General features: G+C 40.3%; 1 protein-coding gene and 1 long non-coding RNA gene across 8 annotated transcripts; one reads left to right on the top strand and one right to left on the bottom strand.

Moving 5' to 3' along the window:
* Positions 1-30,967: 30,967 nt before the first annotated feature.
* Positions 30,968-122,744, bottom strand: ZNF608 (zinc finger protein 608). Of its 7 annotated transcripts, none has more exons than XM_062604497.1 (10): positions 122,343-122,744; positions 118,381-119,428; positions 75,811-76,066; positions 41,739-41,826; positions 38,571-41,016; positions 36,454-36,517; positions 35,721-35,875; positions 34,668-34,821; positions 33,328-33,409; positions 30,968-32,347 (listed from the first exon to the last, which is right to left on the bottom strand). In XM_062604497.1, the coding sequence occupies exons 2-10, from the start codon at positions 119,266-119,268 to the stop codon at positions 32,341-32,343; spliced, it is 4,140 nt and encodes a 1,379-aa protein (XP_062460481.1). In that variant the 5' UTR covers positions 119,269-119,428; positions 122,343-122,744; the 3' UTR covers positions 30,968-32,340. The 7 variants fall into 7 exon arrangements, with proteins under 7 accessions (XP_062460481.1, XP_062460479.1, XP_062460478.1 ...); XM_062604495.1 differs by having other exon boundaries at positions 35,721-35,893; positions 122,343-122,743; XM_062604494.1 differs by having other exon boundaries at positions 36,454-36,871; positions 122,343-122,742.
* On the top strand, positions 120,748-122,292 carry LOC134156455 (uncharacterized). The gene is made up of 2 exons (XR_009961914.1): positions 120,748-120,854; positions 121,473-122,292. It is a non-coding gene; the product is annotated as an uncharacterized LOC134156455 (long non-coding RNA).
* Positions 122,745-144,179: the final 21,435 nt, after the last annotated feature.

Genomic DNA, 144,179 nt, shown 5'->3' with positions numbered 1-144,179 from the left:
GCCCATTCGAATTTTGGCAACTTAATTCCTTGCAGCTTTATTGACTACGAATAGCATACTTGTTGCCATAAAGTAAATCTCTAGGTAAAGGTTCTGTCAGCAAGCATTTTGTACCTTTCTTGGAGCCAGTGCGTGAATTGACATTTTTGTAGGGAAATAAGTCGAACTTTTATTTTCAGGCACTTTTTTTTCTCCTTTGCATTTACCCAGAGAGACATGCAGACAGATTTCTGCTCAGTCACAGTAGATTCTTCCAAGGTTAAATCCTGGATCTCCAGGGGAATGCATTATTCTTTCCGTGAGATGTCAATGTTTCTGAGAATGTCTAATCAGGAAAAAAAAACAGCATAACAGTAACAGCTGTTTTTTCTGGGGGATAGTGGTTGCATAATGGTCATCACTTACAACATGCTTACAGTTTATTAGAATGTTTGGGCTGTAAAACCCTGGCTAAGGCTGAGATTATTCTGTCTATGTTTTGGCATACTAATAGTTACTGAGAAATAAAATCAACTATGGTTTTCCAGCCTTTGTCTTTAGTGCCATCCAAAAATGGATACTATACTATAGATAAAAGCTGGCTTTGTAAAAGGGGACTGAATGAGGAGCTCCATGTTTTTTTCCTGTAAGTATCAATGGCGAGTATTTGTGCTCTCAACAGCAGAAGTACTGCTTACATTGGAAGCTTGTGGATTTTGTACAAACCGGAAGGGTAGTCACTATATAAACAATTAGAGGCCAAGACTTTTCACCATGACCTTGCACTGACCTCAGCTGTGAGGTGTAAACTTCTCTGCAAGAGGTAAAACATGAATGTCTTCCTGTCTGCTCAGAAGAGATGGCCTAAGACATGGTAGTAAATTCAATGCAATGACAGCCATTCTCCAGCAATGAAGCCAACCTACAAAGAACAGCATATATCCTTTCCTTTGAATTATTCTACTGTTCAAAAGAAGGTGTTGAAAGACAAACCTACAATCTGGGTACAATCACACCCAGCACCCAGCAGATGGTGTGGGATAAAACTGGGCTGAGGCAGCCCTTGAATTGTGTCAGTGTGGATGGTCAAGCCTAGTGCACCGCACTGCTCCCCAGCTTTCCTTAATTTAACAGTATATTTCTATTTTAACAGAAATAGCGGGGGGGGGTGTGCATCTTCTGGTGTTTCTCACTCTTTCTGGGGAGTAAATCTACCCATTCTGTGTTCATTTTCCTTAGAAAATTTAAAGAAAATATAAGAGGGAAGGAATCCCTAAATGCCAATCTACACGTCTTATAATACCTCCAGGAATGGTGGCCCTACCACTTCCCTGGAAAGCCTGTGCCAGTGCTTTACAACCCTTTTGGTGAAGAGGTCTTTCCTAATATCCAAACCCATCCTGTACAATTTGAGGCCATTACATTTTCTCCTATTACTTCTTACCTGGGAGAAGAGACCAACACCCACCTCACTACAACCTCCTTTTAGGTAGTTCTAGAGAACAACAAGGTCTCCCCTGAGCCTTCTCTTCTCCAGACTAAACACCCCCAGTTCCCTCAGCCGTTCCTCATCAGACTTGTGCTCCAGGCCCTTCACCAGCTTCATTGCCCACTTCCATATCTCTCTTGCAGTGAGGGGCCCAGAAATGAACACAGAATTCAAGGTGCAGCCTCACCAGTACTGAGTACAGGGGAATGATCCTGCCCTGGCCCTGCTGGCCACACTATTGCTGATACAGGGCAGGATGATGTTGGCCTTCTCGGCTGCCTAGGCACAATCTGGCTAATGTTCAGCTGACTGATGACCAGCACAGGACATTTGCCTTTTCCTTTCTCCTTTTTCCTTTCCTCTTCCTCTTAAAGAAAAGTCAGTAGTCACCACAGAAGCATGTGAGCAAGTCCAATCATTTTCATACAATTTTCCAGCTCAAGTAGCATATTCCTTTCACGGCCTTATTCTGTTCCTGCAAATTGTATTTGTTCTCAGGTTTAAAAAGGATAAGAATAAAACAAACAGCTCAGATAGCTGACCTGACTGTGTGGAGGGCTGTTTGTGTCCAGAGCCAAGATGACAAGAGGATTGTATCTATGGTAAAACAATGAGCACTAAATGCTACAGAAAGTTAGCAAAGCTTGATTAATTAGTGCTACAAGACACCACTGGGCAAGTCAACAGTAAAATATTTTTCCTAAGAGATTATCCAGCTTTGTAAGAGTTTAAAAACCCAGTTTGTGATTATGCACTGCAAACAAAACCCCATGGAACTCAGCATGAGAAAATCTTCATGACAGATAATTGTAAAACTAAAACAAAACAACTGAAAATAACTGGAAAAAACAAAAATGTTTTCCCAATAGAAGCTAAAGGGGAACTGCCCTATCCATCCCATGCAGTTCCAGAAACCAGCAGACATAACAAAAAAATATGGTGGAAGCAGCAAGTGCATCTATAACATTCTCATAAACACCTCTCCCAGTGACAGAGGATCATCATCATTTAGTGTACTAAAAAACAAAGATGCAAAGCTAAAAAGCCCTTTTAGGAATATTTGGATATCACCACAAAATTTAAAACTAAGAATAGAATAGAATAAAATGAAAAAATAAAATTAAATCGATATTGGATACTGGCTGAATCTCAGCATCAATTGTTAGCCTTCAGAGCTCATACCTTATCAACGTTTCAAAAATCAGCTATAAACAATGGCCTAGATGGCTATTTGGCTATTTTTTGGGGCTACAAGAACTTTTAGTAGGACATTATAGGAAAGCCCTTAACAGTCTTTTATGTTTTTCCGATGGGCTGTTTAAATCTCCCTTGCTGGAACCTCCTTCCTTCATTTCTCAGTCTATCCACAATAGCCAAGAAGTGAAGTCACTTTCCTTTTTCTGTTCTTAATTTTACACAGTTTTAAGACTTTCACCTCTGATCAGATTTTTCTCAAAACTGAAATCCCTCATTTCTTACCATTCTCATTCTCATTCATACTCACTCTGCTCAACCACATCTAGAGATGTAATGGCCAAAAGACAGATGAGGCAAGGAGCTGAATTCATCCTAGTAGAAAGGGATTGTTACTTCTTGTGTTTCATGCTGTTCCAAACCCCAGCATGATGTGCTGATGCTTTCACAATAAAATGACATTGGTGACATTGTTCACTTTGATCAATGATAAACCCCTACAGAGTCACTACCTAACCGCTACTTGAACAGTTTATTTTCTTTACCTATGCATCAGGTTTTGTGTATGGTTTGCACAGAATTTTTCAAGCTTATGAAGGTTATTTAGCATTCCAGTCCCATCTTTAATGTACTTTTAGCCCATTCCAGTTTGGTACAAATCATATATTTTAAAAGGGCATATAACTCTATTTGATTGTGTAAGGTACTAATATACTGAAGAGTGCCTCAGTGCAGCTGAATGGGAATCCCCTCTCAGTACAAATTCAAAGTTTGACCAAGAATTTTTGATAGCTATTCTCCAAACAGTCTACCAGTCACTTTTGTTCCTACTTCACAACAGCTTAATCAACGCCACACCTCCCTCACTTGTACTTGGGAACATCGTGTAATGCACAGTCAAAATTACATTAAAGTAAGTCAAGATAGATAACATCTGGTGTTACTCCCCTAATGTCCTATCAGAGAAGGAAATTCAGTTGATTTGTTGTGATTTGTTCGTGTTTTCTTGACAGTTACTCAACTCCTTGTTCCAAGTGAGTACAGAGTTTATCATTTGTTGTAGTATTATTCTGTGAAGTTGAAGATAAGTTGGCCTCATAACTTCAGATAACAAGCTGCACTAACCCTGAATTCCTATTTTCTCCCCCTTGCAAAGCTGGTGGAGTTATTTCTGCACTGTGATGCACAAAACAAATCTAACTGGTCCAACTGCTTAGGCACAGAATCACTTTTTGAACACAGACATACTCTAAAAACTCAGAGATCTTTAAGCACCTTGTGGCAGTCAGCAGTTTCAAGCCAACAACTTCAACCATAAGCAGTTTGCTCATCTCTCCTCTTACAGCACATTTTGCATATGATCTCTGAAACATTATAATTTTCAACTCAAACGCTTGGGAAGAAAATAAAAATCAGCAAGTGATAATATAAGAAATAGGTAAAAGCCTATCAGCAACTAAATACAAGTCTCCTGCCATAAACACCTTCTCCCATAAGGTCCTTGGCCTTCTCTAATGTCAAACAGACAATTCAAACAACTCCCCCCAGAAATGCTGAAACACCTGTTAAGTTTCAAGTAAAGCTTGACTATGGCTTCAGTTTCATAACTGCTTCAAATAATGCCATGATACTCAGCAAATGCTGATATAAGTTAAACTGTTAGCTTGAGCAGGTAATAGAGCATCTCATAAAAGTTCTAGGACAAAAAAACAGGTTTTAAAATTCAATTTTTTATGGGGCTGTGTGGAAACCTGAGCCCCAAAGCAGTTCAATTTTCATATTCATAATGTATTTATAAGGTACCTCATATCAGAATAGAACACTACTTGAACTCTAGATCTGTAAAAAGACTAATGATTGGCAATAATCCCTCTGTCACAGGTGCTTTATGTTATAGCTGTCCAACACCAGTGTGACAAGTCCAAATGACTGATCAATGGATTTTTAGACATTTCTCAAAAAAAAAAAAAAAGCCTTCTTCTCATTCTAACTATATATTTGCCATTAATAGTTGCAACAAACAGTTGTAATCTCACAGACATATATACATTAAATTCTTCAGAGTCCTTGTGAAGGTTGGGTTCAAAGGCAATTGTTATAAAAGTATTTATATATCCCCCTCATAAGGTGCCATGCACTGCTGTTTTTCTGAGATCTGGCATGGATTTCTGAACTACTTCTGGGGCCCTACGGCACATGCCAACTTTATGTACATGGCTAGGATGTATGTACTACACAGAATAAGCACACTAAGCAAAACATTTACCGCATGTGAGACTGTGCAGATACATGCTCTTACATGCACATAAACCTGAGCAGTGTAGTGACCTCTTCTTGAAGGTCAGTGGCCTTTATTTTTCAAATTCTTGCTATTGTTTTTAGGCTTAACATTAATTGAACAGAACAAAACTTTATTTACAGATAAGCAGGTTTTTAAAGATAAGAAAATGGCAGTGGCTTTACAAGTGCCTTTTCTATTATGGAAGTAATGTGAGGACAACTAATTTAAGATGATAATGTTAATGGAAATTGATAAAGTGAGTAGACATATGGATTTATCAAGTGAAGCATGCATCTTAAATGTTTTAGAAAATGATCATCTGACACCATTTAGGGATGTAACATTTCTGTCTGTTGAGATGTGCTTTACATTTAGGAGGCTGCAGTGCGTCTTGCAAATGGCTTGTAAGTTTCTCACTTCCACATGTCTAAGTGAATGGAGACACTAGAAAACTCAACTCTAAAAAAGTTCACTGGTTTTCTGTCCAAAACAGCCCTTTCATTACAAACCAACCTTTTTGCAATTTTTGAGATGTTTCTCCTGTATTCCCTTAGCAACCTATGACACAGACAGGCATGAAGAAATTTCAGCTCTGTGAACACTTGCCCAAGGGAGACATGTAATCCCTGGCAGTAGTGCTCAGTCACATTCCTCAGTCAGGTGTCAAACAGAGCAAAGGCACAAACACACAAACAAGTTTTATTTAGAGGAGCTCAAACAAACAGCTGAGTGGCAAACCTGGATATCTGTGCCAGACTGCAGCTGTCCTGTTTTTTCAGTCTAACCTGTCAAGATAACCATTTCCCCATTCTCTTAAATAAACACAGACTTCCTTGTTTAAACACTGCAACAGTTCTAACAGAGCACAGGTTTTAATCATTCTCTGCTAAGTACACTAGCAAGAGACTCAGAAAAGAAACAAAATAAACATAAGCTGCTGATTTTGCTATGATGCATGAGACCCTCAGATTTCAGATGGGCTGTAAACAAAGGGCTTATAAGAAAAAAGTGTGATTCAAAAAGAAGTGAGCTCTTTTCTGACCTCTTAATTAAAAGACATCAAATTAAACTTAATTCCACTCTGAAAGAATAATTAGAAAAAATAAGGGCGGGGGGGGGGGGGGGGGGGGGGGGTCACTTTTCCATGAGCAATATAATCATGAAATGCAATAAATATTGAACAATAGTCTATAGGTAGCTACTTGTTTTAATACTAAAATACAGGAAGATACAGGTCTTGAAGAAAGACTATTAAATATAGACTAACAAATAAATAGAATTAAAATCAGCCATCCTTTTTTTCTATATATTGACTCATCTTTTTATCCTCTTCAGGCTTTTCCCTCTCCTTTTCTATTAGTTCTGATTCATTCCATTCACTTCTGCATTATTTATCTTTTATTTTTTATTGTTTTGCTTGTTGTTCGCTTGCCTTTCTCTCCTGTAAATATTTGCTCTTTTTCTCTCTGAAAGAAAGCATTTCTTTTCCATTAATTCCTCTCTGCTTTTGTGCCCTGCACCCTTCACTGACCCATACACTTTCTGTCTCCTTCTCCTAAGATCTTTCTCTTCTTTTCTTTTGTCTGTTTTCCATTGCATCCTACTGTTTCTTTCTTGCTCATCTCTACCACATACTTTATCCTTTACCCCCCAAAGTCTCCTTTTCCTTGATATTGAATGCCTCCCTTCATCTCTTTCTAATTACAGGATTTCCCCAAATCCTAGTCTTCTATCTTTTCCTTTTCAACATATGGCAACTCCTACCCTCTCATCCCTGATAGGGCCCTTCTTCCTGTCCTGCTCCAGAGGGTACATTTCCCTTGACAGAAATGGTATCCTCCCATTTTGCTCTTTTACCTCTTTTTATTTACACTACAGCACCAGCTGAGCCTTACTTCATGCTTGGGTATCAGGCTATGCAGGGTTTGGGCCTTGTGATTTCCCACACAAACGATCCCAATTATTTTCTACCTGTGAGCCACCTGGGTGTATTGTGGGTCTGTACTCTTTGTTGACAGCCTTCTCCCTTGCAATGTGGGTCTTGGCCATACCAGTGAAAAGATCCCCAGACTTCCAAGAGGTACTTTTTCGTGGCACTCTGGTCAAAAGTGTTTCTCCTTGGAAGCTATAATTAAAGAAAAGAACACACAAGATCCGTAGAGGAATTTTTAAAACACTTCATTCTCGGACAGTGCAGGAGCCTCACAGATCCATGCAGAAACAAGAACATCTACATGTGTCTTTCAACCAATGTTCATCCTCCCTTCCTCAGTGATTCTGCAGGTTCAAGTTATGATTGAGGCAGCTATAGTCTTCTTTGCTACTCTCCTGTTCTCCAAGGCCAGTTCATCAGTCAAGCAGAGAGAGAGAGTAGGCAGGTCTGGAGAAGATATCCATCTTCCTGTAAAACTTTGCTCACCCCTGTCAGGTTACTCGCCTCTTTGATACCCTGGTTAAATGGCTCATAGCCAGCTCTCAAAGAAAGACTAAGACAACTGGTTTCCATTAGGTTAGTCTAACTGTTCTTGGCAAAGACGGTTAGCAAAATGTCTCCTTTGACATTCAGGCTAAAAAATTTAGGCACCTGATTTTATAGCACAAATGAGACAAAACAGTCCAGAAGAGTGTCATGGATGGTGAGTCTGAAATACACTGTGCTTTGACTAAATGACATGCAAACAAACTATCATGTTTTCTTGCACACTAAGGTATAGATGTTAATTCATCAGTAATGTATAGACACTGGAAATAACATGTCACATACCTGGAAAATAATTCTCTGTCCCAAAAGATGCAGTGATGTCCTCAGACCAGATTGAACAAAATAGTAACTCTCCAGTGCTCCAGTAATACAGCTATTCTTTTTATTCATTGCTAAATAGTGTCAACACCAAGCATTCAGAAAGAAGTAGTAGCTGAGGATCATAGGCAGCACAGATCCAGAAAGTGCCAGAAGGTGTTCATGAAAGTCCTAGCAAGCACAAAGTCTCAGATGCTTGGAAACTGGAAATAAAAGACTGCAAATTCACCTGGAAAGTGTCCCAGGATGAGCAAAATACAAGTCATAGCCACATGAGGAAGAAGTGATAAAAAAAAAAGCCCTAAAATTACTAATTGGGGGTAGGAGATGGAGGTTAGGAGGAGGTGGAGGTGGAGGAAAAAGCAAAACCTGCCTAGGGCCTGTGACCCAAGTTAATGGGTCCAAAGGTGAGTTCCCTTCATACTATGCTCATCAAATACAGTTTGGTATAAGGATTCCTTTAAGTGTCAAGTGCAGCTTGTTGTCCATAGTCTCCAACTGAAAACAATGATTTCAAAGTTTTGCAAAGATATCTAAAAGTAATTACACAGAAATACCTTCTTGTCCTGGGTTCCGCAGTAGCAGTCATGTTTTTCCTTTGTGTTAACTGGTGCAGTGCAGTGTTTTGACTTTCAGCTCGGGAACAGAGCTGATAACAAGGATATTTTGGTTTGGCCAAGGACTCTGTGAGGCTCATGCTCTGCCAGGGAGGAGGGGAGGCTGTGAGGAAGCAGAGACGGGGCGCCTGACCCGGGCTAGCCGGGGAGGTATTCCATACCACAGCACGTCATGCCCGGGGTGAGGGGTAACTGGGAGTTACCCGGAAGGACAGGGGCTTCCGGGTGGAACTCGTTTTCTTGGCCGGTGGTATCGTATTCTCTTCCCTTGTTATTTTTCCCTTATCATTGTTTTAGCTGATAGTAGCGGTGGTGATTTGTTGCTGGACTGTTTTTGTCTCAACCCGTAGGAGTTGCACTCTCTCGATCCTCCTCCCCGTTCCTCCGGGAGCGGGGAAGGGGAGAGCCCCGGTGTGGGGAGGCGGGGGGGGGAGACGGACACGGACCTCGATTGTTGTCAGCTCGGCACCACTCACTGGGAGTGAGTGAACAAGCTACCTGACTGGGTTTAAACCACGACACTTCTGTTGCTGAAGAGTGTGAGCATCATTAGAAAATCATTAAATCTAGAATTTATCTAAAGATAGATTTTAGGAATTTCTAAAATTGCACTCTGATCCTCTGTGCTTACAAAGATATGTCCATCTTGGAGTCTTCTGTACATGATATCGTCTCAGTATTGTGAAAAGAAGGCTGTATCCTTCAATATTATAAGGTCTGTTTTGGAAGAATTCTTCTGTCTACTTTCTGGGGTCATCCGTCAAAACAAAACGGCATTATTCCATGGAGTCTTACGCTTAGAAATTTCTGCTGAGAGCTTTTATGTTTATGCAACATTATGGTACCTTCCATCAGTTTTGATAAGGAGACTAACAAATTCATGGAAGGATCACAAATTAGACACAATGTTTGATTTCCCTCCATATGTTCCCTGCAATCCTGATGTACAAGAAGGTCAGCTACACAATTTCATAATCCATCAAATACTTGAACATTCTGCAGTTGTTAGTCACCTGGAGAAATTTACAGCTTGGGGAAAAGGGCATAGTTCCAACATGAATACAAATGTTAGTAAAGGCTGAGGTTATAGAGTTAAAGGATTTTCTCACAAAGGGAATATTGTCCTGAAGATTTAAATGTCAGAAGTTTATGTGAGAAAATGCCATTTCACTCAGTGAAAAAAAAAAAAGGTTTTCATACAACTAGATGCAAAGATCATGAAGTAAGGAATCCAGAGGAAGGCAGAATGGATGAGAGTCAGAATTGGAATAGAAACATCAGAGGCGCCAGAATGGAGAAAGTGACTAGAAAGGAGAAATCTGATAATGAAGAAATAGGGCTTATCAGACATGGTATATGAGTCTGGCTATCAAGATTTCAAGGCTAGTATAAAATTTGGCCCAGGACTGGCCTGCCTTGCCAAGGCATGCCACTAGTTCATGCTTACCTTGCTGCCCACCAGGAACCTCAGGGCCCTTCTAGTCAGACCCCAGCCTGTGCCTTTGCTTTTAGTTACTGTGTCCCAAGAGCAGGAATTCATGTTTGCGTTTGTTAAACCTCACGCAGTTCTTTACAACCCAATCTTTCTGTGTGTCAATGGGTCTCTATACAGTGGTCATCCCTTCCTGTATATGTATAGGTCTTCCCATTTTGGTGTTATACACAGACTTGGAGCAAGTGCATTCAGTCCTATCATCTTGGTCAGTTATAAGGATATTGGGATATTGGGTACCACTGGTCCCTGTATTCACTCAGAGGAACTCTTCTTGTGAGTCGTAAACAGTTTGACTTTGAGCCACTAACCACCGTACTCAGTTCAGACAATTTTCCATACATCTTGTGATCCAAGTGTCTAGTCCATATCTCAATAGCTTGTCAGCAAGGACATTGTGGGAGGTTGTGTCAAACACCCGTCTAAAATCAAGCTAAGTGATGTTCTCAGCTCTCCAGTCATCACTGAGCAAGTTGTTTCACCATAGAAGGTGACCAGATTAGTCATGCACCGTTTATCCTTGGTACATCTGTGTTGGCTTTTCCTATTCAAATTCTTATCCACCTCATGCCTGGGTGTAATAGCTTACAAGAGGAGCTGCACTACAATTTTGCCAAGGACAGTCTTAAAACTTGTAGCATCCTGAATTTGTACCTGTTTTGATCTAATTGTGACTTCCTGTAACTGATTTTAGTTTAACACCATATACATTGGGCACAAAGGAAGTGCCTCCAAAGTCTGCGTATAGCACTTAAGGGCAGGTCATGCAAAATGGTACAGTAGAGGTAGATGCTCCAATAACTCATTTTGTCCCTAAGCAGCTCTTTGGAGGTTCATCTGGGTCTTAGAACATCCTATAGTATAGCTCATGAAACAACTGGAAGGGAAAAAGATAAGAAAAAACTTATCTAGATTTTGAAGAATGTCATCATTACGTATGTCAGAGCAAGTACCAAACCTCTTCCATTTTCCCAGTGACCCCATATGTGTCCAATAATGTTGCCTACACACACATGCATACAGAATCTGAGCACAGTGACATCCTGCGTGACTGTATTGCCAATACCTTCACCAGCCTGCCCTTGAAGGTGAACATACATATATTCCTTGGAGGTTTTGTTTGTGAATATGTTCAGCTGTGTGTGAGTGTTTATTTATGTAGCCATGATGTTTTGATTTGCACCTTAAGATCTCTCTGCTGATGAGCTGTATCTCTTGCCTGAACAGCCTAAAACGCCAGGAGATAAGGGGAATATTTGTTTGATAAATTCAACCGAATACATACTTTAATACATTTCTTATAGGGCAAAACAAAAGAGGTCTTACAAAATACCAAAACCTTTGCTAAAAGAAGAAATAGGTTTTGTAGAATAATAAAACAGTGAAGGAATAAACTTGTCACTCATATATTTCTACTGTAGTAAATCCCTACCTTTAGATTGAGGCAAGGTAATTTAATCTTTTACACCATATATATAAAACACATAAAGTGACAGAAAGGCTGCATTCTTTTTCAGAGGAATGTATTAGCTATTCAACAGAGAGACAGATTCAAGACACATGTTGGCACAATCAATATTGTTTTATGAATACTTAGTTTATTAGTGTCATAATTAATTAATTCAATCCAGGTAGACTCCTTTAAAAAGCAGTTTACTAAGTTGTCCAACAATACAGCAATAGAATAGCTGGCATACACTTTGCTAAGAGGTATAACTTTAAAAAACTTTAGTTATTAGATTGAAAACAAGATACTTTTCTTCTGAACCTGCAGATCAGTTGTAGCATTGTCTTCATAAAAATTCACAACTATTTAATGCAGAAGAACAAACAAAAGATGTTATTTTAAATAATGAAGATTTTTAAAGTGTAACATACTAGAAGAGATATTTCCTATCTAAAGGAGGTGGCAAATGAATGTATTAATTACTTCAGAATGATGTAAATGTTGCTCAACAATTAATGTGCTGCTGCACTAACATAGGATTACACAGAAGAACTAATTCAAAGGCAATTAATAGTACTAGATGCAAGTTTTGCTTTGGGGACTTTATTTTTTAAAAGCTAATTTTTATCATTAATTTAAACTCAACAACTTAAGCTTAGGTGGCTGTGACTGCCTGCTACATACAGACTCTTGTGGACACGCATATTCTCAAGTCAGTCAGTCCTTGCAGATCACAGACAGCAAACCCAGAACAGCTCTGTACATTCAAGCTGTCCCATGAGTGTGCAAACATTTTTAATGCTGACACCTCTTCACTATTGTAGCTAAGATATAAGGGAAGAATGCAGAGTCCCAGCTTTGTCTTGCACTTCGGTCCCACAGAGAGTCAAAGGTTAGGAACAAAAAAAATTACACAGCTCTGTGTGGCCCAGAGAAAAACATGCTATTCTGTGGGGTTCAACACCCCTTACATAAATGGGAGAAAGCTCTATGAATGGGATCATTTTGACTTCCTTTTCTCACATGTTAGTGTGGGTTTTCTTTCCTTTAGTTAAAGCAGGTTAGCCATGAAGCAAGGTTCAGCAGCACATTGTGAACTGCTTCCAAACCCCTGGTGTCTGCACTGCAGTTCAGGTCCAAAGGATGTGATTTGTGCAGACTTTTCCTGTGCTGCAGCCAGTGTGCAAGGGTCCAGCACTCCACAGATGGCTCCCAGAGGGATCCCTTCAGCGAAGCCCTCTGCAGAAGAGCCAGGGACACTGGCTGGGGTTTAGACCACCTTTCAGGAGCTTATTAAAATCAGATTTGTGTATGCCCAGCTCTCATCAATAGCACATTAAATTTTCATATGGAAGCTCCCCAGCATTTACAATTGAGTGCTGATGATCACATGCTAGGGACAGTGATAAGCTAACAGACAGATGCTCTTTCTGCTGCTGTTTGTTCAGTGGCTCTTTCTTAATCCTTGGATTACTTTGCCCTCATTTTTTTTTTCTATAATTTGCTCACAGAATTGTGTACACTCCAGAGAACTGAATCCAGTTTCTTCTGTTCCCACAGTAATCATCAATTCAAGCTGAAGTGAAAGGGTCAAATTTAGAAGCAAGTAAATGGTGGTGTAAATTTCTCATTAGCAAATCAGTGCAAATCTGTGAAATTCAGTGTCACTGAACCACAGTCAGCCCTGCATTAAGTGAAAACAAATTCCATTAATTTCTGTGGAAATAGTACATTTTTTACTCTGTGTTTGATCCACTGGGCCAAATTACCTCTATGCCCTTGACATCACTGTGAATTTGAATTAATTAGGGAGGTCAGCATCTCTGACACAGAGAATGTAAATCTGTATAATTCACCTGCTGAGAAGGGAATGGAACTGAAGTAGCAAAAAAAAAGGACATACCAACAAAATAAACTTGGCTACCATAACATTTTTATCATTTCACTGAACCTTGCTGGTGGTGGGAGCTCCTACTTTCTAAAAATGTATGCTTCATTAACAGATTCATACACTCAATGGATGTGATGAGAGGCTGGGATGTGGGAGATAAAGTGCCCAAAGCTGCTGAGCATACAAAAGAAAATCCCACCCCTGCCACCCTGAAGCCTGCCCTTAGCTGGCGCTGCCTCAGGCCAAATAACACTGCTTGGGGAAGAAAAGTGGCAGAACCTCTCTGGAGTATTGGCTAAATATGTGCTGAAAGCCAGCAGGTTATCCTACACACATTAAAATATTTTAAAACAAATTAGAAATAGCTAGGAATGAGAAGAACCAAACACACTCCCCAAAATCTGTAAATGTCCTTCAACCAACTAAAGAGCCACCCCAGAGCTCTCCACCTGATGCTCTCCTTCTCCTTGTATGCCAGGGAAGATGGTTTGTCTCACTGCTCTGATGACAGTGGTGCAATTTATTGCTTCTGGTGCAAGAAGGAAAACCTGACACAGGCATCAGCTGGTCCTGGGGTGCACTCTTGAACAGCGGTCAACAGCAGCTTGCCACTTCTACATCCACAGTATATGCATATGTTGATGAGACTCCTGAATCCTCAATGGTTTAGTTAAAAAATAGCCTTTACTCAGTTTTCTGCACTTACAGAATGGTAAACTGATTATTTTACTTATGCCTTTGAGAAATAAAATGTGTATTTAATTGTCTGAAAATCTGTAATGTAGTTTTACACATATATGCGCACGTATACACATACTTACATATACATCACAGCATCATTAGTGTTGGAAGGGACCTCTGGATACCCCAATCACCCTGATAAAGCAGGGTCACCCAGAGCAGGTTACACAGAAACATGTCCAGGTGGGTTTTTGAATTTCTCCAGGGAGGGAGACTCCACAGCCCCCCTGTGCAGCCTGTTCTAGTGCTCTGCCATCCTCAACATAAAGTTCTTCCCCATGTTGAGGTGAAACTTCTTGTTTTAGTTTATGGCCATTCCTCCTTGTCCTGTTACTGGGTGCCACTGAAAGAGTCTGGCACCATCCTCTTGGCACCCACTTTTGAGATATTGATCTGCATTAATGAGATCCTTTCTCAGTCTCTCTTCTCTAGACTAATTGTAGATTGCAGGCCCAGCTCCTGCAATCTTTCCTCATACGAGAGATGATCCAGACTCGGGATCATCCTTGTGGCCTCCATTGTTCCCTCTCAAGTAAAATTAGGTCTAACTATAAGCTTTTTAATGAGCCTTTATTCCATTAAATTTTGCATCAGATCCAATTTTCTCCTTTTCAAAAGACACCTTACAGACATTCTATCACATTACAAACCCACTGTAAGAGACTTAGATTCTCATTAAATGGATGCATTACTCAGTTTAGGTCATGTTCAGCAGTAATGTTGTCAAAAAAACCCCTCAGCTGCTCTTTTTTTAATTATTTATTTTTCACATTGTCCAGATTTGCTTGATATTGTTTTGCATTTTTAGCACTGTTGTCTCTGAAAGCCAAGATGAAGTATTATACCAGAGTCCTAATACTGTCTCTGAAAACCATATGAACATAGGCATATGTGAAATGTAAGCATTTTGAAAAAAATACTATATTCAACATTGGAATTATACGGTGGATCAGATTGCAGTTGGTCCCTTTGTGCAGAACTATTTCTTACACACACACGTGCAAGCAATACTAATATACTTTTAAAGGAGATTTGTGGATACTTACCTGCACAAGAGCCTTACAGAACTCTATAGCAGCTAAAATGAATTTCTGAACAAGCCAAAACAGGAAGATAGCACCTACACCTACAGGTGTAAAGGCCACTGAACTGTCTGCCAAACAACATGAGTTGCCAACTGTCTGCCAAACAACTCACTCCCTTTTCCTGCAGATGACATCAGTATATGTTCAGGCAGTGTTGTCTGGAGTTAGCTGTGTGTTCTGAATTGCTGTCATTTAACTGTCTGAAAGAAAAGATAGAACTGCAGCACTCACTAAACTCACTTTTTGGAAATGGTAGAGAAGTGCAATAAATTTCAGTACTGTAGATGTGAGGACACACAATCTGGATTCAAATTCTTGGCTCTGAATGTTTTAGATTTCAGATCTGGATTGCAATCTAAACAGACAGAGTTCTACTTGCTGTGGCCAAAGTCTCATGTGAGCTGCCAATTTTATTTCCTATTAAAATACCAGTAATTTTATGAAAGCAGCTGTTCTCAAGAGGGCCTGGGTTTTTTGGAGTTGATTTGTTTGTTTGTATTGTTGGCTGTTTGTTTTTTTTTGGTGTTTTTTTTTTTTTTTTTTTTTTTTTTTTGCTGCTCTCCACTATTATTTCAGCTGATTTGCCTTTATCTACCTTGCACCATACTCAAACTCTGGGTAATGTACACTTCAGTGTGCTCTGTGATTAAGAGATGAATCTGTGTATCACCAGCAGACTGAAAAGACTCATCTCACCTTCCCACTTTACTCACTGGTAGGTCTATATATCTGAAAGAGCGAAATGGCAGAGAACTGTGTGGTATAGTGCCTACACTGGCAGACAGAGGAGCAAATACCCAGTGCCTTGGAGAAGGCTCTCTCTGCCTCCCTCATGAGAAACCACATCCCTTCTGCTGGGAACCACAGGAATATCAAGAGCAACACACATCTGCTGGAGTCTGTAAGACCTCAAGTGTGCAAACCAGCCATTAAAACCTAGCAAGTCTTTGCAGATCCACTCTGATGGATGTTGGTATTGAAATCACTTCAGTCTAAGTCAGAGCATCCTGAATTGCTTTAATTTCTACTAGCTTTTGATGCCCCCTCTGGGGTCATTATTCTATTAGGACTGAACTTTGTTGTGCACATGGTCTCTACCCTGATGTATCTTGTATATATTACATCATTCAGCAATGCTTCAGGAATTAATTAGTCACTGACTTCTAGTGAAGTTCTTTAAAGATAACCACCTATTTTTGAGTAACTTAATTAAAAACTTGTTAAGGATTTCTTCCAATACTATGGAAAACAGTCACATCTTGTCCCTGTCCCATTAATTACTAAAAACAAGAACTGAAACATGCTGCTGCTGCTGTGAAACCAATGCATCACTTCTTTTTTGGTTAAAAAGAACTGGGTTTGCTGAGGTGTGAGAAAGGAAGGCTGAAGGGAAATTTGACTGCTATGGCTACCTAATGAAAGGAGGTAGAGAAAGTGGAGCCAGACCCTTTCAAAGCTAGACAGGGGTAAGAGAAAAGACAAAAGTATACAAGCTGAAACATGGGAAATTTCAACTAGGTATAATAAAGACAATTTTCACCGTGAAGGTGGTGAAATACTGGAACAGAGGCCTAGGGAGGTGTGGGATTTCCATCCTTGAAGACAAATATCTTCAGCCCTAATCAGCCTCATTTAATCAAACCTTCTTAGAGCTGGATGTTGGAGTTCAGACCTCAGCAGGTCACTTCCAGCAGAAGACAATACACAAGACAATACACAGAACTAGATTAATATGTCAAAGTGCCCGTAATTCTAAATGACTTTACTTCCTCTTCATGCTGGATACAAACACAAAACGCATTTCCAGGCTTGGCTTCTGTGTGCCTTTCCTGGCAAGGGAAGTCCTGTTACAAACCTCTTGACAATCAGGAGATCAGTGAGAAAAGGGTGATTGAACCAGATTGCCCCTGTGGTATTGTCTGCTTGGCTTTCCAAAAGGCTTTTGACAGGGAACTTCACCATGCCTTTTAAAGAATCTCACCAGCATAAAAACAAATATAGAAAAATCACTGGCTAAAATCCAGGAAGTTTAAGGAAGGAATAAAAGAGCTGTTGTACAATGGAAAGCTAGCTATGAGTCTCAACAACACTCTAGAAATAGAAAAGGTTCAGAGAAAAATGACAAGGATAATTAATAGGTTCCATACAGGAAAAAGAAAAAAAAATAGGCTGGGAGTCTTTCTTTAGTATGGAAAAAAGATTACTTACAGTGGAATATGTTAAAGCCTATAAAATCATGAGAGTTATAGGGGAAAGATGACTAGGGAAGAAATTGGTTGTTGTTGCACCCAGTACAAGAAGCCAGAGTCATCAAATAAAGAGGGACTGAATCCAGGACACGCAGAGGGTCTTAATGGAATGAACAACGCATGTGGAAGATTCCCTAGTACGGGAGGACATTGTGGATGCAAAATGTTTATAATGAATTCAAGAGGAGATTGAACAAGCACTTTGCGAAAAAAAAAAAAGTGTGTAAATGATTGCATATTAAAAACATGACAGAAAATTCCTTAGATGAACACGGTCAGAAGATGGGGGAGGATTAGCATAAGTATGTTCCCGCTCTTGCTGTTCTCTAGGCAGTTGCTTGTGGCTACTGCTGATGGGTGAGCTAGCTGGAAAGTGGTTGGGTTTATGTTCTTTGACCTTTATGCAGGACACAGAGAAGAGTGTTGAATGAGTAGATCTCCACACTATGCCTGAGTGCAGCTTGCTCACCCATGGCCACTGGCTTTCCTGGCTCCTGATCAATTCCCTGGCACTTTGAGCTCCCAGGATTGACAATGTACATGTCCTCCTGGGCAACATAAGCACATCTGAAGGCTGCTGCATGAATCCTGGCCATGAAGCTAAATCTCAACAGACTTGAGATAGCATGGGTGGGAATGTGAAACTACTTGGGGCCTCTGCTATGTGGACTGAACCCTCCTATGGCAGGAGCAGCTGGATTTCCAAGAGTGCTCAGGAAAACTTTGCAGGAAGCTTAAAATGTGTTTCACAAGATAGCTTTCAGATGCTTAACTCCCCTTGGCTGCAGTGTGATAGCACTTCTGAAAATACATAAGACACATATCTACATCCCTGGGAAAGTGATGGAACACCTTATCCTTGGTGCCATCTTAAGGCATATCAAGGATAAGAGGGTTATGAGGGGCAGTCAACATGGCTTCACCGAGGGGAAATCATGTTTGACCAATCTCATAGCCTTTTATGAGGAAATAACACGGTGGGTGGATAATGGCAGAGCGGTGGATGTGGTCTACCTTGACTTCAGCAAAGCATTTGACAGAGTCTCCCACAGCATCCTCACGGCTAAATTGAGGAAGTGTGGTCTGGATGACCAGGTAGTGAGGTGGACTGTGAACTGGCTGAAGGAGAGAAGCCAGAGAGTTGTAGTCTATGGGGCTGAGTCTAGTTGGAGGCCTGTAACTAGTGGAGTGCCTCAAGGGTCAGTACTGGGACCGGTATTATTTAATATATTCATCAACGATTTAGATGAGGGAATTGAGTGTACTATCAGCAAGTTTGCTGATGACACTAAGCTGGGAGGAGTGGCTGACACGCCAGAAGGCTGTGCTGCCATCCTGCGAGACCTGGACAGGCTGGAGAGTTGGGCAGGGAATAACTTGATGAAATATAACAAGGGAAAGTGTAGAGTCCTGCATCTGGGCAGGAACAACCCCAGGTTCCAGTATAGGTTGGGAAACGACCTGTTAGAGAGCAGTGTAGGGGAGAGGGACCTGGGGGTCCTAGTGGACGACAGGATGACCATGAGCCAACACTGTGCCCTTGTGGCCAAGAAGGCCAATGGCATCCTGGGGTGTATTAGAAGGGGGGTGGTTAGTAGGTCGAGAGAGGTCCTCCTTCCCCTCTACTCTGCCCTGGTGAGACCCCATCTGGAATATTGTGTCCAGTTCTGGGCCCCTCAGTTCAAGAAGGACAGGGAGCTGCTGGAGAGAGTCCAGCGCAGGGCAACGAAGATGATTAAGGGAGTGGAGCATCTCCCTTATGAGGAAAGACTGAGGGAGCTGGGTCTCTATAGTTTGGAGAAGAGGAGACTGAGGGGTGACCTTATAAGTGTCTATAAATATATAAAGGGGGAGTGTCACGAGGATGGAGCCAGGCTCTACTCAGTGGCAAACAGTGACAGGACAAGGGGTAATGGGTACAAACTGGAACACAAGAGGTTCCACTTAAACTTGAGAAGAAACTTCTTCTCAGTGAGGGTGACAGAACACTGGAACAGGCTGCCCAGGGAGGTTGTGGAGTCTCCTTCCCTGGAGACATTCAAAACCCGCCTGGACACATTCCTGTGTAACCTTATCTAGGTGCTCCTGCTCCGGCAGGGGGATTGGACTAGGTGATCTTTCGAGGTCCCTTCCAATCTCTAGCATACTGTGATACTGTGATACATCTTTAGGTGCTTAAATCTCCCTAGTGTGCTGACCCCATGTCCTCCAGAGCTTAAAAATAATTTTGCCTAATTGGTCTCTTACTTGACCCTGTGTGGTTTGAGTCCTGCTCCATCTGCATAAGCTGACAGGGCAAATGAATATATATTAATCAGAAGTGTAAAGCACTTATTGCAGATGGAGCAGGGTCCTTTGAGGTACATTTCTGATCCCAAAGCTATGGAAAGACACAGCAATTTTCATACTAATACTATGTTTGAAATAACAGAGAAACTGTGAGATTACCAATTTATGGCCTAACAAAATATGAATCACACTGTTATATACCAGATTAAAGGACTCCAATCTATAATTTTTCATGTTTCTTTATTACAACTATACTCTAGTGCTAAATACTATTAAACAGGAAATTGCTGGGGGGGGGGGGGGGGAGGTGTGTTCCTCAGCGCAATAAAAGAGAAAGAAAGGAAGAAGGCAAAGTATAGGGAGACACATCTCTCTGTTTTTGTGCAGCATCAAGCTGAGCAGGCTAGAATTTTTGATGGGCAGAGTAAAATAATTTAAACTCCAAACAAAAGAGCTCAGAAAGACAAAAGACAGAGCAGGAGGCATGTTAGACAACAGTATTGCCCTCAGTGTGTGTGCATGTGCTGAAGGTATATCTGATCACCAGAAGATCTCACATGCATACATATATATTTAAGCGTTCCACTATTGTTTTCCTCTCAGATAGAAATATTGTTATCAGACACAGGCATTTCCACGTTTGGCACATTCAGGATTCATTCCCATGTCCTTGCTATATTTTTCCTCTGTTTTTATCATTGCAGTGTGAGGTACTGTAAGCCCAATTGTTTTGCCTTCCGATGAAGGAGAGATACTCTTGTCCAATTCAAGGATGCAATCGCTTGCATTTTCAAAGCAGGTGATCAGCTGTCCCAGGCTTTGCAAAGACAGTGGGAGTTGCATAGCTAACTCCTTGTGCAGGTCCTTGAAATTATTGTCTTGATAAAACTAATTGCAGCAGCTGACCTTCTTTCCCAGTGTCTCATCCATCCAGTTTCCAGGCATCAACACAATGCACCGCCTGCCATGTCAGTTATCCAGTGGCCATTATTTGCAAAACTGCCCATTTTTTTCCCCTCCCTGTACTTAGAACACAACTTTAAACTCAAAAGCAGATAAATGAGTTATGCTGTGACCTTAGGTCTGATCCTGCACATCTGCCTCAGCGGTAGCCTTTTTGCCCTTGTGAGAAGCAGCCAGCCAGGCAGTACGGCTGTGCCCTCATTTCCTTTGCTGGGGCTGGTGTCAATGCAGCCCAGGGCAACTCTGCGCCATGCCGCAGAGCCTGTCCTCAGCACAGTGAGTGTATTCAGCCATGGAGGAAGCTGGGCACACGCGGCAACAGCATCCTAAAGCCCTGGAATTAAGTTTGTCAAAGCTCTTCCCTCTGCCTCCTGAGGTTACAGCTCAGGAGGAGCAGAAGGTGTGGAGGAAACTCTCCTGTTGCTCTCCCAGCCAGATGCAGTCTGCAGCACTCTTTCAAGGCTACTTTGGGATACAGTAGTTATTAGCTGGGTGTTTACTTGATCACTTCAAATGGAAACAAAATTTTTTCAGAGACACTACAAAGGGCACTTGACTAGCAGTGCAGATCAGCCTGTACCAAATACTCAGATTAAGAATGTTTGTGTTCAGCCTTTGTGGCTTGACTTGACCCAGCTCAAGTCAGGTTGTACTCTTCCCCCAGCTATTTATATAGCTGAAACACATAAAGCTTGTTAGCGCAGAGCTGGCTGGATATTTCCTTTTCCTCTTTTCCAAGAGAAGCATTGTTCTAAAAGAAGAAACAGCTTGTGTCTGAAAGTAGGCTAGCAAAATAGCTGGTGTCAATGGGCAACAGTAGCACTCTCGCCATAGTTCATTCATTTGGGTGGATAAGTAAGAAAATAGGAGTCTGACTTTAGGGGCCCAAGTTTGAAAGTTCCTCAACTGAGTCCTCTCATGCCCTAATCCAATTCATATTGACCTTTCTACACAGCAGACTGCTGAATTCTTAAACTGGATGTTTGTTGTAACAAACAAAAAAAATCACCACCGCAACTTCAGTGGTGGTTTTCTGAGCTCAGTACTGTGGTGCTTGATATTTCCTAACACTAAATGTATATGTGCATGAAAAGGAAAAAAGATCCTCAGCAACCACACCAACCTCATTTGAACATTATTCACTTTCCCAACCAATCAATAATTGTTATAATTAAAATTGATAGCTGCAAATAACATGACAGAGGGCTGCTGCCAAAATACTGATTGTGTATTTGTCTTGGAAAGACAGGCAGTAGCATGGAACACTTATTTTCCAATTTGTTCTAGCTGTGTGCAAATTGCTTTAGCTGTATCCAGCTGATTTAGACCTTGCCTGGAGGAACAGTAGATTAATTGGGAGCCACATATTCATTGCTTACAGAATGGACTCTGTAACTGGTGAAATTTGTTAGTGCCAGTTATAAAATAACTATATAGTTCTGCTTTTCAGCTGTCCTTTCATTACTCTTTCAGGAAAGAGGAAAAACAATTAGAACCTTTCAGACAATCAAGATTGCTTTTAAGTCTTTATGTAAAACCGCCAGTGTGACTACAGTCAATATTTTATGTAAGCAAACGTTAGTGTGAATATGGTATTGATTTTTTATGAAACTGAAAAGCTCTTCAGCATACACAAGGGGGACTGTTTTTTTTTGTCCTTGTTGTGGCTGAACTTTAGATAATGAAGCCATTATGTTGTTACTACCCAAATCTTTCAAAAATGATTCTTTGTTCTTTTTTGTATCTTAACTAGCTTATTTACAAAAGGTAGAAAGAAATCATTGCTGTTTGTTGGCACCCAAAAGCATTTAAAAAAAAGCTATGGCCATAGCTTTTCTTATATCCAGGCTCCTTTTTCGCCTATGTGTATGTAATAGGGACACGTAAATCCTACAGCTAAATACATAAATATAATGGACTGCTTCAAAGTTTTACATTCTTGTGATTATTGATGGATTGAGGAGTGAAAAGCCATGAGCTAAGCTTATTTGAGTTTTCCTTGTTCATATGTTTACCCTAAACCCAAACAAATTATGACCAGTTACTTGCTATACTTTATAACAGCTACAATGCCAGAAATGTTCTGAGTCTTACTTATAGTGCAGGGCATGGTACAAGAGACTAGACTAATTTCAGAAAGAGGGCCCATGCCTCTCACCTCATCTTTGTGAGAGGAAAAGATACTGTTCGGCTCACTGCCATCTTTAAGGTTTTTGACTACTCTGGGTACACAAGCAATAGGGCCATGCAGAGGAGATTCTTGCAGATCACACACCATACATATAATCTTTGTCTTGCACATAACATCTGAGTCCATTGACTAGTTGCAATTAAACCAGATACTCCAAAGACACTGTAATTTCACAAGTATTGGTAAGCAGGCAAAGGAGAGACAGCCTGTTAGTGGCCTCATGTAGGAAAAAAATAAGAACTTCAAACTTTATGGAACATCTGAGAGTCTAAACAGGCAAGAAAGCCATTGAAAATTGGTCTTTATTGGCTATGCTGGTCACAGAAGTATTTGCTGTTCTTCAAGCCTCCCTTCCTTGGTGATTAGCTACCAATTTGGTTTTGACAGTGTCAGAAGATAGGGGTAATGCAGCTGTTGATTCAAGTAGAGCATCCAACCTTGATGCTATCACTGAGGACTAACGGATAGTAACATAACACAGTAAAGTAAGAAGCAAGCCAGGTGCAAAGCATAATCTGAAAAGGGGGGTGTGTGTGTGAAAGGACGGTGGTGAAGTGGTCTCTGTCCCTCACTGCCCTGACAAAACCTTCTCCTGAAACCAGTGTCATGTGTTTGCTTTACAGATTTCATATAGAGATTTTTTATTCTCTTCCTACTGATCACTGTAAACTAGTCAAATGAGCTTTAGTGTGAGTTAGAGGGGTAATCATACTGTTGATAAATATTGTCTCCATTAAATCAATGACTTGTTGTTAAATTTGTTTTCTTTTGGATCTGCTACCAGATGCTGCCAAGAATCTGAATGATCTCTGAATGAATTTCGTTGTTTTAAAGAAATAGGGAAAAAAAAAAACACAACAAACAAACAAACAAACCAAAAAACAAAAACAAAACAAAACAAAAAACAAACAACAACAACAAAAAAAAAAAAAACAAAGCTGTCAAAGTTGAATTCCTGGAAGCTTATTTTTCCCTTTCAAATGAGCAGTATTTGGGGAAAAAAAAAAAATTATTAAACACCAACCCCCACTCCCAGAACGTTACTAAATATATATAGCACTTAATACGTGTCGTGGTTTAAGCCCAGCCGTAAATCAGAACCACACAGCCACTTGCTCACTCCCTCCCTTCCTTCCCCCAGCTCCCAGGGTGATGGGGAGGAGAATCGAAAGAATGTAACTCCCATGGATTGAGATAAGAACAGTCCAGTAACTAAGGTATAACACAAAACCGCTACTGCTACCACCAATAATAATAATGATAAGGGAAATAACAACGGAAGAGAATACAATCACCACCTGCTGACCAATAACCAACCTGACCAGAGCAGTGATCTAGTCCTTCTGGGTAACTGCCCCCAGTTTATATACTGGGCATGATGTGCTGTGGTATGGAATACCTCTTTGGTTACTTTGGGTCAGGTGTCCTGCCTCTGCTTCCTCCTGGCTTCCCCTCCTCCCTGGCAGAGCATGAGACTCAGAAAAACCTTGGTCAGAGTAAACATTACTGAGCAGTAACTAAAATCATCAGTGTTATCAGCGCTGTTCCCAGGCTGAAAGTCAAAAACACAGCACTGCACCAGCTACCAAGAAGGAGAAAAATGACTGCTACTGCTGAAACCAGGACAGTATGAAAGTCTAGTAACAACTTTTAAACTTAGGAACATATGAAATACTGCCTCCTGAAGATTCAGATGAGAGCTCATCTAAGTTGCCTGCTGAAGTATAATGCCTGAAAATATGGCTGTTGAAGGAAAAGCATCTAGAAAGGACAGAACTAACATGTCCCATGATAGAAATATCCTCCTCACAGAGGAAAATATTCAAGATGGTTTCTTAAACATGTATTGAACAATTAATTAGGAGTTATGGCTGGTGGCTAGTAATCTGATACCACCATGAAATGGGCCTGGAAAGAATGTAGGAATTGATCCAATTAATGACAGCAAACAATGATAGAGAACAGGACCAAAGGTTTCAACTTGCTGACATGAGAGGAAGTGCAAATGGAGTCACACACTTCTGGTTTGCTGCATACAGTCTCCTGGCTGATAATTTTCTACACCGCAAATAAAGGTCTCTTTCTCTGTATATAGGGACTCCTCTTTACTCCTGTCTTCACATGCATACAGAAAAGACTGGCTCTTAGTTTACAGCAGTTGGAAGCTAGTGAAATCATTTCCCCTTGGGGCAGCAGAGCTGAATGTGAGTAGTGGGGCAGTTATAATGGCTTCTACAGAAAAAGTTGTCACGGCCATGCTTGGACTTTATTGCTTGGACTTACATGCTTTCTCCTGTCTCATCTTCTGTAAATTTCTCAGATGTAATACCTCTCACTACCCTTTGGATCATGAACACCCATCTCTTGATGATGCGGACCTGTGCCACTGAAGAAAGCAGAGCATGCCGAGATGGCAGCTCATAAGCTGGCAGCATGTGAGCCTGTAGCGAGCACTCAAGTGCTTTAGGACAGCCAGACTGGCTCCCAGGACATATATTCCATGTTAGATGTGTAAAGAAAATCTGCCTGCCCAGTGCTGGAGCTTTATTTACCAGGAGCCATTGCAGCCCCCAGTGTCAGTGCTTGGGGACTCACCTGCACTTGCACAGTGACTTATGAGATGCCACTGCTTCTTGTTCTGCTTGTGTGACCTTGCTGGACCTATGAATCTCCAAATGCTCAGTACTGAGCTCATCCCTGGGGTTTTTAGAGCAGACTCAGATGTTTTGAGCTAGGTCACTTTTATGTCAAAGCCTCCTGTCCTCCCTAGCCACCAGGGCCAGCTTTTATCATTCCCTCACCTTTCTGTATAAATCTTGAATGATTTGCCAGGCCCATATACATACTGCTCTTTTAGCATATCCACAACTTAGGAGAAATAACCCTTTTACAAGTGGGATGGGTTTTAAAAGTTTGTGACCAAAGTGTCAGGTGCAGAGATAAAACTGAAAATCTGAGCTGTCATTAAAACCCAAATAGCTATTTTATTGCCAGTGGGTTACAAAACAACCCCCTAACCAAATTAGTATGAAATCATTCATACATCATTTATGTGTGAACCTCTAACAAAGGAGAGAGTGGGTACATGAACATCAGAGAGAGACTTCTCTGTGCATGTACTCACAGAAGAAATAAGGAGCTATGCTGAACAGCAATTACTGCTCAGCCTCAAGCGGCTTCTTACCTGAGTTGCAGAAACACCCAAGCCTAATGAGAAGTGTTCCAGCACCAAAAAAAAAAAAAAATAAAAAAAGTGGATTCTGTTTTGCTACTTTTAGTGATTTCTTTCTATAGCAGTTTCTTCTGCACCTTAGTTCTTCAGGGAAGTAAGTCCTGAAATGAGGACAGAATTTTGGCAGATAAAAAGGAAAGTGGTCAGCTGGTGTTAGCAAAGCCACAGACCATTTACAAAGGCTGAGGATTTGGCAGATTCTCTGTTAAAGGAAGCCAGCTTCTTTCCAAGCAGAAAGATCATGAATTAGCACATAAGATACTTGTGGCAAAGCTTAGTATTAAATTGCTATGTTTAGTGCATAGCATGGGGAGACATACTGTGTCATTGACATTTTAATGACCTTTTCTGTCCGGAGCTCTGTTTAAAAACTCAGTGGCTTGATGAGACTCATACCAACAAACACTTAAACTGACTTAGTGACAGAGCTGGGAAAAGGTGTGGACAAAATGAGATTGTAAAAGTCTTGCTCTGGCATGTGTAAACAATGGGAAAGTAGAAACTTCAAATGTCCCTGCTGTTCACACACTCCTTGATCTGATTCTTCCCACTCTTCTGGGGCACACAGAGCCCGAAAGGAAGGAGGCTGAGTCATGTTTCTGAAGCAGGCATCTGAGAAGACCACTGTTGAATAGGGACCTTACCAAGGACAAACATGTTCTGTGTAAGGAAGGTGCTTACTTTGAGCATATGTATTAACGGCCAACTCCTTTTAAAGCTAATTGCAAATCTCCTCCCTTTCAGTCACCCATACAGGATGTAAAGAACTAAAAATTCCTCCCTCCCCTCAAGTTATTTCTAGTGTCACTGCCATTTGTAGTCTCAAACAGCAGTTTATACTACTGAGAATAAAGGGGGGGAAATATGGAAAAAAAGGACAGGGTTTTTTTTGGTTTTTGTTTTTGTTTTTATGGCAGCTTGTTAACTCTGCAAGAGGTTTTTCAATCAGTCAAGTCCAGGGCTTTTTATGCATCTCATTTCCACTCTTCTGGTAGCATTTGCTTTGAAACATAAAGACAAAATTCCTCTTTTGCCTTTCATTTGTCTAATTAAGAAGATATCAGTAAGGGTCTTACTAAAGCCCGTTCCCCACATACTATTCTATTAGAAACAAACTAAGAGTAGAAACTGCACATCCTTCTTCACAATCATAAGGGCACCACCAGGGCTGGGGACTGCTAGGGGCTGGCAAATCCCATCCTACCAACCGCAGCCAGGGAGCAAGGCAGCTGGAGTACAGGCCCAGCCCAAGGCATCAGGTGGCCCTGAGGGTAGATGGGCAGCCATGGGCTGAGCTGAAACAGGGTCCTAGACCCTTGAGCTGCGGTTGAGGAGGCTCCACGGGAGTCTGGGCAGGGCCGAAAAGGCTTAGTAGTGCCCTCAGGGCCCTGAGAACAATTAAGAGAACTGCAGTCATTTACTCTTCCTGTCAAGAAGCATAATTTAAAATTAGTCTCCTGGATTAAGGGTTTAAACAGGCTTTCAGAGAACCTTTGCTTCCTGATTTAGTGTTTTGTTTTTGTTTTGTTTTTTTTTTTTTTAAGCAGGTATTGCTATACCATTCAGGTTCATTAAGAAATCCTGGAGCATTATGCTCAAAGCAATAAGCACTATTCCACCATCAGCAAACTCAAATGATGGAAATCATGTAATTACCATGCACCACCATTATACCATCCAAAATGGCTGCAGAACGCTGCTGAAATGACTATGAAGGTACTGGAACTGAACTCTACAGGTACTAGCTTGGTCTGTAGGAGTTCATTTGTCTGCAACAAAATCTGCTTTCAAAGCCCCCAGAGCACCTCTCTACAATATTATAGTGGAGAATAACAAGCTCTCTGCATGGTAAATATTGTCAGGCTGCAAGTAAGAATTACCTTTGTTAAATCCTTAAGTTTGCTAATTTATCAGTCCAGTCAAGAAGTTTCAGAGTTACTCCTGAGGTTGAAAAGCACATTTTTGCACATTTTATTTAGCACATGCTGCACAAAAATTACTAGCAGCCAGTAATTCAGTGAGGATTTTAATGGTGTCTGCCTTCCCACCACCACAACATGCATAACATCAGCTGATGTCCCCTCTCATGAATGAAAACCTCTAGCATGTCTTGGTAATAATAACATTCCCTAAAAGAAAACTTACAGAAAAGACTGAAGCTATGAAGGGGAAAGAAAACCCCAAACAATCCCCCAAAAAACCCCACCCAAATAAAACCCCTACATCAAGGAGACCTGTAATTCACCTTGAGTTACGTTAGAGCGTTTAGTACACAAAACTAGGTGAAGGGCTAAAATGGAAACGAAGGAAACAGAGCTCTCTTTCTGAAGGAGAACAAAGCTGGTCTGTTAATTAAAGACTGCACGTCTCCAGGTTCTTCTGATACAAGGACATACAGCTTCAGACTTCCTGTGTGGGCTTGGTATCATTCCTATTTTTTGATGTATTAGGTGGTTTCAAAACACCTTTTAAAACTGTAACAGTTTTTTACCATTTACCTTAAGCTCCTGTTAATAATGGTTTGCTCTAGCTACTCATAGCATCTTGTGCTACCATCAATGTGACGCTATAGCTATTATTCAGAGGGAACTATAAATATGAACTAATCTATATGAATTTAAAGTGAGACGTTCTCTGTCCCAAACACTTCAGGCTGAAGAGAGGCAGGACACATACATCGTAAGATACAGAAAAAAAACACAGGTCAAAGGAGAAGCATGATAAAATGAAAGAGAAAGAAAAGTAAACCAGGGATGTTAATCTGAGATCACAAATATATGCAGGCATACATATGCTGCATAGAGTGAGTTTTGATGATATTGAATGTGAGAGGGCTTATTAAGTGGGCAAGTGGGGTACAGAGAGGAGAAAAGAAAGGAGGACTGAGAGAGTGTGGCAAGCAAACACTAAAGTGAAATTGTGAGGCAGAAAGATGAGGACAGTTACATTTGCCAGTTGTGATAGAGACAGTGACAAGACTATGACGACAGAAGGAAATACGAACCAGATTTCCTGCTTGACTAATTTGCTGGTTCCCTGAGAAGATCCAGGGTGGAGAGCTGCAGGAGGGCATTGTACTTTTCTTTGCTTATGTCAGTGTTTGTGCTATCAGCAGTCTCTGATGTGTTTCAGGATAGATTCAGGGGCTCTCTTAATTTCATGTCCTTCGGGGACACTTGCCCTGCCAGCACTTGTGAGAGTGAAAAGTGGGACTAGCTCAATCAGTGCACCTTTCAGAAGTGATGGGGCAATTACATGGCACAGAATTAGCTCTGTGAGTTCTCAGGTGTTCCGTAAAGCCACCAGGGAATCTAAAATTAGAAAACTGGAAAAAATATTACTCCTAGCCCCCGTTTTCCAAGCTCTAGTCCAGCTCTGGTAGCTAGCCAGCTCAGTCAGTTAGAACCCTGTCCTGCTTCAGGACAAAAACCTCCAACCCCTTCTCTGTTCACATCCAATTTTTCCCAGTGCAAGCACCACAGGCAGTAGCTCCCTGGCTGTTTCTTTGGGTTTGTGTGGTAGACTGCTGCTGAACGACCTTTCATTTCTGTAACTGCATTCCACAGACAAGCTAGAAACTCAAGCAAGTGCAATGTATAAGCCTTGTTTCACTTTTGCAAGATATCCAGTAACATCTGGATGAAATACAGGAGCAGGGTCAGATTACTGCTGCTAGAAGAGCAGCGTTAGAAGTGTCAGCTGGAGGTGTCAACAAGAAGCATAAGCCCTTCCTGTGGAAAAGAATGCAAATATATTTGTAGCATGCTGCTTCAGCTGCCCCTTTGCAGGGACCAGCCTCTGCAGCTCTTAGTTCCCAGGTTTGTAAATTGCCATCTTATTACTGCTTCAGTTTCATCACCCCTTGGATGATTAGGGCTGAAAATGACCATGGCAGCTGCCCGTCAGTGCTTGGAGATATGTGTGGATCTCTTTTGGCTTTGGACTGTTGAACCAGGGAGTCATGCTCACTGTTGCACAGCCTCTAAGGAGGTTGCATGGCAAGTGTTAAACCAAAAGGAAAGCTGTAACAATAAAAGGAAGACAGTAACCTTAGGAAGACAATAAATGGCAATGGATGTTAGTTGCTCTTACAGACTTCAAGGATGTAATAAAGCTATACTGTTAATTGCAATTTTAACTGTTGCTTACGCTGTATCAGAGTAATTCATTCCAGGTACTTACAACACTCAATCTTAAACAACACTAAAGCAAAGTCACCAACAGTGTGAATTTGTAAGATCTGTTTGCTGTAGAAGCATTAGCGGTTGAGGCTGGAACAAAGAAAGTAAATGGTACATTTCAATACAAAAGTCATCTGAGCCTTTACTATAGAAGTAATAAGGCATTTATTATTTCAAGAGCCCTGCATTCACAATATCCCCTTTCGAAAGAAAACACCCCTTCGTTCCCATTTTTTATGAGGCTAATTTGTAGTATGCCACCACTGTGAGACTTCCGAATGTGTTCAGAACAAGACAATAAGTGTAAGCCACAGATGAATGATGTGTAGTAAAAATCAATAAACCTTATAACTCGTCACTAAGGGAACTGATTTTATGCCTATAAAAATAAAACAATTATAGCAATATTAATGACAGATTCATCATAGTAATATAAAAAGTCCAACTGTGCTTGTCTGTTGGGAATCTTTAATTCATCCTTCTGTATTATGTATTCACAAGGTGGAAGAAATGGAATCAACTTCAAGAACAAGCTTTAACTTGAAGTAATTCACCCTGTCAAAAAAAACAAACACAAAACCAAACACAACAGTAAAACTTTAAAAAACCGTTTTGACAATCAGTATAACAGGGATAAGAAGGAAAGAATAGAAGTTAAAGCCTTGGAAACCTGACCAGCAAATCTGATTTTTTTCCATATCATGATTAGTGATTTCATGTTAACAGTGTTAACTGCACTATAACAAAACAGGTGGCGTAGCCACATAAAATACGTACTCTGTGCTAATGCAGGATAAGCACAGCAAAGGACTTTTTTTTTTTTTAATTGTCAGGTCCTCTGTTTTTAGATAATACAGATATAATAGGAAAAAAATTGTCTGTAATTTACAGCACACAGAGCTGCTCTAAACCAGTCATTAGATATTTAAGAAAGTTTCTAATGGCATCCAAGGTGTTACTATGGGCCTTACCCAAACCTGTCAGGGTCAACTGAAACAGGCTCATTCATTGTCATCTAGATTAGGCCCCACTGTGCCCACTGGTAGAGGCCAGCCCAGGTGGGGAGGCAGGGATGGCTGCAGGTCCACACCAGTAAGTGAGCCCCAGGGAGGGCCTCAGGGCATACACACACTAGTACCTGTGTGGCAGCTGCAGCCTCTGCTGTCTTTGCCTGTGACACATCTTTCAAAGTGGGCCATAGGCACCACGGAAGTATAAAACCAACCTTTTATTTATTATGATTGCCAAATTGTTTAAGGCAGGTATAAAAATGAAAGCATTCAATATATGTTTTACATAAAATAAACTAGATCACAGCATAAAACAAGTAACCAGACAATGGCATTAAAGTCTCTCTTCTAAAACTGGGTAATTGTAAACATTAAAAAAAAGACTGCAGGACTATTCAAGTAATAGAACAATCACAGGTGTCTTCTGGTACGCAGGCTATTAGGTTATCCACCATTCAAGATTATCAAAAATGACATTTCATTATTCACAGATGCTCATTATCTCCATTTAAAATCTATACATTATATACAACACAGTTTTTGTGGTACTAGAATCCCCATGCCTTCCAAAGTTATATTTTTCACAATACACAATTACAATGAAACAGTGAATACAGTAACATTTTACACTGATGCATCTTAATAGGAGCCACCAAATAGACGTCTACGTTGTACCAAAGTGTCATCACAGTTAGCCTCTCTGAGAGCTTATGGGAAATACCAGAAGGGTATCCAAGGTTCAGGCACACTGATACATAACATTATTTATTTACAATTGGAAAGAAAAGGGAAAAAAAAAAAAAAGAGAAAAAAAAAAGAAGGAAGAAGAAAAGAAACGAACAGCCTTTTGTGGTTTCTAAACACTTTCTAAACATGACAAATACATATCTCCTTTTACTGTGTGGTTCGCAACTTAGCAGCAGACCCTGTGTGCGAGCCTTGGTACTGATACAAAAAAAGTAAAGAATATATATATTTTTATATATATATGTATATATATATGCATATATATATATATATATAGAAAAACAGAAGTCTAATTACAGCAACATTTGTTACTCTGTGATAAAATCTGCAATTTACAAAAATGAAATGACTGGTTTTTGCCTGCCATTAAGGCATTTCAAATTAACACCATGGAACTGATGTCTGTAATAAAGCGCTTCCTCATGTGATCCAGTCACATGACAATGTACATTTCCAAACTCATCATTCTCTGAAAAGAGAAAAAAGAATGTTTTAGTATGCAGCATCCTTTCCTCCTAGTTTTTTTTTTGCACCTTGGATACACCACAAAATGAAATCTGCACAGTACTCTCAATCCCAAGAAGGACAGACAGCAAGCCATGTCTTCATCCCTCCCCTGCCAGGAATACCACACTAACAAGTAATTTGTCCCAGAATTTATCTTCTGGGTTCTGACACCATCAGCTCCCCCAGGGCTTCAAACTTTTCTCACACAAATAATTCTAGCTACAAGCCTCACACACTTGCTTATTTTCAGAGTCAGCTTTAGAAAGACAGCCATAACCATGGAATGTATTAAACTCAGACTTAACATGGCAGTGATGAAAGAAGCCCTCTGTTATCTTGGCTTTTTCATTCAATGTGGGAACACTGTAATACAGAAGAGGCTTTCCTCTTGAAGACAGCTGGTTGGAATAGTAAATTCTACTGAAAAGCTAATAAATAATTTAAGGGTAAATGTGTGGAATAGGCACGTAAATTAAATATGATGTCACCTCTAGTGGACTTGCAAGCAAACTGCTCTGAAAGCAAAATCAGCAAACCAGGCAGACTTGCAGGATAGATAAAATCCTAAGTTTTCCTGGTACTACATGGATCTAACTGAACATGAACTTTAAACCCCTCTAATAAAAAATATGTACGTTAAATTATATTTCATAATAATTTGTTTTCTCTTAATACCAATCATTAAAACATAGTCTATGGAAAATCTCAGAAGATGGACTACTTGTCCCTTGCTAATGATCTATGTTACAGTTAAAGGCTACAACTAGGGACAAAGTGCCACCTTAAGGAAAAAAAAACTACAATTAATCCAAAGTCCTGGGTTTTTCTTCACCCTTAAAAACTGTGTCATACTGCAGACCATCAGGCTATAAAATCTATGATTTGCTTCTTCATCTCTCTATCTGGCAAAGATATATAGTGTAAGATTTACCGGCTATTTACCTTCTTTGTGCAGGAAACATACCAGATGCAGATGCCTGCGCAGCCACCTGCTGAGTGGCAACGAGGGCAGCAGAGGTCAGTCCTGAGGGAAAGAAGAAATGAAGGAATGTTGACGTACTTCTGGTTTTAATGGATTTTTGTGCTTGGAAGTATTAAGAAGCATCTCTTAAGGCAAATGGACAAAAAATCCCACCATCAGAAAATGGTGGGGTTTTAACACTACATAAATGGGAAGTATTTCAGGCAACAGCGTTAAAAAACAGTTTGCCCAGTATGATCAATATGCATTCATACAGTAAACTGAATTTTCCTTGATATATATTTTATAAGAAAATACAGCATTGCTACTTATTGTATTTCTTTCCAAGTACTGCACTGCATGATGCTAAGTGGTTTGTGTGAGTTCCTGAATAGGAAGCTCAGCAGAAATAATATGTACCAGGAAACAAGAAGAATCAAGTCACAGTGAATTATAGAAATGACATGCCAGCTGCTCAGAATACAATACTTTCATAATAATTTACCATTTTTACAGTTTTCCTACTGAACAAGCATTATGCATGCCAAAAGGCATACGGAATCACTGAATCAAACTGAGAAATGTCAAGGCTTTTACACAGGAAAAATAACTGCTGGGGCACCAAGTGAACGTAATGAATTAATGTCATTTAGCCACCAATTGTGATAGCATGTACTTTGCTGCATGGGAGGAAATCTCTTTTTAATTCAACTAGAGTCCACAGTTAGAGAAAAACAGTCAAAGACTGGTATAAAACCTAGGGAGAATGAATCGTATCTTACTGTGCTACTTCTCTGACTGCAGCTTTGTGCACTGCATTTGCCAAAATACAAAGAGTCCTCTTTCAGGTGGTCAAATTTGTAACAAGCTGAAAGCCTTGTGACTGCGATGCCTTGTACATAAAATATGTTCAGTATAAAAAGCCTTTGTCTTTGCTACACTTCTTCCATTGCTTACACAACCCTAATTATACAAAAAGGGGGTTGTTTGGTTTGCTTTTTTTACTGCCTTTCAGCCAGTTAATGTCAGTTTGAAGTAGGAATCAAAACATTCACATGAATGACAGCCTAACTGGTGCATCTGTAATAATGCTCTAACATGCAGGTCTGGAAATAAAGCTTGGTATTTCTCAGGCATAAGGCTATTCATTCAGTCATGTTAGTCAATGCTGTGAACTTTCAAGCCTTATTCCTAAATGTAAAGCACTTCTGATTAACAAGGGGATCTCTATCCAAAATGCTTCACATTGTCGTGATTTCCAATGTCAAGGTAGTAAGTTGATGAGGCAAGCTAATCCCACCACTGGAAATCATCTGCTCACCTTGAAATGGGTCATACTGTCCAGGTATAAGGGGGTAACCCATTCCAACGTGTGTGTGATGGTGCGTATGGAGATGCCGCTGACTAAAAGGAGAATGACGGTCTCGTTCCCTTTCTGCTTCCCGTTCTCGCTCAGCTGCTGATTTTTCCACAGGCTTGTAAAAGAAAGTGTAAGAAAACTGATGTGAGGATTTAGAAGGGATGAAACAACAATCAAACCAAACTTGCTATTGCCTGGCATCAACCTTATGAATTCATATGATGAAGCAGATCTTTCCTGAATAAGTATTTTCTCTGCTATATTATTTGCATTTGATCCTAATCTAAAGCTGGTGTATCTGGCTAATGAAAGATATTCCAAGGCACAGTGATTTTGAGGCAAACAGACTGCAGCCTGAAGCCACCATGATGACTTCTAGTTTTGGGCTCCCTTAAGCTTGTCTGACTTGCCAATGTAGGAACAACCAAGCTGAGCTGCTGAAAACTGATGTAAATGAATCTTCAGCCCTCTAATGCACTCTGGGGATCAAGCCAGCCTGAATAGCAAGAAAGCCCTTTTAAAAACAGAATCAGAGTCAGTGACTTGCTCACAATTAAAACTAGCACCAGCTTATCTGAAAGTAAAATAACAGCATACACTCCAGTAAGAAAATCTTCTGAAATAGGGGCTGGTAGTCTGCTATGTGGAAGATACAGCTTCTTGGGAAATATATGGAGGGGATATTACCAAATCCCACCGCCCAACCTGTCATTTCATTATCTGTTTCCAAACAGGAGCTTCCTGTTTAACTGCAATAAACTGCACCAGGAGGTATCTCTGAATCTATGCGTCCATTCAAGATAGAAAGATTCTGAGCACAGAACTGTGTTCAATGTGTCACTTCCAGTTTATGCCACAGAAGCACCCTGACTATAAACTGCTTTTATTTTAAGCCATACTATAAAGAAGAATCATGCACTCAGAGCTTGATGCCAGATTGAGTGCTTCTTAAAATTATGTTCTCTATCCCTTCCCATATGTACCACTCTTCAGTAACAACAGATGAAGTCTTACAACAGGGGACTTGCTGCGATATTGGTTGGCATGCTGCTGGAGCAAATCCAGTGCTTTGGACTCAGTGGCTGATTTTGCATTGATGCTTGGACTGGTATTGACTTTCTCCGTCTCTTCTCTCCCTGACATCTTCCCATAAACTGGATAATGAAATCCTGGGGAGAGATAGGCCCCTGCAAGTAAACAATCAATACCACACTGAGTTATTGGTTTTATATACTGGTTATATCAAGGTGGCAGGAGGGGATGCCAGGATAGAGGATAACATCAAAAATGGATCACATGACTATCAAATGGCATCTTTGCTCTTCTATTTCTTCACCCTAATTTACCCTGATGAATGGAGGCTATAAAGAGGGTTGAGCTGATAGCCACTTCAGACATTTATGAGTCCTCTTTAAGTGAAAGGAATAGTAACTGTAATGGTTCTGACAGTAAATGCTTAGAATATTTTTATAGGCAATAAACTATCTGTCAGTCTAACAGCAATAGCAGACTGTCAAGGGCTGAGAAAACTGTAGCTGGGAACTGTGACAGTTCATAAAAGGAACATCTTGTATTAAACAGTTTCATCTACAGAACTTTCCCTAGTGGAAGCACAAGCAAAACAAGTGTCACCCATGAAGCTTCTGATTTACCCTAGCTACTAACAGAAACATTAAAATGCAGTCTTTAGTGCATTTTGAGGGTGTAAATCTTAACTAGCATGCATGGGAAATTTTAGAATACATACCAGGATAGCTGTGCATTAGGACAGGAGAGACTGCACGGTAGGCTGGATGGCTGGGATCGTACATCTGTGGATAAGGATAAGCATGCAAGTACTGGATATACGACTGATGCTGACTCATTGGTGAGGAAACTGCTACTCTAGCACCCCGAGAGTCCTTCCAATTTACAGGAGTCTTACGATCATCATTTTTTATCTTGCTCTCATCCACTGATTGAGAATCAGAACGCTTGACCTCTTTAGGCTCCTCTTTAATGCTTGCTAATGAGACAGGAAGGTTAGGTAGGGAACTTTCTTTGTTAGGTGTTTTTCTAGGGCTGTCTTCTTTTAACTTTTTCTCACGATCAAGTTCTTCAGATTTTTGCTGATCAAGGTATTTGGGCTGATAGACATAATGATGCCATGTTCGTGAATCTGGATCCTAATATGGAGGAGAAAAAGCAATTTTGTTCTGAATTTAGATGCTGTAATAAGATCATTATCGATATTTCCCCTACTTCAGCTAATATTTTTTAATAAGCTGTTTTAATAACATATCCCTGTTACGTACAGGAAAGTTTTCCTTGCTAGAGAGTGCCTTGAGCTCAAAGCCAAAAAACGTTCCAGTGAAGGAGCAAGAGAAGATTAACAAAATTTAATTCAATTGCTTCATTTTATATCCCTTTTCATGTCTTTAACTACATATAAATACATATACAATGTATCAAAGTTCCAAGATCACACTATTCATAGAACATTTTAATTAAATCCTACAGAGAGATTTTCCCACTAGAGAGAAAAAAATACCTGTGAACAACAAAAATAAAGCTGGCTAATGATATGCCGAAGCACTTAGATTACCTGAAACAATGAACCTAAAAAACTGATATAGCTGAAAAGATGCTAACGCGGCCTCTGATATTAAAAACATTCAGGAATCAGTGGAAGTCATATATTAAGGCAGACTTCTTCAGCTGACAGTCTTATTCCAAGTTTGTAAAATTACACATGGGTAAGTTTTTACAGGATCAGGACCAAATGGTTTAAAGAACATGTACAGGGTATCATATTTTTGCATAATATATTACATAGACTAGTTTATAAACACGTTCTAGAATTAAGTAGGTGAGTTCTGTTACAAGACTACATCAAATCAGTACTGAGCTATAACTGGAAGACTTTTTTTTTTCTAATACATAATATGCAAGAGCTAATTGTAAACACTGTCTCTGATTTATGGCACATGCAACAGAAACATAAGCACAAAACTGGACACTTGGGCAGTCTGGTTCAAATACCCATTTGAATCAGCAGAAATCTTCTCCTACTTGAGGCTGTACCATCCCATCTCCTTTACATGTCCCTAAGGTGAAGTCTGGGATGTACTGTACACTGGAACATGCAAGTATCAAGCACTGAGGCTCAGGTTCAGAGCATGAAGGTGGTTGCACTGCCTCAAATGAAGGCAATGTGACATCTAGGAAAGCCAGCATGAAGCCACTGGATGAAATTCTGGTGCCACTGAAGTCAATGGCAAAACTAGCACTGGCTTCAGCAGACAGAGGATTTCATCCATTATGTAGGTCTGTAGGGGCTTGAGGTTGGTTTAGGAGAGATGGGGAACTTAACTGCTTCAAAAAGGTCACCTTGGGTTAAGATAAAGAGCTGAGCTTCAAGCCAACTCTTCATAGAACGTGTTCACCCATCTTTGGTAAATGCCAACTGTTTTTTTTAACAAAAAAAAAACAAACACTTCAAAACATCTTTCAAATCTACTTTAACCCCCCTCACAATGAAAGCTGCTTATTTTGCTTGAAATTTCACATTTCTGAACTAAGCAAACTGCTTTACAATTTACATCTAAAAGAGATATCTAATTCCATTTTATTCATGCACGTAATTTAATATAGTCTATTCAGGTCTTCAGCCTGGGTTCTTTTACCACCTTGCTAGATTTTTTTTTTTCTTTTCAAACAGCTCAACTGAAAGGTCTGTTGGTCTATTCAGAGACTGCAGTACTATGAAAAAAGGATGGTGGAGCTTTTTTGGCTGCAAAGGTAGAAGAATATAGCAGATTCAGGGACAAAACCTCCACTTAAGGATGAATCAAGACACTCTTGTTGACTTTCCTGTAATCTCACCTGTTTAAATCTTGTAGTTGGATCTACTCCCGTTTGCTTCATGGAGTCCATAACAGATTTCATCTCCACAGCCTCCTTTATAAGCTGGTGGTTTTCCATTTGTTTGGCTTTGAAGCTGTCAGCCTGAAGCTGCTGCTGGTGATTGGAAAGGATCTGTGATTTGCTTGTCTCCTCACCTTTACTAGGAACTGATGACCCTATTTTAGTGTTATTTTTGCTGGACTCCAGATTTGAAGGGGGCTTTGAAATAGTGGCAGATGGAATATTCTTCTGCTTGTTGTCATCCTTCCCAATCTCCTTCAAGGGAGGGTCATTCTTTCTTTCACAGTCCCTCCCAGTTTGTGCCATTTTCTGTTCTGCGAGTCTCTGGTCCTCATAGTATTTTTCATACTGCTGCCTGTAAGCAGGGTTAGAGGCCATTAAGGACTTTTGGTCCATATAGAGCCCATAGGCATACTGTCCATAGTAAAGTGACTGAGCAAGTGCAGGGTGTCTTTGAGTTATCACTGACTGATGTTGTGGCTGCAAATTAGAGGAAGTGCTTTCACTTTTCTTGGCATCTGACAGTTCTGCCTTCTCTTTCTTTTCAGCCTCTTCCTCAGCCTCTTTTTTGATCTTCAGTCCCTGTGGGGTACTGCTGCTCCCAGCTGTTGGGGCATTGACCTGTCCAGAGTGCAGGTAACTTGGGGAATAATAAGGATCATAGCCATGGTAATAGGGAGAATGGGACTCTTTTGCTTGAGCCGATTGTGCTGTGGTTGAAGAATGTCCTTTTACAACACCATCCTTATTAGAAATAATATCCAATGGAGAGCTGGCCTTTGACCTCATGCCCTCTGACCTGCTGTCAGAGCCACCATCATCAGCTGCATCAGAAATATCTGAGTAAGCGGGGCTGTTCGTTTTAGTGGCTGTGCTTTCTGCACCATTTTGTGTCAACACATGCAGTGACGCCATGGCAGACTGTCCATTCACCAAAGTGCTGCATTCCATCCTGGAGGCACTCCCTATGGAAGGGCTGGGTGCATTGTCTGTGAAGGTGTAAACCTTATCAGCTTCAGCCTTGATACTAGCCATCCTGCTCTCCTGAGACTCTGACAGTCCATTAGCTAGCACTTCATTCTTGTTGAGATGGTCCTTTAAAAAATGTCCAGATAAGTCTTTCCCAGACCCTTTTGAATCTTCCAGCTTTCCCAGCTTAGAATCCATCTTGGGGCTTCCCATCTCTTTGCTTTCTTTGTCCTTCAGCTTTCGCTTCTCCTTTTTCTTTTTGTCTTTGAGTGATGTGAGAGCTGGGTTCACAGTGCTTGGCTCTCCCATAATTGTGGGCTTTGGTTGAATAGGCTTTAGTGGAGGGCTCTTTGGTGTAGCCTGAACAATAGTAGTTGTTAGAGAGGGCAGTCCCGGTATTGTCCCTGTGGTTGTGGTTGTAAAGGCTGTAGTAGGTATAGCTATTAATTGGGGAGGAGTCGGTGCTGGTGCTGGAGCAATGGGCCTAGCTGTTTTCAGTTTGGAAAGGTTTTTATCCACTTTGCAATTGTTTGCTTTCTTGCCTTTATCACCCAAACTCTTCTTGTCAATGAACCCTTCAGCCTCCAGTTTCGGCATTTCAGTTTGCAAGCTGCCATCAACTACCGAGCAATTATCCAGTGTGGTTGCCATATTAGAAATTACCGGAAGGCTGTTCAATTCACTGTTGAGACCTTTCTTTTTGCCAGAATTCTTGCCAGTTTTGGAACTGATAACTGAAGCAGGGCCGTTGCTGGTCAGTTCCCTTTTTCCCCTGGGGGTCCCTGGGGTAGTGATGGAGGAAGGAGATGTTGGTGCTTTCAGTGGATCAAAGCCTGGCAAATTTGTGCTTGGTTCACTGCATTCAAGGGCCACATTAGTCAGTGCTTCCTCGCAGTCTGAAATTTTGTCTTCACTGTCAGGCTCAAACTCCAGTTTGTTTTCTGGGTCTAAATGTGCATGAGCCTGATGGTATCGTAGTCCATTAATGTGCTTGTACTTTTTGTTGCAGTTGGGGTGAGGACAGTCAATCAGCATGGGAGAAGAGCAGCCTTGGTCCAATAAAGTAGTCTCAGGTTTCCCCTGTGGGGTGGTGGGAGTGCTTCTAGAGTTAGTACGAACACGTTTTCCAGATTTATTGTCCTCAGAACTGGAGTTCAAATCTAGCTCCATTGGAGGCTTAGTTTTCCTCTTACTGGTGGCTGAGGGGCTGGCTTTGACTTCATCCATGGCGCAGTTTGGGGGTGTCCTGCGCCCAGTTGAGTTAAGGCTGCCCCTCCTGCCCTTCCCATTGGCACCACCTCGGTTCTTATTCTGAAGTCCTCTGGACTCTGCAAAACTGGCCTCGTTGCCAGGTACAGCTGCAGCAGACCTTGCGCGCTTCCCCCTGCCTCGCCCTCCACGCATCTCTAGGTCACTTGTTGGCGACTCACAGAACCTGAATGAACAAGAGCAGATTTTATCAGCTGTGGAATGAATAAATACCAAAACAACACCACTTCCCACAACAGGATATTTGTACTTGTTAAAGGGAAGATATCCTTCTGCCAAACTAAAATGTTACAGTCTCAACGGGAAAGTAGTTTAAAAAGAACAAAAACGGTAAGAATAAGACCACCTAATCAGAACAATGGAAAGAAATTTTTTCCAAGCTTACTGAAATGCATTTTTAAATTAACTGCCCTCTGACTCATTCCCATGCATTTCCCCTTCCCTCGCAAAAACACAAACCAAAAAAAAACAAAAACCAAACCAAACTTCCACCCCGCATTTCAATGTAGGCAAGGGGCAACTGGTTCAAACTTAAACATGGAAAGTTCAGGATAGATATAAGGAAGGTCTTTACTGTGAGAGTGGTGAGGCACTGGAACAGGCTGCCCAGAGAAGCCATAAATGTTCTGTCCCTGGCAGTTCAAGGCCAGGTTGGACAGAGTCTTGGGTGACATGGTGTGAGGTGACCCTGCCCATTGTAGGAGGGTTGGAACTAGATGATCCTAAGGTCCTTTCCAACCCTATTCTATGATTCTAATTACTCCTTTCACTGGTGCATGTTGCTAATTACAAGCAGTTGTTTTTTATTAATCTCTGTGCAGTGTCTTGACACAAACTGAGGGTTAAAATACAGCCAAGAAAAAAGAGAGACCCAGAACAATCTCCCACCTAGGAGGGGCCCAGTCGTGCTTTGTACAGTCCAGCAGTGTTCCCACGTAAGTCTTGTTCCTCCATGTAACATTTACCACCAGGACACCTGCCAGCAGAAGTAAAACAAAGTATCACAGTCAGACCAGTAATTGGGGTAGGCTTTTTTGTTTGGTCTTTTTTCATTTTTTCTTCCCCACAAAGCGAGAGCTTTTTTCTCATTTGCTTTCAAACACTGTGGTCTATATTCTGCCTTTTTTTCTGGTTTCAGTTACCTCAAGTTAAAAACCACAGGAAAGACAGCAAATGTCAAGTAACAAGGAGAATGTGTGTGCAAGTGTGTGTGTAAGATAGTGTGCCTGTGTGACTGTGTGTGTAATCAAGATACAGCTGACAGAAGGAAATGGGTTTTGCCATGTCCTGCTGTAAAACAGCAACACTCACCTCTTAATTTTGCCATTATTGAACATAACTGCTCTCGTTTGGCAGCCAGCCAGCATAAACTAAGCACCAGCTACAGTGTTTAAATCAGTAGGTGACTGAGAAGAATCTGCTTTGAACAGTATGATAATGACGCTTCTATCTATTTGAAAGTGCATGTAGCCAAATACACAAATATACACATGTACGCACTGCAGGCTGTGTTCAGCAGATTTAGATGGAAATGTGTATTATTTGCTTTGTTTCTTCTTCTGTGGAAAGCAAGGGTACTACTCATGAAACAGCTACCACACAGTAAATCTAACTGGAACTGCAATACAGTTACATAGAAAGAGGGATCTTTTAAACAAATACACTGTAAGTTAATTGTTTTTCCACTTGTGACTGTTATTAAATCTAAATTCATCTGTCCACCTACAGAAGACCTTGAATTTTGGTTTATTAGAATTATACATATAAAATGTGTGCATGATAAGAATATCATATGTAACAATAAAATACACGTGGGGATGTCATTCAAATGTTTTCAGGTTGCCATCAAACACTTCTTGACATATTTTTCATAGGGTTTATGGATTAGATGGCATAATCACCCCTTTAATGCTTTCACTTCTACAGATAAACATAAGGTAGTATTACTGAACCTGGCATCTCATTAGAACATACACTGAAATCACAGAATCATAGAATGGTTAGGGTTGGAAAGGACCTCAAGATCATCTAGTTCTAACCCCCCCACCATGGGCTAAACACATGAAGAAAACATGTTTCACTTAGCAAAGACAAGCACTGTGCAAAACGTTTCCAGTTCATGGGAGGTGTGAAGACACTACCTCACGGCTGCTAGCCTCGTGACTTGATTTTCCTCCATGCTTTCCTTGTTGAAACTGTAGCATTTCTACAGCAGATATAATAACGGCGTGGTGCCAGAATGTTTCCATCCCGTCTTTTCGCTTTAACTTACCAGTGCCATTCCTAATTACCCACTAAAGCGATCCCCCCGTCTGCCACAGAAAGGTAAACATGCAACCAGCCACTGATTTCCTCAGGGGGGTTTTAACAGCGGAGGAGTATTTGTATTGTTAGTGGAGGTACCGGGGAAGAAAGGATTTCCCTGAAAACGCTCTGCAGCAAATTTGAAAATGACTCCCCATATGGTTATACTGCCGTTACGATAAGGCGACTGGAATTCCGTGTGCTGGGGCGAACTGGTTTGAAGGGTGAACGGCAATCAGCTCCCACAGCCAGGCGCCGAACACCTGGAAGGATCACGGTTAAATAGCTATGCCTTATTTTTATGACCTACTCAGCTTGGCAGCCTAGAAAACAAAACAAACACGTTTTACTCTCACCCCTTCGACACAGACCTCCACCGGAAAGACCGGGGGCAGGCGCTGGAGACGGCCCGCTAAAGGAGCCCAACTCCGCTCCCACCACCGCTGAGAAGCCCTCTCGCCCCTAACCCCGCCGGGCTCTTCGGCCCCCGCCGCCATAGGCCCGCGCAGCTCCGGCTGCTGATTGGCCCGCCCTGCGCTGCGGTGTCGTCGCCGCCAGCCCATTGGTGGCCGAGAGGCGAACTGGGGATGGGACAGGCCCTGCCGGGGAGCCGAGCCAAGCCAGACTGGCGCAGGGCACGGCAGCGCTGGAGGCGCTCTCTGCCGCCTCCCGGGCCCGGACGGTGCCTGCGGGGTGTTGGGCGGGCGGAGGAGTCCGGCCGCCGGCACTGCAGGTTCGGCAAAACCGTCACTGGTCTGGGAGGGGAGAGGTCAGGCCCGGTACAGCAGATGCCGTGCCGCATCCTCCGAGTGATGGCACGTCTGGAAACCGCTACACCCGCTCTGAAGTGCGGGACTGACCCCGTGGAAGAGCGCACGGCAGGGAGCTGGGTTTCTCGCAACAAGCAGCTCCAGGCTTTGTTCCCACCTGCCGCTCCACACCAGAGGAGAAAGGAAAAGGTTACCAATTTCTCTGGTAACCTTGATGCGTTTCTTCCACCTAACAGCTTGTCAGCTGACTCCATAACTCTCCGAGTGAAAACCACGGGTATTTCCCATCACTAAATTCTGTGACACAATGTACCCACCACCTCCCAGCACCAGCACCGTTGCTCCCTCCTGTCCATTTACACGCTGTTGGTCCAATCTCCTCCTCAATGCACAAACGAAGGAGGGCTCTCTAGCTTCCCTATGAATATTAACTCTGCCATTCATTTTTCCTCAGCCAGTTCAGCTTTTATCTTCCCTGTTAAAAGTGTAATTAGGGTTCTTTTAGGTTTGAAGTTCTTTCTTTTAGCTCAGGCTGGATTCCTAAATAAAATTCCATCTTCCTCAGTATTTGTAGGCTTGTCTATCTATCTACTTTAGTTATTTATTCATTTAGATAACAAGCCTAGGGATAGTCTGTTACCTATTAATAGAGGGCAGAAGGTAGAAGGTGTAGAGTACATAAAATAATAATAACCCCTGAAATCAATATGTATTTCAGCAATTCTTAGAAGACATTCAAATTACCTTCCAGCCCAAGAAAGTCAATACTTCAAAAGCAAACACAAGTAAGTTCCTCCCTTAAAGGCAGTAACATTTAGTATCTCATTAAGTTTGTTAGCCTTAGCAAAGGCCACACTATGCAATTAGGAGGGAAGATTAATCTCCATGCTGTGTTACAGTAACTGGCAAGGAATAAATTTCATTTCACAGAATCATAGAATAGTTAGGGTTGGAAAGGACCTTAAGATCATCAAGTTCCAACCCCCCTGCTATGGGCACGGACACCTCACACTAAACCGTATCATCCAAGGCTTCCTCCAACCTGGTCTTGAACACTGCCAGGGATGGAGCATTCACAACCTCCCTGGGCAACCTATTCCAGTGCCTCACCACCCTAACAGGAAAGAATTTCCTCCTTATATCCAATCTAAACTTCCTCTGTTTAAGTTTGAACCCATGACCCCTTGTCCTATCACTACAGTCCCTAATGAAGAGTCCCTCCCCAGCATCCCTATAGGTCCCCTTCAGATACTGGAAGGCTGCTATGAGGTCTCCACGCAGCCTTCTCTCCTCCAGGCTGAACAGCCCCAACTTTCTCAGCCTGTCTTCATACGGGAGGTGCTCCAGCCCCCTGATCATCCTCGTGGCCCTCCTCTGGACTTGTTCCAACAGTTCCATGTCCTTTTTATGTTGAGGACACCAGAACTGCACACAATACTCCAGGTGAGGTCTCACCTCATTTCCCTAATGAACAGCTTACACTCAGCCACTGGTAAGATGGCACGAACGGCCAGCAAAGGTAGCTCATTTAATCTTATACAATTATCACAGATATGGGTTAAAAAAATGTATGTAGCATGGGAGGTAAAACTGACCCCTAAGGAAACATGCAACTGGAGGCTTATTAGACCACAGCACTGGAAAATTAAAATGCAGATGAGAAATCCACACTATATACCAGGCCCCAGTTTTTTAAAATGCTGGCTTTAGAAAACAAACATATTCAAATTCCAAAATAAGTGGACATTACACAATTAATCAGACTGGAAAGCCTGACTCAATGTTTACAGCATAGGCTGCTTTTGTGTTCAGCTCACAGCAACTGCTACAAAATTCTGCCTTAGTTCAAGTCGATTAATTACCCAGAAAACTCAAAAGACTAGTTATCTGAATGGGTGAATGGATACGCCTTCATTTTTGTAAAAGTTGTCGCTGCTGCTGTTCTTAGCAGAGAATCTGCTCAAAAGCATCAGCAAAATTCTGGAAAAAGCAGATCTGCCCATAGTCTTTCTGAACACTTCTGTAACTGAGTTGTTGAAGAATATTTAAATGATTTTCCAAAACCGGGAATCATTTGCTTCCTTTTCAGTCACTAAACATAACTTATGTTTAAAAATCCACATAAGTCACTTGGAGTCCCACTTGCTCTAAATTCCTATTTGTTTAACAGCTCTGCATACTGCCTTTACTATTCTGAGTATAATTTTAAGACAAATCTTGCTGATGCCAGGGGAAGATCTACCAAAGTATACTGTGTTTTGTAGTAACTTTTATAAAATTACTTCTTAAAAAGTTTAATATGACAAGTTCTTACAGCAATATTCCTGTGGCATAGAAGCTCTTCAAGGATCAGACGCAATTCTCAGTATTGAAAAAGCATCACATCATCACTTGGTGTAATGTCACAGCAAAATCAATTCCTCATATCTTTATAATCATTAGATTCACAATTTGTTTGCAAACCTAATTCCATTTGCCTTTTGTCACAGCCTTGCCAAGTACAAATAATAGAGACATGCCCGCGATAGCAAAACCACAGTAAGTCTGTCATCAGTGAGTACACCACCACTACGGATTAAACACACTTCATTCTGCATCTGGCATACCAGAATTTTTAATCCCACATATATCTGTTTGACATCATTGTTCTTACAGCAACTAAAGTGTATGAAGTGCAAGATGAAAATATGTAATTTTAGGATTATCTCAAGCTTTTTCACTGCTATTGGTTTAGTAAGAGCAATGTAACTCATTTGGCTCACAATATCCACCACATCATCATCAATCCCAGATCCACATAAACACCTGCAGCTCATCCAGCCTGTAAAAAACACAGAACAATGTTTATATTAGACTTGAAATGCAAATAGCTTATTTCTCCCTGATTGCTTCCATCAAGAAAGTAATCTAAAATTAACAGTAAACATTCTACCTATAAAGTTTAGTCTTCTACATTGAATACTTATCTCCTAGACATACAATTTATGTGCTACTTTAATCACCCTCTCTGTCTGGCACAGCACAAGAACTTAACTGTATGTACAGCAGGTGCACATGTAACAAGACATCAAGATCAGCAAGCCTGAGAATATAATGACTGTCAGGTGGCCTGGAAATAAACGCAAGACTATAAGGTGGGTTTTTTTATTTTGTTGGGTTTTTTTCTTTGAGAGCCCTACTGCTGTGCTAAATGTTTGAAAAGTCACTTTAACCACATCCTGTAATAAAATCATCTGGAGCACAGACCTGCAATTAGTCATGCTGGACACTGCACTTCATCTGAACAAATACTGCATATAGCAATGAAGTTGAGAAGCTTGGATAGCATTAAGGAAAAGCAGCATAATGAAATAGTGTTGGTAGAGTCATAACCCCTTGAGAATTTTAGCTGTGGTGTTAATTTGATACTTTATGAAAGCATAGTAAGCTTAAAGGTTAAAGGGCTGATAGGCTAAAACCTGCTGTTTGAGGTAATTTTGCCCTGTTGGTGGCTAAAGCAGGTTGGGATTGCTTTAACCGCATAAACGACAGCAGGCTCTTCGACAGAATAATAAACTTAGTTCATATACATGTAATTTTCCAAAGAGTTCTAAGTAACGCTAAATTTAATGGATACTTTATTCAAATGGCATACCCTTTTTGTTCTTCTTCATTATGAAGTCATCAGTACAGTGTATTTAGAGTACCAGCCACCATCCTTGCTTGAAAAATCTGTTATCTTACACCTTCAGTGATACACAAACAAAACATAACATTCCTGGACTTGCACTACATATTCTCATCTGCATTCAGGCAAGAAGCAGCAATTAGTATCGCTTAAAGCCAGGCAGCTGGAGACACCTTTTTTGTCCCACTCAATAATAACTGCAATATATTTTTTTAATCTAGAGATTTATCTCAGAGCATATAGAAGAATAAAGACTGAAATAACTGAAGGCCTGTTCCCCTAGAAGCCCCCTAGAAGCGCTTAATAAAAAACAAAACAAAAAACCAAAAAACCCCACACAGCCACTTCCATCACTGTAGTGTCTCCTGCAGCCTTTGCTCTGAAGCCTGATGAGCTGTATTGATTTGGGAAAATCATTCAGCTTCTTGGAAAACTAGACTCTAGCTTATTCACCACCATCTATTTTGCTCTCATGAAGACAGCTGGTCAATATTCAGTGGAACAGTTAGCTGAAAGAAGCTCTGGTTTCTTTTATTTCTCTTGCCTCCCTAGTAACATTATCCTTTTCCAGCTTTAGTGTAAAACAAAACAGCACATTAGGAAGACTTGTTCCTGAGGGTGAGCTGAAATGGTAGTGCCTCTGGACAAAGCTGTGACTGAAATGATAAAGGCAGGCTGGCTCTGGAAAACAGGGCAGCTTCTAATCAAAGAGCTTATGTCCCTTATCAGTCATAATAATAATGTCACTATAATTTTTTCAGTGTAATTTTTTTCACTGTCTAAAGACCGTCTGCCTAGCAGATAACCAGTAAGCAAGACCTAGATACAAATGGAGAGCTGAAAGAAAAACAAATGGTCCTAATCAAATACAAGGCTAAATATCACATTCATTAATAGAGCAATAAAAGACTCAATGAAAACTGGGTAATACCCCAGAAAGTACATCAGATTGGGTCCCAAACAGCTTGTAGGTTTATCCACAACTTTAGTTCTACTAAAATATGAGCTACTTAGAATGGCGATTTTGAAAACTATGAGGCCACAGTGACCAACATAATTTTCTTCTGTCAGATTTATATCAAAGTGATTAGATTTTGGCAGGAATACGGAAACTTTTGGATAAATTGCTGTTACACCTCTTGAATGTCAGACCACATGTTTGCAGTGTTTACCAGAAAATGTGCAGTCAACGTTATTATAAACTAACCATAGGTTTCTAACCTCTGGAGTACAACTAAAGATTTGTTTTTGTACAAACCTTACCTTTTCTGCTACTGCTAAACCCAGGACATTTGGCCAGAGTAACTGAACCATTTCACTGTTCTATTGAAGCTCAAGAATAAAACAATCTTACTTTATTTCAGCTGACACTAAAAATGCAGGTTGAAAATAACATCTGTGTGTTCTGTTTCAGAAATATTTTGTTTTAAGCAGATTTTTTTCTCTTCTACTTCAGTAATCATAACTGTGATTCATATAGCCTGACACTGAAAAATGTCGCATAGTCTCAATTTTAGAAGAAGGAAATGCTGTTCTGTAATCCCCTTAATTTTCCACTTGCTTCTCAGGAAGAGTTATTTCAGCTTCTGTATTCCTGTCCTGTGGAACACATAGACACTATTCTGCCTTCCACTACAGTGAAAGAAAAAGAAGACTCACAATCCACTGCCTCTCCTTGTACTCTAGGACCATATGTCACTTGAGATAAGCAACCGAACATAGTGCGTTTCAACTTGTCTGTCACACTCGCTTCCTGCAGTTCATATTAATTATAGGATCTCTTCAGCTAGTATTTCTCTCCCAAACTCTTTCTCCCTTAAAAGCAAGTAAATGGCAAAGGAAAACAAGACTGGAGTGTAGGGAAAGGTAATATTGCTTAAATACAAGAACTAAGAGAAAAAAAGGGAAAAGAAAACCATTATTTTTCACCCTGACAAGCATTTAGGAGTTCCTTTAATACTTATCTGCCTCATTTCTATTCATCTCTAAACACCAGACCACAGAAATACTGTTTTCATCAGCAAACTGTTGAGAAACAGCTTCAGAAATAGAGAAGCTGGTATATATTTATGTGTGCATGCATGTGTATCTATTAAAAAAAATAAAAAAAAAAAAAAAAAGGAAAGAAAAGAAACAACTTAAGGAACGCATGCATTTTTGGTTATTATGACATCTCAGTAGAAGCTTGCGTCCCAGCTCTGAACTCTGCCACTCCAGGAAAAACTCAGAGAGTAAAAGCCAAGCAAATAACAGATGACAAAATGCACCTATAAACCTTCAGGCGTCTTTGGTGATTAGTTACCCAGTGCTCTGCATCATGATAAAAAGCTGCCAGGTGCAAATCGTGGTGCAATTATTTATCAAGCAGCAGAGCAGCTAATGAAACATAAAGGAATGAAGACAGAAGAGGGATAATTCGTGGAAAAGAAACAGCATGGATAAAGAAACAATTCCAAGCTGAAATCATGAAAATGCTTCCAAATCTGTACACTGCAGATACCAGAATTGCAGTCGAGCCAGGCAGACAATTCTGTTCAACCTCAAAGAGCTGCTGCTGATCCATGTACCTCACTGGATTGAGAAGCAGAGCCTCTTATAAATTATGATGCTTTATTTAAAGTCAAAGCATTTATTTGCTTTTGTGCCAACTTTGGATCCTTTTCATCTCTAGCTACCAGGTCCAAGACAGAACACACTCCTGTAGCTCTGCTGGCAGCCAGCTGTGGCCTCAGTAAATCATAAAGCCTCCTAACAAGCCATTCTTTACACAGGCCAACTGCAGTTACTAGACATGGTAACTACTCTATTATTCCACTCACTGGAATTTAAAATAGCAATTTAAAGCAGCGGCTGAAAACACTGAAATCTACTGAACTGAATTTACATCTCTCTCTGCATTAAGCTTCCTTTATTACATGAAGACTTCATTGTTCTCAGCCTCAGAAAAAGGTAAGTAAACACCTGAGACAGAGACATCAAAGACACGTGGGAGGAGAAAAAGCCCTAGCATTTGGGATTCTTTTACAGAACTCCCTCAGGCTTTCTTACTACAGCTAATAGGAGACAAGTGCATCTTCTTACTTTGTTGAGTTTGTGGGACTTGCAAGGACACATCTTCTATGTTTGTGAAGGTAATAAAGATTAATTAATAAAGATCTTAATACAGTAATACCCCACTATAAAACATCACAGTAAAATAAAAAGCTGAAAGTGGTGTAGAGTCAAGCATGGGATCTACATTAGAGCGCTGTGAATACTGTAACTGCAAATAAGGAACCAGTTCAATACAGTATGGTGAGGCCCACCATTCCACTTCTTCCTCCATCTAAGAAAATCAGACCAAGGACCTTACACATACTGAGGCTCTTCTTATAAAACTGCATTTCATATTTGGAGTTACCTTATTGTAAGGTCTTTTGTTGGTATAGTTAGCAGATTAAAAACAAAACTGTGCTTGAAAGTCCAACTTCTAGATTTGAAAACCACAAAACAAATCCTATGCATTGCCAAGGTTAAATGCTACATAATTTTTACAGTTCTCATCCCACAAACTATTTTTTTTTTCCTTAAAAGAATAGTAGATAGTGCTGTCCTTCCTGTTACAAAATTCTTCTAATTTTGTGAGGGAAAAGATGCCCAGAACATTTTACAAGTATTTCAAGTAACACACTTAAGATACCAGTTGTTTTGTAAACAAGCCTAATGAACTGTGACTAATAGTTCTCCTTGAGTAGAAGAAAGGTAAAACAGCTTTTGTTAGCATCTACTGAAGCAAAGCGGTCATTTTCCTGGGACAGAACAAAAGTGAACTATCAACTAACCAACTTCAATAGGTGTCAGTTCTGCAGAGCCCATTCACTGTGATTTTCTATCCTCTGTTTTAAATTCTCTCCCAAGTGGTTAAACTAGTGTCCTGGGTTCAGCAGTAGCAGTCATTTTTAAATCCTTCTTAGTAGCTGGTGCAGTGCTGTGTTTTTGACTTTCAGCCTGGGAACAGCGCTGATAACACCAATGATTTTAGTTGCTGCTCAGTAATGTTCACACTGACCAAGGACTTTGTGAGTCTCATGCTCTGCCAGGGAGCAGGGGAAGCCAGGAGGAAGCAGAGGCAGGACACCTGACCCAAACTACCCAAAGAGGTATGGAATACCACAGCATGTCATGCCCACTATATAAACTGGGGCAGTTACTTGGAAGGGCTAGATCGCTGCTCAGGTCAGGCTGGGTATTGGTCAGCAGGTGGTGAGCGATGTATTCTCTTCCCTTGTTATTTCCCTTATCATTGTTATTATTGGTGGTAGCAGCAGTGGTTTTGTGTTATACCTTAGTTACTGGACTGTTCTTATCTCAACCTGTGGGAGTTACATTCTTTCGATTCTTTTCCCCATCCCTCCGGGAACCACGGGAAGGAAGGGAGGGAGTGAGGGAGCAGTTATGTGGTTCTGAGTTAATGACTGGGCTTAAACCACAACAACTAGTAAAATATCTAGTTAACCAGCTGGCTTATTGCAGCTGTTCATGAATACTGATGCAATGCCCACTAGCAATCAGTACACTTTCTGGTAGGCTTCACTTCTGCCAGGAACTGGTTGGACTATTTTCTTGTAAGCCTCTTTTTTTTGCAGGCTGTCTTAATTTCTCCACTAAGAAGAGCCTGGCTCATTGTTTCTGACTGGTGTGATCTGTGCTGCTGCTACAGCTTCTCTTGGCTTTTTCATGCACTAGAGCTGATCAACTTTTGACCCTCATGGGTTTAGAAACAAAACTATTTAGGCTCTTGAGGACAAACCACTGTTGCATAAAATGTAAATAAAATCTCCGGGTTCTAGGAATCCTAATACAATCAATTAAAATTCTCTACATTTCTCTTGGCAGTGAAACATCACTCAAAGGATCATTATAGGTACGCTCTCCCCCATTAAAGTACAACCAGCATGATGACAGAAACACATTTCTGTATTTTAGGGTACTATTTTCCCATGTCACTAAAAGACAAAAAAAAAAAACACACCACAAACAACAAAACAACAACAAAACCAAAGAGGCTGGACTTTCAGATATGATTTAATTCTTTCCTTGGTCAGACAAACAATACAAAGATAAAGCTTGCTTTACTCCAGAATCTACACACAAATTTCTGCATAAACTGCTGACTGCACTTTGGCCTCACCTAAAACGTTGGCCCCTGAGGCTGATAAGCTCTGACCCCAGGTGGTACATCGAGCCCCCCTCAAAAGAGGCAGGAACATTATTGCTTTGCGCTGAGGACAACAGCCTGAAAGCCAATTAATCAAGCTCCCTGACAGCTTCTACAGCCCCCTCACATTAGGCCTAAGTTAAACTTCACGGCTCCTATTGTTCACATTATTCTCTTTTTCTCTTCTCTGATGAAGTTAGAGCAAGTCCAAAGCTTCAATGAGAAAGAATGGTTGTTACGAGCAGCTCAGAGTTTATTGACTCTGAGCCGCACAACAATGGCCCCAAAGCCTTTTCCGTGAAAGTAACATACTCCTACTTGCTAATAATAATTGGCAACAAAGATCAGCCCCATGACACATACTTATGTGAAAGAAAGGTGTAACATTGAAACAGCTATACTCATCATCTTCACGTTTCCTAAGATAATTTTATGGACACCAGGAATGATAACCTTTCAGTCTCACAGAACTGGCATAGAAATATTGGTATTTGGTATGGAACAAATGTTCCATAACATAACTTGTGTATTAGAAAACTAGTGACCAAAACAGACATGATCAGAAATATCCCTTGTGAAATCACACTAATGCTAACTGCAGACAAACAGGTACATTCTTTAGTCACTCTATAGTATTTCAAGATCAATACCACATTGTGGTCAAAATGGAAAAACACTTTCAGAACTAATCATGATGTCATTATTTTTCCCTAGCACTCTCCTTAGGTCTGAAGAGCATTTAACTGGGACTCCTACATGTCTGACATGGAAGAATACTGACTTGTCTTTGAAAACATTCACTGTTAGTTACTACTATTATTTTTAAACAACTGTGAAACATTTCAGTTGCGTCTTAGTACCACCAACAGGTCATTTACAGACTCATAAGGTGCTGTCATCAAAGGTGCATAAACCTTTTTTTTTTTTTTTTTTGGTGTGTAAGAATTTCAATATTGCCTAAAGTCTTCCATATCTTTTTTTCCTATTTATCAAAGTTAAAACTGGAAAGAAAAACAAACAAAAACCAACCAGAAAGCATTTTTTAAGGAGGTTTCAGTGATACGAATGGAACTTGTGATCAACTAGCAGAAACCAACTGGAGTAACTCCAGATATCAGTTTCCCTGGATATTGAAGAAACAGAATGAAAAGAGTGGCTCTTTTCCATTTTCTTTTATTTATTTATTTATTTATTTATTTATTTATTTATTTATTTATTTTAATAACTGAGCAGTAGTCTTAGACCATTGTAACTTCAGCTTTTAGGAAAGGATAATCACATTTTAAATTACAGAATAGAAACTGATAGCCATAAGTGAATACTTTTTTACTGTCATAGAGGGTGACACGGTACTTTCAGTTGAACTGCTTCATCCACATATTTTTAGTGCACCAATTTCATGATTGGACTGAACTGGTAAGAGATTCAGAGAGCTTTCTGGGAAGGTGCTGGCAGAAAGCACATCAGCTTCCTTCTGCTAAATCCCCTGATACAGCAGCTTGCCATTTCAGCTGTCTTTCAGTCCTATGTGGCTTTTCATACAAAACCAGAAGAGATCAAGTGCAGACTAAAAACTTGTTTCAAATGAAGGCTACCCCTCCCTCCCTGGCTTTCAGCTGAAAGCATATTTACACCCAGAATGAGAAGAACTCCTAATTTGTAGCCCATCAAATAGCTTATTATCGGATTCTGCTGAAGTTTCAGAGTTATTTAGGTGGACCTGAATAAACAGAACAGTAAGTACTGGTAGTGCTGAAGGGGCATAATAAAAATTAAAAACACAACAGGGTTTTCAGTTTATTTCTGTAGATCAGTCACGGTATTAGTTACTCAAGTGTTTATCCCTATAAACAGTCTCTTCTTTAATTTCTTAAGAATAAGAACAATGCATCATTAAATTTCTTGTCTGCATGGGGACATAAAATGTGTCTGAAACTGGCAAAGCAGTTCGAAAAGGTACATGCTGCAGCATCCTGGACTGAACATTTGCAGTGTACAAGGATTCCCATTTACAGTGCTGTCAATTAGCTCTTACAGGCACTGCATTAAGCCTGAGCTTCTTTTTTTTTTTTAAAGGGAAATAAATGTAATGCTATTCTTGTCAGCTTACAAAGCTGAGAAGTAATGCTGCTATATTTAAACAAATGCTGCTTTTCATGGGTGCTCTGTAGGATGAATGACATCTGATTTAGAAAAAAAGACAAGTGATTTTGCTGAGCTTTCCAAAATCAACACCCATTTTAGCTGAACAGAACAAGAGGCTGCAGAAGCACATTTGTCTCTCTAATGATGTATATTCACTAAGTACAGCCCATAACCCAGCTACTCAACAGCAGCTTTAGACAGCTACCCTCACCTACAGATCCTTGCAATTCAATAAACAGTCATAACCAACAAATCTTAAACCAACAGCATGGCAGTAGTTAACTCTTTGAGACTCCAGGCCCAAAAGAGAAATTTGTCATTGCTTAAATAAATTTTACAGATATAATAGATAAGGGCAATAAAGAAAACAGGGCTTTTATAAAACAAAATTGACAGAGCAGAAAGCTGTTCCCCTAGACTGTGAGCATGCGCGCTGGGCTTATGTGTACTGAGGCAAAATAGACAATGAATGTTAGGAAGCATGAAATGGCAGCCTTCTTTGCTTTTTAGGGAACGTAAATTTTATTCACAGAACGTATATCTCAAAGTCATGGTTTTCAATCTGCATATGTGATCACACAAAATTGATTTCAAGGAGATTTAGAAGTATTTAACTCATTGCTCAAAGATGCAAATCCCATCTTGTACAATCATTATTGTAAAAATAGGGAAAGAGGGTGATGTTTCAAGGGCTCTGCCTGTACATTTTCATTTTTCAGATAGTCACAGCTCATTAAGCTTCCATTTTGAATACGCACCTGTCTGTATTGAAGCACCCAAATAAAGCTGTGTATGTTCCATATGTTTTAGAGCAGCTTAAAACTCTTAATGAATAATACAGCTTAAATGAAAGACATTCTTGAATATGTTTGCCACAATGTAAATGCACCCATGCTTATGTTCTTTCCTAAGTGAGCAGGAAAACATCATTCGAATCCTTCAGTATAAACATGGCAGCAGCCCTAATATGAATGCAGTGCTGAAAAGTTTCTGGAAATGTATATAAACATTTCTAGACTTTGGCACATACGCTGCATCTCACAGTGGTTTTCTTGTAATTTCTTGCAATCTTTCTTGATACTTCACTGCTTATCACAAAACCAGATCAGGTAGAAAAACTGTTGTTGTTAAATTAAGAAATTCCAAACCACAGATTCTTAAGCATGCTGTGTCAAGTTAATACATGATAGTATTAAAAATATCCCTGAAGTTCTGACTTTCAGAAACTGCTTTTTCTAACAGAAAACAGATCTGTTCTTGAACACATATGAGCTTCCCCCATGTCAGTAAACACAAACTGACTCTGTTTAAAACACAGAGGAAACTGGTTAATTTCTATCTCAATAAAATTTATGAAGCAATAAAAATTTTGTAGTACAAGCTGTGTGGTTTGTTTCACTTGCTTGTCACATGAATTAATGAGGAAAATTCTCCCCTTCATTTTGTTACACCAACTTGTGCTGGGGAGGGCATCATACATTGACCAAAAGCCCCAAGAGCCTAATTTGATTTCTACTCCTCACCCACAGCTCCTTTGAAAGTTTGCCAAGGAACATTTTTACTTTCCATCTTTGTGATGATAGTGATTGTGAACAGGATCCCCGCTACAGTGTGAACTGTGCTTTGTAATATGCTGTAACTGAGGAGGGGATAAAAAAAAAAAAGCAATGGTATGTCTCAACTTGGGTAACTGTTACCCGATCATACCAGTATAACACTTCATCCTCTATCTATGATACTGAAAATGACAGCTAATTTAAAATTTTGCAACCTTTAATAGGAGCAAAAGGGAGGGAGGATGAAATGTACTGAATGTCTGAAAATATATGCCTGCAACAAGCAAGAAGATAATAGACTGATAGAGATTTTATGCATAATATTTACTCAGATTAAGTATAGCCCTTCACTGCATGTTTTATTGTCATTTACGTTCCCTCTGACCACATGAAGCAAGCTGCTTCTGACAGGCCACAAAAGCAAGGCTTCTGGGAGTGTTTTGTTCTTTCTCTTCAAATCCTCCAAAGCATTAATTTCCTGACCTCTCTCCTCTACTACGATAATCTTTCTCGGAACAACTTTGCTCAGACAGTAGCTAAGCCACTACAGCTAATGGTTTCTATCAGGAAGGAAGCAAGTGAAATGATTCTATCATTATACTAGACGGAATAATCTACATACCTCACATGGACCTCCCCTTTTTGTGAAGTACCAGCATGATGTATCAAACCCCTCTAAAATCTAGCTCCGTCAGCCCTAAAGTAAATGTTGCACCATTTAGCCAATGCATTTTTTTGCTATACCCCTGCAAATTGTGGAGGTTCACCAGGCTGGATGTTCACATTTGCCGCAGAAAATATACGGACTCAGTCAGAGATCAGTATGATCAGACAAAAGCCATTTATTGCAAAGCCTTAATGCCTTATACACTATTGCTTACATGCACTTACAGTGATTTGGCATATTATGATTGGATACATGTCTTGAAGACCCTTAGCTACTAACATATAATTGGTTAAGCACAGGTGTGAGAACTTGACCTCGAAAACTTGCCAACAGTCCCCAGTTCTCATAACTCAGTGAATTCCAGCTTCTTCTTATCTTGCTTGCTTAAGCTTCCTCAGGCCTCTCATGGCCTCGCTGTATCTTTCAGGATTATTCAGAGTTCATGTACCAATTATCCATTCTCCCGTGAGAGCACTGTCTCCACACACACTCCTGTAGGCTGGGAGACAACTGCAAGGAAAGACTGCTCCCTTGCTCTGGGCCCTCCATGCTATTTGTATAATAGTTGTCATCTTTTAACTCACCTACCTGTTTTACAAAAAGGAGTCGGTGTTTCAGGACACAGTATCATCTGAAGATGACCATCTGAAACCATGAAAGTAAGTAGCAAAAATAATACTGTATTTTTCTCTCCCTTAAGCTTTCTGTGCAATATTCAACAGCAGATTAAGGATGCTTAGAGGGAAGGATGGAGTAGAATTCCACAGAATCAGAGCATTTCATCAGGAAAAGAAAGCAGCACTGACAGAAGGGTGCCAATGGTGAAAAGATCAGACCTCCGTATGTATCCACTCATGGGTTCCTTTGATGGACTACATCCCTGAGCAGCAGAAAACCAAATGCAGTAACAACAGATGTCAAAACAAGAAGTTTGTAACACTTCAAGAAGGTGTGAAAGGAATGACAGTTGGCTGCCTTTCTCAACTCTTTGGCAGAAGCCTCTCTTCTTACCCAGAAGGCAGCAGAGGCTGTGGCACTTCTTCCTCACAATTTCACTGTGTTCAGAGGTTCTACCAATGATCTCTGGGTATTTTAGTCACCTATTTACGTGTATGACAGAGGCTGGATTTCTTTCTCATGGACCCTCTTCTGTGACATAGACAGAAAAGAGTACTAGACATCACAATAAGACCATACCTTTGTTTTAACTGTTAAAAGACAGAAGGTCATGGGGGTCCTTCTGCTTCTTATGCGAACTGAGCAGAGGCTGGACTTTTGTCTGTTGCCAAGAGGATGTTTCCTCCCAGAAGACCTTTCCTAATCTGATTTAAAAGCTTCTGCAAATGTCTTTTAGAGAAAGAAATGATGAAATGACCTATGAAAACTCCACAGAAGGGAGTCATCTTGCTTTTGAAACAAAGAACACCAGCGGAGATTTGAGTACTGAAGATTTGATAACAGCAACTGATATTTTCTTAACAAAGATCTGAAAACACCTAAAATGGCTAAAAGAGTATTTAAAAAAGAGAGTAAACTAGGTTTTTAATAAATACCATGGAAGGCATTTGTAGAGGCTACATCTACTGCCCTTCTTTTAGAGATTCTAGACATGACTGTAATATAGTTGCAAGCCAGTTCTTCACTGGCAAACGTTCATGGTTAGATAATCAAATGAGTACAGACTGTTCTCTGACAAAATTGTATGGCTGACCAACTGAGAAATTCGTATGAAATCTCTAGACTTCATAAAACTTCCAGAGTGCAAGGGAAGACTGCAAAAGAACCCAACTGAATGATGAATCAAAGAGAACACTGTTCGCAAAGCTCACTATTACTCTTCCTCTGTCACACAAGAGTCAGCTATAGGAAAAACAACACAGAACTAAGAAAATAGTAAATACTATTACTAATAGATGGTAGGAAATAATGAGGAAAGAGCGAGAAAGTGGAAAGACTAAGAGTGAAATTCTCTTTACGGCTGGCTGCCAACTGTCTTAAAGATGCCATAAATAAAATATACCTGGCTGTACCTTTGAGACCTTGAAGAGATTTTTCTTTTCTCTTCAAGCCAAACTCCGCATAAAACCGATACTCCACAATGAAACAAACAAAAATGCTAATGCATCTTTACTGCTGGAAAAATATTTCATTGAAAATAGCCTGAAAAACTGAAGGAGAAGGGCAGTATATCTTTATTAGTCTCCAAACTGTAACCAACAGCCGTCCTCACAGAAGAAAGATTAGTGTTATTTATGTGCCTCACTGAGACTCAATGGTATTCTTGGACCTTAAAATGCTGTACTATGTTTATAACACTGCCCTCCTTCATTCCTCATAAGATAGCTTTGAAAGATTACATTTCAAAAAAGCAAAGGTTACTGGAGAAGCATCCTTCAAAATGACGAGATACTTACTAGCTAGGGATTGGTGTGAAAATCTAAAACTTAAGCCAAGCACAGGGGTAACTTTCCAGCAAACAGTACCTGAATGCCCTCTTTTTTTTCTTCAGCTGCATAGATTCAGCAGTTGGTATCTTCATGACTAGGCTGTCCATAAGAGTTGTTCTCTGCTCCGTATTTGGTTCCCATGAGTCCTTGATTAATAGCAGTCTGCTATAATTTATATATAGCCCTGATTTAGGTAGCACGATTTTCTTTTTACTGCAATTTTAGACTATTTCACTAATACTATTCAACTAATTTTAAATCTAAAAAAAATAAAAAATAAAGGTGACACACTGTGTCCTAATTTCCTACAAAATTCCTGTGTGAGAAGTAGAAAAAACAATCAAATTAATTATGAACTATCCTGCTTTTAGAAGCACTGAACTATGGACCTAGGAGGACCTCAAGTAGCTGTCCGGTTCACCCACCTACTTCTGACACAGGGCCTATCCTAAAAGATGTTTGCATAGAGTTTCCTCAAATGGAAGACTTCACAAGCTGCTAGACAACCTACTTCACAGCCTCATTATCCCTGCCGTTAGAAACACTTTTCTAATGTTTCACTTGAGTCTCTCTTGCCACAATTTCAGATCATTATTTCCTGCCCTTTCTGCCATGGTCACAAAGACAGACCAACTTGTGATAAACAAGATCTCGTGACTTGATGCCCTCCCCAGAACAACTCCCCTCCCCCCCCCCCCCAAAAAAAAAAAACACACCAACTTCTCAACTAATTAGTTAATTTCAGTATTGTGATATATTTTCTAACCAACGCTCTGAGTTATTGTCTAATCTAGACTGACCTTCTTCAGCCAAGCACTGGGTTTAAATATTGCTGGGGGCAACACAGAAACTTACTAAATCCTGTAACTAGGAACATAATGCTATTTACTAGTCTATTTCCACCTAATCTGTATTTCCTGCATAAACGCACTGTGGCTGACCCGGACTTTGTCATAAACACCTTATACTACAGCAGTAGTTAAGTATTACATGTTTTTCAAAAAGTATTTCAAGGAATGGGTGTGGAGGGTAGATTTTTAAGGACCAAAGAGGAAAAAAGACTGTTGCACTGCTTTTTGGGTTTTTTTGCACCACTTACAATAAAAACCTCTTGTGAGGTCTTCTAAAACAACAATTCAGCAGAAAGTGAATGATGAAGCCACTGGCCACTGAGTCAGCCCCTATAAGCTTTTTTTTTTTTTTTCCCTTTCCAGAAAGGCAGCTTTCAGTGAATCCATTTTAAATGTTTTCTCACCCCCCTCTCTATTTATTCTTATATAAAAACTTTCCCTCACAGCTCTTTCTCTGTGGAAATTTCGTAACCATAGTTTCTGTGTCCTGCTGAGACTTGATATGTACAGCTGTATTATACCTGCTATTAAGCTGCTGATAGCAGTGTTTCTGTTGCAATTTATGAGAAATGTCAGTTAAGGCTGAGAGTATTGTACACACTCTATTTTCCCAGCTGGATACCTTCGTGAACAGAAAGAAAAGCATGAATACAGATGCACCATATGTTTGGGGGAGGGTAGGAAAGAGACTGCAGGAAAAGAAGACTGCAGGTTAGATGTGATGTTGGGTGGTCTAAGGCTGGTGGAAAATGAACATGTGAATGGGAAGATACCTCTAACATTATCAGAAAACACCACAAGTTCTTTATGCAGTCCTTGGTGCTACATCACCAATACAAAGGCCCTGCTGTACACTCCTCAGTTGCCTCTCTCCCTTATGCATACAAACTGAATTGTTGCATTTTGAAAACTGACAAATTCATCTGTTTGTTTCTCTGACCCCGGTCTGCAGGCTGTTGTTTAATATTTGGCACAAAGGCATTTTACTCCTGAATACAGATTAGCCACTTTAGCAGTAATTATACCAGTGGGTCTTAGTTTCCACCCACCCGGTAGAAATAAGACCAAGTCACCAATCACAGGAAGTGCAGTCATGTCTCATCATTCTCTTCAACAGCAGTTTACTTAACTTCAGTTTTAGTGGTATCATACAGCAGTACATTTGTTCATAAAAGCATTTTAGCCTCTCCTGGGTAACAAGGATAGCAATTTCCATGTTTTTTCTTCACATTTGACAGTTGAATGCAGTAGACTTTACAACAGATGAACTGTTCAGCAAGGAGAGAATAGGATTTAAAGAAAAATATTGGCTCTCTTAAAAACATCATGGGATCGTAATTTTTTCTACACCAGAAAGTGTTGAAGATTACAATAGAAAGTATTCACCAAAGATTACTACTCTTTAAGCACTGCCTCCCTACAGAGCAGAGTTTCATGGCCATGACCTTCTCTGCAGAGTACTGTACTGAACAGAAAGTTTGCAGGTAAATAGTGTAACAAATCCCGTAATTTATGTCTACTTCACAGTCCACACTGTACAGAAATATTCATCTGTCAGCAAGGAACTATGTCAGATATAAAAGTCGCTAGAAAAGAAGAGACAGATTATTACAGCAGCACATCATTCATTATGAAACATATGTTGATCAAATAGTGTATGCACCTTCCCCTGAGTTATCAACTCTTGTCACTAGTAACTAGCTTCCAAATTTGCAATTAATCTTTGTCATTCTCCAAATCACCTCCTCCATTAGAAGCATGCAACTGAAAATAATGAAAGTCCCAAACCTACTAAAGATAAAATGCTCGCAGTCAATCTGAGGATAGAGTCAATTACCATTTAAATAACAACAGGAAACTCTTTGAAGGAATTGCCTTTTGATCTCAGAGATTCAAATGCTGAACAGTGAGAATCTGAGTTCTTTAAATTTCCAGGGAAAAAGCTGCAAAAAAAGAACTATGACCCAGACTGTCAATTATGTGTTTAAACCCCTAGAATTTTTACTGTTAAACATAGCTCTCTTGGCATGTAATTAGTGGTGATGTCATTATCAATACCACAGTTAATAAATGCTTAAGTAACTCTTTTCTTGCAGATCATTCTGGTGTGGAGGTGCAGGGAGTATCAGGAAGTGAAGGGGAGAGAGACCAAGGGTGCAACATGAGTTGTATTTTTCTTTTTTCCCTTGTGGAATGTTAAATTTAGGATTTCCTAGTTTTGATCAACTCACACATAGCTGTTAGTACAGATTTTTCAAATTTGAATGCTTTGTTAATTTCAAACACAGAACAGTGTAAGGTCAAATGGCATTAAAAAACTCATTTGGATAGAATCATGAACCCTGTGCCTTCTGAGTGGCAAAGGCAAACAGTGAAACAGTACTGAACTGCAGTTCAAATTCCTGTCATTTTTTAATCCTTTCTCTGGAGAGCTGTGAAGGAATGATGCTTTGAAAAGTGCTTTAGCCTTTGACAGCCTACGGAGTTTGCTGATGTCACACTTCCTAACTGGCACAACATAAGGTCTGCTACAACATTTGTTTTACAAGCGCACATTTCACAGGAAACCAGCGATTAATTTCCCAAAGATTTACAGGCATACATTTCCAAAAAGGGAAAAATAAAACTGCTACATATCCATACAAATCAAAATTTACAGAATCATGGCAGCCAGCCAGCAAAACTACTCCAGGTCTGCTTTCCCATCTGCTTGGCCCGTTAACTGAAAGAAAATAAAATCAAATTGCTCCTTCTGCAACTAATTCTCTGAAGAACTCCCTCAAAAACAACTTCCATGACACAATTTTAATAATGCAGAATGCCTTACAATAATCAGTAAACCTCCTAGCACTGTGCAGACACACAAAAATGGGTATTGAGCCAAGAACAGTCCCTCCTCCCCCAGAACTGAAAAGGCACTGTGCCAAGCCATTTATTACTGATCACAAAACAGACTTCTCTTGATCCTTCCAGTAAACTAAGCCTTCCAGCAGACAAACATGGCCAAATCTTGATATAGAAGGTGCTAGTAAGCCCCTTCCTGTCTGCTCCAGCCCTTCACTTGAGGCTACAGCCCTTGGAGCAGGGAGGGCAGAAACAAATGTGTCATTGATCCTTGGTCACCTGCAATCACAGCATTAATGTAAATGAAATTAGTGCTGGCTTATGCAGGTTTGTGAACTTGCTGGCACTTGGGAGTGCACACAGTTCCTGCTGTTGTCTCTGCTAAATTGGAGGTAACTTACACAGATTAACTGTCTGACCAGTTGGGTCAATAATGCCTTCAGCTATTTTCCTGCTGTGGCCCTGACAAGTGATTCTCAGTTTATGGAAGTGTACCATGACAAAATCATTACCCTTTCTTTAACACATAAATTAAAAATTTATAAAATAAAGGTGTGCACAGCTTTTGTCTGTCTACCATTGCACTGGGATCCAGTAATTAATACAGGTTTCTACTTCACAGATGAAAAAATAATTTGACTAGAGTCACTTTCAATAGCTGCCCATAAATCAGCCCACTCTCAAGAGTTCAACTCAAGAGTTATTGTGTCTATTGTGCATCTTAAGGTTCAAAGAAAGATTATTCATGCATTCATTCATAGCCAAGAATGTATCCCAGCAATGAGATTTACCCTTCAAAGCTGACCCAAGCTTAACCACTGGACTGACTAAATAATTTAACTGCTGAATGATATCCTGTATCCTTTCTCTGAAGATTGTACTTTTGGTGAATTTAGGTAGGTTTAAAAGAGTGGTATGTTAATGGCACATCTTCCAAAAGTGTAATGAGCTGCTGCCCACAGACGCTGCCAAACTGAATAATAGGAATGCAAACAAATCTCCCCATGCACAGTTAGGTTTTTTTAAAGTATTTAAAAATTGTAGGGTTACAAAATTACTTTTGTGGAAGAAAGAGGCAAAAAATAGATGAAAGCAAAGCTGTTATTTACAGAGAGCTCCTAATAACAGAGTAACGTTGCCAGTGTAAGAACATTAATTCTGTCACCTCTTTTTCATACCCAACAATTAATTTTCCTTTCTGCGCAAAAGGGTTTCTGAGACTAGATGTAATCATGAAAGGAACAGCGAGTGTTCTCCTCACATACTAGAAAGTCAGAAGAGTCCCAGCACTAACTTCTCGCCTGTTAGGAGAAGCTATCCAGTGCAGCTAATTCAGTGAACATTCCAGCCTTTCCTAGATACACTAAGCCAGTACAACTAGACTGAAGATTAAGGAGAAGGGAAACAATTACATTGTGTGCTACTGCCAAGGATGCAAAGACTGAATCTCCCTGAAGCTGAAAACAAATCAGCAGCTTTGCCTGCATCAAACTGTCTGTCCAAATAGAGGTTTCTTTTCACAACACCACTACTAACTGTGCTCCCTGAAGATAAGCTTTGGGGATATAAAAATATTTTCTCTAAGTTATTTCCTGCCACTTGCTTGTCTAGGCCAACAGAACCATCTATAACCCACTCACACACACTGCTCTGAAGAAACCCAAGCAGCGATTTACTCCCACCCCTCAAGAGTTCCTCTCCCCCTGTATTTTTAATAATTTCATGTGACACTTGCATGGGCAGAGTCAAGGTAAGAAGAAATGGCATTAGTCTGAACCAGAGTTCATGTTTTATAAAAATGCACCATCACTTGCTAAATCTGAGCCTCCGTGCCACCTTTATCTGAGCCTCCGTGCCACCTTTATCTGAGGGAGTCACTGCCTGTTGGTTCTTGTGGAAAAACCTTCAGATGGGGTACCATGAAATAAATTACTGAAATGCTACACAACTTCACTCCCACTGCCAGTAGGAATGCGTTTGCAGGGGCGGTGTAGTCACTCAAAATCTGTTTCAAGTCCACTGGCATTTGCAGTTTCTCTGGTCGGCAAGAAGCCATACCTCAGTATAACACCACAATGGTTGAGGATGTCATAATTTTGAGCACTGGAGAAAGGAAAATTCAAAGAACCTGGTCTGTGCCGCTTTTGTGCCACACACGCACATACACAACACTGAGGAGACAGCTCTGAAATAAGATGTGAAGGTTCGCTGTGAGAAGTTTCTGAAAGACTTAGGCTGGAAGGAAATGCCTGCAGTCCAGTGAATGCCTCTGCACCCACATGCTCAGTCCTCGGAAACTGGCAGCTCTCTGTGGACCTCTCAGCCTTCCACCACCATTTGCAGGCACAACTTTGCTGACACATTTTCTCTCCCCATCGGGATGATGTCTGAACACTTTCACAGCTAAATCTATTTTAACAAACCCTGACTAGCCAGTCTAATGAGAAACAAACTGCTATGCCACCGTGTTTCTAAACCAAGATCTTTCATCTTAGGTAGCCTTCTTCCACTCTGGAAGAAATGGGGCCTACCTGGGGCTGGCAAAAATTGGTGAAGTTGAAAAAGCTCAGCCATCAGCTATTGTCAAAGAACTAAACTATACTTGCCACTTCAGAACCACACAATTCTGACATACTTAAAAATACTGAATTCTTAATTTTTATAAGACTACCAAGGAAAACTTTTCTTTCCTTTATACAACAATGGAAAAATGAAAGGCTTTTTCAAATGAGCGCAGACCATGCTGAAATGTAATCCCCTCTTTCAGGATTCAACAAAAATTATCTGATTCGCATTAAGTAACAAACAGTAGCTTCTACTGGCTTTTAGTTCAGGTTGTATCACCTCTAAATACAGGTCCCTAGCTGGGAATATCTGCAACCCAGGAACAACTGTTTGTTTGGCTTTTTTTGTTGTTGTTTTGCTTGATTAGGTTTTTTTTGTGTGTGTGTTTTGGTTTTTCTGGTTATTTTTTTTTATTTCTCAGGCTTATAACCCGTGACACTTTACTTACTCTGAAGCCAAATGAAGTCTACCAATGTCCAGTGGTTCTTCTGGATGAAACTGTCTTTGATGTTCACACACTTGTACTGCTCCAGTGCCACAGGTCATGGTTTGGACAAAATTCCTCAAGGAGTAAGTATTAATTTATTGCAAAACTTTCTCATAAGCCATAGAACCTGAAGTTGTTACTTTCAGGACTTTAATAAAATTGTAGAGAATAACCTAGAAATTGGGTGTTTTTTTGTTTTTTAAATCCGTAATACACATTAGAAGTAAAACTCTGCTAAGGACTGACACCAGCTTATATCTTCCCTAAGGAAAATTGCTCATTTAATGAAACCTGAAACTTTCTTTCTGTTTCTAAAACCTCCTAACTAGAGGAGGTCACACAGCCTCAGGCTTTAAAAGATCCACAAAAGCCAGCTGTATATGAATGCAAGGTTAAGAAGCACAGGTCCAGTCACTGTAGGGGAAAGTAAACAGGCAGTAAAACGTAATTACTTGTTTCTACCTACTTAAATGCTAAAGTATAAATGACTGCATGAAAAAACAAAACAAAAAACCTCTAGATTAGCTGAGGCCTGATCTGGAACTGCCCCCGCTTGAAACTGATTCTCCACAATCCTTGCCCTCAGTATTAGGGACCAGCTACAGAATCACCAAGTACTTGCAACTAACTTCAGTTCCATTTTATTAATGGAGATTTTTATACTATTAGCCAAGTCACTAGAAAAAAAAAAAAAAAATTGTCTCATTAGCCTGATAACGCCCATGCAGAAACAACAAAACTCAAACAAAACAAACTCACTTAAATACCGGAAAACAACACCCCAAACAAAGTCCTAGTAAACCTCCCAACTAAGCATAACAAATAACTGATATCTATTAAAACAAAACCAAACCAAAGTAAGTGAAAAGAAGGCTTTTCTTAAAAATTCTTTTTTTGTTCTGATAAAATCTTTAACAAGGGTGGTAAATTCTGTCATTAAAAATTAATACCATAGCCTTTTATTTCAATAGCTATGTCCCCTTAAAAATTCTTTGTGATTTAAATTTACAAACAATAAATTTGTAACAACAAATCAGTGTTACTTCTGATGGACATACAAGTGTTTCTGTTTTAGTTGATACCCCTAAAAAAAAAACAAAATAAAAAACAAACAAAAAACAAACCCACAGAACTAAAGCAAAGTGCTCTAATACTGACCTTTTATGTTTATTCCATTTGGTTTTGGTGTTTTTTTCCCCTAAATCTTATGGCATTTGGTGATATAAAACTGATGAACCTCAACTGCAGTTTCCACTGTAACACTAGCTTTAGTAAATCTAGACCTAGTTTTTCAGTCTAAATCAAGAAAGCAATTTCCCTTGAGCTTTCCTTTTTTTTATATATTCTTTGCTATCACACTCAACCTCTCCCTTTCCTGTCTCCTTTTTTTAGAACAAAAATACAAGCTGTAATCTTTTAATAACCCCGAGGGCCAAAGAATTCTTCACTGTTTAAACTTTTTAAATGGAAATTTTTCCTTCTGCTTTTTGGATTGTCTCTTGTCACCAAGAGTTCCAGATCAGTAGCTAGTTATGACCACATCAGAAATAACTGGAAAGAATTATGAATATGCCCTCAGGGTGACAAAATGTAAGTTTCCAATGACTATAAAAAATGAAAAGCTGGCTGTGAGGCCAGCCACTGATCTTACACAACCAAGTTAGTACCAATGCCAAAACCAGCTTTTCACTGTACAGTCTGAAACAACAAGAAAATTTAATTCAAAAAATAATTTGTTAAACTGGTATTAATCTGTATTAGTGAAAAAACACAGTTCTGCAACTGAGAGAACTTCCTATTGCTCACCACTGTAGAAGACCAGCAATACTTAAGAGTATAACAAAACTGGAAGACCAGAGCTTGTCCTAAGCAGTTAAACTAGTACAAAGTTAGAGTGACTGTGAGAATATCTTTAAATAAGTTAATAATAAGTTTATAAATGGTTAATAAATATGTTTAATCCCTGAACCACGCCAGTTAAATATACCATTTTAGTTGTGCTTTCATGCCATACTCCAGTGGTATTTATTTTGTGAGAAAACACTTGCACGTATACACACTTTGTTCATTAGCAATCATCTCTCCCCCCTTCTATCTACAAATCCAAACACCATGTTGCAAATATTTTTTACTGGAATAGTCTGACTTCTAAGCAACCTGCTGCTATTGAGACTTAGCTCTTGAGCAGTAAATGCTCAAAACTGTTGCTTTCCTTAAAGCAACTCCTTTAGTGTTCATAACCTCACTGCTTGAGCAGGCTCAGTTTCACATTCAAATAGCTCCAAGCAAATGCTTCCAATTTCAGTTAGCCTCCTTCCTTTCTCAACGCACCCTTCCTACTCCCATATGCTTGTTTGTAAAAGGGATGATTTTCTGTGTATGTACAAGCAGCGCAGGGGAGTATTCCTTTGTAGCAGCCTGGCAACATAAAACTTTTTATGTAAGCACTGTCTGGAATTTGTTAAGTTTTTTTTTCATTCTCTGCTTTATGTTATACCAAGAGTTGAACCTAGTCTTCTCACTGAGCTGTAAAATGTGCCATTTGCCAAGTTCCTTTAGAAAAGCTGGCCATTCCTATCCTGGCTAAATAATATCCTCTGGATATTTTTGGTCAGTTATTGCAACTGTACTGTGGCTATGCTCTGCTCAGCATTACATCTGCATCTCTAACAGTGAAGCAACAAGGCAAGCACTAGGCAGTAAACAAATCACACATCCCTCCATGCAACAACCATGTACAGCCTCTCCAAACAAAGCTGTAGGACTAGCACTAGTTAGACCCTGCAGTGTGGGTATGTTCAAGGAGGAACACTGACATTTAAATACCAAATTTAATTTATACACAAATTTCCTAAGTGCTTTTCTTCCAGTTGTGGTCTGCAGTTTTCAAAAATCTTCTGAAGCAATTGTGCTGGGCAGGAATGGAAGAGGTAATGAACTAGCTTGTCTCTGTTAAGAAAGCCTGGAAATTAGCCGTGTTTGTACCTCATTTTTTCCTTTCCCTCTCTCCCCCACATTCACTAATCTGTGATGTTTTCCATCACCTACACAAATACTTTAAACTTAAATTACTATTTAAATGAATGAGTAATTGAATATTTCTGGGAAAATTAATGCTTTCAAAAAGAATCAGAATTAAACCCAAAGAGGTCAAAATACCTCCCATCTGACACACAGCTCTGCCAACAGGGAACATCCGTAGCCTATTCTGCATTTCTGCTTCACTAAGAAGGTGTATACTGACATGATTTATCTGCTGTTTGCTGTGAACAAAGAGCCTGCAAAGGTTTGGTTACCAATAGCCCAGCTGATTCATGGCACCTCATTAAAGCCACATCAATTCAGCCATGTACACCTGGTTCATAAGAGCCAGTCCCAACAGTTTAAAACCATTTGAAGGAGCTTTTGTAACTACATGAGGTTGGGCTCTATTTGCTTAATTTATTTTATATGAAATTAGTATCGGATAGACTGCAAATGGTTTTCTAATTGGAAAACTGAAAGTGTCCAACAGGGTAATGGTTAGACTCCATGACCTTGAAGGTCTTTTCTAACTTAAATGATTCTATGATTTGGTCAAAACCAGTCCCCTTTCTTGTTCTCTCAGCACAAACATTTTGTGTTACAGCAATAAAATATCTCAAAATTAGATTACTGCCATACTGGCTTTGAACAAGCAGTCCATCTAGTTCTATCCTTGCCTTTAACACTGGCCAGTATTACATATTTTAAATGCACAAGAAATACTGCAAAAGCCATGACATGATAATGTCAGAATGTATGTCCCTAAACAAATGCATACACTGATACGGTCAGGGAAAATACTGGAAGGATCAAAAAGACCCCTCAGTGTACCTACTACTAAATTCGTACCACAGTTCGGATCCCGGAACATTAAACTCTTAGAATTTTTCTCAGATAGCCTGTGTACATCTCCCAAATTCCTTTTATAAAGTAGGTAGAGCTTCCATAAAATACAAACATTCTTATGCAAGTCTCTGGCTTACCTTTGTGAGTTATACAGCCTGCTCCTCTTTTGCTACAAGGTTCTATGTAACACTTACTAGGTGTCCAAGTGCCTTGGACAATACAAAGAGACACTTGAGGCCTGTGAAAATTCACCTATCTCAGGCTTCTTTAAATCCACTGATGTACTGAGTCCGGTATCACAGGCAGTAGAAACAGGAAAAATTAAACATAATATCTCAAAATATAAACACATATATAGACTTTTTCAAAATAGATGATATTTTTATACTGGCTGACGCTCATTCTGGTCACTAGATAACTCACATGACAGTACAAAAAGCTGGATTTTAGGTGTTCTGTTAAAACAGCTGACAAACCCAACCCTATCTTCTCCACAAACCACTTATCTGTAATACAGACATGACAAAGCCTGATTATTGAGCAACGGGAATCTTTATGCTTCTCTCTTATAAAAATACCCACTGTCTTTCAACTCTGAAGTGAATATGGTGGTTAACAATGCCAAACCAAAGCCTCCTGTCAATGGTCTGTATTACACAGCAAGGAGAAAATATAAATTCATACAGTCTGAAAGCTTACTTGTTTTTGACAACTGGTTTAATAAAATCACTTGGTTTAATAAAGGCTATTATCTATCTCTATAAACCTTGCCTGTTCCCAGACCAACAGTGTGATTTAATCTTATTTATCTTAATTTAATAGAATCATAGCATGGTTCAGGTTGGAAAGGACCGTAAGGTCATCTAGTTCCAAGCCCCCTGTGATGGGCAGGGACATCTTCCACCAGACTAGGTTGCTCCAAGCCCTGTCCAACCTGACCTTGAAATGGGGCATTTCCATTAATTACTGTAATGTTCTTTGATAAAACAGATTTTTTTTAAATCTCAAATTTCTGCATTTGCTTGATCACATATTTGACATGGCATTACAATTTTCATTGTTTCATCATGTCTTTGTATTTGTGAAAGTAGGAAAATGTGGTTGTTAAACCACAAGAATTGCTAGGAGGAATCAGAGGCAGTCAGACTACTTCTCATTCTTCTATTTCTATAGACACATACACACCCTTACTTACCACACACGTACAAACACATACATAACCAAAGACATTCAAAACAGGCTCTTCTTTTAAAACAGTTTTTGCAAATCAAACACCACATACTGAGGCAGGAAAGAACCCACCTCAGCTCTTTGCAACAGGTATGTTTTCGAAAAACACCTATGCATATTAGTTGCAAAAGGGGCTGGGTGGGAAACCCATACGCAACAAGTACTAGGCATGCCTCTTTGTCATGTAAGTGTTCTCCTTTCTTCTTGTTTCTCTTTTCTTTGCTGAAATTTTCTACAAAATAGTGTCAGAACTGATGCTGCGATAAATGTGGAATACCCTGGAGATGATCTGATCAGATTTCTGAGTTCCAGCAGAGTCCTATTTCTCACGTTTGACAACTAGTCTCAAGTCATAAAAATCAACAAGCTAAACCTAGTAAGAGGACACTTTAAAAAATACAACTCATTTTCCCATTATTTGTTACTGAACAACAAAAGCATGGTCTACTGCAACTGCACAAAGAGGAAAAATATCAGTGCAGCAATGTAAGAACTCTTAAGACTGCATGTAGACAGCTTGTTCTGCACACAAAGGCACCAAGGTGATGGATGGCTGTCTCCTACACAGTTTTGAGCCAAACAGGACATCATCATCAGAACTAGTACTTCCTACATCTAAAGGCAGACTCTACTGCTAGATGCAGAACCAAAACCAGGACATGATGGAGGGCAACTGTGTGTGAGAAGCCAAACAAAAAAGCAATCAATAAGCAATTCAGAAAGTTGGTTGGTGGTTTCCCTTTTTTCTGAGTCATTTTTATTTCCTCCAGGCAGTAAGAAACAATTACTGCTTTCTTCAAAACTGTTTTCCCAGAAGATAATTGCACAATTTGGTAAGTACCTGATTCTAGATAAAGCTTATTTCCTACTATAGAAGTACAAACTTTTAGTAGCTGTTTCACAGAATAGTGTGAGAAACAACCAACCAAAAAATACACTCCACTAACACTACCAAGCTGTTTTTTGTGAAGGAGTATTACTGTAACTGGATAGTAGTTTCTGGTGCCAAACATCTGCATTGGCTACCAACTTTCAGGTTGACATGCCCATAACCACTTCTCATTCCACTACTTCAGGATAGCCCCAACTAATTCCTTCAATATTATTATCTAGGGCCATCAACACCACTGTGGACACATTATCAAGTCATATCAAACATGACTGTATGCAGATAAAAATGTCTACAGCATACATATGTAGAAATTAAACACTGCACAACTTAACTAGTGGAACTGAGAAATGCCCATGTGATAACTAGCAGTCTCAATTATATGAGTAACCGACTATGGTTAGTTACAAAGCCTTGTAATAAAATGTGACAGACTTCAGATGCCAGCTTCCCTCTACACGTCTTAAGATTGAAACATGCTGGGAAAAATAGTGTGGTTTATCAAATCTGTCGATCAAGTGAACTGAATAGATTGGCATGGAATAAATGAAAAGAGCTGTAGTAACAACGCTCTTTTGATCTGCCAGTTTTGTCTGAAATCCAGTGCTGCTTTTTTCTCACCCTTTGGAGTCATTATCTTAAAAATATGACTAATAAAACCAAATATCATTCTTTTCCTGACCTTGAAAAACTAATGCAACAGAACATGACAACTTGTTTAACATTGCTAAAAGAAAACGGGTTATTTCAGATAACAAAACCATTCAAAACATGAATTCTCAAGTATATGCCCTGTCCTTTTTAAAGCATATATTAAATTCAATAATGAGTTCTATATATACTATATGATTTCACCTTTCTCTACTCACTTTACCATTCCTATTATAATAACCATGATCATCACATCCTTTTGTATGTGCATTCCCACAGCTAGTTGCTGCAGCATACGAGGGCTGCTCAGCAGCACATCTGGTTCATAGTTCCCATGTACCATAGAGTATGCAAACATGCTACAAGCCTATTCTAATCACCTCACAACTCATCTTACTAAAATCAGATACAAAGTAATTCAGATACCTCAAAACACATCAGTCAGAAATGTTCATACCTTAACTTCTTAAAATTGTTTTATGTTAAAAACTTATCAGATATATAGACAGCTAGATAGGTATCACTTTGCATGTATGTTTTTAATAGGTTTGGAAAGCAGTGAAAAGAGTGAATATGAAAAAAAAATATGGGCGTCACAAAAGACATTTTTTGTTTCAGTTGTTCAGTTTGTTTCTGAACATCAGGACAGTTTTAGATGTCACCAATTACAAATGGATTTACATCAATTTAGGAAAGGTCATGTTCTTGCCTAATTGAAGTCAAAATCATAACTAGAAAATTGATTATTTGATCATCTTTATTCTGTTACAAGATAAATAGAAGACCCATCTGCACCCTGTTTTCTAAAATTTGGCAGAAATGGCTTCATACAAGCTGCTACGTAGCTGCTTTCATGGACACGTCAGAAAATTTGAAAACAGATAAATATTATACCTATATGTATGCCTTAAACTTCAAAACTTAATTAAAAGACAAAAGTGATCATTAGGAACTAATTTTTTTGTAATACAGCATTGACTGTGAACACTGGAAAAAAAAGAGTAAAATTTACGTTATTTTCTTGTCAGCAGGGCTCTGAATCAATAAACAACAAAAGGCACAGTACTACCATACAATATAAATTGTATCAATTATCTTCATTCTCTACATTCTAACTATGTTTCTAGAGTATTTTAGAATCCCATTTTATCTATTATTGTGGTCACCCATAGCTGTAGTGTTGCCAAACAGCATTTGTAAAGCTGTGAAACCAGGCACATTCTAAACCGTTTAAACATACCATAATTTAACTCTTGAGTTGTTTCAGAAAACTGTTTTAGGCAAACTGAGGAAAGGTTAAGGAAGTTAATTTCTATTAACTAACAAGAGTTTTTAAACTAGTAGAGTGCTGAGACACTGGTAAATGGAATGTCATCTTGACCAGAATGTTTTAATTACTTCATTTATGGTGCCAAACCTTTAACAAGGCAGGCTTCTTAAATTCAGTAGGGTAAGAACTTCAGTTTATTCAGCAAGAATGACACTATTAACAGCTACTGCTCTTTCATTTCAACAGTTAGCACCCACATGTTCCAGCTCTGGTTAAAACAGGCCAGTCAAGGAAGACTGGAGCTGCTAAGGGCAGTCATCTCTGCAGTGATATTTTTAAACAGAATTTATACTGTGCTTTAAAAACAATCTGAAAGAATCAATCTACCTTATGAATCTGCTGCAGAAATACACAAAGAGAAAGATGGATGAATGAAAGTACATAAAAGCAAGTAAATCTGACTCTATTGATTTTTGAGAGGACAGGGTAGAGCACTTTGGTGAGGTCTTATATATCACTGCAAAGGATCAAACACCATTGTGTGTATGACTGAAGGATGTCAGGATTTATCATGATGCAATGCACTGTTGTATTCTTTCATTATATCCCTTTGCAAATAATCTTGTTTTCTCTGTAGAGGGAGGTAGGCCACTAAAAATTAAATAATCCTCAAAACAAACATAAGAACAATCAAAGGAAGACTCTCAAGCAGCTGTTACTAGAGAAATCCAATATTACTGAAGCAAAATTGCAAAAGTTTAGTGTACACATGCAGTATTTTTAGCATCAACTGGAGAAAGCTGGTATTTTAATAACAAGCTTTTGAAAACCAACATGGAAAAATCTGCATGTCACAGCATAATCTCCTTCCTACTTACTTTGTTCTAAATCATAGCAAATCAACGTTTAATATTTCCCAAAGCTCTCCAGCACTCCTACTTGGCCAAGTGCCTTAAAAGGATATTAATGAAAACACTCTGGTTTAGACAGCACCTCTTCACCAGATGGAACACTTCTCTTCAAGCAAAAATGCTTTCCTCTTAAAGAGTGTTTCAAATAACCAAAATGCAAACAATACACATATCAAAATGAATTTCTGCAGGGTCTCAGGGACTTCTATTTTATATAAAAGTGACTTTTTTATCATAGTGTCTGAATTCCAAAATATACAGCTTTCAAAGTTTCATCTACTCATATAGCCATTCCCATCACATGTACCCCCCCCATGATTACATTTAAATATCACATTTATGCGATTCTATTAGCTATTTCTCCATATGCTTTTCTCCATACAGCAACAGGAAACAATTATATTTTAACTGGGGTTGCCTGGTACGTCATTCGGAAAATACAGTTACTTAAATAATGAAAAAAATGTAATGTTTTAAAAAATTAAAATTCACTAACTGAGCTACAAAGCTGTGACTGCCACTGTACATAACTGCATGCCAACAGACTATCAAGCCCTTATTTAGAACCATGGCAGATAGAGCAGTCTCCTCCTCATTAACGTATCTCATAAACAAACCTAATGGAAAAAAACAATTTACCTTCTTCAGTTTCATGCCACACAATTCCTTCCAGGTTCACACTGGTCCCAGGCTCACAGGGTCCAAGGCATTCAGGTTCTGTTACTACTCCAACCTCACAAGTATTTACACCCACTGAACGAGTCCGTACCAAAAGCTGCTCGACTGGTGCTGCAATATTGGATGAAGATGGGGAAAAGTAGGAAGGCAGAATCTGAGGTGTGATACTGCTGGAAATCGGAGGTGGAGGTGCAGGTACTGTAAACAGGGGATCAACCTGAAAACAACAGATAAATTTACTATAATGGTGCTGTGAGATTTAAAACAACACAAAACAAAAACAAAAAAATAAAAAACCTAAGAAGTTTTAAAACCAAAAAAAGCCCAGTTTGCTAAGATCACAGTTGCATATGCAGGGAGGATTTGGTGTATCATGGGTTATTTCAGGCTTATGAGTTTAATTTTTTTTGACATCAGCCCAAATGCTGCACATGAAAAATAAGCTACAAAAATATCTATCATGCTAAACAAGGCCAATTGCTAAGTTTCTGCAAGACTATTCCCTCTTGTCATAGACCGCTAGTATGAAATAATAATACATTTCAAAACCAAGGATTAAGGCCACTTTTTTCTTGGCACTGACAGAGACTGATTTATGGATGGAAATTAATTTTGCAAACTGGGAACTTCATTTGCTATTTAAAGAAAAACACTTATAAAGACAGTACAAAGACATACAAATGCCATTTTCTCATGTGCATCACAGAGAAATTAGCACCTGAAATAATTCTAGTATACATATGGCATTAAATATGATCTCTTGTTATCCAACCATTTAAAATACATTAGGATCACCCACCTAATAGCTTAAAGATAACATTTACATCTTTCTACTTGAAATAATAGAAGAGGACTTTTAAAAGAAGGCAAACAGCAAATTTCTCAGAGATTTCAAAATGCATTTCTGGAAGAATGTAAATCAACAGACAACCAGTCTGTAGGACAATCTATATAGGAACTGAAGAGGTTATCTTTCCCATACGACTTCCAATATACTCAGCAGACCTGCTGTATCCAGATTTGGCCTGAGGGTTCTTAGCATTTTACTGTGGCCATAAGGTTCTTTGTCATATAAAAGATAGCTAAATAAGGGTCTGAGTATGCCCAGTCAGATAGCTCAACCACCTAAAATTCGTATTTATTTGGCCCACTGGATTACAGATATCTGTCCTCGGTTCAGCAATAGCAGTCATTTTTCTCCTTCTTAGTAGCTGGTGCAGTGCTGTGTTTTTGACTTTCAGCCTGGGAACAGCACTGATAACACCGATGATTTTAGTTGCTGCTCAGTAATGTTTACTCTGACCAAGGACTTTCTGAGTCTCATGCTCTGCCAGGGAGGAGGGGAAGCCAGGAGGAAGCAGACAGGACACCTGACCCAAACTAACCAAAGAGGTAATCCATACCACAGCACATCCTGCCCACTATATAAACTGGGGGCAGTTACCCAGAAGGGCTAGATCGCTGCTCAGGTCAGGCTGGGTATCGGTCAGCAGGTGGTGAGCGACTGTATTCTCTTCCCTTGTTATTTCCCTTATCATTATTATTATTGGTTGTAGCAGCAGTGGTTTTGTGTTATACCTTAGTTACTGGACTGTTCTTATCTCAACCTGTGGGAGTTACATTCTTTCAGTTGTCCTCCCCATCCCTCTGGGAGGTGGGGGGAGGAAGGAGAGGGAATGAGCTTGCAGCTGCGTGGCTGACTGGGCTTAAACCATGACAGTTCTTTTTGGTGCCCAACGTGGGGCTCAAAGGGTTGAGATAATGACAGATGTGACCAGAGTGTGTCTAATCATATCTGTGATAAGCATTCATTGTTTTGGATTAATAGTCACTCATTACAGTACTGATTTATTGCCTCTCAAAATTGTTGCTCTTGATCTCACAGTTTCAGGATGTCATACCTTACTTACAGCCAGTATTCGCTGTGTTAGTATTTATCAAGTGGAGGGCTTGGGCTAACGTTCTTGTTTCACTGTACATTATGGTAATGACTTGTAATACAATAGACTCATTGATCATGAAACTGATCTGGCCTCCGTTCCCACTGTGGTCACCACCTCTATACTTTGGGATGGATATAATTTGTTTAGCAATTATGCATCTTTCCCCCACTGGCCTCGGATGGTCAACCTGTGAAGGAGAAATTCCCTTACCTTCCCAGCCCCCCCAACAGACCATTTACAGTATCATTTGAGAGTTCTGAAGGTTTTGAATGGCCTTTAGGTACCTGCCTGCTGATCGTGATGGGGATCAGCATGTTAGCACACATACAGAATGTGTTTTACCCATGACCATTTCGTCTGATCTCAAAAGTTAAGCAGAGTTGGGGATGGGCCGGCCTTGTCTAGGGTTAGACGATAATATAAGAGGACCAAAAGATTTTCCCCAAGGCTGGACAGCCATGGGTAGAAGGGTGTGTCGGATAGTATGGACAAGTATCTAGGCCAGTGGGCCCCTCCACTGCTTTGAAACTTTACCACTGAACAAGTGCAAAATCCAGAAAAATTAGTAAAACACTTAAATGAGGTGCGTTGTCATCCTGGTCACACCAGAGAGGGAGAAATCATGGCAACGTGCTGGGGCTTGGCCTATGCTTACAGAGCCCTGTTCAACGCTATCCAGCGCCTTCAAAGGAAAAAAAATGTCTCTGGATCTGTTGGCAAAGCAACAGACAAAAGCAGCTACTCAGACTCCAAATACAGCAGCTACACCAACCCCAGTGACAAGTACAAGACCTACTCAAACTCTGACTACAGCAGATAACGCAGCTACTTCAAGTACAGCAACTACATCAACCCTAGTGATAACTGTAGCAGCTACTCAAACTCTGATCGCAACAGGCAGCGCAGCTACTCCAGCTCCAAGCACAGCAGCTACACCAGCCCCAGTGATAACTACAGCAGCCACTCAAACTCTGACTACAACACACAGTGCAGCTACTCCAGCTCCAAGCACAGCAGCTACGCCAACCCCAGCGACAAGTACAGCAGCTACCCAAACCCCAACAACAGATACTGCAGCCACCCCAACCACAGTGATAATCACTGCAGCTAAACCAGAGGACCAATTTGTGTCAATATTGTCTGCCTCTGTATGCAAGGGGAAAAGCAAAAAAGAGGCAAGAAAGATGAAGAAGAAAGATGAAGAAGCAATGGCAATGCACTTACTACCCGGGGCAGCATCTGATTAGGAGTCATCATCACATGAATCAGAGGAAGAAGAGGTGACTTCTCGACCTCAGACCTCAACCAGGCTACAGAATATGCAAACAGATTTTACCCATCAACCAGGGGAGCACATAATCACCTGGTTCCTCTGATGCTGGGACAATGGGGCCAACGGTCACAAACTAGAAGGTACAGAAGCCAAGCAGCTGGGATCATTTGCTAGGGAAGCGGGAATTGACAAAGCAATTGCAAGAGAGAAAAAGACCCTCAGCCTTTGGAAGCAGCTCTTGGCAGCTGTGAAAGAAAGGTTTCCATACAAGGACGATGTTATGAGTCGTTCGGCCAAGTGGACTACTCTAGAGAAAGGCATCCAGTCTCTGAGGGAATCAGCCATTGTAGAGACGAGCTATTGCAGGCTGGATGCCAGGAATGGACCCATAGATCCAGATGAAGTCAAATGTACACGACCCATGTGGCGGAAATTTACACAGAATGCACCGTCATCATCTGCCCATTCATTGGCAGCAATAATCTGGAATGACATAGCACCACCAGCAGTGGATGAAATGATTCATAAACTCTGAGAGTTCGAAGACAATCTCACCCCTTCCATCATTTCAGCTGTAGAAAAACTGTCCCAGGACCTCAAACAATTGAGAGACGATCTATCTGATCTATCCAGCTCCTCACATGTACCAACACATCTCAGCTATTACCAAAAGCATCCTGCTGCTTGAAAGAGAAGATATAGAAGGTATACACCACGGGCTACCCTATGGTTTTACCTTCAGGATCACGGAGAAGACATAAGCAAGTGGAATGGAAAACCTGCTTCAGCTCTGGAGGAATGGGTGCATGAATTGAAGAGGAGAACAAAGGTCACGGATGATCACATGAAAGCTGCAGCTTCAGTCTCTGGTGAGCAGGTTCCCAGATGGAGTGGAGGAGCTGATTTTACTCCAGCTCCTGTGATAACGAAGAATAATCCCTGTCAATAAGACATAAATGACCAATATTGTGATCACTATTAGAGGGGCCCTGTCTCCAGCCAGGTGGAGGTAGGGGACAATCGGATTTACTGGACTGTGTGGATCAGATGGCCTGGCACATCAGTCCTACAGAAGTATAAGGCTCTAGAAGATACCGGCGCACAGTGTACCCTGATGCCATCAAGCTGTCAAGGGCTGGAACCCATCTATATTTCTGGAGTGACAGGAGGATCCCAAGAGTTGACTGTACTGGAGGCTGACATCAGCCTGACAGGGAGGAAGTGGCAAAAGCACCCCATTGTTACTGGTCCAGAGGCTCCATGCATCCTCGGCATAGACTACCTCAGGAGAGGGTAGTTCAAAGTCCCAAAAGGGTACCGGTGGGCTTTTGGTATTGCTGCTTTGGAGACTGAGGAAATTGAGCAGCTGTCCACCTTGCCTGGTCTCTCTCAGAAGATCCCTCTGCTGTGGGGTTGCTGAAGGTCGAAGAACAACAAGTGGCAATCATGACCACAACAGTGCACTGGTGGCAATATCACACCAACCGAGACTCCCTGATTCCCATCCATCAGCTGATCCGTAGACTGGAGAGTCAAGGAGTGATCAGCAGGACCCGTTCACCCTTTAATAGCCCCATATGGCCAGTGCGAAAGTCGAATGGAGAATGGAGACTAACAGTAGGCTATCGTGGCCTGAATGAAGTCACACCACCCGTGAGTGCTGCCGTACCGGACATGCTAGAACTTCAGTATGAACTGGAGACAAAGGCAGCCAAGTGGTATGCCACGACTGATATTGCCAATGCATTTTTCTCAACTTCTTTGGCACCAGAGTGCAGGCCACAGTTCCAGCACACTTGGAACCTACTGCCCCAGGGGTGGAAACACAGCCCTAACATTTGCCATGGACTGATCCAGACTGCACTAGAACAGGGGCAAGCTCCAGAACACCCGCAATACATTGATGACATTATTGTGTGGGGCGATACAGCAGAAGAAGTCTTTGAGAAAGGGAGGAAAATAATCCAAATCCTGCTGAAAGCCGGTTTTGCCATAAAACAGAGTAAGGTCAAGGGACCTGCAGAGGAGATTCAATTTTGGGGAATAAAATGGCAAGATGGACGTTGACAGATCCCCACAGGTGTGATCAACAAGATAACATCAATGTCTCCACCAACTAATAGGAAAGAAATGCAAGCTTTCTTGGGTGCTGTGGGGTTCTGGAGAATGCACATCCCAAATTACAGTTCGATTGTAAGCCCTCTCTATCATGTGACCCACAAGAAGAATGATTTTAAATGGAGCGCTGAGCAACAACAAGCCTTTCAGCAAATCAGAGAGATAAATCACGCAGTAGCCCCTGGACCAGTCCAGACTGGGCCAGATGTAAAAAATGTACTGTACACCACCGGGGAGAATGGTCCTACCTGAAGCCTCTGGCAGAAAGCTCCAGGAGAGACTTGAGGTTGACCCCTTGGCTTTTGGAGTTGGGGATACAAAGGATCTGAGGCCAACTATACATCAACTGAGAAAGAGATACTGGCAGTCTATGAATGGGTTCAAGCTGCTTCAGAAGTGACTGGCACTGAAGCACAGCTCCATGCTGGGCTAGATGTTCAAAGGCAGGGTCTCCTCTACACATCATGCAACCAATGCTACGTGGAGTAAGTGAGCTGCACTAATTACACAACGAGCTCGAATAGGAAATCCCAGTTGTCCAGGAATTCTCGAAGTTATAATGGACTGGCCAGAGGGCAAAGATTTCAGAATGTCACCAGAGGAGGAGGCGGTGCGTGCTGAAGAGGCCCCACCATATAATAAACTGTCAGAAAGTGAAAAGCAGTATGCCTTGTTTACTGATGGGTCCTGCCATATAGTGGGAAAGCATTGGAGATGGAAGGCAGCCGTACGGAGTCCCTGATGACAAGTTGCAGAAACTGCTGAAGGAGAGGGTGAAGCGAGTCAGTTTGCCGAGGTGAAAGCCATCCAGCTGGCCCTGGACATTGCTGAACGAGAAAAGGGGACGGTACTTTATACTGACTCATGGATGGTGGCAAATGCCCTGTGGGGGTGGTTGCCACAGGGGAAGCAGAGCAACTGGCAACACAGAGGTAAACCCCTCTGGGCTGCTGCACTGTGGCAAGATATCGCTGCCTGGGTGCAGAAGCTGGTGGTGAAGGTACGCCACATAGATGCTCAAGTCCCCAAGAGTCCGGCCACTGAGGAACACCAGAACAACTGCCAGGTGGATAAAGCTGCTAAGACTGAAGTGGCTCAGATGGACTTAGACTGGCAACATAAGGGTGAATTATTCTTGGTCCGGTGGGCCCCTGACACTTCAGGCCATCAGGGCAGAGATGCAACACAGAGATGTGCTCATGATCAAGGGGTGGACTTAATGGGACTTATTTCTGAAACAGCCTTATAGACATTTGGGCCAAACAGCATGGCACTGAGTGGGTATATCACATCCCCTACCATGCACCAGCCTCTGGGAAAATTGAACGGTACAATGGGCTGTTAAAAACTACACTGAGAGCAATGGGTGGTGGGACTGTCAAACATTGGGATACACATTTACCAAAAGCTACCTGGTTGGTCAACCCCAGGCTGGCACAGCCCAGTCAGAACTTTCACATACTGTAGAGTGGGATAAAGTTCCTGTGGTGCACATAAAGAATTTTCTGGGGAAGACAGTCTGGGTTATTTCTGCTTCAGGTAAAGGCAAACCCACCTGCGGGATTGCTTTTGCTCAGGGACCCGGATATACTTGGTGGCTAATGTGGGAAGATGGGGAAGTCCACTGTGTATCTCAAGGGGATTTGATTTTAAGAGAAAACAGCCAATGAAATCAACCGTATGCTGTTGCCTGCTACTTAGCACATTTATAGCCCACCAACTAGATGTCTTCAGGTCACCAGTGGCTGGCCCCGACTTCCCTCCAACCATCGTCCCAGCAAAGAATGAACTTTGATGAAACTAGATGAGTTCTGCAGTAAAGGAACAATCAGCATCAGCAAGCACTCATCCAACACTGCACACAGCCTCTCCTGCTCTGAAAGACTCTTACAACAGATGGAGCCCGACATCATGGACAGAAAGGACTCAGCAGCTTTATAAGGACTGGTCCATGCACTAAGGAATGGTCTCTCTCTTTCTCTCTGTGGATGTATATATATGTATATATACAAGACTGATGGTATATTGAAAATGTGGGATCTGAACATGACGTGAATGGTGTGCAATAAGGGGTGGATACTATCCTGGGTTCAGCTGTAGCACTCATTTTTCTCCTCAGTATCTGGTGCAGTGCTGTGGTTTTGATTTTCAGCCTGGGAACAGCGCTGATAACACCGATGATTTTAGGTGCTGCTCAGTAATGTTCACTCTGACCAAGGACTTTCTGAGTCTCATGCTCTGCCAGGGAGGAGGGGAAGCTGGGAGAAAACAGAGACAGGACACCTGACCCAAACTAACTAAAGAGGTATTCCATACCACAGCACATCCTGCCCACTATATAAACTGGGGGCAGTTACCCAGAAGGGCTAGATCGCTGCTCAGGTCGGGCTGGGTATCAGTTGGCGGGTAGTGAGTGGTAGTATTCTCTTCTGTCGTTATTTCCCTTATCATTATTATCATTGGTGGTAGCAGTAGTGGTTTGTGTTATACCGTAGTTACTGAACTGCTCTACCTCAACCCATGGGAGTTACACTCTTCTATTCTCCACCCCATCCCTCCAGCAGCCGGGGGGAGGAAGGGGAGGGAGTGAGCGAGCGGCTGGCTGCGTGGCTGACTGGGCTTAAACCATGACAATATCACACCAAGAAATCATTCTTCAACCTCATGAGGTTGGCATCAGCCCACCTCAAAAGTGTGTCAAGGTCCCTCTGGATGGCATTCCTTCCCTCCAGCATATCAACCGAACCACAAAGCTTGGTGTCATCAGCAAACTTGCTGAGGGTGCACTCAATCCCACTGTCCATGTCAGCGACAAAGATGTTAAACAAGACCGGTCCCAGCAACGATCCCTGAAGGACGCCACTTGTTACTGGTCTCCAGATGAACACTGAGCCATTGACGACAACGCTTTGCGTGCGGCCATCCAGCCAGTTCTTTATCCACCGAGTGGTCCATCCATCAAATTGATGTTGCTCCTATTTAGAGACAAGGATGTCGTGTGGGACAGTGTCGAATGCTTTGCACAAGTCCAGGTAGATGACATCAACTGCTCTACCCCTGTCCATCAGTTCTGTAGCCCCATCATAGAAAACCACCAAATTGGTCAGGCAGGATTTCCCCTTGGTGAAGCCATGCTGGCTGTCACCAAGCACCTTGTTGTTTTTCATGTGCCTTAGCATGCCTTCCAGGAGAATGTGCCCCAGGATTTTGCCAGGCACAGAGGTGAGACTGACTGGTCTGTAATTCCCTGGGTCATCCATTTTCCCCTTCTTGAAAATTGGGGTTATATTTCCCCTTTTCCAGTCATCGGGAACTTCACCTGACTGCCATGATTTCTCAAACATGATGGCCAGCGGCTTCGCAACTTCATTTGCCAGCTCCTTCAGGACCCGTAGATGGATCTCATCAGGTCCCATGGACTTGTGCACGTTCAGATTTTTAAGATGGTCTTGAACCAGATCCTCTCCTACAGTGGGCGCAAGGTCATCATTCTCACAGTCCCTGCATCTGCCTTCCAAGACTTGGGTGGTTTGGTCAGAGCCTTGCCAGTAAAGATCAAGTCATTCAGAACCTCAGCCTTCTCCAAATCCTGTGTAGCCAGTTCTCCCAAGAGCTTTCTGAGAGGGCCTACATTCTGCCTAGTCTGTTTTTTATTTGCTATGTACCTGCAGAATCCCTTCCTGTTATCTTTAATACCTCTAGCTAAGTTTAATTCTAACTGGGCCTTAGCTTTCCTAACCTGGTTTCTAGCTTCTCGGACAACATCCCTGTACTCTTCCCATGCCACCTGTCCTTGCTTCCACTTATTATAAGCTTCTTTTTTTCAACTGAATTTTCCTCAGGAGCTCCTTATCCATCCAAGGAGGTCTCCTGGCCCGCCTGCTGCACTTCCTTCTGGTTGGGATGCAACACTCCTGAGCTTGCAGCAGGTGATACTTGAATATCAACCAACAGTCTTGGGCCGCTCTGCCCTCTAGGGCTGTATCCCATGGAACCTTCCAAAGCAGGTTCCTGAAGAGGCCAAAGTCTGCTCTTTTGAAGTCCAGGGCAGTGAGCTTGCTGCACGTTCTTCTCACTGTCCTGAGGATCTCAAATTCGAGCATCTCATGATCGCTGCAGGGGAAGTTTAGGTTGGATATAAGAAGGAAATTCTTTCCTGTTAGGGTGGTGAGGCACTGGAATAGGTTGCCCAGGAAGGTTGTGAATGCTCCATCCCTGGCAGTGTTCAAAGCCAGGCTGGACAAGGCCTTGGGTGATATGATTTAGTGTAAGGTGTCCCTGCCCATGGCAGGGGGGTTGGAACTAGATGATCTTAAGGTCCTTTCCAACCCTAACAATTCTATGATTCTATGATTCTATGAATACAATGATTTTTTAATGGCTGCTTTCTAGGTGCTTTCAAAGAGATGATCAAATGTCTTTACGTTGTTTATAATTTTGGACCCCTTAAGAAGGCTCATCAGAAAAGACATAATGACTGACTGTATGATGTCATACAGGTTTTGTTCAAACGTGTCTTAATGCAGACAGAAGTTAATTCTGCTTTGTTTTAAAGCCAAGCTGGCAAATGGGAATACAAATAGAAGAGTATTACTCTTGTATTATATATCCTTTGTATCACAGATCAGCTTACTTCACCATGACCACTTTCCTAAGGAGAAAATAAAATGGAAATTAAAATTAAAGGTAAGTTTTTAAGAATTGTCACAATTCTTCTGCTTTGAGCATCATTCATGCATGCATACAAACTGAGAGCCAGCATTTTCTGCACACAACCTCTAAGTGTGCTAAATGCATAAAAAAAATGTTTTGTGTGGTCTTTGTATGACCAGCCTGGATTCTGATCTCAATTACACTAGGACTAAGGAAGAAAGAGGAAGGACCTACAACCACATTCTTCTCTAAACTCCTCTTCATTTGGTGGAAGTTCCTTTTATTTAGGACTAACATAATCTTCAGGTTAGAGACAGAACAAGGCAGGGAAAAATTGAAAGTAAAACATGAATACTAAAAGCATCCATTAGGAGTATAAGACTGCCAATACCAGCAAAACTCTACTGCGTAGAGCAGATCTCCTGTGTCATAAAAATAATGCAGTCAAGCGATGATAGCTTGATTATTCTCTTTATGCCGTCACAATTGCAGGGATAAAGCACAGGCAATAACATTTTGCAGAGCAGGCTTGAGTGCACACAGGGGAGTCAAATATCAACTGATCCCAACAGCAGCTGTTACTTGCAATTTTTAATAGTAAGCATAACATAAAATCATAATCATGTATGCCTAGAATGGAGGGATATGGGTTCTATGTGATACAGTTTCTGTCTGTCTGATGCCAAGTGGAGGCAAACAGTTGGATGGCACAGAGCCCTGCTCCTTGGCACGGGCTGCATAATGGGTCTCCGTCAGCGAAACAGGGTCAATATGTACCCCAGGCTTAATTCTGAGGAATTCTTAATGTATCTTATTTCAAGCTAGAATAGAACCAGAAACTGGCAGGTAAACGGAGCCTAGTGCTTCAGGAAAGCTAAACCACATCCCCTAACAGAACCATAAACTGCTGATGTTTGCTAGTTTATGTGGTGTTTTGTAAAGCTGTGCAAAACGTACTACACATGCAACATCATTCTTCCATAAAATATACTCATCACAAAGCCACAGAAAAGCCAAAATGTTTGCTATTATCATAGTAAACAAGCCAATGTTTTAAGTGAATGTGGACTGAATTGGCAGATGTGTCTTCCGTTTTCCAAGTATTATAAACAGTGAGGGGGAGCTAAAGAAAGCACAGGTCTGACAGCATACACTACTAAGTTCTTTGTTACAAATATTTGTACTCAGTTCTGGTTTATTTAGGCTTGCTAATAAATTTTCATGTTGTCCATGAAACACACAGGAGATGGCTAAGCAGCGGCTGCTGCTGTAAAAGGTGCTGTTGCTCTGTGAATTAAAACAGTACCACTGGCAGAGAATTAAGTGGACATTTACTGTGCCTGAGGCTCATGTTCAGTGCACAAATATGACTTTACTAATTAGAAAAAATACACTAAGCTTAAATATTGCTCCAGTTTTCCATGTTTTAAAATTATCCTGTCTTGTTTGATAATCATAATGTCAGCACAGCGAAGTGGTGGTTCTCAGTGATCACTGTGGTGACACCGTTGTTTCATGAATTCTACAAAGGGCACTCATGTAAACTATTACAGGCAAAGAGATGCAGGAAGGCCCTCATCTCCAGTAGAAAAAAGGCACATAAGCCTAACATCTGGTGGTGGCAGTCTGTCAAACTGAGGAAAGTTAATGTCAAGAGCAGATGCTCTGCAGTTTCTCACTGTTATTTTTGCATGATTACTCCCAGATGTTAGCGCATGCTGAGCAGTAGTCTTGCTGTTTATCACGAGAGATTCCAGTATGAGACTGAAAATCTGAATCCGAGGAAAGCTATTTACATACATACTCTCTTTATAAACATAATCAAAGGGCTCCCAAAAAGACAGAAATATTCAAGCAATATTTTCTTCATTCACCTAATTCCAAGAGCTTTTGGGAGCTGATTACTGGCAAAGACTGCAAAGCTGGAGTGTTTTTCATGGCACCTTTTAACTGCCAAGTGCTTGATTATATCAGAGAGCTATAGTACTTAGCAGTAGAAAACTCCCAGAAAATGAAGAATGCCTGCCAAGCAACATAGTGAGTGCTCCGTAGAACTCTCCTGTATCTGAACATGAAAAATAGATAAATAAATAAATAAATCTGGTGGCTGCGTAACATTAGTCACTATGGAGAAAAGCATGTGGAAGAGAGAGGACGCATTATCAAGACCTTCTAATAAACAGAATTCTCCCTCAGCTATTCAGGTACTTTACAAGCTGGAATTAAGTTCTGCTCATCTTCCTGATGCAGTGTAAGCTTCCAAAATTATGTCTGAAAATTAACTTTTTGTGTCCTTTGTACACAATTTCCTGACAACCAGGAGAGAATTCAGTGTGTAATGCTGAGCTCACAGAAGAATGTACACAGAACTGGGGGGACTTTCCAAGCCAGAAAGTGCCCAACTTCATACGACTGCAACCAGCCATATCATATTCCCATTCCTGCAGGAATGGGAGAATTTTAAGTCTTTATGGGACAGAACCTCTCACACAGTCCTGTAGAAAACTCATCTGAATGAAAGAAGAGCAAGATACCACAACATCTATGGCCCTATTTGACATACTAACCTGACAGAAAAAGATTTACAGTGGTATTCAAAATAATATCACTTTTCAGAGAGATTTAAACATTTAACTTTTGGTCATATGACTAAGTGGAAGTATTCTGTATCCACGCATTTCATTCATTCCAACTTTCAGAGGGTGCCTATCTTCAGTGCAAAATGTTTCTGTCATAAATAACAAAATGTAAGCTACAAAACAGCTGCCATGCAGCCAGGCCATGTGCTGTGACCCAACAAAGTATGCTATCATGTGCATAACTATGAACGTATGCGTAGTTCCACCTCATTAATGGAGGTGTACCTCTGAAGGCATATCTCAATGATGACATAGTCTACCAAATGGGGTCGCACACTACTGCAGTATCACCCACCAGGTGATTTTGAAATGTACATGCCAGAAGCCATTTAATCCACCTACCAATATACAGCCTGGAGAAAGGTAGAGGAGCAGGTTTAAGGCTTGGGATAAGCGCTTCCAAAAAAGCACTGCTTTCTAAATTGAGAATAAACCTACTGTAAGCATTCCCAGTGGGAAAGTCTGCACTAGTAGAAAGAATGTGGAAAGAAGATCTGAATCCCATTATAGGATATATCTAAAAAAACAAAGCCTGACCCCTTGCAAAAATAAATCCTTCCTTAAAAAAGACACCAACACAAAGACTGAATGGAATAAGAAACCTCCAACCTTGAAAATGACACTGACAAGTTCTTAAGAGTTATGAATTAATACTTCACAGACTATGTCTGAAATGAAAAACAGGAAATAAAGGAATTCAGCCCTATATGGAAGTTTTGCTTTCTTTAAATTTCTCTAGAGAAGGTGAAAGGCAAATTGTTTTGGTTTTACAGAAAAGTATGCTTGTCTCTGCATTAATTTTCTAAAGCAATAGTGACCTCAGAAGACCTCACTCTAATATCATGCACAGCATCGTAAATCAGAAGTAATTCTAATGAAATCCATGAAGTGACTTTGGAAGAAAACAAATGGGGGAGAATGCAACATGGAAAAAAGTCTGTATGCTCAGGAGTGTGTCCGCACTTCTAGACATCTCACTGACGTTTAAAACTTTCCTTGCTACAAACCTTGCCCTACGAAGAATTTGCATATCTAAAACCTAAAGCTATTTCGTCATATTCTGCGATGTAAAGGAAACTACCCCTATGAAGAATCTCAGTGTAATCTGAAAAAACTCAGTTTAATCTCAATTCAGTATTTCTTGTATCTAAATTCACACATGAGGGCTTTTGACACCATACTCAACTGATGTTTTGTTTTCTTAAATAACCTAGCATTAACTTTGAGATGAGAAAGATTTAACTATACCTTTGAAATACTGGTCATTATCAAAAAGTATTTAATTTATTAAAACCCATGCTTATTACCTAATACAGGCATTTCTGGCAAACAAACACTCTCCATCAATTTGTTGGAAGAAAACGTCAGTGCTATGAAGGACACACTTAGAAAACAGGAAAGAAATACTAAAAGACATGGATGTGCATAACAATTTTGGACACAAGACAAACTATCAATGAGAAGCCTTATATTCAAAACACAGAATAGTCAGAGCTACTAAGGAAGTTACTTATTTTGATCAATTTAGTTGAGGAACACAAGAGCCTGAATACAAAAGATGAAGGAGATTCACACTGCCTAAATGTCATTCAAAATTTTAGATTTGAAAACCTATGTTGAAGAATAAAACAAAACAAAAACCCAAACCAAAACACACAAACACAAAAAAAACCACTTCTGCTTCATAATTATTACAGTATGGATGAGAAACCTGACATTTAATTGTATTGAACCCAAGTTAACACAGTAGTATCTGCTTGGAGATACCAAGTATTTCCTACTCTTAACTTCTTCTAGACTTCAAACGAGTAGCTGGAGAGAAAAGGGGAAAAAAATGTCAAGCAAAAACAAATACTAAGCAAATCTCTCATCTGGAGTAATTTCAATATGCTGAGTATTTGCTATTAAGCAAAAAAAAATTATTTAAAACTCTTTCTATGATACTAATCTTGTATTACAGTGAACAAGGAAAAAAATTCTCCCTTGTACTCAGGATCTTCTATGCCACTCCCAATAACTGCTGAACCAGCACGCACAGTTCTACAAATTCCAAGTCTTTTGACAGCTACACGTTGTTGCTACACATAGACCTGCAGACCTCCTCCAACATTGTGTGCCTGAACCTAGAGCACCACTACGGACACCACAATGTTTGTATTTTTTAGGACAGCATTAATATACTACTACCATTATGAAAACTCAAAGCTTTGAGTACGTTCTATTGCAGAAACAATAGTGCCAAACAACAGGCAAGGAAAATTTCTTGTCCTCTCTTATACCTTCTACTCTAACTCGGATGTCTGGGATTTCACAAAGCCATTCAGTCATTTTTTTGTGGGAAAGATCAGCATTTGACAGCTGTCAGTGATATCCTTCTGACAAAGGCTGCATCCGTGAAACACTGTATGTCAACTAGTTTGGCAGAGTTCTGGAAGGATGCCCAGATCACCACCTGCAAATTTCTAGTAAAGACAGTTTTCCTCTTTCAGCTCAAGAAAATAATTTTCACTGAGATAATTTTGTCCATATGTCTCTAGAACACCTTTCTCTATTGAAATGTCATTTCTCCTGGTCACTTTCTCAGTCTGCACTTCCAAAATTTTCTTCAGTCAGCTGGGGTGCTTTGCTAACATTTAATACAGAACAAGCACTGAAATTTTCTCAAGATACCTATCCTGTCTAGAGACATATGTATTCCACAGTCAAGAAACAAATTTTTCTGAACAGTCAAGAAAGACATTTCTCTGCTGGAATATCTGCCTTTTCAGGCATTCTGGAGTGCAAAGGCATAAAGAATCAATACAAATTTGTGAGTCTTTCCAGGAATCCAGAATGTATAATCAATCCAGTGGCAAACAAGACTCAGAGGAGAAATAGTTTCTTCACACCTCTTCACACCTCTTCAACTTTCTCCATGTCAAAAGCATTGCTGCTTTTCACCCCTTTGCTGACTGCTGTACTTTGAGAGTGTAAAGTTGCATACTTTAGGATTCAGGCTGTTGCTTCCTCAACTCAGTACATTTTTTTTTTGAAGGAATCAACTGAACTATTAATTTATCTTCCAAAAGCTTGTCGAAGAATCTATATAATCCTCAGAAATAGAACTGAGCTTCCCTAAAGGTCTACGTATACCAAAAACTTTTAGTTGCCTAACTAGATTCTTATGGATGACATTTTTTAGCATGTACTGAAAATTTATGATTTGATTTCATGGCCCTATATTTATCAGTGTCTCTACAGACCACCAGATTTTTAATTTACGCAGCCCTTAAGCTTCTTGGGCAATACAGGTGGATCTTTGGTTAATAAATTCCTGTATTATTACCCTGGTCTCCCACTTGGGCTTTTGAATAGAGTGTAGGATCCCATATCAAGTTAATTTTTTCTATATTCCTTAGATCAACTTTATAGTGTCAGCTACAAAGACTACCAAATGTATGTTACCATGTCCAAATTTATTTAAAGAACAAGACTGTATTATTACTTTAAATAATGGAATATACATATTCATGATTATTTAGCAAGTCACTAAAGAAAGCACTTCTAAAATGACCTTTCAGCTTTCCTGAACTGAAAAAAAGAGCTGAAGCATTATTATTTGGCTATTCCTGCAACTATCCACTGTTGAATATCTATAGTTGATAACAAAAATAAAACCTTTACTCTCAAATTTATCTCAAAAAAAATGAGGTATTTACTTTTTTACTAGGGGAAGAAAATTTATGGTAAGTCACTTTTTCCTCTCTTACTCTGGTGTAAATCCAGGTAGTTCCACTGAGACATAACTACGGACAGAATTTGGAGTGTTGTGATTGATTGTTCTACCCTACCAGTGAGAAAAGTAATTAGTAATTCAAATCATTTTTCAAGAGCTCTAAAAAAAAATTCTGAAAGTAAATACATGTGCAGTGAAGATTTTTAAGAGGAAAACAATCCTTGTGAGGACAAACTGCCAATACCTATTCCCCCCAAATAGTTTTTGTGTTTGTTTTTTTTTTTCTCTGTGTCTAAGCCAAACACAGCACTAACGCAGAGTCCAATAACCCCTAACAGGGAGACTGAAGGATTAAGCTTATGGTATGAAAGCAAATGAACTGAAGTCAGCAGGGAAGATCTTTCTAAATTTACTTACCTACTTGGCCTCAGTTCTGAGGCCATTCAGTTTTGGCAGAGAGAAGAACCCTGGTTTAGTGTTTTCTTAATTCCCTTTCATGACAGCACCTACACTATCAGCACCAAATCATGTGATTACAGGCTGTGTTACTGAACAACCTGCCAATCTTGTCCTTTTTGTGGTTTAGAAACAGGTTACTTTGACATCTCTGCTCTCATGCCCCCCCCCCCCGACATTTTTCCCTATTACTTTTGCCTTAGTACTTCGGGATCCTCATTAGCATGCTCTCTGAGCACACACACAGACAAAAGTTTACATTTAGAGAGTTTCAGTAAAGGCTTATCATTCCTGTCTTGCTGAAAAAGAATGGAAGCATGCAAAGACCCTATTTCACCCCAAAAATCCCAGACACCATTGTTAAACACCTTGTGTTTCAATACACCAACCTAACCTTTAACATTCTCCATTCTCATATTTGTCTTATAGACAATTTTTATAGCCTAACATTGTGAGCAACACCTGCTGCAAAACCTCCCATTCTGTTGAAATAAAGCAAAGCAGATCAGTACTCCAAATACGCCACTTTTTTTTTTGTGGTGTATTCTACAGTTACTGACACCTTCTATTCTCTGCCCTTCCCTACTTGTACATATTCTTTCTATTCTAGAAACGCATGATGATCTTGTAAAAAACAAAAAGAAACATTTCTGTACACGTGATAGAAATTAAAATATTTTGCTCAACTGAAATAAAAAAATAAACCTAATCTGAGCTCTTGTGAAATCATGAAATTACTCCGGCAGCTCTATCAAACTATCTAGACATGTACAGATCCTTTGAAGAAATATGAAACTGCAGTTTATCAAGTGTGATTTATAAGCAACACTGATTTAGCTGGCAGTTAACACTGCTGTCTAATCATCAGTAGTCAGACAACAGCCATGTGAACACATCAATTATGGGCCACTGCCAAAAACCCTTGAGATCTCAGAGATTAACAGCCAATCCTCTGATTTACAAGCTCATATCAAAAAGAATATTAATAAAAGGAGGGGCAATGTGAAAACTTGTCAGAGTAATTCACGCAAGAAACCAAGTCATTTTTCTCTTCGCTCTGCCTTGAACTGGTCCATGAAGCTGGCATCAGCCACAAAGCATGAAGCTGCCAGTTTCTCAGAAAATGTTTTTCATTAACATATGGGAAGTTGTGAAAGGCTGCAAAAGCTCTATTTGGTGGATAACAGCAACAACTTCTATGCATTCCTTCCCTGAATCTATCAATCATACAACCAATCATTATTCAGATATTTGGAAATGAACATTCATGCACAGAAGTGTTTGATGGCTTTTCTCTCGCTCAAAACCATAGCTGTTTACTGTGATAAACAAATTAGCCAGCCTCCAAGGCATCTGTTCACCCTGTTTCACTAATGACTTAATAGAACTAAAGTAGAAATACTACCAGCTCATCTTCAGGTTCATTTACTACTGTCTTCAAATGGTTAGGGAAAAAAAAATCTTACTGACTTCTATGAAGGGTGTCTGACTTGAAATTTACTATTCTTACACATAAATGAATGGAAACAAAAAATAATGTACCTCCAAAGGGAGCAGTTATTCCTCTGTACAAATGTAAACATGCCTGTAGAGGTGGATCTCAAACAACCTGTTGCTGTCATTTTAAATGCAACAATATTAACTGGATAGCCTTTAAGCCTGGCCCAATCACCATCCACTCATCAATTACCCTGTCTGGACTCTACTCAAGGGTCTAAAAATAGACAGCATGGCTGCAAACAACCTGTGTTTAATTCTAGCAATACCAAATTTAAGGGTATGCCATTTGGAAGAGGTAATTTAGTCTGTGGGGACTTTGCAGGGATGCCTTTATATAAGCTATCTCATGTACTGCCACTGATTAACCTCTGAGCAAAGAGGGGACAACAAAAAGCAGGAACCTTTTGGACCATCTTTGCCGCCCAAAGCCAGTAATGTGAAAATTGCACCTTCAGGCAGATACATATTCCTTGTCAGATGAGCCAGTTTCTGAAGTTTCCCACTTTGCTGTGGTCTTCCAGATACTCATTCCCTTCTCTTGTTTTTACCCAGAATATTACACATACATATCCTACTGGAGGATAGCACTGTTAGTCAAATTGACATAGCTAAGAGGGTCATAATCACACATGGAAGGACACACAGACTGAAGTATTTCAAGCAGCAGATTCATATTGTAGAACTGCCCCTTTAGTTAACAGCTGGAATAGCAGTTTTAACTAAGGTTACAGTCTTGTATCAGTCCTTGGGTTCCCATAGCTGAACATGTGGACAACTCGCATCTGGCAAAAAAAAAAAAAAAAAAAATCTCGCAACTTGTCTCACACTTTTGGTGGGATTCAACTTGATGCCAGTTAGTTCTCCAGGGCCCATGGAAAAGTGTGATAGTGACAGCTCAGTTTGAACCTGGCTCCTGCAGAGGTGGAACCACAGGCTAAGTGTAGGCTTTGCACCAAAGGGGACAGACGGTACTCACACAATCATTCTGCCAGCACAGCCATGGAGATGGCAACTCCTGGCAAAGACATGCAAGATTTTAAACTCACACAGAATTTTAATAGAAAGTCCTTTGCTCACTTAGGTTTGCTCTTTATTTTGCCATAGTAAAAGCAATGCCTGGAGCACACCAGGTCCTTAAAGATCTATCAGTTGCAGCTTAACAGCTGACACAATGTTAGAAATACTTTCTATCTTATCCTAGACATGTTTTGTGAGTAAATCCACTGTTTTAAATGAAGAGATTTTCCCTGGTGTATATTCGAAACGGGTATGTTTCTCTTACATGTCCAAAGAGACAGCATGCTATGAGAGTGAGCCTAAAATATCTGAAGTTTTTCATTTCCAAGCATTTTCTCTGTCATTCTATGAGGACTAGCGATTTAGCAATTCAATTGTTTAAAAGCTAACCTGGAAAAAAAACTTTTATCAGGCAGGTATCTTCCAAAGCAATAACATCATGAATACATTATAAAACAAGTGATTCAACTATTGCTCAGCTGATAATGGAAAAAAAAAAAAGAAAAAAAAAGAATAAAATTATTGAAGTTAGATTTATTAAGAAACCATGGTTTTGTTCATTTGGCTGGGACAGGAAATTTGTCTTCCAAAAGTTCTCTAACATTGTTTTCAAATTCGAAAGAACTAATACATTTTAATACCAAATGTTGGACTTCATGTGCCAAGTGAGATGAATAAAGTTTGACAGCAGTCACTTCCCACTATCTAGCAAATTAAGAAGCAAGGCTGTTTTGCACTGTTTAGATTTATTTTTAGACGGTATTCAGAACAGGGTCAAGGTTTTCTTAATTTCCAGCTTTTGCTTCCCAGAAAGCACTGAGCATTCTCTGTACAAAAATCTGTGACCATTGAGATGTCTCACACCAGTCAGAGATCTCTCATATCATAATTGAAAATTTTGATTTAAGAGCATAAGTGACACAGCACCTGGATAAGTGGGATGCTATTGGAGAAGTGGAAACTTTAACTGAGTCTTATGACTCTTAGACTGGCTCTTACTGGGTCTCCTAACTCACTGCCAATAAAAGCAGGACAAAAGAACACGTGAAAACGAACGTTTTCATCAAGCCGAGAGCAGGGCTTAAATCTATTAACTTTTTTCCAGCGGTGATCTTGTACAAATGCTCAGGTTCTACATGGGATAGCTCTCAAGGAATTGTCTAAATGATGCTGTGAAACAGGGAATGTATTAGAATATAATAATTGGATGATATCCCTAAAAAAGAGCTCCTGATGATGCAACAGCAGCAGAATCTTTTTTCCAAGCATCACCTGTTACTTTTTAAATTCACCATTAGAAAGATTTTCAGCACTGTGTCAGGCTCTAAACACTTATTTGCCTTAAGACAGTGTTAATGACTTAGCTAATCACGCAATTTTATAGTTCTATAATGTATTGTGCTGTGCAAATCACACCCGTGTTTATTACACCTCTGCTACCTTTCCTTCTTATTGGACTAAAACAAATACTGTACTACAATAAAACATGAAAAGCTCATTGGTTTACAACAGTTTTCAGTAAGTAACAATATTTTAGTTTGAAGCCTATTTGCAAACAAAGTAGTTCAAAACACTACTCTCAGACACGGAAGTTAATGGCACACTCATTTTTTGAATCTGAGTAAGCTACTCCACCTAAAAATGTAGAGAATGGTATCAATAATAAACTACACTAAGGGGATGATGACACTAAAAATGAAGCTACTTTGCTTGTGTTATTATTTTTACCACTTTAGGTTACTGAAAAAGGAAGAAAAATTTTCTTGTAATTTTTTGCTTCTGGAATTTTACTCCTTTTTGGCACTAAAACCTATCTAGTCAGTTTTGCTTTTTGTATCTGAATGGCAAAATGCGTAATACAAATCAGCTCATATTTTCACAAAATTATGTGGTCTTGCAAGGTCTCTTTGACGTCAGTAATGTTCAGGTGACAGGCTCTGATACTGTACTCTTAAAACTGCATTGAAAACAAAGCTTCCTTTATCACTGGAGAATTAATATGAGTAATGGCCAAGTAGAAAATACTGGATCAAAGATACCTGAAGATGCATTGCTTGTGTGCTGAGGAAAGAGAAAGAAGAAAAGGCACACACAAACATGTTGGGAAAAGCATACACAAACATCCAAGATACAGAAAGAGAACTGCCTTTCAGTTAAGGCAAAGAGCTTCATGCATTTCTTACATTGCAACCTAGCTTTTCTACAGAGAAAAAATGGCAAAGGAATCAGATAAACACAAGCTCCTTTGATCTTGATAGGTATGATACAGAAAAGTCTCCACTCTTTTATTAAAATTAGTATCACAGCACTTCAGTATTTGTTTACTGCTTCATGAAAAGAACACAGTATCTGCTGTTCTTCCCCCAAAAACAAGTGAATATTACTCCACACTCACAAATCATGTTAAAAAGTCTGATGATAATGTAGGAAGAGCTGCAGTTAGTGCTTATGGCATAGTATGGGTAACTCCCATGTCCTAATGCAATTTGCTGTGTGGTTCTAAAACCCAGGAGTGTTGATATCACAGGCACATTTCTTGTGGTCTGAATTTAGGCTCTAAAAGCCACTTTTATGGCGCTATTCAGTGTGGTAATATATTGGCAATTTTCAGTAAGTCTATGATCTCACCATCTCAATTTCACTGACTATAAAATGGGGATAGCTTCTTCACTCGTGCCCCTCCAACCTCCCTTCCTTCCCTCTGGGTATTGTGAAGCTTATGGCCAGACAGTGTACTATGTTTAATTAGAACTTAAAAGGCAAAACTGATGCCAAATTTTCAAAATAGCTCACAAATCAAAACAAGAAGCCAGATGTTCAAATGAACAAAGCACAGTAAGTGTATGGGTTTCCTTCAAATTCTCATAATGGCAAAAGTAGGTGCTAGACAGCTCAAAAATCTTACCATAGTTGTAGATGTTAGCCACATTAAAAATCTGCCCTTCAGAAATGAACTTGTAATGTCTCCAAGTCCTTGGAAGACAAATGAAATAACCATGCATTGAAATATTTAACCTAATTCCTATTTTCATTCATGTAAAAGGAATTTGGTCTTCATTCTGTTTAGGAGCAAGGAAGAGATTGTTTCTTGGCTTGCTTTTTTCTTAGCATCACACAGAAAGCCTTCTGCTTTTATCTTCTCATTTGTTCTAAGCAAAATTAAGAAAGAGAACTAAAACTGGGGTAAGATAGAATGCCAGTGGATAACTGACAAATTAAGCTATGTTTCCTTCCCTCACACAAGCCTTCACTTAGTCCAATACATCACAAAAGCAGAAGAGGATGTATTGGCTTTTTCTGCCACACTCACATTTGCATGAAAAGGAGCAGTCAAACGAAAATTAAGCACTTCAACAGCTTAAAAAAGCACTGGTTCAGAATACTGTACTTCAATAAAACTTTCATTGTTATTCAATGCTTGGCAAATGACATTGCCATCACATACTAGTAGAAGAACCGTGAAGAATAAATGCTAACTGAAAAAGAGGCTTGTACTTATGCAGCGCTAATGACCATCTAAAAGAGCGATTCTGCATGGTTACATCCTCTTTGAGATTCACAGCTGCAGCTCCACAACAGCAGTCATACATCATAATCTGCAGCCATTTTAGGCTACCCGTGGGTGCTGGACAGGAATACAGGCAATAAGGAACTGCTAATCTGCGAAGTTACAGTCCAAAACCAAGTTTATTCAGCAGTGATGACTGAGGAGGAGGTGTTCAAATTTTAATATTGGCAAGACCTTTGCTTGTAACAGCAGCGACACACTGGGAAGAGATCTCCACACTTCATTTCATTAGACAAAAAATGTAGTCATTAATAGATTTTGATTCCTACCCATTATAACAGTGGCACACAGTAGCACAAAAGCCATTCCTTTAAAAGGTCAGATAAATGTATTTTAAGATTATAACGTTCACGTTTTAATTAACATGAGAAATTCACTTACTGAACAACATGCAGACCCTATAAACATCATTAATTGACACACAGTGACTTTTCAGAAGGACAACAGCTTGGGAGCAAACATTATTTCACCATACTTTGAAACTGTTTGATAATCAAAGGCAACGTAAATATCCACTAAATTAGACACAGATTTTGTGGGCAAACTAAAGAGAACCTCCACTTTCTAAATGCCCAAGATTTACAGCACACCCATCACAGCAACATGTTTTCTCCAATTATGCACACTTTTTCAAGCTCATTTATATAGAAGCAACTATAGGTCTCTACACAGTATGCTTACTAACACAGCTTTTTGAATCTTTAGTGAGGTTAGTCAAAGCAAAACAGTTTTGGAACACTTTTGTCACTACTGTACTCATTTGCCTCATATATTAAGTATCTGCCTCATTCTACAGCTACCTAAAGCACATTTCTCAGGCCAGGTCATTTAAGCTAGGCTTCCACTGCCTTATAAATGGCACCAGTTATCATCATGGCAACTCCCGTACAGACTTGGAGGAGGAAGCCCCAAAAGAGAGACATGGGGCTGGTGCTGCTGTACACATACAGTAAAGAAATTAGGACTTATATAGGTACATAGTAAAAAAACCTCAAACTTGTGTCACTATGGAAAAGCCTGAACTGATACAAGGGCCTCCTAAAAGGTCAGGATGACCTGGCAACAACACTGACTAAAGAAGAGACTATAAACACTGACAGCTGGGGAGGCGGCTTTGCCCTTGCGTAGGAAGATTAAGAAACACGACTAACAAATCTCTAAACAGGCAAAGCAACCCTTAAAGACTTATACATCCTGAAACACAGAGACATTGTCAAGATACAACTTTGGCATGTCAGCACAACATGATTAGGGTGCCCTTTAGATGAATTATCCTCACTATACCCTCATCGTATTATTAAAAATCACGCCCACAGGTCAAAAAGTCTCCTGCCCAAAGACCCTTGTAGTAAGCACATGTAGTAAGAAATGGGTGATGTAGCCACATGTAAATTAGAGCGGACCAATTGCTAAATGGTGGGAGGGCTATAGGCAGTTACTAACCTGAACGATATAAATTCATGAATTTCGTATGGGGTGGTGTGCTAGCTTTGTGGGACTCCACCACCTTTTCTGTGCAAACTTGGAATAAACAAATGTCTTGTCTCTGCGGATCCTGTTTTCAGGACAACAGTGCCAGCTTAAGCTGCCAGAAATTTAACCAGAGTTTAACTGTAACCATGAAAGATGGTGTTCTACTTTCAACCTCTGGTACTGCAACATACATCTCTTGTGCTTCTTAGGCATCTCTTGCTGAGATTAAAGCATCTTGAAATCCAGGGTACTTCAAGCATAAGCATCTATATGAAAATGTTGGTGTAGTGAAGAAAACCCCGTCAGTAATTAGTTCTTGCCATAAGCTTCTCTGCAGTGTGAAAGCACATCTCAGAGGAACGAGTTCATACAAAATGTTTGTCAATTTATATTTGTTACTGAGAAGCTACACTTCAGCATTAAACACAGCGCCTTGCAATATCTGGATAAGGCTACGGAAGGACAAGGCAGCTAAGATTCTTGAGTCACTCTGTGTCACAACCTCAAGTGGGCAATACAGAGACTCAGTGTTGCTAAGTGGGTGTCCTAACCTTGCTGAGGGCTTCCACTCTCTTGCTTCCTCTTCCTTTCCAAAGAGACGCTTTATTTCCTCACCATGGGACAGCTTACAGAAGGCTGGCTAATGTGCATTAAATGATGGAAACAGCATGCCATTTCTACACTCACATCACTACCTGGCTCCTTCAACAGTACAGATTTGCACATAAGCACAGAATCTATCAACTCACATCACCGGCAAAAGGAACTGCATGTTACCTATCTCCATAGGTTACCATTTTTTACCACATATACAGGGCAATCCACAGACCCATGAGAGATCCACAAAAGACTGTAGCACTCAAGAGTGCCATAAAGATAAAGCTGTTCCTGTCTTGTGCCAGCTCCACAAAAATATGTTTCCTAGGGTATGGTGTTAAGTGTGGAAACAGAGGGAAAGAAAACAAATTAAAAAGTTCCTTTTCATGACCAGAAGACAGATGTTGCCCAACCTCCCCCCAGACAGCTTCCTCTGAAGAACTGAAGGGTGAATTTTCATCTTACTTAAGTGAGCTTCATTCATATGAAGCGACACAGTTCTGGCTCCCACAGTTATGCCTGTAAACCATGTCCTTCTTGTGATTTTTCTTCCTAGCTACGTCCGGAGCACCTCGTGCCAGACAGACAGATGAGAAGTTTCAAATGTTGCTAAAGAAGTCTAGACAGAGACTTTCAACACAGGACAGCAAAGGAGACAAAGATTTCAGCAATCAGGTTTCCACAGGCACCATTCTGTTCCTTCAGATTCATGAAAGCTTTTTAAAAAGGAAATCCCCGTCAAGTGTTCCAGATACACAGCTTACCCTGGAGACTTCTACATATTTCCGTGGTTTCACAACACATTTTCCTGTTAATTTGGAAATACTTCTCTCTCGCTGGTAACTGGTTGATAAGTCCACACAAACAACAAGGAAAACTGACAGAGCATGCCAGGGAACCAGAGTTCTCTGACTACATACACAAGCTGTCAAACGAACAGGAGGGTCTTGAGACAAAGCGTCTCCCTGTACTACACCTCTTCTACCAACATTAAATACAGCACAAAATTGGAAAAAGTTAAAGGAGTACTACAATGTGATATTAAAATTTAAGGAACAAAGACAAACAAAAGTAAGAATAATCACACAGCTTGAAGAAATGAGGAGAGAGAATCACACATGCAGTAGTAATGGCCTTCATGAAGAAAGCAGACAATGTGATGCAATAAAGTAGACTTTTAGTGCTCATTTATCTTGATTTTTTTTTAATAAATAAATGAACAGATTCCTCTGGTTAACCAGGAGATTGCAAATGTCAGTTTAAAGGCCCAAGTAAAATCAATATATTTAGGCTGGAATCACACATCTTGTTGCAGCTGCAACTGAGCCGAATTGAAAGGAGGGTATCAAACCCAGCTACTCATCACCAGCCCACCTCACCTATTCTGGAGACCACTGCCTTTCCCTTCACATTGGCCATGTAACCCCACCTTTCACCCCAGCCACACTGGACGTGGGTAGAAGCAGAACATCACTGTGATCATCTGGACTTCTTATTTTATTTGACAGAAGGCAGCTGGGGAATCACCCACCTTGTAGAAAGTAAGAAAGCACTCATCAGCAATGAGTACTGGTAGTATTCTGGGAAGACATCATTATAACCTCACATGGGACTGCAGCTCAAGTTACACTTTCAGAAGCCTAACAGAAGTGTTCCACCAATACCTGCAGGCTGAAGCATGCTCTGGCAGTCAGCTACAGAGTTTTGTCCTTGCACTCTTCCATTCACACCAGTTTCACAGCTACAACTTCACTGCACATCCAGATGCAAAGGCTACATGCAGTACAGCCAAGACATTTCCAGTCTTTTGCTGCTGTGCAAAACCTGTTGTGAGAGAACTGAACAAAAATGTGACCATTTGTGTCAGAAATCAAGAAAACAAGATATACTATAGCCCACTTCCACACCAGAAAACCCATAAAGATATTGAAAAATTTCTATAGTGATATACAAGGAGTTAAGTCTTACAGGTAGAGGACTAAGTGCAGCCTGACTTAAACCAAAGAAATTACATTTCCTTACTCAAAGGACCTGCAATGATGCTTTGCTCTCATACCCCAAATCAATGAATGCAATAATTCAACTCTAAAGTGGGCTACTAGTTTATTTTTACATGAAGCTTTCAAGGAGAGTCAATCTCAAAATAACTAATAGGTCTTTCCTGCTCATAGTCTGGTCTCTCAGTGAATGCCTTCCAAATTTAGTAATGACTAAAACAAATCAGCCTAATTACCTGGAAAACCTGGTATACTGACTTTCAGTTTCCAGATCATATAACCTTCTCCAAGTCAAAACTCTGAAAATACTGAAAGTATAAGAATTAACACCAAAGGCGACACATTCTTCATCCATGGGGCTGGTTTTTATTCACATAAGTAAGTAAATACAGTGACTCCTTTGTGTAACAGGGGCAAGATCAGATCAAAAATACCCATGGGCCACACAATGCAGGCCAAACAGGACAGAGAAAAATGTACTCAGACCTCTGTATTTAAAGGTTTATCTTCTGCAAAACACTGAAAACTTGTTAGTGCAGGTTAAGCACACCGCTCACTCAGTTCTGAACGTAATACTGTATTCGTATGGATTATAGGAAAGAGGAGCTTTTATACTACCATAAAAATTATCCAGAACTATTATTATCTTGAGTTAAAATCATTTCAGCAACTTCCTTTTTCTCAGAATTTCACCAATCCTTTAGTTTCTGGTACTAAAACAACAAAAAAATCAAACTAAGGCTGTATTAAACTTAAAAGTGTCTTGAGATTATGTATCTTCTTGGTCTTCAGTTGTTGGTTTAGAATGCATATCTCCTTTTGAATTTACTGAGACTTACATTCAGGACCACATTGCTTAATTACCATTTTTTACTCTTCCAAGGAGACAGATAAATTAATTAAATCTATGAAGAATTTGGGTACAGTACTACTGAGAAAGAAAACCCTTAATTTTCTATTACATACTTCACTACATTGATCAAAAATGGAAGACAGCCTGGAGTGAATTTGCCTGTAGGTAAGTAAACCTTTCATACCCACAAGAAAAGAATAATGTTGTCTTGAGAATTTATTAAACTTCACGCATTATTTCAATGCTGTCATTTTTAACCTGCAGTGCAAAGACCATCTGTGTATCTGCTAGAAGCAGTAATAACAATAAAATGATATACTTGTAAGTAGATGCAAAAAAAATTACCACGCAGAGGCTATGCCTTAAAATTTCCTGTTGCAAATGTCCTATTACAGACTGGTTTTGTAGTTATGCCAGTCACATTATACAAGTTCTTAAATTCAATGCGAACAAAATCACAATACCAGAACATGATGTAAAGTTCTAAGCATCACTTAGAACACTGCTTTCAATCCATTAAAATTCAATCTCAATGCTCATTTTGCCAAAGAGATATCAGATAACAGACTGATTTAATGTTCCAATGGAAACAGCAGGGAGAAAACAAAAGGACATAACCGCACACAAATATGTATATAATTAGGCTGCATGTAAAAAACTCAATTCTTAGATAACTTTCAAGACGGGATTCTCCTTGCAGAGGTGTTAGTGCTAATGTTGCTACTCATTTCAAAACAATCAGGTTCTGCCTCTAGCTAATGTTGCTACTCATTTCAAAACAATCAGGTTCTGCCTCTAAGTGTAATGGCCTGTTCGTTGTGAATACAGGAACACACACTTTTCCATGTACTATCTATCACCTATTTTCTGGATCAGGAAATACACCAGGAACATAGTATGAATAGTATGAATCTTCCATTAAGAAGAATACTATTGTTAGGGTTATTACTTAGGAGACTGCAGTTTGAAAGAGAAGTATTTTTAACAGCACAAGTTACTGGCAAAGGTTTTAATGTTTGTTTCTATATAAGCAGAGAGTAATGTTTCATATATGGTCAGTAAATTTTAATCAAGCAGTATGAAAAAAAAACAACACATGGTATAGCTAAGAACTTAAAAGGCCACACCTGAAGCTCATTAACTTTTTTCCTGTCCCCTTACGGAAACTACACAATATAATGTATACTAAAAACTTTCCTATTCCTGTACTAGATTTGAACTATAAACAACTGACAAGTTCTTGGGTTTTTTTTTCCTGCATATTTTGATTTTTCTTTACATAATCTTGCTACTAGTCAAAGAGATAAAAACCAAAATATCCGTTTTATTATAATTTAAAGGGGATCAAACTAAAAGTGTCTTTTATACTGACTTCAGATGACCTGACGCAACTTGCCCAACTACCTCTTTCATGCAAAGTTACTACGGCCGCTGAAGGTGGAAAACAGGCTATCTATAGCCAGTTTTACATTGGCCAAACATAATTCTTCATAAGGTTCATAATCTGATCAAATCAAATCAAACTGACACACAATCATAATATATTCTAAGAAGGGTTTACTGAGCTACTGGCAGCACGGATGTTCTGTATGAATGTTTTCTTTCCAATGACATTTTCTTCTCCTAGTATACATTTTCCCTATTCAGATTTCATAAATTCATTTTTATGCTGGGGAAACTACAGCAACAAAGTCACAGAAAATTCAACTCAAAAGGTAAAATGAGGAGGTTCAAATGAAGAAGCTTAAACAACCTTTACTGTAGCAGTTACTCCACTTCTTCTATAATGCTTTCTTGACTTTGATCTTTAAACAAATAACTCATGAAAATATCTTCAAATTTACAGGCCACCAGTAAGTGGGTCTTAAAAAAAATATTATACAACTATAAAGCAGGAATCACAAGCACTTCTTAACCATTTGAACTGTCAACTAATTATAATACTGAAACAAAGGACAGTTTAAAAAACTTGCCCTTATAAAGGAGAGAGAGTAAAAAGAAAGCGGGAAGGGAAGGTCTCGTGAGCAAGCAAAACTGAGTGTCAGGGAGAAAGGTTCAAGAAAATTTATTATGTTTGCTCACATTAACAGAGGCATTTCTCCCCAACCCCATTCAGACAGAAAACAAAATAAGGCAGCTCTTCTCACCACCAACTGGTGCCCCTTGGCTGGAAGCAATTCCAGTTATCACATTCCTGTCGGCATGTAAAGTGCACCAACACTTCCCTTCTCCCACCCTTTTGTTCCTACTTAATATGTGCATTTTGCTCAGCAGTCTTTCTTTGCTGTTAATTCATTTTTTCCTTGCCTTCTCTGCTTCAGGAGGAGGCAAAAATAGCAGGACTTTGTCACAAAATATAAAGCTCACTTCCTGTACCTTAGCACTCACTTTCGTCTCCTTGTCTATCTGGCTACCAAATAGGTCTTAATCTGTAAACAAATGATTTGCTGTACAATTAAACCATTCAGCCTTTTTTTTTTTTTTCCTTCTTTCTTTGGCTCTTGGCTGCTGTTCAATGTGGAGGCTCATAGGTTCTTCTATTATTCAGTGCTGGTTAAAAGGCAATAAGCTCATTCAGAGGTTATAGAACTATAAGCTATAAACAAAAGCATTTAATGCTTCTCTGATGCACTGTGGCTTTTGCCAGATAAATTAATAATGTGTGGTCGTGTGTGTGTATGCACATACGTGTTAATGTGTGGGGCTGTTTTTTTTATGTACTGGCCTGGTTAAAAACTCTGGATGTCTGTAAGCCAGCTATTGTAAACTACAAATGCATACTTCTTTATTTTCCACTTCTATTCTGTCCTTGTACTTTTTTCTCAATAACTGACAATCACAGAACTGCAATTTATCATGGCTACAGAGATGAACCTCAAAGACTTTGATGTTGTATGAGGAAAAAAGAAAAAGACATGCTGCTGAAGCATTTCACAATGTTTGCATATATTGTTCCCTTGTAGAACAATGTTATGAATCGCAGAGGCCTACCAGGCTAAGCAAAACCTTCAGAGAAAGAAATAACACATTAGGCTTCTCATCTCTGCAGTTAAGAGTACCTCACAACCCAAGAGAAAACAAAGTAACACAAAGGTAATTTTCCCTTACCTCAGTTTTTCCAATTTTGTTCTAGGTGAAAAGTAAATTCTCAGGGATTATGAACCAAAACACAGCCTATGTGTGTTTGCCTTCATTCAGATGTTTATACATACAACACAGGGCTAGCAGGCCACCACTTCAATGTGGGATGGTAAACATAACGAAATATTTTTTTAAATGCGACTATAAGTAAGTGAATTATTGTAAATGAAAAGCTAAATTTACAGTTGTAAATCTCATTTAGAAATGACAGGTACTTAGCAATATCAACTTCAGCAATATACTTTCAATGAAATTTTGCAAGCCTATTTAAAGTCTATTACGGCTGCTGACATCAATCTGCCAAGCTACAGAGTGCTAAGCTCCACTAAGGATTTGCACCTATAAATTTAGTTACTGGTATACTTGGATTAAACACACTGTGTTTCTTCATACAGGCAACTACAGACATAAGGCATTGAGGTGGACAGCCAATAGAGCAGAATTGTCACGGACCCTCTGACACCAGTTTTGCCTGAACAAGGTCTGAAGTTCAGACTTCCACTCGCATTTAGATTCAAGTCCTTTCCAGGGTGTTTCAGTCTAGATTTCTATACTCTCCACTCAAAACTTCACTTCTTCCCCAATCAATACAAAAATAAAGGCCATATTCCTATTGCAACTGATTGTAGGAATATGAACACTGCAGGAAAAACCTGAAAACTCAATTTCTATAAAATATTTTAAAGGTATACCCAGGTACTCATGTATATGCATGTATGTAGTAGTATAGACACATACAAAGGAACACATACAAACAGGCTTTAATTAACTGTACCTATTAAGACTCACCAAAGACCAAGCAAGTCTCTGTCTCCCTCCCTCTAACCAAATGACAACTTCCGGAGGTGCAGATTACAGGTGGCAGGCAGGCTGCTGGCAGGTAAGAATGTTCGTTCTCCAAAACTACTTAAAGGTAAGCAGGATTGAGCAAGCAAGCGAGAAAATCAAGCAAGGGAGCGCAAATGGGGGAGAGGGATCATGGAGGAGAGAGAGAGAAAGAGAAAGAAAGGAGGAGAGAGAGGGAAAAGGGAGATAAGGAGAAAGGAAAGGGAGAGGAGAAAGAAAAGCGAGTGAAGGAGAAAGAAATGGGAGAGAGGGAGAAACAAAAGGGAGAGAGGGAGAAAGAATAGGGAGAGAGGGGAAGGGAGGGGGAAGGGAAGGGGGAGGCAGAGGGGTGGGGGAGGGGGAGATGAGGGAAAGGGGTTTGTGCCTCAAATAGTGAATTGGCACAGCATTCACAACCACAATTTAACCTCACCTGTAAGTACTGTCGTTTTTTATTTCTTTTAATTTAGCGACATGCAATGTATACTCAATAATAACCAACCGTGAAGGTTTTGTAAAATTACACAGTAAGAGGCATTTTAAACCTGTAATAAATATTTCAGTGTGAGGAAAAACGTAAATCTTGGAAGTAGTCTGAAAATAGTTAGCAACTTTTCCTCCCAGCGTAAATCTGAAGACTCAAAAATAAATATTCAAGAGCATTAATTTGTTTCTAGTTGTGTGCCTGCAAGTAAAACAGCAGCCATAATGTGGAAATTTGAATCACATTTTGCAGCTAATTGGAAACAGATTAGAATTCTGCCTCAGGGGGACATTGTCAAACTAGAAACTGGAGCAATGAAGAAAGAGGTGAAAGCATCGTGAAGAGCTGACAGATTAACAGTGCTCAAGGCAATAAACAGGTACTAGATGAAAATGAATGTGCTTCACTGTACTGAATGCAGCTTTCAGTCACATCTCAGCCATAACAGCATACCGCCATGAAACTATTATTTTGAGAGAGATGGTGAAGGAAAGGGTAAGAACAAACGAAACACTATTCAGGCAGCGTGCAGAAAAAATACAAATCATATAGTGGCTCAAGTTGTTACAAGAACAATCAAATTGGTCATACTGGACCCTGTTTTCTAACCTGGACTCATCTCAAGTAGGGTTTATGCAGATGTAATGCAATGAACTATTGACTTGAGAAAGGGCTGTAAACCCTTGCTCCCTGTGAGCGAGAGTCAGAGCATTAAGTTTTTAAGAGAGAAAAAAAACCCACGGAGATTTTACATTTTTTTAAGCTAAGAATAACACAGAACCCTGCAGACAGATAAATCACAGAGAGGAGTGAAATATCCTTTTTAAAGTATTATTAGGAAGGATTGGAAGGGAATATAAAAACCAAAATAAAGTGTAGAAGCTAATATACCAATGCTGCAATGGAAACAGCTGCTGGCTTTCTCCTTCAATGTCTGGCATCTGGTGCAGCATCACAGGAAAGACTGTTAAAAGATCTGAACGTGAAATGTGAATATAGACTATTACCCAGACTCAGTTGCTGTATTTATAAAACAGTAGCAGCTCTTTTTTCATGTGTATATGTACATATCTATACACATATGCACCTCTCCCATATATATGAGAATATATATTGATATACATACACACATACACATATACAAACCTATGTTTAAAAAGCAACTAGTAACACTAGTACATGACACTGCATCTTACTACTGGCTGAAGTGGGTAAGAACATTAGTTTAGATTTTTAGTAACACTGGGTGTGGAAAACTACCTTCATTGTTCTCGAACTGTATCAGCATTTTTCCGTCAAATTCCAGAACTCCACTGCAATTGAACACACACTGCCTAACACTAAACCCAGAGCAAAAAAATTAACCAGTAAAATTTCATGTGAAGTATGTTCAATATATCCAGAAATACTTCTGGAATATCAAATCCTTATCATCACCATGGGCTAACTAAACAACTCCCTGAAGATTTACTAAGTCAGTTAAAGCTACTAACAGCAAACAAAGTTCAACTGAGTAATGAGGTTCATTTCTCATTGTATTTGCTTCTAACTATTATCTTTAGTCACAGAGATACGGATCTAGTTTCATTCTCTCCTTCAAAAAGGAATAATTGGCAAAAATATGAAACCCCAAAACGACTACTGCCATTACTTCACTGCTGTAAGCCTATAATAAAGCACAGATTTGATAGCACTATCCATGTAGTGTGGTGAACCACACACAAATAAAGTTCTCTATGAAGAATGAAAACCCAAAAAACCCTTCCAATTCAAACATTATTGTTGCTTTTAGTATAAGCCCTCCACAGAAATCAGCCAAGGAAGTGACAGGAAATCCAAAAATAATTTGGTCTGGCCCTGAGCACTATAAGAAAGGCGATTACAAGTCGGTTTTCGCTCTTGTCAGTGGCTGAGGTAAGCATTAAAGACTGTAAAAGCTGTGCTTATCTAATGGACACTGATGGTACTGCTCCCGCAACAGTTGTATTTTTTCAGCCATTCGGCACAGCAGCACTGAAATTCATCAGTAAAGGTGGCATCTGAGTACTGTGAATTTATGTTTGTTGAGTTTTGTTGTGTTTTTTTTTTTGAGGGGGTGGACTTAACAAAACCCTTGAATTAAATCAATGGCTAATGCAAATTACTAAATGTGTGCAAAATCAAACTGCCTAGTGCACCTAGTTAAAGATGCCAGATGTGCCACAAGCTTTCCTGGGAAATTGAGCCTAAACATGGTGCTTTCTTTTATCAGAATGAAGAAAGCAAATCTCTAGGAGTTTACAAAACTGTGACCAACTGAAGTTTTACTCTTCTGTTGCTAATTGAGGCATGAGCAAAAAAACCAGTTTCTGAGAGCAAACTACAAACATATACTTTTTATATTCCATCGCCACATGATAAAAAACAGAATCAAGCTGACTGGTAGAATTTGACTGCCAACCAAAGACCATACTATTATTTCAAACTGTTACAGGAAAGCAATAAAATTGCTACCAGGTCTCCTCATGTCAATAAAGAGCCATCAGGGAAATGTAAGGAAAAGAAAATACATCAAAACCTCTAAAGTTCCTTTAAGTAAATATACACTTCTGTGGCATAATGCCATCTGCTTCTTGGTTAACTTGACAATTCAACAACTAGAATAGCAGTGTTTTGAAAGCACCCAGTAACCAGAATCAATAGATTTTAGTTTGCTCTTTTGACTGTAATAACTGCATCCACATGCTAATAGTGGCATATACTTCAAACACCCACATAAGGACTTATTATTTGGTGGAGATTCTCAGGAGACAGAAACCTCAGCCAAGCTGTGTTTGTGCTCAAGAATATGATCAAGACTAGGAAGACTCAAACACTGAGGGAAGGTGGGAGAAGATAAGGGAACCAAATGTTTGGTATCTTCTTTTTCTGAAGACTGGCAAGTCAGAATGGTTCAGGAAGATTCATCATAAAGGACATAAAATTCAACACAGAATGTCTTCACATCAGAATTACTGAAACAACGAGCTTTGCATCTAATTCCCAAGGGCTTTGATCTGAACAGCCTCAGTCAACTACAGGTAGATGCTAGAAATGTTGATTCCTCTGAGATTTAGCAGTATTTGCCAACTTACAGGAAAAGCAGACATACTAAAAACTTCTGTCACTAAAATATAATTTCTTTACTTGCAGTGCTGGCTTAAGACTTCAGAAAATTTAATCAACACCATAGCTAGCCTGCAGCTGGAAAACCAATATATACAGTCGTCAATCCTACTTAATTTCATGAAACTTACCCTACACTCCCAGTTACATTGTTTAATCAACAGTTTTCTATGTAAACATACATATTACGTATGTGTACATGCAAACAGAGGCATGAGAGGAAACCACCTATTCCCATTCCCCTGAATTTTCTCTCAGCTCTTTCAAAGAAAGGGAGAAAAAATACCTACAAGAACTTGCTTGATAGTCAGGTCACTCTGAATAATTTTACAACCTTCCATTCAAATGTAAAGGTTTTGTTCCAGTTGCCAAGACCATTTAGTCAGAATTGAAAGAGAAAATTCGATAGAGTCTTACTGAAACTCTGGCTACATCATAATCAAAAGTCAGTCTGATCTTTGTATTTGCCCAAATGGCTACTCACTGAAGTAAAGGCTACTACAGCCTGAAGTAAATTGTGGTTTTAATTCAAGAGTGTAATAATTTTATTTTATTTTTTAAATCTTGTGATTTAAAATCTCATTTTAAGAAAACTCATCAGGTCCTGCTATGAAAAATTGTTACCTTTATTAAAATTAGCTTATTTTAAACAGATTTTTAAGCAAATTAAAGAAACATAGCTTGTATTATTATTCTTTTTGGTGAAACGCTGCACCATGAAAGAGCTCCACTGGGCAGAAACACTCTGGTGCAAAAAAGGAAAAAGAAAAAAAAAATCATCAGACTGAAATGGAAAAACAAATATAACAAACTTCTCTAAATTTTAAAAGCTATTTACTTTTTGTGCTTACATCATCATTTTGAAATTTTCATGGAACACTATTTTGCTGTTCTTCACCCAACAAGGAATGCTGTGTACAGACCAAATTTTTTTAAAAATGTCAATACATTTTCTGTGATTATTACTAAGAAATAAAAATAACCCCTTGACACATAAACACACTAAAACAAACACTGGTTTTCAGCCCTTCAACTGAGGTCACTTCACAGATCCACAGGTGTGACCCCATCTAGGGACTCATGTATTTCAGTTGTAAGAAATAAAGCACAGCTGCGGTCAGGCAAGTCTCTCCAGCCTTTCAGGAAAAGCAGTGACATCATCATCACGTATATTAGAGCATTATATAAGTGTAAGATAAAGCTGGTACAGTGCTAAGCATATTACATAGAGAATAACCTGATTGTTGGATCATCTGTATGAAGTATCTTAGCTCAGAGCAAGGCAAGACTATAAAACTTGACTATATTCACCAATCCCAACTTGATAACCATGGAAGAGATCTGAAACATGCAGCTGTCGTATTCAAGACGTGAATGCTACTGTATCTGAGAAATACAGAACACGTGGCAGCGACACAAAGCTGCCAAAGTAGCTGCGAACATGTCTAAACTTTTTTCAAGGGTGCGTTATGAGAATCCAAAATGTGTTTTATCCAAAAGAGATGTAAAGGTGGACTTCGTGATAGCAAAAATGTTAGTATTTCTGAGACTGCATTCCTGTTGATAGTTGTAAAAATGTGCTCAATACCTCATGTACCATGTAAGATGGGAGGAAATGGATTTTTTTTCTATTCTTTCGGCCTACTTTTACAGACGCAAATTGCCTGCATAACACGGAGCAAATAAAGAGGAACCTGTATACAACATGGAAAGGATGTGTCCAATTAACAGAAAGCAGGCCACAGAATCTCCCGCAAAAAGTCAGTACTATAGAGACCACTTACTTCTTAAGAAGAAAAAAAAAAAAAAAAGAAAAGATAAATATTTTAGCATACAAGAAAAGTGCACATTTCAGATTCGTGATTTATGTTGCTGTCAATAAAATAACTTCCAATTATTAAGGCCCTGGTAGGAGAAGCTGGAATGCATTATGTGTTAATGATCACAACCAGGGGTCCATGCTTTACTCTTTTGTCAGAGCTACAGCAGATCCTCCCCGCGGCTTCACCATTAACATGTCTGTTTCCTGTCAGACCACTCAGAGATAATGTCATTTATCTCAGGGAGGCACAAGACCAGTCATTAGCTTCAGTAAAAGACCTCAAACAAAGGCCGGATGGTTTTTTATCCAGGGCTGCAGCCAAGAATCTCATTGCCTAACAGTTCAGAACTTAAGTTATCTTTAAAAGAGTCATTTTCCTCCTATCAACAATTCTAGAACACTTCTCTGAAGAGCAGAAAAGTCTCTGCATGGAAAATTTTAGTCAATGGTTTTATCATAAGCAATTAGGTGACTGATAACAGCTTGCTGAAGTTATCCTTTGAAAGGCCGCTTCCCCCTCACCCGACCCCCCCAACCCGCGCCTCCTTTTACCTCATAGGGAAAACCTGACAAAGTAATTCACGTTCTACCTAAATAGTACGACCTTTGAAGAACTGACCCTTATTGTGTTGGCCTGCAGGAGGTGATTCACTGTTATAAATTCTTCAATGACTGAGCTTCTGGAAATCTCTTTAAATGAAAGTGAAACTGGTTAGATGTATGCACAAACATGTGTTTTCACAGTCTCTCCTGTATTACTGCATTTCAGAAAGCGTCTATAAAGTGCCAAGTGAACTTTTAAAATAATGATGATAATAATAAAAAAAAATAGAAGGAAAAAATATGAGCAAATCTCAGCTATTCAATTCCTGGTTTTATGCTGAAAACTAGGAACAGATGGGACTTTCCATGTTACTTGAATCTGGTTATTGAACACCTCTATGGTTATGGGAGATTTTGCTTAGCACTTTTAACATACATTTATTGGACTATAAAATCCTGCTTTGGCAAAACAAGTCTTTATATAGCTGTAATTAAAACAGTCTTGCAGGAAAGCCCTTTAACATGGAGAACATGGTTAACCTCATGACACCTGGACAATCAATCCTTCCCTTTTTACTGGCTATTTATGAAGTTATTAAAATTGTAAAATTACCAATGCCCAAAGTGAAATATCTTTCCAGTAGTTTTGAGTAAGGTTATCAGCTTCCCTACTCTATTTTATAAACGTTCTAGACCAGCCTCCATTCTGCTGTGCTAACTTTGCTTTGCACAGGAATTCAATAGCGGCCCTGATCGTACATATTAGCAGAGGTCAGCACGTTCACACGAAAAAGCTTTCCTTGGCCAAAGGGCAACACCTCTTTACCCAGCTCAAAAAGCACCTTCACACTACTAGACAGCACTACAGAACTTTAAGAACCTTTAGCTGTGCTTATTGTTATCAATGTTTTTAACAGCTAAATCCCTTATGTAGTTTTCAAAACAGTTTGCTGTCAAACAACAATAGACTTTGCTCTTTAATTACAGCAAGTGACCTCCTTGCCCTTTTATTTCACAGTGAATAAACTACACACAAGGCCAGCAAGAAAAGTACATGAAAAGCATTTCTCCGTAACATAATTAATCAAATGATTTACATCAATAGGTAAAATGCAGTTTCCTGATGAAGTGCAAAACATCCTTAATCCACAGTATTGCAAAGTAAAGCTAAAGTAAACAGTACCAGCCAACATGTTAATTTGCTGAAGACGACTTTCAGATGCGAAATGCCGTCTTAATGAGAGAAGCAATAAGCTAATACAACAGACAAAGTCAATCCTTAAGTATCACTAGACTGATTCGTTTAAAAACTGCAACTAGACACCTCTAATTATACCTTTGTATCTTCTGCATTATTTTCACATATACTGATTATCACACGTCAAATACAATTTTCCTGTATCTGTGTAAACTCTGACTGAATCCCAAAGTCTCCCTGCAACACACACAAATTCTTGTAGATACTCTGAATGCTTTTCAATGTAACAGCTATGAAAGACAAAAACAAAAAAACCAACCAACCAAACAAAAAAAATTAGCAGATGAAGAGTTCATACTGACAGTCAGTAACTGTGCTAAAAACAGTATGGAGGAGAAATGGAAAAATGCAGACAGGTTTTAACACCAAAATTCTTAGGAGTGGTTAGCCTACCTGTCAAAGCTACTTACTCAGACATGGCACTGGTGGCTTAACCACAAAATGGGCTGCACAAATATAGCTCAGACATTTTAGAATTACATCATACTTTGACTTTATCCACATATTAGGGGAGTGGCGACTTTTACAACATGCTTGCGGTTTCTGCATGAAAGAGCCAACAGAGCATAGTCATTGATTTAATTCGGCTTCGTAAGATCCAATTTATCATGTTTTACATGCCTTTCTGCAGCAAGGAAACAGAATAAATAGACCAAAAATAGACACTGAACCATACTGTGAAAGCTGAACAGCGACTAAAACTCCTGGGAATCTGCTTCAAGCTTTTCACAAATTGTAAACAAATGAAGTATTGTATTCCACACCACATAAAAGACGTGCAGATTCTGAATCAGCAGGCATGAACTCATTTGTATTTAAAAGGAAACATCCAAATTCGTGAGACATGTCTTTCACGTTAAGATAACCAGAAATTGATTTTTAAACGTGGGCTTGTTATCTACAGACACAAGCTGCTTTGTGCCAAGTACAGCAGATATGTTCTAATGTATAGGCAAAGCAAGAACACTTAATGAATCTGAAATCTTTCTAAGAATAAAAAATCTTTCTGATTATTATTAAACATCTGGGGTCAGAAAGCCAGAACAAAACATAATACACTTAAGTTTTATTAAGAGTGCCACAGGCTGTGCTTAAGGTTGCAACCATTGCCAGCAACGAGCTTTATTATTGTGAGACCCTACGGGATGTTACTTCAGACAGTAAGCAAGCACGCTATTGTGCCAGACAATGGCCAACACTGCACGACTCTAATGTGTGAAGTCTGTGTTAGAGTCGGTGTGTGCCAACAGCAGTGGCTGTTGCTGGAAATGCAAGCTGCAAACCTCCTCCTGCAGCAAGAGCCACCAGACAGCGCGTACCTCTGCCTCTGAGTATTCCGTACATGTTCATTCTCAATCCGCATGCCGTCCCATTTACATCGTACATAGGGTTTCTGGTGTGTATAGGGATTCTTCATGCAGTTTCCTGTGTGAGCATAGTTAAAAGAACACAAAACCGGGAGAAACCACGCAACCCTCTAATCTCTGTTGCCATGACAGCAGCCTTTGAGATCCTGAAATGTTCAGATTGCCAGCTAAACAAAATTGTTCAATGTGAACATTTGGCTGAGAGATTAAAAGGCTAAGGGGGTTGCAAAAGGGCAGTACCTCCCACATTCCAGGCAGCCACTGAATCCAATCAAACGGCTCTGACTCTTTAACCACAGCCATTGTGAAGAGCGGATTAGGGCAATTTATCTAGATAGTTAAAACAGATTAGAGAACTGCAATTTGAAGACTACTGGCAACAGAAGTAAATGCCTACTGTACTAAATTAATAAAGAGACCAAGAGACCATGAGATTTTAGGACACCTTTTCGCCGCGCACAGAACTTCTCATAAATCAAAAAGCACAAACATAAACACATGAATTACAGCAACCTGGACTCTCATCTGCATTTAGAAAAGGTCACAAGGCTCATTCAAATTCATCCCTAGATATGCTGTTTTAAAAGCAGCAATATGCATACAATATGAAATTTTATTTGTTCCTTTCCTTGAACAGAAGCCCTTGAAATTATTTTCCAGTTTTAGCAAGTATCAGATGTCATAAACACCCAGATCTAATCCTCCAGCAAATTTAAATAGTACAAAGCCTTCAACATGACCAAAATACAAAAAAAAAGCCAGTAACAGGTCATAGAAAGACATAAATTTTCCCTGCGACCTCCAGCCCTCCCAGACACTTGCAGACCATCCAGTTAACACGGACCCAAAAGTTTTTCCATCACTGAATGTTCATTCTGGGAAGTTGTAAAAGCAATTAATTTAAGAGCAACAGCTGACAATAAAGTCACAATCTAATACTCTGAAACGTTCAGTGGGCAAGGAGACAGACAATTTATTTTTCAGGCAGACCAGGTTATCGTTGTTTTACAACCTGTAGAATTCATAGGACTCGTAATCTCAGGGCAAACACTTGCCCCAAGGTCTCCCAGAAGACACCTTCTGCCCTACAGACAGCAGAATTCCCACTGACACCAGAACCTCCTTGAGCCAGCAGTTAACAAAAGCCAAACTCTCATTCCACCCTTCCCAAAGAAGAGTCATGGCCATCTATTCTTACAGAAAACATCCTTCATAATGTAATAGGAAGAAAACCACACACTTATGGGGTTTCTTTCATACATTTCAACCACTCAATAAATGAGCAGCTCACACCTGAGAGCTGTCTCAGACAGGAAAGCTCCCCGAGACAGGAGACTAACTGCTTCCCTCTGTTCCGAAAGCTGCTTTGCACACACACATCTCAGCACAAGGTGAATTGCCCTCCTCCCAGCCCTCTCCTTCCAGGAGGAAGAGAGGCACTGCCTGTCTGCTGGCTCCTTCCTCCCTGTTCTCCACACCAGCTTCTGGGGCCTCTGGGCTGCTGTTGTACCACAGGAACCCCCCTGTACAATAAGCACCCTGTGTCTCCAACAAAAAGCAACAATGGAGCCCGGGTCTCTGGCAATGCCTTCTGTTTTGCCCCCTAAGCACAATCTCAGCTTCAGACAAGAGGAGGGAGAAGGGTCCCTTTAGACTCCGGGAGAGAAGAGTCATGAATGCCCACTGGTGTTGTGGAAAAGGGTCAGCACAATAAGGGACTTGCTGCTCCTGGAGCCTAAACTATGCACCCCCCTTGCCAAAGACACAGATCTCCACCCTGCAAACATGTGCCATCCCATTGGTACCAACACTGCTGCCTCTGCTAAAACCAGGGACAGCTCAGTCAGGGCCATTTCCAGGTCTCTCCTTCTGGGTGAGTGCTATCAAAAGGAACAGCCAGAACATAAACATTCTCCAGTGTCCAAGGACAGGGAGAGAAGGTAAGGAAGAGCAGTACACTCAGAACATGGTGTCTTCTGTCTAGGGAAGAGGTCTCGGTGTTTCTTTTTTTAAGGGAAATTGGAAGAACATACGTGTATCACAAATACACCAAAGAGGACAAAGGAGCCAAACACAGTTGTTGGGCTGTTATTAGAGACACAGGGACACACAGAAGAGCAGATGTGGAGAGGAGCTTTGTCCTACCTTTTCTGTTTTCAATTTCTTGATTCGCCTGTGGCTCTCCTCCTCCTCCTCTTCCTTCTTTACCAAAATAGAATTTCCCAGTAGTCCTGAATCCGGGGTACTTTTGCTCACTTCCCCCATGGCAGAGGAGGTGCACTGGAAGGGGCTGCTTCTTCCACCACCGCCTCCCTTGGCCCCGAAGCCATAGAGATGCCCAGGGGGAGCCTGGCTGCTGCCACCCCCACTGCCATTGGGATGGCCCTGCTGCAGGTCATGCTGCTTGTCCTTCCTGGATTTTCCCCCATCCTTATCCCTCTTGGAGCCTCTGCTACCTGGGGCAGCTTTACCTGGCTTCTCCTCTTTGTTTTTCACACAAGAGGCAATGGTGGTGCTATTGCTGGTGGTGTTATTGCTGTTTGGGTTACTGCTCGTGCTTTGACCCAGTGCTGAATTCATGCCAGTTGCCTCTCCAGGGCGCCCTTGGACTTCCTGCTTCTTGCCAGCACTGCTGATCTCAGGAATCCCATACAAGGCGGCAGAAGGCAGAGATTTATTAGCATCCTTAGAAGTTTTACTCCTTTTCAGTTTTGATTTGCTAGTCTCTTTGTGAGAGGAATTCCCCTGGGGAGCTGATGGCTGAACAGAAGCAAATTTTAGGCCATCAGCTAAGGCTGAGGTAGTATTAGCACCACTGGAAGCCAGACCCCCACAATCCTTGGAGCTGGTGTTGCTGCTGCTGGTGGTACTAGTAGAATTATTCATCTCAAGTTTCTGTCTGTCCTTCTCCAAATCAGCGTCCAAATCGATAATTAAATTCCCAACACCAATTTCCCAATCATCTCCACTGTCATAAGTATCAACTGCATTTGGATCCACACCTTTTCCTGCAGTAGAAGTGTTCAATGACATCCTGAAGATGAGATCTCTAGAGTCAAAATCCAATGAACTTTCTGTCGGAGAGGTGAGGACATTCGTTTATCTCCACTGGGCTCTCTTAGGTTCAACTCTTTTTGTCTTCCTCCCCCAGGGTTGTCTACATTCACAACCTGCAGTCCACGTCCACCTTGCCCTGTGAGGAGGAGAAAAGTCGAGTATTTATTGTCTGAGTGTAAGGAGAATATAATAGGCCTAATAAAAAGGGGGCGAGGTAGGGGTGGTCAAAATTATTCATCATTGACACATTTCTCCCTCAGGTTTGTTAAATGGGAGGCAATGGCTGTGATGCTTTTATAGTGAGCATCTTTAATCTACTTTCCATGCCAACACCCACAACCTGCCTTAAAAAGTCATGTGCACAAAAAGGAAAAAAAAACAAACAAACAAACAAAAGCCCCCCCCCCCCCCCCCCAAACTCTAGTATTTAAATCCACAAAGCTCAGGAAATAGAGTCTTAGAAGTGGTGCCTAGCTGTTGGAGCACATGTTGTAATCTAACCCGTTGGACCACCACCTAGGCACAAAAGGGAGGGGAAAAAAAAAAAAAAAGAATAGAGATTCACTCTCTGCTGCATTCCATGGATTTTGTGGCTTTAAACCAGACCCTTGAAGTTTCGTGACTCTCCTGTATTATCTTTTACCCCCCTTACACTTAAATTTCTTGGGGTGGGGGGAGAGGGAGCGCTAAAGGAAGTGGGAAACCTCATTTTCTTTGCCACAATAGAGCTGCTGTTAAACACCAACAACGTACAAACACAAACGTTTACTGAAAATATTAAACTCCATAGGTTAAAAAAAAATGTTTATTTTCTTAAAAAAAAAAAAAAAACAAACAACTGTATTCTCGAGGTACCAGTTCTAAAAGCAGTTCTAATGTACTCCTAGGTCACACAACTGCTAGGTCTGTTAAATATAGTATTACTGACTGTACAGGAAACTGATTAAGACATACACTTTAAGTGATCTGCACCAAGGTGGCCTCAGTGACCGCAAATGAGTGTGTGTTTGACAAAGCTTAGTTAAAACGATTTTTAAAGGGATCTCTCCCTTCTAGAGTCGACTGTCGAAATATTTATACATATATATGCATGCTTACCTTTAATCCTTTATCATTTTTTAATTAAACCAGCAAATCAAAATGCTGTTCCCACTCGTCTCAGCAACAGCTCTGTGCCTCATTTTACTTAAAGAGCAAGTGATCAAGAAGTAGAGCGCAAGTATCATTTCAGCCAGTATAAATCGGTCAGTAACGTATCTCCCCCTACTTTGGCACACGGATCAGAAGTCCTTTTTTTTGTTTGTTTGTTTAGGGTTGGTTTTTTTTTCCCCTCCTTGTTTAAAGACCAAGAAAAAAAAAAAGATGAGCCTCACAACTTTACCAGGTGGTAGGCAACATTCAGAACTGAAGCATCAAGGACCAGGTTTTTGTTTGTTTGCTTTTCCTGAATAAGCACCGAGAGGTAATAATCACCACAGTAATTTAAAAGAAAAAAAAAATAAAATTGTTTCCCCAACTTCACACTCCGTCTTCAGCCCCGGACCTGGGAGCCATCCTCATCAGTAAGTAATGATCCCATGAAACAAACCCACAGGCGCCCGGGTGTTACAAGACAGAATGTGCTAACATCGGGATAAATTAGTGAAAGGGGGAAAGGAAAAAAAGAAGAAAAGACTGAAAATCTGGGCTGGATTCTGCCTGTTAGTTGGGAAGTGGCATTTTTTTCGCCCGTCCTGACAGATCTGATTTCTTGAAATAACTTGAGGGGAAACGAGGGGAGGGAGAGACGAAGGGGGAGCGAGGAGGAGGAGCGGGAGGGGGGGAACCACTGATCTGATAAACCGGTTATCAAAACATTTTGTAGGAGTGGGGGAAGGTCAGCGTGCTCTCTAACGAAGTATATTTTCCCATAAATACGATTTCAGAGGAGGTGGGGGGCTGGGGAGGGGGGTGTTTGCTGTCCCCGTGTTCCCCCAACTCGCCTCAATCAGCGCTTTGAAAAATAGTAACAATAAAAAGAAGGGGGAAAAAAGCATAGACAGTTTCAGATTGCTATCTCGGAAAATAAACAACAATAGTAATAATAACGAAAAACCCCGGGAGCTAGGGCTAATCAGTCACGCGGTAAGTAATTCGGTAATTAGAGTCCGAGGAGATAAAGCAGACGACATTTTTTCCAGTATAGATCGCTCCCACCTTGTCTTGGCAAACCTTGCAGCCTGCTCCAGGCCCCCCGCCCTCCCCAAGTCAGACTGTCTCGGAGCTTTAGCTTAGTCTTTTTAATTAGCCGGCGATGGGAAGCTAAAAGCCGTAATGAATTGCCGGCGGCGGACGGCGGGAGGAGGGGTGAAGGCAAAGGGTGTGGGGGGAGGGGCGCTCGCGGCAGCAGCGGCCAACCCCCGAGGCGCGGCGGTTCCGTTACAAAGTCACGTGAGGCCGTCAGGATCCATTGGCTGTCGTGAGAACGGGAACGGGTGACAAGCCGTGTCCCGGCAGCGCGGGGCGGCCCCGCACATGCACAACACCGCGAGGGGAGGGAATCACTGCCACGCTCCCCCCGCCGTCGAGAGAGGGGGAAGGGGCGTCCTGGGGGTGAGGCGGCGGAGCGCTCCAGGTAAACCACCCGCACTCCCGGTGTCCCGGGGCTCTCGCTCCGGAATGCTCAACACCACCACCCCTCAGCGGCCCCCTGCCCGCGCCCACCGCTCTCCGGACGAGTGGGGCGCATTCTTGTCAGGAGCTGTGTCGCTGGAACCGCTCCCGCCTGGATAGCTAATACCGGAGAAAGGCACAATGCTTTTACGCCCCCCCAAGTGCACCGTCAAGTACGATTTGTGTGGCTACAGCGCTCTCGCCCTCTTATTTCCCTCAACTCATTCTGCTGGTGGGATTGTTCTTTCCTTCGTCTTCTTTTTAGAAGCCAAAAATACATCCTTAGTTGTCTCAACTCCCAGAACTCTTTAGCACTCCCCTTTGCAGAGAAAAAAAAAAAAAAAAACACACAAAAATCCCCTCTAAGTGCTAGAGACACACCACGCAACCGTACTTACGGTCTGTATTGGATCGAGTTGACCTTTTCCTTCTAACATTGTGTTTTTGTTGCAGCCGCTTTTTATTTTAGGGAAGAAAAATAAAAAAACACCCTACTATCTTCCAACAGATTTATTGTGTTTGGAAGAAGAGAGCACCAGATAACCGTGAACCTTCCTTTCTCTCTATAAGCGAAATTAAAGCAAACCCGGCGGCGGGGGCTGGTGAGACGGGAAGGCAGGACCCGCAACGGCCCCTCGAGGGCTGGCCGGCGGGCGCAGGGGCCGCGGGGCGGCCGGGGCAGGGGAGCGCGGTACCTGAGAGGGACTTTTCTTTGTTCACAATGCCCTTACCCTGCCGGCCAATCAGAAGCCAGCTTTTATGAAACTGGGCTCTCTGATTGGTCCGCCGCTCCTCCTGCCTGCCGGCGAGGGTGAAACACACGCACACTGTACACACAGGCGTTACACGCCCCCCCCCCCCCCCCCCAATCCCTCTTCTCCTCACCCCCACCAAGAAAAACCCTCTCCCATCGCTCTCCAGCCCTCAGCCTGCGCCGAGCTGCAGCGGGCAGCCTCTCGCTGCAGCCAGATACAAATCATGTTTCCTTTTCAATTACCTCATATAACATTTAGGGCTTAGGAAAAAGGAAAAAAGATAGAGGAAGGAGGGGCAAAAAATCAGAAAACCAGGGTGGAGAGTATCTCTGCCAAGACTCACACGTTGGGAGGAAGACTCCCTCATTTCTTTTTAATTTCAGGGCAGTTTTCGGAGCGATGATAAATGATTTTTCTGTGCCGGTTTCAGAGGCAATTTAGAACCTCACTCATAATTTTTAAATGCCCCTCATTCAAAATTATAACAGCTTGTAGCCAGCGAGAGAGGGCTGCTGGTACACATACAATTATTTTCGTGCTTAGGGGAGGAAAAAAGCAAGCACTGTCTGGAGGAAGGGGCCGAAGCCCTGCTCGTGGGGGAGCACCCAGACCAGCCCTTAACCCTTGCATGCCCTCCCCCCCAACCCTTTTGTATCATGTTCATTCTTACAATATGACTTAAGTTGTGCAGGTCAGGTTTAGTCTTTCTTCCCCCCCCTCTCTCCCCTTGGGGGGGGGGGGGGGGGGCAGAACATAGCCTTTTTGTCTCCGGGCTCCTGATTTACGGCTGCGGGTGCTGTGGTGTGAATGCCGGCGACCCTGTAACCACCGCGCGACCATACTTTCACAGGAATTAGTAACACAAATCTTTCCTATCGGGCTTTGTGTGGCTCGAAAATATCCCCCTTAATCATTCCTTTTGTTTAGGTTGGGAGCCATTATGCTACACCACTGCGTTAAATTGCGTTTAACCCTTCGCAGGCGGGAGGGTGGGGTGGTGGAAGGGGAAAGGGGGACTGCCCGCCGCCGGGCCGGGGGTCGGGCTCCGATAGCTCTCATGGCCCTGAGCGCTTTTTTCTTTCTTACATTTTCCCTGGTTTTCCCCTTTTTCCCTTGATTTCCCCGTGAAAATTTTTTTCCCTGCCAGACACGCGCTGCCCAGGTCAGGGTGTCTGTAGGGAAGTCACAGGGTAGCGTTTACCGCGTTCCGCACACCCGCGCCAGGGTAGGGAAACGCATTTTCGTACCTCCTCCAGCCGAGCGGGACGCGAGGTGCCCTCGTCGCCTAACGGTGCGGTACCGGAGGGGCAAAGCGTGCTCGCTGCCGGCCACTGGGGGCCGACACACAAGATCGGGGGCGAGGCCAGTGGGGGTAAAAGCCACCGTGAGCAGCGTCCCTGGGGGAATGCTGCCCTCAGGTCACCATCACCCCGAGGGCACCAAGACGCACTCCCTCGTGGGGCCCTGAGCCAGCCCGGGGACAACCAGCTCCGTTCCTCCCGGTGTAAAAACACTTCCCCCTCAGCGGCTCCGGGGAAGTTCACTGCCAGGGAAGTCCTGGATCACATTAATTTTTTAAGCCATTACAAAGGGAAAAAAAAAAAACAAACTTTAATGAAAAATAGAAGCACCGAGTATGAGTAGCGCAGACGAGAAACGCCACGGTGCAAACGCGTCCCTAACTTCCTGCCGTGGCCTTCCGACAACGCTGGGATTATGGGATGGAAGGAGCTCAGCAAGGGGCTGCAGACACGGCTGGAGCATTGGTGAGGCCCACTCGTGACTAGGCACTAGCAGTTTAGGCTGGGGAACACACAGGATCGTGCTGATGTTACAGGTACTGAAAATCACGGATTCCCCGGGATAACTTTTGGGTGATTTTACTCAACTGGTTAAGCAAAAATGTTCAGGTCAGCAACGCCAGGCCTACTTTTTTTTTTTTTTTAGTTTACTTAGTTGTGTTAGTTTAGTTAGTTAGTTTAGTTTAGTTAGTTGTGTTTAGTTTACTTAGTTCCTGTTTCTTTACAATGTGTTTTTCATATTTAGGTAATGACCCTGATTTTTCAATATCGACCTCTGTTTAGACATGTTTCACTTTGGACTGCAAAATTACAGTCATTTTCACATTATTATACAGTGAGTAGGAGATAGTTTGTATTTAGCAGTGGGTGGGGGAAAGGGGTATTATGGGAAGCGATCTGCTACGGTCAGCACATAATTTCAGCCCAAAGAAAACTGCTTCTGAATAGATGGTCTGTTTACTAGCCAAAGAACAGCCGCTGGGAGAGACTGCAAAAATGCCTCTGCTTTATCTGCGCTACATCATCACTTTAATTTCTAAAAAGCGGCTGTCAGTGGGAGAGACGTTTCTCTAGCCAGAGCTGCCAGATGATGGGCTTGTGACAAAATTCAGAGCTGAGTCTCTTTTACCTCCTGGCTTTTGTGTACGGCTACACGGGGAAGGAGCCACTCCAAGGCACTACGTGAGTTGCGGAAGCTTTATTCACCCGTTTTATTCACCCGTTTCTGTGGCAGAACAGCCTGAGGGCCAGTGGTGCCTCTTCAGAACCCAATTCCCAGGAATGGCTGCAAAAAGACCACTGACCTCATACCATCCTACCCAGGAGGAACTGCCCCAGGTGCAGAAGGAGGCCGGTGACCAGCGTGTGACTTATTTTCGCCTTCATTTATGACCGCTTGCCAAATTAAACTACAACTTTGCATTCATGAACGTTTTACAAGGCAGAGGGCCAACAAATTAGTGATGTTTGTCTAAAATAGGAAATCTGTCTTTAATTAATGCAGCTGCAGACCACTAATACTCCCAACGCGTTCCCATTCACACCCCCCGTCCGCCCCTACCCTTCTTCATTTTCCTGCTCTCGCCAGACACTCATCATACACGCTAACGAAGACCCAGGCTTCCTCCGGGCGAAGCTCTGCACAGCGGCCACCCTATGCCCGGCCCCCTCTCCCGGTCCAGCTCCCCCGCCCAGCCCTGCGTCCCCGCCCACCAGCACTCTGGGCGGGGATCGGGCAGTGACCAATCAGCTCTTCAGAAATCGCTTTGCCGCGCTCTCATTGGCTGAGGCTGGTCGGGGGTGTGCGGCTGGCAGCGGCGCTGACTGCGGGGTTAGCGGGTCAGTCTCAGCACTGGTCCCCCGAAATACCTGCGCCCGTAGGGGGGAAGTAAGGGCCGCAGCGAGTACTTACTCACCTACAAGTACGGGAAGGGCTGTTTTCCACCCTTGCCTGTGCCCCCGTCCGCTAGTAGGGCGAACTGCAAGGTGTAGTAATGTCTAAATGAGGACGCCACATCTGACGTCATCTGCAGCTGAGTCTCAGCTACCTCCCCTCAGACGACCTCTTCCAACCGCACCCTTTGTTCTTGCGTTTCCTGTCGCAGAGGTACGCGTGTGTGCAGACGTTTTCCGTATCGCATACAGCACGCCCACGACGGTGACACCGTCCCACGGTTCTTAACCGGGCACTGAGCACAGGACAAAAACTTATTGCAAGTTCCTACTTGCCAGATCGATTAGGTAAACAATAGGTGACGTTTCTCTTGTATGCAACGTTTTGCACATAAAGAGTTTCCTTACAGCAGACTCGACAGCAGTCCCTGGGAAATTTAACATACTGATCTGAAAATTTTGGGTTAGCACATCGTTAAAATCCTCAGAATTTATCGCATAGTCTTGTGGATAAACTTTTAATTGATGTGCACAAACTGCTATCTCTGTGGATTAGTTGTGGATAATTTATTATGGCGTTGCAGACTGCCAGTGATCCACAGACCAGTGTGGGAACTGGTGATAAAAACACACAGTCAGGTTATTATACACTTGGCAGATACTTAGATACTACATTCTTTTTCTACAGAGGCAATGCTAATAACATTTTCTTCTTTTTTAGAACAGTCCAAAGACTCTTTTACATTTATCTGAACATTCACAAGGAGTCTCAGTTTGATATCTGATCTAAAGGTCAGTGTCTCTGATGTTTCAGCACACAAATAGAGGTTATATATGGAAACAAAGTACTGCTGTGTTGTTTATAGAAGAGCAACAAAAATGGCCTGGCAACTGGAGGAAATGATTTATGAAAGACTCATGTGTGTGTATGTGTATTTATTTGGGGCTAGGGAGAGAGTGTAAAAGGTGCTCTCATCCTTCTGAGAGCACAGGGGGGAAGATAAGCAAAGAAGAAACAAAACCCACCAAATGAAGTGTTGAAGATCATTTTTAAAAATCGTAGCCATGTAATATGCTAATCAGTGAAATAAATAACGTCCCAAAGGAAGTTCTTAAGTCACATTGCACAGGGTTGAAAATTAGGCTGGAAAAAGCACTAAAAATAAATACTATGGGGAATGACTCCATTTTGGCATTAGAACTGGACTGAATGACCTAGTAAGTGTTTTCCATTTTGTAACTTAACTCTTCTGTGAAGTTCTGCTGTAGAATTTGAACTATAAACCTTTTACCCTAATATGAATATAGCCTTTGGTTCACTGTATAGATGCTCAATTTCTCCTCAAGTAATTTAAACAACAGCTTATTTATTTACGTAGTGCATTGAGTAGACATTCAGATAATATTACAAATGTGTTTCTTGCTTAATAGGCTGTGTGTGATGAGAAACAGGCAATACATGTTAAAATCTGTTATGGCCTTTTGTTATAGCTTTAGTACTCAATTACACCATGTGTTTTTTACAGCTACTTTAATTCAAAACAATGTTTTACAGTCAATTATAATTTTTCATAGAAATGATGGATGCAGATTCAATATTTTAGATGAGCAGCAAGCATCCTTGTTAGAGCAGTGCTAAGGTGGAAAAAGTTAAAAGGCCAGTGGCTGGGTGCCCTACTTAGATTTTCCAAGAGAACAGATGAGCATGGGGAAGTGAAACTGAGGCTTAGGGAATAGGATTGGATTGTTTTATTACAGAGAAGGCTAGGAATCATAGGACAGCGAGGGGGAAGATGAGTCTTGAAGTGGAATTTGCAGAGATGTAGCTGGTGTCTGCAGCAGAAGTGGCAGTGGGAAAGTTTTGTCCAGTAAGAAAGTAGAGCAAGAAGTATGATGTGGGATGAACATGAGAAATAGGCCAGAGATTAGATCAGATGGTACATACTAGGAGAAAGATAAAGATGATTAAAAGGCAGAGTGTGTACTGGTTGTTGAAGGGAGTAATGAATCTGTAAAAGTTTTCAAAGCCAAGGTTAGGTGTGTCATCCTTTTGGGAGGAATGAGGAAGCAATGTTGCTACATTTTTGATAGCAGCTTGAAGGGGAATGACCCTGAAAACTCACCAAAGAAGTTGCCAAAGAAGTATGTGTTTTGGAGTTGGTAAACGTAAAACTACATCTGGTAGATGTAAAAACTGCAGAGATGTGGAAGGAGAAAATAAATGCTCTGAGGCAAGATGAATGTGTGTGAGAGATCTTGTTTTAACCAGGCCAAGAGGCATTTTACCAAATGAAGCTTGTGGGCCACTGGAGCTGCAAGTGAAGACAGTATCCCTAAGACTTCCCTGTATCTACCAGAGGAGGAAACCATGGCCTTTTGCTTTCCTGACTGGCCTTGTTGCTGTTGTCTTGTTTCCTTTACTGTACTTGAGGCAGGAGGATAGAAACACACAGAGCGTTTTGTACCTTCAGATGCAGAAGAAGAAGGGACCTGCTGGAAAAGATGCATGGAAAAGGCAGTAGGAAAGAAGGAGATGGGAATTTGAGACCAGGAGAGTGAGACAAAAAAGAGAACAGTGTAAACACAAAAGGAGAAGGATGATCTTATTAGTGCAGAGGAATTGGGGCAGTCTGTTCTCAGCTGTCTCACTTCCCTTGGGAAGTTCATGGTACTTCTGTCTGTGACTTGGCCATCTTGCCTTGAAACGGTAACAAAAACAATGCATGAATGTAAATGATTCCTTAATTCCTCAACCAAAAATAACACAGCTGTTTTTTAGTGGGGGGGGCAGCCTGGATCAGTGAAGTATTACTCACTTTCAAGGTTGACATTCTCTATGGAGCTACCTGGAATGTTGCAGAACTGCATTCTTGATGTTCAGGAAGACCCATCCAGCCTTTAAATATTTTCTGCACAGGTAGGATTGCAGAAGTTTAATTTAAAAAGAGAAGAAGCCCGATAGATTAAGAAAATGACAAGAAAAGAAGCTCTGAGAATTAGAAGTTCAGTGGTAAGGAATATCAAATAACAAAAAATTTTAATGTTGTGAGAATTTCCCGCAAAAAGCAATAAATCACCTGAGAATCTGGAAAATTTTATACAGCATTTGAAACGTTTTCAGTGATGTCTTACCCTGTGAATGTATGGTATGTGTACAGTACTGCAGAGGACTTGTTCCAAGTACTCCTTGGTTCAACATCTAGGAGTTGAACCACAGCAGGGGCTATGAAAATTAGCTGGTGTTCCACACCACAGCTGTGATGTAAGATAATAGCAAATACCATCGTCGCTGGCTGATCATTCTTCTTTGGGAAGAAAGTTACAATTGTAGCTAAACTGAGTGCATTGCTTGTATCATTCTTTTAAAGCAGTGGAATGGACTTGAGCTGGCATTGTTCATGTCAGACACAAGGCAGAGGTGATCTGTTCTTGCTGGTGAGCCTCTGCACAATCTGGGCTTTGAAACCCATGGGTCTTTTCATCACGGTGCTTTTATTTTCTCACTTGCAGTTTCCTGTAACAAGGATTACTTATCTCTCAGCGTGCCCTGAGGACTATGTTTGTTAAGCATATTGAGATCGAGTGTAATGTGATTAACAACATCTGCATTAGATTTAGACATGTGTATTGCAAATGAGTACTATTCAAGCAGACCTTCACCGACTGCAACTGCTCTCTTCTTTGGGACTACAGAAAAGGCAGTCACACAGGTCCAAGCTTTATCTGCCTTATATAAAGATGCTCTGTGCTTCCAGACCTTTCAAGAGGAGATGGCAGCAGACTTCTTTGTCTTACTCCCTGAAAAGTCAATGGGATGTGAAAAAATACATGATGTACATTTCATAATTCTGGCTACAGAAGTCTTGGGAACTTAGGAGACGCTCAAGGGATCCTTCTGAAGCCTGTTTTCTGTGGTGTCCTGAAGGCACAAGTGCTATTTTTTGAACTGTCTTCCCACAGAAATACTAGGAAAGAGCTTGGAAGAAATGCTGAGAGGATCACTGCTTCTACAGAGAGTATTCCAGCTCATAGTCACGCCCAACAGATTTCCAAATTGTACTTAAAAGACAATGATACTTATGAATTACTCCCTACCCTGGACCATGAAATAGTATTTGCAGAGTACATAATCCTCCTTATCTTCCTTTCCATATTTAAACTTTAGGAATTAATGACATAATTTTTATTTTAAAATTTTGCTTCTCAATTTTCTGCTTCTATAAATGCACAAATGTAATAGCCTCAGAATCAAAACACTTGTGTTAAAATTTTACCCAAATAAAGGTTTTATAGCTTTTAAACGGTGTTGCTGTTTTTTAATTTTAATAATGGTATTAAAAAGTATCTGTAAATACACTGAGATTGAAAACAAGTATTAAAATGCAGTGGTTTTTGTTTGGAGAAATGAATTTGCGTGAACTATTTCTAGCTGTAAATGTTTTTATCTAACACTCTCTATTTTGCTGGTTAGAAGCATTCTTCTGAGGTCAAATAAAAATTTGTAATCAAATGCAGCCCAACTTTCTCTTGTACTGCTGTTCAAAATGGTGAACCAGTTCTGAAATATAATCTGTTAGTATATTAGAACAGTTAGCACTGAGGTCAAGGCTTTTTGACAAAAAAAAAGCCCCGCACAAAAAACAAAAAAAAAAAGTGCACTTTTTCAGGAGACTGCTCACTACTTCTGTTATCTTTTTTTTTTTTTTTGTAAAAATACAGGGTTATAATTTTTTTTTTTTTAGGGAAAATATTGTTGGCAGGAATGCATTGCACGTGCACAAAGTGGACAATGCCTTCTAGGTGATTATTTTACAAGTGTGAGAACTATGTGAGAACTGTGCCAGTGTTCCTTTCTCCCACATGCTTCGCAGTGAGGAAGAATGCTAGTGTGACCCTAAGCAGAAAATATGAAGCCCTAAGTATTATCTCCCAACATTTTATCATGTTCGCATAGTTCAGAATGATCAGAAACTTCCAGGGGTACAGTGCTGTATTCACACACAGTGTCAGAACAACTCGGATTGCAGATAATTGTTCCTAAATTCAGTTCTCCAGAAGGTATTTATAGAAAGAGCTTTGAGTAAAATGTGATTGTGTTCCTTTATTTCTCTTCATTTTAGCCTTATTAAAAGGAGAAACTATGCATCTGAAAAGAAAAACATGAAGAGGACACCCCATTGCCATTACTTTGGAGAACTGAGAGGTGGAGAATGAAAAAGCTATTGGTCTCAGTTTTACTATCACAATGGCCTTTTATGAGAGGGATTAGCTATGCCTAGAGCTGGTGCAGCATTGCAGTGCTGCCCTGGACAACAATCTGGAAAGAAAGACGGTAAAAATCAGTTTGTCATAAGGTTAAATCACCACAGACTAACTAGATTGGCTTTTCAGATTGTTTTTTATTTGGAGAAATGAGGAAAAACAGAAAGAGAGAAATACGGCTTAAAAGCTGATTAGCTGGGATTTGGTTTTTTCCTTCTCTTTTTTTTTTTTTCCTCCAAGATGTAGCATTCAGAAAACATGTTGGGCGACTTGAGGCATTAAAAAGATCAGTCTTTGGTTGTTGAATGAAAGACTGTTGTGCATGTGACTCACATACTAAACAGAAATCTGCCTTCAAAGCCTGTTTTACTGCCTAATTATATATACACAAAATGTAGCTGTCTGTTTCAATCAAATCCTAGGAAAAAGACAAAACCACCATTTATGATGCAATTTTCATGGGTTTTCATAACCTTAAAACACATGCTACTAATGCAAAAGGGTGAAGTACAGCTGCAAGGTCCAGATAAGGCACCAATAATTGGGTTTTTTGCCTCGTAATTATTACTTTATAAAGACATTATACCTCCTACTAAGAATGAGGAAAATTAGTGTTATCTTCTGTTTAGACATTTTTTGTTTGGGTTTGTTTTTTTTTCTAAGGTGTTCACACACACCGCCCCCCCCCCCCCCCCCCCCCCCCCCCCCTCGATCTTCTTGTTATGCATTTCAGGAGCAGCCAGCAGCTCTGGAAAGAACTTTTAAGTAGCCTCTGTTAATAACAAGTTTTCAGAAGGGATCCAGGAATTCCAACCCTCTGCAAGCCTTTGTATTACACTGACCACTCCATATGAACAAAACCAAATACAGAGTGAAAGAATGAACCATAAAATATAATTGCTGGCAATCAGCTCTCTTGGAAACTTTCAAGCTGGATGACATGTGTGAGCCATTTCTTTTATGAGACAAAAAAAACTCAATTTGATTTCAGCTTTTTGTGCAGTAATGTATGTGCATCTATGAGTGTATGTACATACATATGTATATGATTTTTCTTAATCATTCAGAATTCTTGTTTTAATAACTTCAACTGTAAAGTTTGATAAGCCATTACTAATTTAAATCCTCTTCCAGATACAAATCATTAAAATTAAGTGATGTTTTAATGGTTTATCCAATATGTATGTAATTGGCCCCTAAAAGTTTCTTGCTCTGAAGACACTATTGGATGTCTCCCTGGGAGACTGAAGTAATAGAGGCAGACATTTACTTTGCAGATCAGTGTGCCAGTGGAAGAGGTACTGCCCATCATCTCCTTGGGGACAGGACATCATAATCTTCCTGACTTGAGCACTCCCTAGACTATTCCAGCCAAAATTAGACAGATTAGCAAGACTGTATTTTCTCCACTGTAAGTAGTTCAGCACAGGCAGAAGTGAGTTACAGGGGCGTTTACTGGGAGAGGTGAAGTTTAGTAATTTCTTGGAAGAGGCAGGGAAATACAGTGATAAACAAGTCACAGTAGACTTAGAAAATATTTCATCTACAGTGGCTGTTTACAGCCTGATAGTCATATCCTGGAGCTGCCTCTATTGTTGTTAAGCCATTGATTCTAGTAGAAAATTCTTGCTAATTACTAGAGGGAATAAGGTCAAAACTGATCACTGAAAGTTTAATTCAAACCCACATGTTCTGTCCCAGTCACTCGCCGTGCTTGTGCTCACAAAAAAAAAAAAAAGCTGATCTTTCTAAAACTAGGCAATGTCTGTTAATTACAGAATTAATTAGGTAAGGGGCCCGACATGTTCTGATGTGCAATGTATGTGCATTCAGGCAAAAGAAGTTTGCTGGCAAACCTTTCTCCCACCTAATCAGTGTCTAGTAATTTGAAGTCTTGACATAATGCAGCGACTGGGGTGAATGGGTAAGGTTTAGGAGTCCCGGTTGATGTGGCAGGCTTGCAGTACTTCTGAATGTCCCGGCAAATGGGTATCCAACCCACATGGATTGTGTCTTCTCTCTCCCAGACGGCTTACAATGGAGGCTTGTTGGACATAATGACTGTACTTTAGCTGGACAATAGGCATGCTAAGGAGATTAGCTGAAGCTACTTCCCTTACCTGCCTGGAGGGAGGGAATTTGGAGAACAAACACAGAACAAAAGACTTCTATGGATCTAGTGAAGTTACTGCGAAGTATGCAGGGGTGTGACTTTACAGCACACTAACTGCTGCACACTTTCTCACGCGGGTATCCTTTGTGCAGGGTGAGGGTGCAGCTCAGCCAGACACTTGAGCTGCTCTAACAGCTTGCTGCTGCCAAAAGGGGCAGTCCTATTCTTCAGTCCCTGTTTTCCCACCTTTTCTCCAGCCTTTTTCAAGCTGTGTGGTCTCATCCTCTCCATTGCACAGCTCTGGCGCTCATTTGACCCCTAAGTGAATCAGTGGAGTTTGTTAAGCCAACAAAAACCTGTTGACTGTTTTGTGGGGTTAGTTTGAATCAGCTCACTCTGCAATCAGAAGAGCGGTTTGTCACCTCTAAGGGGGTCTCTGGCAGGATGCAGGTTAGGTGGGAGCAAGGGAGAGGAAGTTGAGGGCTGAACAGGCCAGGACCACCCCTTTTAGTTGCAGTGAACCATTAAACTGGGTTATGCCATTTCATCTAACTATACCATAAGGACAGAGACCTGCTTCTTCTCAGACTGCTGTCCCAGCTGCCATCAGCAAATCTGTGGGCTTTGATTGCTAAAAAATCCCCATTCTAAACATAAGCCAATCATTTTGCTGGGAGCAGACTAAGATACACTCATGAAAGCACCTCATTCAGAGGACCAGGTAAAAACTTCTGGTACCTATGGCTAGAAACCATTTTGTCTGGCATGGCTGCAGTAAAAAGAAATGACCTGCCTCTGTCCTCAGAGCATCTGCAGTGTGAAGGATTTAGTGCAGAAGAATGACTGTCCTATAAATTCACAATTTTACGGTAACTTCCTCACCGAAGGAAAAAAAGAAAAAAAAAAGGAGAAAAGAAATCAAGGTGTTGGAACATGGACTTACAGAGATGCATGGGAAATCCTAGGCAAAGGAAGAGAAGAAATAACTTGTTTTTATAAAAGAGCAGAAAGGTTTGGCTGTTAGATCAATATACGTAATAGATGATGAGCTGAGCTGAAGACAGTAAATGGTTGGGAAGACAAATGGTTTGGAAGAGTCACACAGAATATTCTGGACCAGGCCATTGGCTACAGAAGAATGTTCCAAAATGGTAAGAAATCAGGAGTAAGGAAATAATTACACAAATTGCTGTTTCTTGTCTTGGTCTATGTATTTTTATGGTGAGTTAAATTCATCAACTGATTTTAGAAACCCTAAGTAAATCTCCATATAACTTCAGATAGGAGGAACCTGATACAAAGTTATCTGATCTCTTGCCAAGTTGCCCACTGACTCCTTCCTTGTCTCCGGGCAGGCTTCTTGTTTGTTGAAGCATCGCATGTCTGTGTGAGACTTGCCTATGGGGACTACTTTGTGCTGTATCACCATTCATCTTCAGTGAATCGGTGTGGGATGCATTCACTAGCATACATGGAGGCACAGATTCGTATTCTTTCGCAGAGGATTCAACAGTCTTATTCTTTGTGAATTTAACAAACCCAGAACTTTTTAGTGAATTTTCTTGACACATTCACTTTGTCTCTTCAGCTCTGAAGTTGAGCATGAAGAAATATCTCTGAGAGGCACTCCTAGTTCTGGGGCTAGCATAAACTCACTATTAAATCTAGATCTGTAGTGTCATAATCAGTCATCCAATTAATCAATAAATTTTTTTTTTTAAAAGGTTGTTATGGTGGTAGAACTTTAACTAACTGTAGTAATACTACCAACCCAGCATAATACTGTGGTATCACCTAAAGCAAATAGGACAGGTACTAAATTGCAGGTATGGCGATTTAGTCTCAGATAAAGCCAGAGGTAAGCCCTGATTTTCCAGGGGCACTGTTATAAATGCAGTTTAATATACTCCAAGCCTGCAAGGGCCTGGTAGTTGACTAAACTTGCATTAATAAAGTTTTTTGTGAGCAAGTATTCTCAAATACAGAAAAAAGTTCTTCTTCCTTCTTTTTTTTTTTTCCTTGTTTTTCTGTCTTACACCACAAGCCCACAAATAGTTGAAAAAATCCCAAGGAAGTGTGGTTTATTTCTCAAACAGATGTTCATAAATACCCCTTCAGAATATGTGGCAGAAGCCCAAATATTGTCTAGTGAACGAATTGCTAAGTAAACAGGTAGTATGGACAAGTGCAAGTGTTACACATGAAGTCTGTGGCAGAACTAGGAGCACAGTTGAAATCATTAAACTCCTAAACATTTTGTAAGAGGACATACCAGGGCAGGGGTTTGGGAAGAAGGCCAAATCCCTGCCACCACAGAAAATCATGCAGTAAGTGTTTTAGGAGGTGCACAGAATGTGTATTCTACATACTACTGAAACATCATAGGCCATAGAATTCATTCCCAAGTCCTAGAGCAAGGATGAGACCTATATCCAAACAACAAAAGCCACACCCATAGTATGTCCCAGGAAGGCAGCAGACTTTTTGTGGTATGTTGTTGTTGTTATAAGTCTCTGCAGCAAAGGGGAACTTTTTAGAGAAACTTCCAGTATAGCCACTGGAAAAAGATTAATTCTACAGAGGAACGAGAGTAAATGCCGGTCAGATCTAAACAGAGAATGTTTCCAGACGTCAGTTTGGCATAAAGTTGTGGCAAACACACATGAAACAGATGTCTCCTAAATTTCATTGCTACTAGAAGAATCTACTGCCATCACCTGTGACCAGTGCTTCTGATGATAGCCAAGAGGAACATTCTTTTCGAAGCACAGGAAAGCATTAAACCTCCTCACTGCTTTCTGCTCAGGTCTGCTATAAAAAGCCCGCTTTTGCTGAGGGAAAGCTTATAAGGAAGGAGATTAAAAAACTTAATAGTGTCTGAAGCATTTCAGAAATGTCACAATTCTGCAAAGCTTGTAGGGTTTGGTGCCATGTGTTCTTTTCAGGATGAGGGTCTTCACCAAGATGAGATACTACTTCCCTTTTCTATAGAAAACAGCCTTTCTTGTCAAGGACCCTGAGGTGGTGGTACCCCTCCTGCACATCACAGAAGTCAGGTAGAAAGTACAGGAGTTTCCAGTGAGAGAAAGTTTGTCCTCAATGCTCAGTCCATCCACCTCAGGTAGGAGCCTTTTTTGTGCTCCAAGACTGTGTGAGAGCATGTTTTACTTACTTCTGTGACTATGTACAGCTGTATAAGTCTGCATCTTATACAGATAAAATTAGGGCAAGCACAGCTTTTAAATGTTCGCTGTATAAAAAACCTTTCTGTTATCACTGAAAGCCAGAGCCTTTGATATTGCTGACCATTGCTAGGCCATTGCAGAATGGAAAAATAATGTTCATCTGCCTTCTTTAATTTTATAGTTCAGCAGTTTGCTTTCCATTCCTGTTGCTGAATTGCTTGGTTTCCTATTTTATTTTTTTAAATGGATCTAGTGTTTTTGACATTTCAATGTATTCTCAAGGCAGAATTAATTGACAGTAATCCTTGTGTCACCATAGGTTTTTCTCCTTGGGGTTTTCAGCAGGAATTATTTGTTCTTTAATTATCCTGTTATGACTCTGTAACATAAGAAAACCAGACATATTTAATAGAAGTGTACAAGAATGGACAAACAAATTTCTTAGAGTCTGCTGTGTAGAACATAAAGTCATAGTGTAAAATGCATCTTTTATACTTGCAGCAACATCATAGACTCACAGAATAGTTAGGGTTGGAAAGGACCTTAAGATCATACAGTTCCAATCTCCCTGCCACGGGCAGGGATGCCTCAGCCTGAAATACGAAGCATTAAAGTATGTGCACATACAGAAAGAAGAGAGACTATAAAAGGAAAACTGATTTTAAATACTTTTTAATTAATAACTTTTCTGTCTTAAAAGGATTTTATTACCTGGATTTGTAAAAATCCCAGAAGCCTAATCTGAGTTATGTAAGAATAACATATTTTTAAAATACATGGATATGTTAAAAAAAGGGGGAAAAATCTAGCAAGCATTTTAGTGGTTATATTTAAAGCTTCTAAAGAATGGTTTAAATGAAGGAGACAGGAACAAAGCCTTAAATATAGGTAAGATGACAACAACATAGTAGGGAATATGTCATTTTATTCTGAAAGCTTGCTGCAGCACTGCTAGCATATTTTGTTACAGTGGTCTCTTAGTCCTTCACCAAATGTCTAATTTCAGACCCGCTTCACGTGCTTTCCTTGCAGGGTTTAACGTATGTGATTAATTTTGACTTGGCTTAATACTGCTAGGAATGTGGCAGTGACCTCAACTGAACACTGGCGAAGTGATTAATGTTACATGAACCGGGATATTTTTTACTTGGGATCCTGAATAAACAGAGGCGTGCTGTGTTCTGTTACAGACCTTTGCTCAATTGAAAATATACCGTGGTTTTGAAGAGTAATGTTTCAGATGCAATAAACAATGTTAGAGGAAACATGGCTCTTGTTAACAAAAATGCTGTTTCAGGCTAAAGTCCCAGTGATCATAAAAGATATATGGTGCAATAAACAAAATGAACCACAGGCAAGACAGGTCCATTCTATGACTAACCACTGATTGAATTTTCCAACACTCCTAGGCATTTTGTGAGATAAACTATTCGCAAAAGGTCCCTATTAAATATAAGGTTGTCATTTCTTAATTATTTTTATAGTGGGGTCCAAGAACCGTGTGAATGTCCCTTATTGGTTGTTTGTGGTTTTTGAATTTTTTATGGTATGGAAAGACAGGCAAACAGTTGCTATGATTGTCAAATGTCTTAAATCAAGTTGAGAAAACGCAATAAACCACAGTTTCCATGGTAACACATTGTAACCTAGTACCTCTGGATTATGAACCAGCTCACATCTATGATCATTATTTGTTGACAAGCATAAATTGAACATAAAAGTATTAATTTCAGAGATAAAATTGGAATGTTGAGCTAAGTAATAATAATGTTTAAATATTTCCAAGGTAGTGGCAGCGAATCAAGGCTAGTTATGTTGCTATTTACATAATGCTAATAATTTAAATTAAAATGCTTTTATTTTCAAGCCTGTCAGGAAAGATGTAACAAATATATACATCTCGAAACCTACAAATAGTTATTGACAGTATTCCATGCTGCTAAAGGAATACAATAGGATTAATTATGCAGAATGGTATATAAGACACGGTCATCAAATAAGGTAATTTTGATTTGCAGTTGTTTGACAAAAACCTGCAGAAAAAAAAAGAACAAATATTTGAATGCCTGTTTACTAACACCATCTCCCTCTTCTGCACCATTTTCTCTGTTACCCATCAAACCAGTAGGTCACCAACAAACAGTAAAGCAGAAAAAGGGAAACAACTTTGTTGTCAGAATTTATGTATGTCTGTCATCACCACATACATTTCAAAAGCACGAAGGTGATTCCTTTGTCTGTTTTGTACAACCCAGTAGGAACTGACCAAAACAAGCAACAAGGATAATGAATCTGAGTGCTTCTTGCAGTTACTGCTAGAGTTCACAAGATTGTCTCAGAGCAGGAACACCTGGAGCTGCAGGTCACCATTCACAGAGGCTCCAACAGCCACTGCAGGATGCTCAACACCAGACATGTTGGACCCAGTGCACACTCTCCAAAAAGCTGCTCTGCGACCCCACGGGTGTGGCTTTTCGACACACAAGTTAATGTCTCTGAACATTTTTTAGAAATCCTCTGGTGGCTTACCAACAGGCAGGAACGGATATTCATCTCTGTTGCTGAATCAAAACATACAAATTTAAGTCTCTGTGTCTTGACTATTGTTACACATTGTTGCTGGAGTTTAGAGAAGATCTTGGAAAGATAGATTTGTAATCCCGTGGACGTGGGACCATAGCCTAGGGGCCTACTTAAAGAAAATTTAATGTTCTACTTCTATTTAAAAAATATTACTTAATATTTTACATATATAAAATACATTTATATAAAATATATATAACATTTATATGTATATAAAAAATACAACTTAATGTTACTTAAAAAAGTAAGGTTTGACCAGTACTAAACAGTGGAAAGGGCCAATTCAATAAACCTACACAGCAGCTTTGGGAACAATGGAAGCATGCAGCATGGCACAGCCACTGACAGCTTAGAGTCTAGATATGTGAATGAATAAGTCCTTCAAGTCCTTCTTAAAATGCAGATTTTTTGGTTTGAGGTTTGTTTTGTTTTTTTTTTTCCTGGCTAGATGGCAACAACTATATAGGCATTCCTCTAACATTTTGTAAAAAGCTTTTGCCAATAGCAGAAATGAGTGCATACAGAGGTTTGCCTAGCAAAACACACCTCCTGGTTCATAATCATTATTATGTAAATATCCACTTGAAGACCTTTAAAAATACAAGCTTCTTGGGCTTTATCTAGCAGAAGTGCTGTGACATATTTTATTGTCTTTAGATAATGCAGTAAGGGCTCTAATTCTGACCATCATCATGCCTTACACATTTTGACATTTTCTGTAGCTTAGGGAAAAATACGGAATTGTCTTTCATACAAATACAGTGGAGCTGGTATTTTATATTTGAAAGATCACAGACATTCCCAGACATTGCCTGGGTACCTGAAGGGCAGCACTAATCCTTTAAGGGACTGGTGGAAAGTTGAAGTAAGAAAGCTAGTTACACCTATTTCTGGAAAATTTTGTGGGGGCCCAAGATTCTTGTAAGTTCAGTGATTCACTGGATGATGTGTTGTGCTTTAAAAGAATTTTCAGGACAGGGAGAACAAAATGATATTTAAACATCAGAGGCATGTAGTTATTTTCACTTTACCAGTTGCCTACTGTAAATAATGAGGTTATAAAGAACCAGCAATTAATCATTGCCGTCCACATTCAGACCATGCCTTTTTCTTTTTTTTTTTTCCTGGAAGCTGAAACGGCATCAATAAAAAACAGTGGAAAAGCAGAATCTATGTGCAGCAAGCAGGTTAGCTTGAATCTCTCTCATTTAGACAGAATAAGCATCCTTCTTGGATTGTTCTTCCTGCATGAGTACCTACCTCAGGTGCTAGATATCCTTGGCTTGGCACCTCTGCTTTGAACAATGCCTGAGATGTGCTTCAGTTTCCACAGAAGGAGCCTTCTTGCTTTGTGGTCTCTGGCTGTCTTGGATCTCAATACCTTCATCTGTCTTGCATATTGCACCTTCTCTGTAGTTTGCTAATTATAAGGTGACTTTGGAGGTAATCAAAGCTGGAATTTTTTGATAGAATCTGAATTCTAAGAGTGATAACTGAAACATAGTCCTATCTAAACGAGGAATGCAATTATCCTGTATGTAGAGAGATAGCACTACAGTTCTCAAAACAGTAGTACTAAGTGTTCAAGCATTATAACAATGGACAAAGTATAAAACCCAATTCAGATTAGATGGGTATATATTTTTTTCTCAGTTATGCTACTAAGAAAAGATAGTTTAGAAGACAACAATAAAGTCTGAACTTGGTAGCATCAAGCATAGGCTTTCTTCAGAATGACTAGGCTGTTGAAATCTTTAGGGTTATTCTTGATCTATATTGCTTGAAGGAGATGCTTGTGATTTCAATGACAGGATCAAGTGTTCTTCAGTGCTCTTCAGCAGTGTTAGTAGTCACAGAGTTTAGTTTCAGAGACAGTGGCAGAGATATCTCTCAAAGATCTGGTGCTGCCTTTGGAAAGGCTCTTTCAGCAGAGAATGTAGTTACTTGCCTTGTTTTACAGCTTGATCTGCTTGCTCTATGGTGGTACAAATTCTACTGGGTTTCAGCATTGAAATGAAGTTAGTCTGGGCCTGCTACTCTGCTACTTTTTTTTTCTTTTTTTCTTTTTGTCAAAAGTGTGCCTTCCTCAAAGTCAATAGAGTTACCTGGAAATAAAAGCAGAAGAACGTAATTGTGCATTTGAAAAGCACAGGAACATCTCTTTTGCCCATTAAATTCCCAAGTAAACACATCATTGGTCAGTTATTTGCAGAGGCCAATGCAAGGTCATGTAGTTTATGCCACTTCGTCAGAATAGTTTATAGTTGGCATATCTGCTGAGCAGATGATAACGCAAACAGAAAATGTATATGGACATTGTTAAGGGACCAAAGCAAAATGCATAGGAAAGCTTTAGGCTCCAGGAACTGTTTGCCACATAATGTGTATTTGACAACTGAAAAAGTTGACAGACCATAACAGATCTATTGAACTATTGTGTTAACTTTTCCCTTGCTTCTCCACTCCCCTCCCCTCCCCACCCTTCTCTTCTCCTTTTCTGTTCTTTCCCTTTCTTTTCCCTTCTTTTCATTTCATTTCTTTCAAACTGCATATATACCTTTATGGATATTCATAGCTCTGTATTCACTTTCAATATATTATGCCACATATGCTTATAGCTTTATCTTAAAATGACTATGAAATTTGTTAGGCAGAATTAATAAACATGAAGTATCTGCCTTCTCTATTAGCTATCATATTTAAAGCTCACTGAGTTCAGTGAGAATTTGTCAGACAAAACCAAAATAGAAGCTTAGTGAAGTGAAATTAAATCACATCATACACGAGTTTAAAACTGGGCCTCCTGCACCTTGACCAGTAACACCTGTCTCTCTGATTCAAAAGTAGCTTCATCTAAGTTAAAAAGTATTTCAGCTAAAAACGATAATCTGTGTGAGTTTCAGAAGCTTAGAAGTAATAATACAAACATAAAACTCCAAGGTGTTTGTAGGGCTGCTTTGTCCAAGAGACAGTAGAAAGGATGAATTTACGAGCGGTAAATTCATGTTTGTTCGTGTGATGTTTTAAAATGCCACAGCTTCATGTGGCAGCCTTCTTGTCATCGTGCCCCTCACTGGGGGTTGAAGAAGGGCCCACAAGTGCATTGCTAAGCAGCCTGAACTATCGTCCCTGGTTGCGACACAAACCCCTATAGTGCACAGCCTCAAGGCCTCACCTCTTGAACATCAACAAGTCTGGCATAGCAGCCACACATTGATGCTCACAACCTCCTTCCTGAGTTCACAGGCCCAATACCAGCTGACAAAGCTGTTTGGAAGTCCTCCTTTCTTCACTGTGCATGCCTGCCTCATGAACCATACATTACAACCCTAATGGTTTATGACACTTGCATTTTCTCTAGCGTGATTATGGCTATTGACTTGAACACATAAAGGATATGTTGTACTGGGAGCAAAAGACTTCTGTTTTGTTTTTTTCCTTTGTGCTTCACAGAGAATATTTTTTACTCTGCTTTAATTAATTGGCTCTTGGGCTGGATTTGGAAGGTAAGTGATGTGTTTGCCTAGCTGCAAGCAAAAGAGCTTTTTTCTTTTAACTCCAGCTTCACAGAATGTAGTAGCTGTTATAGACAATCCAGAGCATTTAATTTTCTGAACTTAGTTTTGAGAGAAAAACAAATAAAAAAAAAAACCTACTTGAGATAGTTGAAATTATGGTCTATTCAGATTAGGTGAGTGAAGGAAAGGCTGCTCTACTGGCATGCACTTGTTCTACCTCTTCTTATCATTGGTAATTCTATTCCATTCTTACCTAATTATGCAGGGACACATTAACACTGGCAAATGAATACAGTATGGAAAAAACTCCCTCAAATGCAAATCAAAGAAGAATTGCTGATATTGAACACAAGGAAGCTTCTTGTATTCCTACCCATCTGCTGAAAAGGAGCTGCCAGCCACCCTGATAAAATCTACCCTTCCTACAAAAATAAAAGCCATATTCTAGCAATTACTGCAGAAATTATGTCTTTCCCATCTCATTGGATGAAATATGATATTCAGTAAACCCTTAACATTCAGACTTATTACTTACCTGATATATTTTTGAAATGCCACATTTCAACCTTTAAAATAAAGCAAAGAGCAAAAGCAGATTGCATGTATGGGTCAAGCACAATTGTTGAACCCTTAGACACACTTGAACCCAATTTCCAGGTGTGCATGATTTTTCCAGAGGCTTATCATCTCTCCAAAGTCAGTTCAATGACAACAGTAAAAGTCCAACACCTTGTAGGGTTGGACAGATAGCAAAGAAGCCATCATTTTTTAGGGTTTCTATTCTGGTCGTCTTTCTAACAGCCCTTCCCCCCAGTAGGAAGTGTCATCTGTGTGAGAACACCACCAATCAAAGGAAACAAAAGGATCCTTAAATGAGGATTAAAAATATTCCAAATAGACCATACACTAAAACGTGCATGCATACACACACACACACACACTGAATAACTATCAGTATGTTTTAAATTTTGCTATTAATTCACTTTTCATTTTTTGGACCAGGATAAAGTCATAGAATAATAGAATAGTTAGGGTTGGAAAGGACCTTAATCATCTAGTTCCAACCACCCTGCCATGGAGGTGCCACACTAGACCATGGAGGTTGGCTCTGTCCAACTGGGCCTTGAAAGTCATCATAAAGTTGTTTTTAGAGGGTATAGTGGGTAATTCCTAAACATTTTTCTTTATCTACTAGTGATTTCAAGGTGAACATCGCACCATACTTCAGAAAAATGACAATTATTACTTTTTAATAGAGTGAAGGTATAGATGAACAGGAGAACGTATTGTGTAGTAAGCATTTCTGTCCTCCTTGAATACCTACCAGGCCGATTCACAGGCAAGACAGAGATCTGTGCCTCAAGCCAATGCATGCAAAGTGCATTCAACATTCAGGAATATTTGCTTTTGAAAGTGCATGCAGTTGTTTATGTTCATAAGCCATTTGTGTTAAATAAGTACTTGTATTACAGAGAACTGCAACCATCAAGACTGCCAAAAAAACCTGAGCAGGTTGTCAGGTTCAAAATCAAAACTTCTGTTTTGTATCTACAATACAAGTCATTTGGTATCAAGCATGGAAGATGGCAAGCCTGTAGAGATGCAAAAACCACAGGATACAAATG

The sequence above is a fragment of the Pezoporus occidentalis genome, unplaced genomic scaffold, assembly GCF_034315485.1.
Source record: "Pezoporus occidentalis ecotype Australia unplaced genomic scaffold, CSIRO_AGI_Poc_V1 ctg86, whole genome shotgun sequence".
NCBI classification, from domain to species: Eukaryota; Metazoa; Chordata; class Aves; order Psittaciformes; family Psittacidae; genus Pezoporus; species Pezoporus occidentalis.
This window is presented reverse-complemented; position numbering and strand designations above follow the sequence as displayed.

Bases quoted from the DNA above. Each gene is read 5' to 3' on its own strand.
- ZNF608 (XM_062604490.1), bottom strand. From the start codon at position 119,268: ATGTCATTGAACACTTCTACTGCAGGAAAAGGTGTGGATCCAAATGCA. The intron at 41,827-75,810 runs GTAAATTGTTTT...TTCTGCTGGCAG, and splicing joins GTGGCATGAAACTGAAGAAG to GTGTCCTGGTGGTAAATGTT. The intron at 35,894-36,453 runs GTATGTATTCTA...GTTTACTTGCAG, and splicing joins CCTAATGCACAGCTATCCTG to GGGCCTATCTCTCCCCAGGA.